Here is a 144,179-nt window from a genome sequence, read left to right as displayed (position 1 = left end):
TGTTGTTCCTTTTTTTTAAGTGTGTGGACAAAGTATAGGGAAACAACAAGAAATAGTGCTGGACTGTGGGACGAGTGAATCATGGCACTAATATCACCCTTAGGAGAGAAGAGGAAGGGATAAAAAGGATGGTTTTGGCAGGAATTCTTGACAGGTGCTGAGATCTAGTTGAGGGACTCCATCAACCCATGTCACTCTACAGGAAGGAAGCCAGGGAAAAAAACATACTCAGACTTCATTTTCCTTCCTTCGTCTAATCTCCCGCTGAGGCTTACCCAATTGAATAGGATGTCATACGACAAGGGAGCTTGGTGATGTAATCCATACAAGTCCAGTCCTCCAGAATACAGAGTAGGGGGAAAACAAATAGTGTTCTAGTTGAGCAAATAAAAACTATCCAGCACACCAATGACAGGATTTGTTTTTCCCTTAATAATAACTTCAGCTTAAAGTTATTTTTTTCGCAAATGAGATTAATAAATTCACAACACACACAGAAAACATACACGTGGCAAGCATTATTCCAAGTGACAATGAATAATGTTTCCAAAAAATGGACATAGTTTGTTTTTTTTATCTGTTGAATTCTCAAGTCTTTGAACAAAATGTGATACATAGTAGATAATCAATAAATATTTGTTGTGTGACTGAACCTTTAATTGGAATTTATGACAGAAGAGCAAGCTGGAGTGTCTTTGGAGACATACCCTCAAATTCTATCAGATAGGCCAACCCTTGTTTTGTCTGCTCAAGAGGCTGGCCTACTGTTACAGATTGTGTTACTTAACTCTCAAATTCTGCCTCATTGTATAACAAAATTTTGTTGAAATATAGCAATTTTGAAATCTGACCTACTGCCAAGAACTTTTTGAATACTTTCTAAAGTTTAAGAAGTAACGTCTTAACTATTTGTTTTTTCAAAGTAACAAAAATGAATTACTTTATCCTAAAAAACTATGTCTTAATTATTTTAATGGACTTGATTTTGATTAATTTACAAGCTAAATCACTACATATTTTCATTACATCTAAGCTTTTATTACCAAACCACAAAAATTAGCAGGCTGTTGACTACAAAATTCAATTTTATTTCTTATAGTCATAAAATGATATGAAAATTCACCACATGAGAGATGCTTATTTTATTTTTAATTAGGCATAAAACATGTTTAAACTAGGAAGACAAATGCCTTTATAGGTCATTAAAGGGTAATAATTTTCAGGGCTTCATTCAAATTTAATAAGTTAGGTAAGGGATTTTTTTTAAGGGAAAAAATGGCAAAATATAGCCTACATTGTAAAAATCTATTTTACTAAGGATGCTATCAATGGAAGGGTGGTCAAAGCAAATCTGTTTTTTCCCTTTATTCTCTGTATGATACAGTTAACATTTCACCGGTGGCTTGTCAAGTTGATTTTTTTCCAGTAAATGATAGTAAATATGAGATATTTCTCACGACACTCATAAGAAATTAACTTTTGACTGTGTTAGGCTGCTGAGATTTTACTATGGCTTATTCCAATGGCATTACCAAGTCTATTTTGACTAACATAGTATATGTAATATAACCTACTATAACAGTTGTAGTAAAAGGCTTGGACTAAAAAAATCCCATTCGCATTAGCAGTCACTTCCCATTTTCTCCTTCCTGTGACCCGTAGCAAACACTAATCTATTTTCTGACTCTATGGATTTGCTGATGCCGGACACTTTAGATAAACAGAATCATGCAATATGTGTCCTTTTGTGAATGGCTTATTTTATTTACAATGATGTTAAGGTTCATCCACATTGTACCTCATTCCTTCTATGGCTGAAATATTCCTTTGCATGAATATATCACATTGTGTTTACCCATTCATTAATTGATGGCCATTTGGGTTGTTTCTATTTTTGACTATTATGAATAATGCTGCTATGAACATTATGTACAGTTTTTGTGCAAACATATATTTTCAGTTCTCTTGGGTGTATACTGAGAAGTATAATTGCTGGGTATTATGTAACTCTAGGGTTAATTTTTTGAGAATATGACAGACTATCTCCAGAGCAACTGTATCATTTTATATTCCCACCAGTAATGTATGAAGAGTCCAGTATTTCCACATTATTGCTAACACTTGTTTTTGTCCATCCTTTAGAATATAGTCATCTTAGTGGTTGTGAAGTGATATCTCATTGTGGTTTTGATTTGCATATCCCCAATAAATTAGTGATATTGATTTGTTTTTAAGTGCTTATTGGACATTTTTATGTCATGTTCAGAGAAATGTCTCTTCAGATTTTATTTCCAGGATGTAATTGGATCATTTGTCTTTTAATTGTTTAGTTGTAAGTGTTCTTTCATATTTTGGATAGTATCCCCTTATTAGATGTATGTTTTACAAATATTCTTTCCCTGTAATTGGATTTTGATTATAGAAAAACCCTTCAGAAAACAGTGTAAGTGGTGAGTTGGGAGAAATGAAGAAGAAAAAAGGAAGAACAATTACTAACTTATTCGGGTAACTCAAGAAAAGGAATGGTGAGACAGCAGTCATAGAAATAGAGAGGAAATAGAAACAATTTAAAGAGTTATTTCCTATATTTAATAACAGAATAGATGAAGTAGCTGGGCTATGCTGTGAGACTGTGGTAGTCATAATCGTTGTTCCTCTTTTTGCTAGCTGGATAACAAAGTATTGGTATTTTTAGAACATAAGTTGTATGCACAATTTTTATTTAAAAATAGTCCATAAATATTATTTTTTTATACTGATTTTCTCAAATACTGAGGTTTGGGGGATATTTTAGAAGAAATATTTTCTGAGGACACCTGGGTGGCTCAGTCATTTAAGTGCCTGGCTTCAGCTTAGGTCATGATCTCACGGTTCATGGGTTCAAGCCCCGCATGGGCTCTGTGCAGACAGCTCAGAACCTGCAGCCTGCTTCAGATTCTTTGTCTCCCTCTCTCTTTTTGACCCTGCCCTGCTCATGCTCTGTCTCTCTCTGTCTCTCAAAAATAAATAAATGTTAAAAAAAAAAAAAAAAGAAATATTTTCTGGAGAACTTATGAGCAAATACTAATGAGAATTATGTTTCTGGAAATTTTGAAAGAAAAATCATGTGTTGTACCTATGTTCACATCTGACTGGCTATATAATCTTGGACAAGTTTATTAAGCACTTTGAAAATCAGCTCTGTCATCTGTGAAATTGGGATAATAATTCTCCCATATCTATAGATTGGGGTGGGGGGAAGTAGTGGGTAATAGCACGTTTTTTTAACTCAAGCTACCTGCATTCAGATCATGCTAGTTATGATCTGTGTAACACTGAGAAATTATATAACTGTGCTTTAGTATGATCTGGGAAAATGAAGATAATATTTAACTTCAAAGTAATGTTATGAAGATTGAGCGAATACAAATTAAACTCAGCATGATATCTGAAAAATGTAATTTCCTAATAAATATTAGCTATTATTGTAAATGTGACATAAAATTATTTATGTGAAGTACTCATTTTAGAGCTTGGACATATAGGGTAATTAATTCATGCTTGGTGCTATCAATATAATAACCATTATTACTTGATGTCAGAGAAAGAAAGAAAAAATGAAAAGTTGAGGATGAACAACACAGTTCATAGCTTGGTAAGGATGATGCTACCATTTATTATACAAGAAAAATAGCAAACCAGGTGGAAAATCAAGACAATATTTGAGCATATTAAGTTAGAGATACTAGATAACTTGGTAGAAATGTCCAGTAGATAACTGATTGTATTCATTTGGACATTGGTTAAAGGTAGAACTTGAAAACTGCTTAAGATGTTTCCAAAGTGAGAGAGTTATTCTAGGCTTTGGTTGGAGAGGAGGCTGATGTAATGGAAAAATGTAGTATAGATCTTTGGTTCACTAGGAGGAAGCTGAGAATAGGAGGAGAGAAGCACAAGAAAGGAGTTGAAAGTAAACTGATCATAAAACTGATTTGAGAAAATAGGAAGAAAGGTGTTCTGTCTGTAAAGGAAAAACTTAAGGCATCCAGATTGGGTTTACAAGCTCAGGAGTGTGTGTCTAAGGAAATGAAGTATTGCAGGTATAAGTCATGAATTCTAAAGTAATTATTGCCTGTTATAACTTTTCTGGATTTTTATTGTAGTGAAGAAAAATATAGAGTAATTATATCAATCAGAAGTAAGAAACACATGTGCACTCAGGTTTGGTCATGAAGAAGATTTTTCAGTAAAAGGACTTTACAATGGTGAAAGCATAGTTTAGAAAAAGCATCGAGGAGATGCACTGAGCCTATGTAACTAACAACACGGGACCTTTACCAACCTTAGGCCGAAAGAGGCCAGGGGAGGTAGCATTGATCAGATCTCAGAGATGAAATCTCTGTAGAGAAGGTGGCCTGTCAGCAGACCACAGACAGCCAGGTTCAGGATATGAAAGAATGCGTATCTTGACATTACTTTCCTCACTCTTTCCAATCTCCCGACTTTGTCCCATTGGCTGAAGCCAAAGCCTGTGAGCAAGGGTATCACTGATGCCTGCTGAATTCAGCATCCCGAGGCACAAAACAGGGTGGGAAAAGATGGAGAAGGTATCGGGGATGCTGGCAGGTAGTCAGCACAGCAGTGGAAACAAAACAAAAAATGAGAAGCTCAAAAAAATTACTCCCTCACAAGAAGCAAATTGGTTAAACGTGTTAAAATATCAGAGAGTGATTTAAACAAGGTTTCAACTTGGGCTCCATTTACTGTATCATACATCTCTGATGTGTCCCACAACTTTTTAAATAAATCCATGTAAAGGTTTAATCAGAAATATGAAAATTACTTTAGAAAAAAAAATTAATGTTCTTAATGACTACATGATAAGCTTTAAAATGTTGCTGTACAATAGCTGGCTTGCTGTGACTGTGCCAGCCCCGTGGGGTCAATACGAGTGCTATGAAGTGGAATAAGAAGATGGAGGCAAAACAGAGTTTCTCCATTGATTTTAATAATCTTTGAAATTAGAAATAGATGTTCTCTGTCAAACGGCTTAACCTCCTCAGTTCTCAGTTGAAGTCTTATTACACTGTAGCTTTTCAAACAAGCTCTGGTATTAAATTAGATTTTGTATATATCACATCATCTCTTTTTATTGTACATTATCCATACTCATTTTCTAATTAAAAAAATTATTCTATAAGGATAAGGGATACTGAAAAATAATGATAACAATTAAGTTTTTTTCAATTTCAATTGAATTTAGAGATTTTTTTTCCTCAGTATCTTGACATTCTTTATATCAATCTGGCATCAAAATGTTGTGTGATAACTGGTTGTGTACGGATAATTGTCTGTTCATGGTTATCGCTGGGGATGACAAAGCAGCAAGAGACATTCAAGAGAACCATTTCAACTTCAGACTTACTCTTTCCTGCCTTGATTACTAGCTACAACTTTATCCCTTCATTTATAATCAGTTCCCATGACCCCTCCCACTATAGTAACTATTTGCTCACTTGTCTTTTGGTATCAGGAATCCAAAATATCCAGGTGGGACCCACAGCTATAGGTTTAGTAGCAAAACCTTGCCTTGTCTCCTGATAGAAGCATTCCATTCTATACTCCTCCCTAAACCACTACCTCTAATGCCACAGGGCCTACTAAAGTTGTGGCAGAGTTAAGCACACATTCCTTAAATGGGCCAGTAGGAGTAATGATAAGAGAGCCTACCTGTGCTCCCATGCCTGAGACTCAGCCTCTTGTATTCTGAATTTTTTTTTTTACATTTTTTTAAATGTTTATTTACGTTTGAAAGAGAAAGAGAGAGAGAGACAGAAGGAGACACAGAATCTGAAGCAGGCTCCAGGCTTGGAGATGTTAGCACAGAGCGTTACGTGGGGCTCGAACTCATGGACCATGAGATCATGACCTGAGCCAAAGTCGGATGCCCAAATGACTGAGCCACCCAGGTGCCCCTCATGCGTTCTGATTTTTGAGAAACTATCACCATATAATGGCTTTTGGTTTAAAATATATATTGCATCTTGGGTGCCTGGGTGGCTCAGTCAGTTAAGTGTCTGACTCTTGATTTCAGCTTAGGTCATGATCTCACCTTAGTGAGACTGAGCCCCGCCTTGGACTCCATCCTGGGTGTGGAGCCTGCTTACGATTTCCCAGCTCCCCACCCCCTCCTCTCTGCCCCTTCCCTCCTCTTTCTCTCAAATAAACTTAAAATACACGCACGTGCACACACACACACACACACACACACAGCATCTTAAAGAACAGTATCCCAACCCCCCAATCACTCAAGGTGTCATCCTCAGAATGAAGCCTCAGCTGGGCATTTAAGAGGCCATTCCAAAATTTTATCAGCCTGGCATCTTTTGGGTGGTAAGTTATATAGTAAAATCAGTGGGGTCCATGGTCATAGCTGTCTATCGTACCTCCTATGCCATAAAATGAGCCATCAGTATCAGTCACAACTCAACTCTGTATCCAAAAGTCTTGAAGAATTTCAGTATTCTTCTTCCTTGCATATATGTATATGGATATGGACACATATCACGGATCCCTCCGGGGACAGATTAGGAATACCTACTAAGCCTGCTGTGGTGTTATAGGGTACTTCCTTAACAGCACCCAACCTCCCTTTGAACTGGGAATGAGAAATGGCTTACATCTAGAAACGGGGTAACAGATCAATGATTTTTCCATTGTAGTAGCCTCCTCCTCATCTGCTCTTGATATTTTGGGGTTATATAAAGTGAGAAGTGATTTTGTTGGTTGCTCCTCAGTCTTGCTCCTAGAATAACCATGATATGTAACACTTACTTCTAATAGTCAACATGTGTATTTCTTAGCCAGAGGAATTTTTCTAGCTGCTCCACTTTGCCCATGCCAACTGCAATAGTGCATAGTTTATATCTGCCTTCTAGTCTCCCTTAACATCTTTCAAGCAATGGCTGGCGTTAGGATGTCCTGGAAGGGGACGGCCCCCTCGCCAGCGCTCCGGAAGAAGCTGAAGGGCAACCAATCACCGAGCGCCAGCACAACCCAGCGGAAAGCCCCGAGCGGCTCTCCAGAAAGAACTGAAGGTCAACCAATTACTGAGTAACAGCACAACGTGGCCCGAGAAAAAGACCCACCGGAGCCTAAAACCAGAACTGCTACAGCTTAAAAACCCTACCCCACCATACTCGGGCACGACTTCCCTGACTCCCTCCTTGAGTCACGGAACCTCGCCCGGAACCTTAGTTCCCAATAAAGCCTTAAACTGCAAAAATTCTTTTTGACTCTAACTCCTATCTTTGCCCTGCACAACGCCTGACACTAACAGCTGGTATCTACAAATTTGTAGGTAAATACTACTGCCACCTCAGAGTTTCGATGAACGAGTGTGAAACGTGAGGCTATCACTCTGTGTGAAACCAGGTTCAGCTGACCACAATAATAAATCTCTTAGTCAACTTTCTTTCCTTCTTAGTCTCATTTTTCCACGACCTCATTTTTCCATGCTACCTAGAATCTACCTTCCAATAAACTACTTGAACTCAAATCCTTGTTTTAGACTATACTTGGGGTGGGGAGAAGTGAAATTAATACATTACCAAAAGTAAATCCTTGGGACACAATAGTTGGATTGGATCACTCACCATGTAAATGCCAACAGGGTTCCATTGCTGGTGGCAAATAGGATGTGACTGTCCCTGGGATGTTGTAGTATCAGTGAGATCTTCACCTATATGAACTGGGGTGGCATAAGGTGGAAAGTGATGTGTGAGCTTATATAATATCACTCGCACTTGAGAGATATGGGATATGATACAAGGATTGTGTCGTTGGTTGGCTGGTGATAATTGCCATTAAGGGATGGAAAGAAGAAAATCATGTTCGTACAACATCCAATTCTTAAATCAGTCCATACTGAAGAAGCCCAAAAGTATTTAAAGAAGCCTTCAACCCCTGTAAATCCAGAATGTTGCCATCTCTTTCCCTCTTGGCAGTGGAAAAGCTTTAAAAACTGCCAATGGAAAACCACAATAAAACGTAAAAGTTATGGTGGTTACATGCACAAACCAGAGTAATTTGAAGGAAAAAAATCATGTGTCAATAAATACGGCTGGAATAACACTCTTAATTCTTTATCCTCTATTGTGAAGATAGAAAATAATCAGTTTCTCTTCAAATATAGACTAAACTTTGCACACACAAAAATCTTTGTAGTTTCTCATTGCACTTGTCCACTCCTGGGTCACTCAGAGCCTAAAAACAACATTCAGTTTCCTTTAATTGAAAAGTAACACTTTGTAGCTAAAAGATTGTTCAAATTTAAGCTACGTTTCTTCTAAGAAATATTTTCTTTTTTTTTCTTTAAAAAAAATTTTTTTTTTAATGTTTATTTATTTTTGAGACGGAGACAGAGTGTGAACAGGGGAGGGGCAGGGATAGAGGGAGACACAGAATCTGAAACAGGCTCCAGGCTCTGAGCAGTCAGCACAGAGCCCGATGCAGGGCTTGAACCCACAAACCGTGAAATCATGACCTGAGCCGAAGTTGGACGCTTAACCGACTGAGCCACCCAGGTGCCCCTCTAACAAATATTTTCAATCACAGTGAGAATACAGTTCTTGTAAAATGACTTGTAATTTGACTTTAGAGCCTCTTCAGAACAACAATTCTACATTCTTATTAAATTTCAGTATGGTGAAAACTGATGGCCTGACCATTTGCACTGGGTAACTGAGGATTAGGCCTCTTTTTAAATTGTATAACAGCATTTCAATCAAATAAAAGCTAATATTGGAATCACTTATAAAAATCACAGCTCATTTTTATAAGTTTTAAAATGTTTTCTAAAAAAGAACATGATCTCCTTAAGAGAGTTATCAATTTATCATAGTAACCAAGTGTTTATTAACCACATGCTAATTTAATTTTTAAAATCTTGTGTCAATGTATGTTTAAATAGAACTAAAATGCTCTGTTGACTCCTTCATGAATCCACCAGGCATTTCTGATCATCTCCTATATGCAAGGAATGATGATTGGTGTTCAGAGTTTATAATAAAGTATGAAAGCAGAGACAGCTAAAATGTGCGCAAGGTTCTAGGAATGGAGATACACAAGCCAGGAAATAACTATTAAGGAAATAAAACGTGAGCTGGGACTAAAAGGGTTAACAAAAATTGGTCTGTGATTTTAAAGCAGTTCAACTGCCAAGTAGTTCAGCCTCTTGTCATGGGGGAAGGAGGAAAGAACCTGGAGGGTAAGGAGGGCACCGACTACTAGGACAAGATCCTGGAGGATGGCACACTGTGGCAGGGTGGTTGTGCAATGGGAGAGTCTTCATTATTCTCTTGTACTTGCTGATGTACCCTGGACAGTCCTTCCTGCCAGTGCAAGAGTCCAGACATTAGCCTCCCATCAACTTCTAGGGAATACCTGAAGACGTTTTCCTTTCCTCCATATTTGGATATTAAGACATGGGAGGTATGGCTTCTGTAAAGTCCTGACTTTGATCCCAGTGATCCTATAACTGGTCTGAGAAATTCTTTTCTACCATCCTATTTTGTAGGCTACTTGTGGACAAGACCTGGTTTCTTTTCTACCATAGTTTGCCAATATTTTTGTTTTCCTCAAATGAAACAATGGATTTGTGAGTAACTCTGGGTCATGTAATTACAAATGTATGCACATTAGGGAGAACATTGGATCCCAACAGTTGCCAATTGAATCCTTGGTAGGAAGGAACTGCCACCATCAAGGAAAAGACCTTGTTGAGCTATTTAGGGTAGAAAGGGATATTCAGCAGGGGCCAAGTCAACACAAAGAGAAGGCTCACTACTCTGCGTAAGAGAAAGAGAGGACATTTTTTTCCCTATGCTTGCAAGTAAAATAAAAACAAAAACAAAAACAAAAACAAAAACAGAAGGAAAGGCCAAAGACTAGAACAAAAGGTGGCAATGAGAGCGTGGAAGACTGAATTCTGTGTAGTGTATACATTGATGAATAAGCAACCCTTAGTGGTATGGGTGGCTCTAGAAATGTCCAAGAACAAGTATGTCCAATTAAAGGTTCTTATTTACTATATGCACTGTCATTGTTGAGCAAAATTTCTGTTCCTTGCAAATCTTGCATTATTGGTTTAGTTGGAGAGGGAGAGAGAAAATAGTGCAATTATTGGGTAAATGCCATGTGTACAGGAAGGAATGACCTGTACAAGAGCAACAACAATTCCACTCTTCCTCCAGGATTTTGCCCAGATTATATGACATTGGTTTGAATTGATATGTGCATCTCAAGGAACTGAGACATGCTAACTGACCTAGAGCTTATACAGAGTTATGATGACATTTGCTTTGAAACTGAATTTTCTGTGTTCCTTAAGTTAAAGAATATTTCATGCTAATTCTTACAGAATACTAACATTTAATATCTTTTTTAATATAATGTAAATTCATGTTTAATAAATGTTTAAAAATAAAAGGTAAATAAGTGTTAATTTTGTATTGTGTCCCTTAGATTGTTGTGAGTAATAAATTTTGGTTGTTACCTTAATTTAGTGCACATTTTGGTGTTTGAACAATGATTAGTTCTAGTGTTAGATTTAACAACATTTATTATTTAGCTTTGGGCACTAATGAACTTTTTTTCTTACATAATTTCATGTAACTCTGAAGATCTTTCTATGGTTTGTAGAGAAAAATCATATTGTAATAAAAATAATACTATAATTAAAGAGTAATAAATATTTCATAATCTTTGCTGTGCCAGTATTTATTTCACCCCATAAATTTGATATGTAAAATACCTCATTCTTTGTTTGGGATACCTCATTCTTTATCTGTGACTAGAAGTGCTCCTGGGTCTACTATTAAATATCCAAATTGAGACAAGTTTTAAATAATTTTGAATCTGGGTGCATTCATAGAAAATGAGATCCTGTCATATTAGATATGTATCATGTATAAAAAATTATTCTGAATTTGTTATCTTTATTTGCCTTTTTCCTATTTATCTTTTACATTTATTTTATATATAGTGTACATATATATGATAACATTAAATATTTACTATGCACTACATAAGGTACATATAATATTGACTATATTTACCTTTATTAATCTGTGTTTAGTTCAATCAAGAAATCCCTTATTTCTGTTCCTCAGTATAACTGTAATTCCAATGATCAAAGTAGTATATCTCTTTATTTAATTTTTTATTGAGATATAATTGACATATTAGTTTCAGAGGTACAACATAATGACTCCATATTTATATATATGTTGCAAAATAATCACCACAATAAAGCAGTTTATTGATACATCAATTTAAGACTTGTGTTTATTTAAATTCTAAAAGCCCATTTTGAGATAACATAAAAGGATCTTGGAAAAGTTTTTTCTAAATTTAGTTCATTAATGTTTCTTAATCTGTGAACTTAGCTTTATACCAAATTTTTGAGATTTTTGGTATAAGCCTAAGAGTATTTTTTGACAAATTGCTTTGCCTGTTTGAGAAGTTCTTACATATTGCCTTTCAAGGAACAAGGAACATCCAGAAATTAGGAGACTAAATGATATTGGAAAAATTGCTTTTTTCTTACGATCAACATAAAAATAGGTCAAAAATATATCATGCGTGGGAGATAGAATGTTCCTTTTAGTTTTATTTTATTTTGAGGTCCTTATTAAATATATACTTTAACTACACTGATTTTGATTTAGCTTGGAATTATTTAGTGAAATTTTGATGAAAATTGCCTTTTTAAAAAATGTTAATTTATTTATTTTTGAGAGAGAGAGAGCACACACAAGCAAGCAAGGGAGGGGCAGAGAGAAAGGGAGACAGAGAATACCAAGCAGGCTATGCACTGTCAGCACAGAGCCCGAACATCAGGCTTGAACTCAGAACAGTGAAATCATGACCTGAGCCTAAATCAAGAGACGGCCGCTTGCTAACTGAGCCACCCAGGTGCCACTGATTAAAATTGCTTTTAATAATGATGTTGAAAGATTAGGTTTTATTTTTTCCTCCTGACTTACATGCATAATTATACATGTATATTCATCATTTACTCAGCTCACTGTGATATTTAATTCATATTTATATATGGTTTTTTGTATTTATTAATTGAATATAATTAGAAAGAAACTACTAAAACTTCCAACCATAGTAATAACCAATGGAAACAAAAAGTAAAAATAAAACTATTAACACATTTAAATTTTTTTCTTTAAATTGAGAGAGAGAGAGAGTAAGTGTGAGCAGGGGAGATGGGCAGAGGAGAGAGAGAGAATTTAAAAAAAAATTTTTTTTTAATGTTTTTATTTATCTTTGAGACAGAGAGACAGAGCATGAGCAGGGGAGGGGCAGAGAGAAGGGGAGACACAATCTGAAGCAGGCTCCAGGCTCCGAGCTGTCAGCACATAGCCCAACGCGGGGCTCTAACTCACAGTGTGAGATCATGACCTGAAGCTGGACGCTTAACTGACTGAGCCACCCAGGCGCCTGGGAGAGAGAGAGAATCTTAAGCAGGCTCCGTACTCAGCACAGAGCCCAATGTCGGGCTTGATCCTGATCCCATGACCCTAGGATCATGACCTGAACTGAAATCAAGAGTTGGACACTCAACCCTGAACCACCCAGGCGCCCTCCTATTAACACATCTTAAAGCTGAATATTCAGGTTACAGTTTTTAACATAAAGATGCTGTTTTGAAATGTAAAACTATACTGATTGATAAAATGTGATAAAACTTTCAAAGCTCAATACAACAACAAAAAAACCGACAAAATTTCTTTTTAAATTAGAAAACAAAATGTAGAGTCAAAGAAAAAAAAGTTGCTGAAACTTATTAGGGCTTTGAAACCTAACTCATCAGATAGGGCTTATAAATACAGAATTTTGATTGTGAAGTAGAAATTTTTCCTGTAAATGGAAGGAACATCTGGGCAGACTCAGATGAAAACAGAATGCCACAATCAGCTTATAATACAAGCCAATTCAAATGGAAAGAGATGATTCTCAAAAAAGAAAAACCATTTTGAGAATAAAAGAAACATATTCAAAACCTACAATTTATTCTTAATGATGCTTCATTTTTCATTTGCTTTATGGCAGCCTTCTAACCAAAGGGCAAAGATTGGCAGACTATTCCTTAGTCCCTTAATTTTAGCTGTCCCCTTAACTATGACTTTGGGGCTGGAATGCACAAAGAGGACAATAAATCAGAAGGAACAAAGAACCTTTAAAACTATATGGCAGAGGGGAGAAGAAACGTATGCTGAATAATTCCTTTTATATGTATCCTTAATAATTGACAAACAGTACTGAGTTTGCAGAGTTCAGTTATATATTTTTCAAGACAGGTACATTTTTTCATATTTTTCCCCGTCTAACTTGAAGCAACACAGAGTGCTGTTTCACATTTCTTCCTTGATGTCATTCTCTAGTCAATTTGTTTAAAATTAGAATAAATTCTAGGTTTGGCTTTAGAAATATTCATACTTGCCCTGTCCTCAGCTCTTTCAAAACACCCATTGTATGCCTTCCTTGATTTGAAGCAAATCTCCATTTAAGTGTCATATTATCAAAAGTAGTACACTGTTGCATTAGTCAATAATACTCTGCATTTAAGGTTTCTGTTTAGATAAATCTAGCATTTCTGAAACAAGCTTAATTTGCCAACTCTAAAACAAGAATACTAGTACTTTCTAAACTTCTTTGTCATGGAGCAGATCTCAATAGATTTTTTTTTTCTGTCCTGATTTAAATGTTTTATAATTTAATAATTGAACTGTTATTATATGTTGAATGTCATATATGTGCTGAAATATTACAGGTAATTTTCTTTATGTAAGTAATAAGACATCTTTGACCTAACAACTAAAAACATGCGTATCAAGGTCAACAGCTGTCACACTAGATTTCATTACTATGTTACTTCTGTCATTGTATGGTGGTTAAAAGCACAGGTAGGTCAAAAGGAAAGTTCAAGGATGGAGGGCTGGTAGAGGGGCTTTGGCCAAACTGATTGGTTATTTCTGGTCTCGAGGACTTTGGCGACATTATTACAGGTAAGGATTTGTAAGATGATCATTGGGCAGGACGGGGGAGTTGGTTAAGCTTTCCAGCTACTAACTCAAACTAGGAGTATGGAGAGAGTAAAGAAGTTCTGGAGACGATGTACACATGCTTCGGTTTTACTGAGTTTGGTAGGGAAACTAAAAATGAGCCTGGACTATGGCCATGCCTGTTCTCACACTTATTAAATTTAGATGGTCAGGGAAAGTTTGTAAAATAGATATGGGGGGGGGGGGGGATGAAGTTTTGTGCTGATGCAGCAGTTTCCTTTACAGTATATAATTAGTTTCTTCAATTTTTAAAATTCTGTTGTTTCTTAAATCTAAAAGTTAACTTACAGTCTTTCTACCTTACATGTGTCCTTAATATTGCAGTAACTACCTGCAAATAAGTCATAGAACTATATAGAAAAGTAGCAAAGTATTTTTATCATTAGCGTCTGCTTTTTATGTCAGCAAGGAAAAAAACATTTCAGCTTAGAAATTCACTTTTCAGCAGTCTTTATTTGTTCCTTTCCTAAACCTTTTGGATCCATTATGCCAAATATCTAAGCATTTAAATGTTTTGTTTTTCCTGGTTTATTTGGGAGTCGGTCATGATTCTGAAGAATTCAATTCACTCTTGTTTGAGGAAAAACAGCCTTTGCGTTTTTGTGTCTTTCATATAGCAAAGAATAAATCCCAGCTTCAGAAAGAAGTAAAGTATAAACCCCATTAAAATGTGAGTGTTATGATAACACGGGGGGCTGGGGGGGGCGGGTTGCGGAGACTGAGTACCCTGAGGTCTCTTTCCTCCTAATGTCAGACGTACTGCTTCCAACTTCGACTGCCCTGGCCCCATCAGAAGCTACAGGGCAGGGAGCCAAGGTGAGGCAATCTAAAGATCAATAACAGGGCACACAGTCAGGCAGATAATGACTAAGCACCAGAACAGATGGGTTAAAAGTCAGATTAGATAAAATTTAAAAGATAAGTAGTGATTTAGTGATAGGTTGGTAGAATTATCTGCTAGCACAGAGAGACAAGGATTTGGAAAATAAGAAATATTAGGTAACTGACATGAGGAATGTAATAGACAAATGTCTTATATTTCTAACGGGTATTCTAGAGGAAAGAATACAAATAATGGGGGGAGACAATATTAAAGGAGATGATAATAAAAGTAGTCATTTTCCAGTACTAATAGAAAACACATATATAGCATTTTCTCTGTGCTGGGCATATGGCATTCATTTGTTAACTAATTTAATCATTGTAACAATCTTCTGAGTAGGTACAGCATGAATCCATAGACAGGGGAAACAATACTATCAATCAGTATAAATAAAAAATAAGCTGACATTCTGACACCTTGTAGTCAGACTACTGAATACCAACTAAAAAGAGAAAAAAAAGGGAAAAGAGCCACAATAAAATAAAGTAACAACAATTAGATTAATAACAAATTTTAAGAACATTGGAATCCTAGTTCAATGTATAGAAAGAAAATAACTATGAACGTAGAATAAAGTATCCAGAAAAAATATTTTCAAGTATGAGGGAATCACAACAGTACTTTGAGATAAAAACAATGTTTACCATCAAGACTGTCACTAAAAGAGCTTCAAAATGAATGTACTTCAGGAGGAAGAAATTGATTGCAAAAAGAAGGTCACGAGGCAAGACAGAATAGTGAGTAAATTGATAAACATTTAACTAAATTTAAGCAAATAACTGTCTTTATAAAGTAACAGTAATAACTTCTAATTTAGGATATAAAAGAGGATAAAATTAAAATACAACAATAACATGTAACTTGGAATAAGAAAAAGTCTCTTATGTTTTTTGAAATGAGAGTGAAGAGTGATTTTTATTTTGTTCATCAATTGAGAATTTCAAAGGCAATAATCAAAAGGATCAAAATATAACATATATTACTCCCAAGCCAGTTGAAGGGAAAAGATGAACCAAGAATCAAATAAATATAATATCTCAGTCAATTTAAAATAAAAAAAGAAAGGGGGGGAATAGTAAAAATGGGACAACTAGCAAAAAAACCAAAATGATAGAAATGTCAGAGTACTTCTTTCCAGTTGAAAGACTAACTGTATTTTAAAAAAGAAATCCAGCTACACATTGAATTCAATTAGGCATAAAACCTAAGGAGAAAGAAAGGTTGAAAATATAGTAGAAAAAGATTAATCAGGAGGATTCCACCCCCCCCCCCCCCCAGGAACATCCTTCTTTTAAAAAAAGATAGAGTAGCTATCAAAATAACATATAAGTAACCTTTAATAACCATTAAGCAAAAAGCATTATTAGGAATAAAGAAGTCAGAACATTTACTGGTTTATCAATAGCTGTGTGTCAACTTCTGTTATGGGCTTGTAAGTATTCACTTATTTAAACCTCATTTCAGGGGCGCCTGGGTGGCGCAGTCGGTTAAGCGTCCGACTTCAGCCAGGTCACGATCTCGCGGTCCGTGAGTTCCAGCCCCGCGTCAGGCTCTGGGCTGATGGCTCAGAGCCTGGAGCCTGTTTCCGATTCTGTGTCTCCCTCTCTCTCTGCCCCTCCCCCGTTCATGCTCTGTCTCTCTCTGTCCCAAAAATAAATAAACGTTGAAAAAAAAAATAAAAAAAAATAAACCTCATTTCAATCCTGCCATGTAGGCATTATTTCTATTTCCATTTTTCAAGTGAGGAAATTAAGGGATACAGGTTAAGTCATTTGTTCAAGGTCACCCAGCTAATAAGAAGTAAGGTTAGGATTCAAATCCAGAGGGCAGTATGTCTCCAGAGTCCATGCACTTACCACCATAACATGCTGCCTGATCAAAGGCTTACTATACTAGAACCTTCTAAGCATCTAATTTAATGGCTTCGAGAATATAAAGTTGAATTGATAAAGTTACAGGGAGAAAGAGACAACTACAAAAATGATAAAAAGAAATTTCAGTACTTTTCTAAATTAGAAAATTAAGCAGCTAAAAAACTTGTAAGGTGAAGACCTGAACAACACAAATTAAGAGTTTGCTTGAGCAGAAATTAATATACTTTGTGCTCTTTATTAAAACTTTATACAAGGCAAGAATAATATACGGGTTCTTTACTGCTGACTAACAAATCACTCTAAAGCATAGTATCTCAAAATAGCACACATTTATTATATTTTCTTTCCTGTGGGTCAGGAATTTGAGTTTGGTTTACCTGAGTGCCTGTGTCTCCGGTCTCTCTGAGGTTGCAATCAGGGTGATGCCTGGGGCTGTGGTCTCATCTCAAGGCTTGACTTGGGGATGATCCACTTCAAAATCACAGGTCATTGTCTGGGTTGTTGGACTGAAGGACTCGGTGCTGCCTGGCCTTTCTCATTCTTTACTACCTTTTCATAGGTAAACTGACCGCATGGCAATTGGCTTTCCTCAGAGCAAGCCACAGAACAAGGGGGGTGGGGTGGGCAAGAGGAGAGGGGGAAAGGGGAGAGAAAAGGAGGTAGGGAGAGAAGAGAAGCTGTAGTTATTCTATAACCTAAGAAGTGACAGCCATTACTTCTCTCATATTGTGTTTGTAAAAAAGTGAATCATTAAGTGTAGCCCACCCTCAAAAGAAGGGGATTACATGAGGGTATGAATACAAGAAAGTGGTAGCTACTGGCAGGCATCTTACAGGCTGCCTGGTACAGATAACAAATGAAATTCAGGGCAGTAGTTTGGGTCAGGGAGGAAGCAGGGTCACAAGAGGAGCATAGAAGTAGTTGCAATCATATTGACGTTGCATATTTCTGGACTGGATGATTGAGTTGTAGGTGTCCATTTTGGAACGTTTTATAACTTTAGACATATAATACTGTTTTCTTTTGCATGCATGAAATATAACATATTTTTTTCAAAAAGAAAGGTACTGGTCATCTTTTGAAACAAAACAAATCTCTGCCTAGCTTATAGACTGACCTCTGACAACTTTAGTTTCTACTGAAAAGTAACTATTGTGTTTCATTTGATTTATCAGTCTTTGGGAAGGTTGCTCCATCTCTGCCTGCCTCATACTATATATATAAAATAAAAGAGCATTTTAATTCTACCTGTAAAGCAAAATGTTCATTAATTCATTTTAAAGTATCATTAAGTCATTCCTTTGAAGGTTCTAAAATTTTTACATGATAGGCACTCTATAACTTATAGGTATAAAACATTATTTTGTGGTGTATTTGCTCCCATAAACTTAGGCAAATGGGAGCTCTTTGGCTGCATTATTCAGGTAATAAGCTCAACTCTTAGCTGTAAATGTGACCTCTAAATATTAGAACTAATGCAAACAAAAGAACTTGGTTTCATCATTTTGATATGTAGCATATTTCTCTCCTGCCTACCCCTTGCCTGATAGTATTAGAAATACAGTTTGATACATGAATCAAGCTAATAACATTAGCCTGTGACTGATTACCTGTCCAGTTTGGCCTCATATGAAAATTCTGAGCAATTAATTTTAATCTTATGATAAGACTCCTGGGACTGTAAACCATTCTCCCTAATTTAAATACAATGGTTTCCAAGTTAAATACATACACAATAATGAATTAGCAAAATCTTTTCTCTGAAAAGAGTATAAGTACTATGGCTAAAATTTTATACAAAAAACATTATATTTTTAATTAATTTTTATTTACCCTTTTCAGTTGAAGAAAACTATATATTGGTTCTTTGATTTTCAATTCCTATTTCAAGAAAGCTGCATTGTTTGGGGCTAACTGGAGATTCTACAAAAATATAAATTACAAAAATAAGACCACTTATTTAATAAGATCACAAATAAGATAAAAATTTGGAGCAGTATAAATATATATGAAATAGTAAGTAAAATCTCACCCTCCAGCTTCTAATCCCACCTAAGAGGCAGCCTATTTTAAACATTTAATATTTGTCTTTTTAGAAATTTTCTGTTATTAAAAATATACATGTGTGTTTACACAGATGCAAACATATATGCATCTTAAATAAGAACGTACTACAATTACTGCCTGGAAATTTGCCTCCTCACCTTTTTCACTTGATATAACATAGTCACAAAATACAAGATACAGTTCTTCATGAATCAGTTTCATTGGGTGTATAGAAATTGTATAGATGAGTGTGTAATAATTTAACTTTTCATATTGATAGTCACTTAAAATAATATTTATTAATTTTTATTTTTTCATATTGGGAACTGTCCCACAATAAACATTTGGCAGTAGAATTATGCTAATAATTCAAATAAATTATCAGAAGAGTAAAATATCAGAGGGTATTATTTTAAACCTCCATGCAGTTTCTTAAATGGCCATATTTCTCAAAATTTTCACTGACTGTTCCCCATTTCATAGGACTACTCTTAAAATAGATGTGATAATCCTTAAATCTGATCCTCAACGAAAAGTTCACATCTTGATTTTAATTTTCATTTGTTAATTGTTATTATACATTAGCTAAGGTATCCATGATAGCATGCCAATTTCAACTACATGCACAGCTTAACAATAATAAAGCTAGTCTTAAATATTTTATCTGCTTTCGCATAAGAACTATAATATGGTAGTATAAGATTGTTTGCTCTTTTCTGACAGTTTTATGCCTATAATAAAGAACTTACTTTGCTTTTTAAAAAAATAATGAGTAGCAATCATCTTAATTAATTGCAATGCGGCTTTTACAAAAAGCTTGGAGCCTCATTAGTTAAAATCTCTCATGTATTATTTCCGGCATGAGTATTCTATCAGAAGTTACAAGCTGATTATTCATTTTGGTTTCAACCACTCTTGTCTTCTTAATATTCCCTAAGGGGTGGGGAGCCTACCAATTTGCTCTTTCTAGCAAGTTGTATCACTGGCGCTTAGTAATGGGGACTGACCAAACCTGTAATCTGCCTGCCTGCATGTGTTGGTAAAGGATTTGTCAGTTTTAGTGGAAACTCAATATTTATTCACTTGGAAGAATATAATGGTGTTCAAAACAATCAGAAATAGGAATTTTCTCCTAATTGCTTGGCTTAACAGTGATAGGAAGGTTAGGTCATCTAAACAAAGCTCACAGGTAATGTTCTGTTTGGGATCTTTGTTTTCTCAATTCAGGTGGAGAAAAACACCAACGTATTCCTTGGCAGGCTCCCCCTTTTTAATGTGAATCTGACGTTGGAAGCTTTTTAGAATACATTATGCATCAGGACTTTATCGTTAACTGTAAACTGCCTTCTGTCCGCTCTAGCCCGCTGCCCTTCTTGATTCAACCATATGGCTCTAGAAAAATCCCACTCTTGCTCGGCAGAGCCAGGCACACAGCCATATGCCAACCCTCAAAATGAGCAATTCAGGCTTTATGTTCTGGTAATGCAAATTTCCATTTCCTATAGCTATTTCTTCTTTTATGGGGAGACAGATGAAACTAAAATATTCTTTCAAAATACTTGTCTGTGACTCATGTGACACATGATGGATTTTCTCTATAAAGGTGCCCACATTTTCCACCAAGCTCTGCTGCTGTCTTGTGACTTTTTTTCCCCCTGGATCGAACCATTCTATTCTTCTATGTAGGCCACTGTGTAGGAAATGAAGTGGTCAGACTAAATATATCATCATTAATGCTTTATTCATTTCACTTGTAACGCTGCAGCAGGATGCTTTTGTGACATTACACTGGAAATGGCTTCACTCTGATATGGAGAGATAAGTCACCTCCAAAGAAAGAGTTGACAATTACTACAAGAAGGGATTTGAAATAAAATCCTGCCCACTTTTACAGTGCTCAGAAATTGTCAATCAACAGTAAGAATGCATCAGCACTGAACACTGACATGACAAAAAGCAGTCAGTGTAGAGGGATGAGGCATCCTTCAGCTGCCAACTCTATTAACCAACATCAAGGCAGCCTCAAGGCCTTCTCTAGAAATGAGTGACAGGTCTTGATAGCTAAAAATACAACTTGGGGCCATAGAATATGCAAACCCTATGAATCTCCTTTGGTTTGTAATCAGAGCCCTCAACCAAAAAAGGAACATCTCAGTTTAGGTAGCACTGAGCCAAAGCAGTCAAGGAAACACAGATTACAATCGTGGGAACCTAGAATGAGAATTGAAATTAGATAATAACAGTATTTCTTGGCCACATTAACAAGGATTACCACCAATTCCATGCTGAGGAAGACTGAAGTCTGATATCCGAAGCCACTCTATATATTTTGAGTATATATCTGAGGGAACTGAAAAATAAATTGGGATTATTCTCACTACAATATTTGCATCCAGTAAGGTTTATTACTTTTCTCAGATTCATAGTATGTCAGCTCAAAGATTCTTCAGGTGTTGTCATGTACAAGACACATGGCTGTGGGGACCCTACTTAATTCAGGCAAAATGATGATGCCAAGTAGGAGCCTTTTCAGCAAAGCATGCTTTACAAAGATTATTTTTTTTCTCTCAGGGTGTGCTATATATTGACTTATGATTCTTTGTTAATGACAAGGGGAAAAGGGATAATTTTTAAATACTTGAAATCTGAATTGCTAGGATTTTCCAACTTCAATGTATATATGAAAATAAAAGGTTCTCTTCTTACACTAATACTACTCACAACCATTTTAATTCTAGTATAGATTGGGTAAACCACTAAGTCTTTGAATGAATTGTTAACTGCACTCAGGCAAGGGGCTATTATTATTGATTACCCACCAGGTGTAATGAAGACTTCAAGGCTCACATGAAAGGCTGATGTTGTGTTACTAAAGAATTTCCATTTTGAAGAATGTCATGTTTACATTAAATATTTAATATGCTCTCTTACTGAAGTGGTCCTTCTGCATGTCTGGTGTGTTTCCTGGGAACTGAGGATCTGGCACCACCTGCAGGCAAAAATCTACGAAAGTTTTACAAAAGCCTTCCAACTGAGGCTCAAAGTGTTTCTCCAATGAAGAAGGCGGTCCTTACAGTAAAAATGTAAAGTGAAAATTCCATCTAGTTTGTCTTCCTTTTCTTTTATTCGCCCAGAGCATCCGCAGTGGTTATTTAAGAAGTACTCTGGTCTCAGACTTGGTATGCCACAGGCGACCACACGGTGGCAGGCAGGGCCACAAGAGGCACAGCGACTAGCGTTCACAGTACTTTTAAAGGCTCAAGAAAATGTTTTAATTTCTTTTAAAATCAGAAGAAAAAATAAACTTCTAGGTCAAAGAAAATGTTTTAAAAAATAAAATTAATATATTGGCCTTTTTAGCAACCCACCTGTAGAATATCATTTTAAACATATTTAAGTGGAGGAAGGGGCCGGGAAGACATAAGGGCTTAGGGCCCACAGAGGTTTCCCTGGAAGACTGTTGCTCAGGGCTGGAGAATTGTTGAGTGAGGAGTAACTGCTCACAGACGAGCCAGCAGGAGCAATCAACTGAACCCTTGTCCACCACTTAGAACAGAGCCTGGCTCACACATGGCTCACAAATTTTAGTCATTATGTGCCTGATTTTAAAAACTTTTTAGTCTGGTTCTTACTAATTGTATGACAGACATGATTTAAAAATTCACAGGCTCTTATTGTATCTTGTGTGCAACACACATACTGTTTCATCAATGCTTTTTTTTTTTTTAAAGTAAATTCTTTAATGAGGGAACAAGAAACACTAATATACAGTAATCCCTAGAAAACCAAAAACCTAAATAATGGAGTCTACCTATCGTCCTTTTCTCAGCTGGTTCTGCTGATTTATTTTTAGCAACAAAAATAATAAATAAGAAATATGAATAGAAGAAATATAAATAAAAATAATAAAACCCATATATTTGCCATTTATTAGATGAGAGTCATTGTGAAAAATCATTTCTAAAAATTTCACTTTTGATTTAAAATCCCATGAAATAAATATTATTTACCTCTTATAAATGAAAGAATTAAATATAGAAGGAGGTGAGGCTCTCTGTGCAAGTCCATATCACTGGGGAGAGGTGGAGTGAGGATTTGGGGCTGAATTTAAAGTCAGTCTCCCCCAATTCTAAAGTCTCAGCTCAATGTCCTGTGGCTTCTCTGCCTTTAGTCTTATCTCTGCAAAGAGCTCTTTCTTATCAGACACCTTTCTAGATAAGGATGCATATTCCACAGCTAAAATAAAACACGCTGCTAATTTAGAAAGTCTTCTTGAAATATGTTCCTTTCAAAAATATTTTTGCTAGATGGGGCACCTGGGTGGTGCAGTTGGTTGAGTGTCCAACTTTGGCTCAGGTCATGATCTCACAGTTTGTGGGTTTGAGCCCCACATCAGGCTCCCTACTGTCAGTACAAAGCCACAGAGCCCATTTCAGATCCTCTGTCCCCTTCTCTCTCTGCCCCTCCCCCTCTCGTGCACTCTCTCTCTCAAAAATAAATAACCATTAAAAAAATATATACCTATTTTTGGTGGGTAAGTGAATAAATGAAAACGTCTTATTTTAACATGCATAGTTTTCTGTTATCAGACCATACTGTGAATTGAAAAGATACAGGGAAAGAGACGCCCAAATAGACTCCTTTATTGAAATTATCAGGTGGTCTTGAGCCATTAGAAGCCATTGAAAAATCTTGTTGTTGTTGTTGTTGTTTTTTAAATAAGTGGTACTATGAAGTTAAATAATAGGCCTAGGTTTTGGATAGATATGCATTCGAATAAAATCACTGCAATATGTGAGCAGCAAGATCATGGACTATTCTGGTCTTTAGGATCTTCACCTGTAAAATGGGAAGAATCTCCCTATCTCAAAAGCTTTGTGAGGTCTAAATAATTAATATGGGTTAAAATCCCGTTAAAAACACGTTAAAATTGATGTGTTCAATACATTTTAGGTTTTTTTCTCTCAATTTGCCTGATAATTTGATAATCACATAATTGATCTACTTCAAATCAAGAAAACACTTCTAATTCTCATAGTGTGCTACTGAATAATTTACGAAAATAAAGTGGATGTTGACTGGAGATAATATCATACATAGCACTGTCCTTTAGCAGATATATTTGTTCACACGGGCTTTAGTTTACCTGCCTTAAATACATGAATTAAAAAAAAAAAAAAAAAACAGAAACAAATATAAGAAATCTTCCTTGACAACAATTTTTTGCCTAGAATTACCATAACTTCTCGAGAATAGGGGCCTATTCTGTCCTATTTACCTCAATTAATTTCAGCATCACAAAGATCAAATTCTGAAAACTCTGGCATACTGGGGTCTTCCTGTACTCAGAAGTTATATGTCCACCTCAGAACATGAACTTCCTCATAGGCTAAACACAGGCAGCTCCACCCACAATATGACTTTTCTGGCTGTAATCATGCCTGTTTGCCCAGGGATGGACACTGGCTCAAGCCCACCCAATCCTCTGACTGTTCATTACTTTCTGAGGTCTTTCTCACTCAAGATTTTTGAACTAAACAACATGGTTTCTAACCAATGGGTGGCTGCTATGGGAACTGAAAGATTGTCATGTAGATTTGGTGGCCATGTTGGATCCTGAGGTGGATCAATAAAGGACAGACAGCAATGGGTAGAGAGAAGTAGAGGTTGACAAAAAAGCCAAGAGGAGATAATCTATACAGCTTCAGTAAACAGTGGATCTCTTTTCTTAATTGCTTTCTGGTTCCCATTAAATCCAACTTCATGTCTTGCCTCACAGAAAGCTCTGTGAGATTTCTCTATATCGTTTTACTAAGTCACCATTTTCATTGAGTTCAATCAAACTTAAACCTCATCTTGATGATTCGTACCTTAGAGAGGAGAGGCAGTTTTCACCAAACTGAGACAAGATAGAAAATGAAGGAAACTGAAAGCAGTTGTCCAATTTTCAACACCAGGGGTGGGTGGCAGTCCAGCATACTTGTCCACAGAAAACTCCAGAGCATTCCAGGCCATTGTGAACAGATGATTAGAAGACGCAGTGTCAATGATGCTGTCCATTGTTTTCAACATCAAGAAAGAGTTATATGAGGAGGTCCTTGGGAGGCAAATTGAAAGCTAGGGGAAAAAACTGACAAAGTAATCAACAGGGTCAGTTCTTGCAGCCCATTTTCAGGATTAAAGGGCTGAGTTTTATGAAAAATGGAAGGTATTTAGGAAAAGGCTTTATGTTTCTTTTCTTTTTACATGTTTTGGTAATGTTTATTTATTTTTGAGAGAGAGAGAGTGAGAGCAGGGCAGGGCAGGGAGAGAGGAAGATACAGAATCTGAATCAAGCTCCAGGCTCTGAGCTGTCAGGACAGAGCCAATGAGGGGCTTGAACCCATGAACCGTAAGATCATGACCTGAGCCGAAGTCAGATGCTTAACCGATTGAGCCACCCAGGCGTCCCATGTTTCTTATTCAGTATTAAATATTAGTGGCTTCGGCACAACTCTATTTTGCTGCTGTTTACAAATATACCATTTCATCCACTTCATCAGATGAATAAAAGTGTTGAGGATTTACGCAATGTTAAGACTGTCTGGCTTTTCTTTTTCTAAAAACAAGAATTGACTTGATGTTTTCTGTATCATTGGCAAACAGCGACTGAGAAAATATTAGCTACAGGGCTATTCAAAGTCAATTACAGAAGAATTAATTAACACATTCAAGGAGATCATCTACTAAGCTTTATATGAAGAGATGGCTTTTCCTCTTTTTTTTAAAAATACAATCTTATAACTGCCTAGTATTTACTTCTTATTTATAGTTTATAACATTGTAGATACGATACAGTGTTTCTTTTTTAAGTTTTTTGTATTTATTGTTTTTTCCCTATTTAACATGTTTATTAATTTAGGTCACTCGATCTCATTTTAGAAATAACTGGCATACATACCCTAAGGAATGAATTATTAAAGTTGCACAAAGAAAAGCAAAATATTACATTCATTTAACTAAATATACCTGGTTTAAACTCTAACACATAAATACTTTAAAAACAATTACATAGTTACAATGATATTTGTAAAATGTGTATAATATATATATGTTCCATTATAGGCTCCAAATATTTCCAAATAGTTTGTCCTTGAAATCTAAAATTTTATTATGTATGCTGCAATTTGGATAAACTTTATAATTTGTGAATGTGAAAAATAAGATGTATTTAAAATTCTACCAAAAAGATTATGATACTTTAATATTTTAGAATAAAGGGCTGGTAGACATATTTTAAAATTTAGACAGAGAAGTTCATATTTTAAATACTGGACCAAAGAAAGGATAAGAATACTGGACAACTCAAAAATTTCATTTAAATGTTAACATGAATAAACACAAAAAAGGCAAGCATATTAAATAAGGTCTACAATCTGAATTCTTTTTGGAGAATGATTTATAAGGCAAAAATTGAAAGGTACACATTTTAAAGTACTTTTGCTTAAATTGTCTAACAGTCATTATCTTCGAAGTATTATCCAAATGGATTTTGAATGAAACACTTTAAAGTTAATAAATGTGAAAATATCAACAAAAAGTAAGGAAAAATTAAATGTCTTCTCCATAAATTTATCAAATTACTTGCTTTTCTAAACTCAGATTATATTTCTAAAACATTACTTTCATTTGCATGAGTCATTAGCTTTCATAAGAAGTGCTCTTATATAAAATCTGTAAACCATAACATTTCTTCATTATTAGCATGTACAGGCCCATTAAATCTATTATAAATGGATAGACTACTGATTAATATTGTAATTGTAGCATGGGGTTCTTGGTGTGGATCTAGAAAATATTTATGAAAGACTTAAAAGTGTTAGTTTAGACATTTCAGAATAGATCCTTGAGTGATTATAACTTCTAGCCTTAAAAAGTATACACTGAAATTTAATTTAATAAGCCTATTCATATTCATAAAGTTGCTATGCTGTTACAGAGCAAAGGTGACAAAGAGACAAATATTAAAATTATATCTATTTTTATTACATCTATTTTTGTAGGAATTTCAATTCTAATTATTAAATTTTAAAAAGTATTTTTATCTAGAGTGCATTTTTCTTTATATATATGTATATATATATACATTTAATGTTTCTTTTGAGAGAGAGAGAGAGAGAGAGAGACAGCATGGGAGGGGGAGGGGCAGAGAGAAACAGAATCTGAAGCAGGCTCTAGGCTCTGAGCTGTCAGCACAAAGCCCGATGCCGGGCTCAAACTCACAAACTCTGAGATCATGACCTGAGTGGAAGTTAGATGCTTAACCGACTGAGCCACCCAGGACCCCTTCTAGTACTTACATTTTCATAAGAGTGTAAACATATAAGTACACACTAAGTGTCAAAGGTTTATTTTGCATTTATAATAATCTGTATTTTTAGTAATGAAATAAAATATAGTGAAACATTGTTTTCTTCAATAATTCTTAAACTACCTTTCAGCAAATATGAAATAAATTAAAATCTCTTTAATTCTGACATTGGATGCTATTACTTAAAAGGTTCTTCTCAACATTAGCATAACTTTATTCTAATAATGTCTTAGTCTTATAGTTTAAACATGGCTTAGGAACGCTCAGTATTTCCACTTAAAATAACAAAATGAGTTCTGTAAACTTGTATGATTTAAAATAAATATGTTCAAAGTAAAATAAAAGTATATTGGAAAAAGATAGTTTGAGGTCAAATCTGAGATAGGAAAGATTTATAACTGTATATAACCTATAATTATTTTTATCTCAAAGACAAATGTTTCAATTATATGTACATACCTTGTTGACTTTACCCACTTCCCCAACAGTTAATGCCATTAAATTTTACTTTCATCAAGGATTCACTTCTTTTTTTAAAAAAAAATTTTTTTAACATTTATTATTGAGAGACAGAGAGAGAGACAGAGCATGAGCATGGGAGGGGCAGAGAGAGGGGGAGACAGAATCTGAACCAGGCTCCAGGCTCTGAGCTGTCAGCACAGAGCCTGGCGTAGGGCTCGAACCCATCAACCATGAGATCACGATCTGAGCTGAAGTTGGAGGCTTAATTGACTGAGCCACCCAGGGACCCCTCTTTCATTATTTATAGAAAGGCTTGATTTTGTGATCTTTTGTCTCTTGCTTCTACACCCAAATAGATCATGGTACCAAAAGAATGGAAAGTGAAACAGACATCTTCATGTCCTTTTTACATCTAAACACAATGAGCAAGTAAATCTTCTAAAACCAGAATTTCATTATTCCTTTCAACTTGTCCAGAAATGGTACAGGTCAGAGAAGTAGAAAGACTGGAGGCGGAAAATAGGCAAAACTAAATATGGTGTTTTTATCACAGAAAAATGATGGCTTGATCTCTGGAATATGGTCCAAAGCCACAAGATGCAGGGTATATCTTTTGTTAGCTCACTGTTGTCTCCCTGGTACTACTGTCAGTTACTTCTAAGGCTAGGACTACATTTTCCAGAACCCCCTTCTCTGTGTGTTTCTGGGTTAGGGTTTGCCAGTGAGAAAAGCTTTCCAGAGAGAGAGAGAAGATGGAAGTGGGAAGTCATTTTTTTCAGAGGTGTTTGCAGCTAGATATTTGGATAGATAAAAGATTCACAGTGGCTTCCCAGCAAATTTTCTGTAATGACAGCTTGAGACAGTCAGTGGAGTTTCTGAAGATTGTCAAGTATTGCAGCAGCTCCAAGAAAGCTGAAATCTGCTTGGTGCTTTAGGCTAACATCTTCAGAAACAACCTCTCTGACCTTCAGCAGTTGCTTTCCCGACCTCTACCTCCTCCTGTCCCCACCCTTACCCCCAACCCTTCCAACAATCCTGAGATTTCCTAATTCTGCTTTAAATACTTTATATCTGGGTACATCACATGGTTTCTGTTATGCTGACTGATCCCTAATGATAAAGACACCAACCATCACGGTAAGAATTGGGAGATATTCAGTTTATTAGATAATGTGAATGTCTTGAATATCGGATGCATCATCTCAATACGTAAATATCAAATCACATTTCAAAGTCAATTCAAATGACCTGGATTTCTTCTTTGCTTTTCTCTAACAATGACCAGATAACAGCATTCTACATTTGATTAGTTTCTTCAGTCTTCAAAATAATTTTAAAAATGATGTTCAAATAAACTTCAAGTAGTTATCTTCAACTTTTTCTGAATAAAATTTCCATTCTTAAGACAGGCTTGTGATATACTTGATATTAATGGCGTTTTGTCTGTAGTAAGAAGTGGGAAACCAAGTTTCAATGAATACAGGAAAACCACTTGACCCTTATTCATTGTTTGCTACCTCTTCCTCTCTGACGTGATACATAAAGCTTTGGTTCTACATTTACTACTAGAGACCAAATACTGCTTTCATAAAACTGAGGTCTAATCCAGATCTTACTTATTTATTTAATTCTTTTAATGTTTATTTATTTTTGAGAAAGAGAAAGAACACAAGCAGGGGAGGGGCAGAGAGGGAGACACACAATCCAGAGCAGGCTCCAAGCTCTGAGCTGTCAGCAGAGAGCCTGACACAGGGCTCAAACCCACGAACCATGAGATTATGACCTGAGCTGAAGTTGGACACTTAACCGACTGAGCCACCCAGGTGCGCCCAGATTATATTTAAGTATCAAAATAGTTGTGACTAAATGGAGCTTGGATATTACTTGACTCCACCTTGAAGAAAAATTACATTCAAGAAACATCCCTGCTCAATAAAACCAAGCACGTTTTTTCCTGATACCCTTCAGGAAAAGACTGTTTTCAATGCGTTGCAACATTTCTCTCCAGTCTTTTTCCTCATCCTTTTCCTTCTCCATGGCTCTCTATTCCTCTATTCAATGTAATAACCAGTAACAAACTGACATAGTGTTTTCTACACACCAGGCACATATGTGAACATAGTTAGTCCTTTAACAACCCTATGATTAAGTGTTATTAGCACCATATGACAGATGAAGAAGCTGAGACTTAGAGGGGTTCAATATCTTGCTGAAGGTCACAGAGTGAACAAGTGGCAGGTCCAATGCTAAATGTAATTAGCAGCTGGGCAGCAAGTTCTGAGGCCTCTTAAAGCCACCTACCCCTCTTTAGCACCTCTTTTGCCCATTTCTCCTTTCTTTGTATTCTTTGTTTCTGGCTAGTAATTCTCTGCTGTTGTTTTCATTGAAATTCTAGCAACCCAACCTAATCATTATCTTCCATTTCTTTTTTCCCCTCAGTACCTCAGGATGCTTGAAGAAGGGCCAGGAAGGTAGGCCTGAAGGGAGCTGGGAGGAGCCAGGGAGGGTTCTGAATACCCAAAACGGTAGTTGTTTTATTATTTTTTTCCTGCCTAAAAATTTGTTTTTTACCCTATGTTTTGGAGCCCAAGGAAAAATAAGCAAGTAAGTAAGTAAGTAAGTAAATAAATAAATAAATAAATAAAAGCAATGACACCAATGAACAACTGAATAAAGCTCAAGTGAGAATTGAAGTCGAGAATTTGGACGAACAGGTTATAGTATTCAGGACATGTGGTCCCTGAGCTAGTCTCATTTTGTTTTCCTATTCCTTCTCCATGACTCTCTGTTCTTTCCTTCCTTAAAATGGCTCCAGGTGCAGTCTGAGAAGCGTCCCCATTAGAGGAGATGAAGATTATCTGAGGAAGGATTCAGGTAGTAAAGAAATAGATAAAAATAGATTACAGAGAAATCACCTAATTTAGTATGTCAAAGTGGAGTTGAAAGCTTTTGAGCTCATGGAACTTTCTGTGCCATAAAAATCTCAAATAAAATGAAATAATACAAGTGTAAAAGCTGCCTTTGAACCAGGGAATTCACATTTTTATTGTTTTTATTGTTCTCAACAACAGCTGATCAAACAGGCACTCAATAGCTTTTGTTTTCTGGTTTTCAAACCACAGTACTGTTATGAACTTGTTTTTGTTTGTGTTTTCAAAATGGAGGCCATATCCAACCAGGATGCATACCAGTGCAAGGAGAAACACATGTGCACGTCCACTTTGCCTCTAAGCTAGACTGATCCAGTATCACGCTTCAAAAAGAAAATTCCTTATCATTTTTCAAATTACAGGACTCCAGGATACTTTGATACTCACAACCCTTGGGCTTTCTGAAGTGCTAAATAGCATATAATTGCTTTTAAAATTAAAACCAATACAGATTAGGGGCGCCTGGGTGGCTCAGTCGGTTAAGCATCTGGCTCTGGATTTTGGCCCCATGTCGGGACTGTGCTGACAGCGTGGAGTCTGCTTAGGATTCTCTCTTTCCCTTTCTCTCTCTGCCTCTCTTTTTCTCAAAATAAATAAATAAACATTAAACAAAAACCTAATACAGATTAACATTAAGAGATTTTTGAGAGCTCTGCTGCATTTGTGTGTGTGTGTGTGTGTGTGTGTGTGTGTGTGAGAGAGAGAGAGAGAGAGAGAGAGAGAGAGAGAGAGAGAGAGAGAAAGAGAGAGATTAGCACCACCCTTGTACATGTAGGAATTAGGACTGAAAAATTCCTAGGCTGTTGATATTTAGAAATTTAAGACTGGAGACAAAATAAAATACAGTTTAATCTTAGTACAGATTTGATCACAGAAACTTTTAAAAAAGATGTTTATGTAGCACTAGCCTTCTAAGGAAGTGTGGGGCAATTTCAGGAACTCTAAGAAAGTGTCTATTTTTCCTTTGCTTTCTTGATTTCTTAAGTAAAAATAAATCCTAATCCTAATGATATGAAGAGTTTTTTATTGCTTTCCCTGAAACAGATTTTAACAGGAAGCAAATAAAGAGCAAGAACTACTATCTAGGAAAAGAGTGAGGACAGATAAGGCTTTTTTGGCACACACATCCTCAAATCAGTGAAGCAGTGGATTTAAAAGTGGTGGATTTAAATAAACTGGAGGGAGGGGTGAGGGTAGTCTTTTTATCTAGTATTTGACCAAATTTGTGGTGTCAAATACTGTGGTGTCAAATATTTGTGGTGTCTTCTTTCCTAAAGAAGACATCCAGATGGCCAACAGACACATGAAAAATGCTCAATATCACTCCTCATCAGGGAAATACAAATCAAAACCACACTCAGATATCACCTCACGCCAGTCAGAGTGGCCAAAATGAACAAATCAGGAGACAAATCAGGAGATGCTGGAGAGGATGTGGAGAAACGGGAACCCTCTTGCACTGTTGGTGGGAATGCAAATCGGTGCAGCCACTCTGGAAAACAGTGTGGAGGTTCCTCAAAAAATTAAAAATAGATCTACCCTATGACCCAGCAATAGCACTGCTAGGAATTTACCCAAGGGATACAGGAGTGCTGATGCATAGGGGCACTTGTACCCCAATGTTTATAGCAGCACTTTCAACAATAGCCAAGTTATGGAAAGAGCCTAAATGTCCATCAACTGACGAATGGATAAAGAAGATATGGTTTATATATACAATGGAATACTACTTGGCAATGAGAAAGAATGAAATATGGCCCTTTGTAGCAATGTGGATGGAGCCGGAGAGTGTTATGCTAAGTGAAATAAGTCACACAGAGAAAGACAGATATCATATGTTTTCACTCATATGTAGATCCTGAGAAACTTAACAGAAGATCAGAGGGGAAGGGAAGGGAGAAAAAAAAAAAGTTACAGAGAGGGAAGGAGGCAAACCATAAGAGACTCTTAAATACTGAGAACAAACTGAGGGTTGATGGGGGTGGCGGGGAGGGGAAAGTGGGTGATGGGCATTGAGGAGGGCACCTGTTCGGATGAGCACTGGGTGTTGTATGGAACCAATGTGACAATAAATTATATATAAAAAAATATTTGTGGTGTCTTAAGTCCCTTTTGAGGAATATTATTCTCTTTCAGTTCCAGTGCCATAAAATAGAATAGTATTACACTTGGAAGTCATATCTACACATTGAAATCCTTTAAGTGAACATCAGAATTCTGAATAATAAGGTAACTACAATGACATAAAAACGATACTGTTTTTAGTTTCAGAGGCAAATAGTAAATCTGTGCATGTTTTTTATTTGGAAATCAATGAAAATCAAACAATAACACATAGATGTCAATTGCTAAGCAAAATATCTGAGTAGATAGCAGATAGCAATATCTAATATTTATTTTCCATTTAAAATTTAAAATACCTGTACTTTCTTTTCACATTTGGGTCCAGAATATCCATTGCGACAAGAACACACATTAGGAAATACACATCTGCCTCCATAAAGACACTTTAGTTTGCAAATTGCTGGAATATAAAAAAAAAATTACAATGACCATTCTTTGACACAAATGCTTGTGACATATTCTCTTCTGGTGGTCTGAAGCATGGTCATTAAGATTTTATGAATGACCAATGGTACTCCCATTCTTGTGCAGCCAAAACACACAGACACACATACTCACACACATCAAAAAACAAAACACCCAAAACTCAACACAACAGTTTCACAATTCTATAAAGATATTATTAAAGCAAACAAAATTTTCATTGGCTACCTTTTAAACAGTGGCTATATGTTTTTGTTTTGTTTAGAGAGGAGATTCAAATCAGTAATATAAGCATTCATAATTTGCTTAATAATTTAGCAAAGATTTAAAAGACACAATGCAGTACTGGCCAGTGTATAGAAAACTGACAATTTAATATGCTATCATTGGAAGTTTAATGTGAAACAACTGTATTAGAAACTTCCTAAAGATTTTTACACCAGCAATTTCTTCCTCAGGATCTCTCCTCATGAAATTTAAAAATACCTATATCTATCTCAATATAATTCAGAATCAGTCTAGTTATCTATCATCTACCTAATGTATCCACCTATGTTATCATCTATCTACCTACCTACTTATAGAAAGAAAATGCTTATTATAGTAATAACTTGTAAATGACTACAATGTTCAACATAAGGGAAAAAGTCAAGTGAATTATATATCTATCTATATATTATATATATAGAATAGATATACATACAGTGGCATAGATTATATAAGATTTTGTTCAAAGTTATGTGTTGAAGGACACAGAAAATGCTTTTAAGTCATATTAAGTGAAAATACGTATAATATAAAATTACATACAATACAGTTATTTTTCATGAGAGAGGTATCTGCTTCCAGAGTTCATATTGAAAGCTTGCAAAATTCAAGAACAATATTCTCTTTGGTGGAAGTGCAGCATTAAAAGATTACGTTTTTATCAGTGATGCCATGTGTAGCTGGGCAGGCTGTGCAATACACAAAGCCCCACAGCTGAGGGAGTACTTTTCACACCACAGACATCATAGATTTGCATATTTGTTACAATAGCTCTCCAGCAGACGGCAGCAGACATCTTGGTCAAATAATGTCAATATATAGAGTTTCTGGAAGTTGGAAATTAAGTATTTTGAGGAAAGGGACTTTGAAAAATTCACACAGAAGTGCTTCAAGGTGCAAAAATAAAGTGCACATCTTCAGGCTGTACTCAGAGTACCTCAATCCACACTTACTGGAGCACGTTTCCACATTAACGTGCTTCTAATATCTCATCATTCTCTTTCATGGTCCACAAAGACCTCTCTCCAGAATAAGCAGCCCAAATTAAGGGTGATGGCTCTTTTTTCTACCATTTTATCGCATATAACTCCCAATGAGAATTAGTGATTTTTGAGCACATATTTCTTAAGTATTAGAAGTGAATTCTTTGATGATATTTTCCTAAGATGAAAAATGTATAAATTGTAATAGCACTTACTAATAAAATACACTCTAAAAGTCATGAAAATTATATGTGAAATCTGTGATATATGGAAACAAGTGTGGTTCATAAGACATCAAAAAGCAGGGCAGGTATTTTTTGTAAAAACACATGGTCATTTTGCAACTGTATAATTTCAGTTTACAATACACTTGGATCACCAGTTTTAAGATGATATAATTATTGATCAATTGAAAATATTTGGAGGGTGAGACTTCTAGTTTTTCTCATGAAGCCAATCTTTGTTAATATTTTAACATGTTATTTCAAGTTTTCATAAATTTCAATATTAGATCATTGATCTTCCTCAATACCCTGAGGCCGCATGAATGTAAAATTTTTAACTAAAACAAAAGGGAAATATATTAAAATACTAAAATCACAACAGGAATTTCTTTTGGATGGTAGAATGTGGGACAATTTAGTTTTTGGAACTTTTTCATATTTTCCATGATTTTCATGAGTGGTATGTATCTTTCTCATAATCTGAAAAAATATTTAAAGTTTATGCTAAAAACCTTCTTCACACCTGAGAGAACTTCCAAGGCAGCCCAGAGACCATAATTTGGAGTTATCTGTGTCAGACAAAATATTAACATATTTTACCAAATTTTCTTCTTTTAAATGGATATAACAATGAATGAAGATTTCCTTTTATTTCCAAAACCCTTTTTTTTAATGTATAAGCATTATGGGATTTTTTTTTCTCTATGATTTCTCCTCACATTATACTTTGTTTAATAACTGTAACAGATTCAGGTTCAGAACATAGAGTAAAAAACAAATTTTGTAGGCTTACGTATTTGACACTGCACTCCTTCCCATGCGGTAGGACAGTGGCATATACTGGGAGCTATACATTCACCACCATTTTTACATTTCTGAAAGCAGAGAGCTGCAAATAGAAATACAAAGAAGTTAACAATTTAATTTGCCAGTCAAGTACTCACATAAACCACAAAAAATTTCACTGAAGAAAAAAAAGAGAAACAGTTAAAAGTTAATGACTTAAAGGAGCTTTTCCGTTAACATTTTATCAAGAACATTTTCCAATGTCACTGCTGATTCTTGAATAAGGTGATTTTAATGGTTGTATAGTGTTCCACTGATCGAATGCATCGTGATTTAACTTTTCCTCAATTTGTGGGACATTGGTGTTACGTCTTATTTTTCACCTTGACCAGCACATTATAATAGCTGCTAATTTTATAGAGTAATTTATAAAAAGGGGAAAAAATGAAACGTTTGAATGAGGAGAGCTGTTATCAACTCTAAAACTAGCCAGAGTTGAAAGTAGTGTGACCCACCTTGGAAGGTTCTGAATTGGTTGGTCTGAGATGCAGTCATGGAATCTGTAATTTTTTTTTTAACGATTTATTTTTATTTTTAAGAGAGAGCGCACGTGAGTGGGGGAGGGGCAGAGAGAGAGAGGGGAACAGAAGATCTGAAGTGGGCTCTGTGCTGACAGTGGAGAGCCCGAGGTAGGGCTCGAACTCACAAACTGTGAGATCATGACCTCAATCAAAGCTGGACGCTCAACCCAGCCACCCAGGTGCCCCGTAATCAGGAATTTTTTACACCTTCCCCTGACCCTTCCTTAGAGAGGGAGACAGGACTTAAAGAACTTGTCATTTATCGTGGCAATCACAGTGGACAGACTGGAAAATACAGCATATCCTCTTTCTCTGCTAGCCTGAAGAAATGAATTCAGAGCAGTTGGCATTTCACTCCAGTTCACAAAAAAAATCCCCTAAAGTAGGAACAAAGAATCAAAAATAAAAACAAAACAAAACAAAACAAAGAAAATGCCCTGTGTAGTAAATTCTGCTTGATGTTCTCATGTGGATGTAGCATTTAAGAGTATTCCTCTTGGGGCTCCTGGGTGGCTCAGATGGTTAAGTGTCCGACTTCGCTCAGGTCATGATCTCACGGGTTCGTGAAGTTTGGGTTCCGCTTTGGGGTCTGTGCTGACAGCTCAGAGCCTGGAGCCTACTTCAGATTCTATGTCTCCCTCTCTCTCTGCACCTCTCCCCACTTATACTCTGTCTCTCTCTTTAACGTTTAAAGCAAATAAACATAAAAAAATTTTTTTTAAGAGTATTCTTCTTACGTGTGTTGCATTGTTTCCCTCTCCAACCAGAAGGACAAGAGCAAATGTTTGGTCCTACACATTTTCCTCCATTCATGCACATGGGATCACAGATACCTTAAGGTAAAAGCATGAAATATCAGCCCTCAAATGGCAATAGTTTAGCTATTTAATGTGTTTGCTTTACCTGTAGTTAAAAAACACATTTAGTGGTATCTTACTTTTTTGGCATCTCCTACCAGTGTATCCTTCACGACAGGTGCACACATTATTTCTCATGCAGCGGCCACCATTCTTACAGGGAGGGTGACAGATAGCTAAAAGAACACATGGCAGCAATCTGAGAATACTCCATATTCAATTATTATATATTACATATTACATCATGTGCTTGTTATCTATGGGGCCATAAGGCAGAGAAATGTGCTATTAAAATAAAAGATCACATCTGCAAATCATTAGCACTATCCTTTCTAAATCATAAAATCCAATGCTTATAGCTTTAAGCAGCTAGTGGATTAGCACAATTTGAAAGGTATTGATGAAGTATTCATAACAAATGGCATCTTTGATATTATAGTGCTTAAATCACAAACCTTATCTTATGATTCACCTTTCTTAGAAGTAAAGAGTAAAATGATCCAGGCAGAACCAAGAAAGTGAGTCATAACCTAGCTCAAAATAAGAAATGCACCTATTCCTGTGGAAAATAGAAAAATCCCAACAATATATCATATGATTTTTAGAAAATAATTTTTAGTTGACTTTTGAATACCTAACTGAGGTCATAAAGGCAGAGCTTAGTATGTGACTTACTCCTAAAAAACTTAGTGAAAAATCCTTTTAACAATAAATCCCTGGCTTTGTTAGGAATATTTATCAGATAACCTTGACTACATTGTACTAGTATCTTCTATGTATATGCTTCTGCTTCATGGAATTCAGAAGTTAATATTTATCATCTTTTATGAGAAGATTTATATTGCTTCATGTTTCTTGCAGATATGACAATAAATGCCTTTATTTAAAAAAATAATACATAGGCAAACCCGCCTAACTAGAAATTTATTTTTTTCTCTAAATGATAATTAAATGGATTTTAATTTGTATTTTAAAAACAAATGTCAAATTAACTGATTTTGGTACCAAGGCTATCGTAGACTAATTCCCAGTTTTGAATTAGATCTATCTTTAAGAGCTACTTTATTTCCAGTCTAAGAAAAGAAATCAACTAATTTCAAATGGATTCAAAACTGAAAATAATTTAGTACTTTATGTATAAAAACAAAATAACTGAATGATTTTAGCAAATGGATAATTTCCACTCTTTTAATTTGAACCTTTTCTGATTAATGCTTCAGTCTACTTTCTCTGGTGTTTATTTGGTACTTTTTATAAAAAGTACATTTTCTGCTTCCTAGTCTTAATACAACTTACGATCATTTCTAGTATTAGAAAAAAATGTATTTGTTCTATTGCAAAAACACAGTAGGAAATACTTATGGTTAGAAATTTAAAACTAAAACAAAAATAAAAAACCAATATATAATGGGTAACGTTGCTATAATCAATACTCATCCATACCACAAAACTTGAGTGTAGAGATAAATACTACATTTACACAACAAAACATATGTAAATAAAGTAATATAAAGAGATTATATATTAATATAAAGGTTTGATCTTCTCCACATCTAGTCCCATTTTAGGAAAAGGAAGTTTAGGAGAAAATCCACCTACATATATACCTATATATTCTCTAGGCCTCACACAGATATTCCATGAGACGGCAAAGGGAGCTAAGTAATCCAGCCTCACCTACCATGTGGAATGGACTCATGACATTCAAGGAATTGAAGGATATAAAATGTATTTAGACAACTCTCCAGTGACACATTATAAGCCTTGATTATGAATGGAGTAGTTTAACTCTTCCGTTATGTCTCTAGTTCAATTTTTATCTTCCTCATTTGAAATCCTATAGAACACACAATATCTTGTGTGGATAAATATTTTATCCATTTTCTGCCTATTTTTATTCAGTGACTTTGAATGTGTATACCATTTTCCCTTCCCACCATTTGGGCTCACAGAGGCTCATGAGAGGATGTGATCTGATAAGAATAAAGCTAATGTTTTTTTATTTCTTCTGCATCTCCTGTAGCATTTCTTAAAAACAATTGTACTATTATTCATGGTAGCCAGCCATGCACTTACAGTATGTACGTCTCGCTCCTTATGGCAACTGTGTGGTTCAAATCTAAAAAGTCAGGAAGTCTGATGCTGGAGACTTTGATTTCAAAATCCATGCCAGCTAGGAGGTTTTAGAGGCTAGCTAATTCCAAAACCTTTTAACATATGTTCAACAGATACTTTTTAGTTCAATACTTAATAATTTAGAGATTTCCTCCTTTCTCAGTAATACTGCTGGCACATAAGTTTTAGAGACATTTTCTCACTATATCTTACATCTACTGCAAGGAGCATGAGAGATATCAGCTTTTATATCCGTCTTAAATTCTGAGTCAAAACTATACCTATAACTCAGAAATATGGGGTTAGACATAGTCACTTGGTTTTCAAGGTTTGCTTTAACGTGGTTTTTACATCTTCCCATTTCACAAAGTGGTTCCTTGAAGGAAATCTTAACTAGAGGAACTCATTTGCTACGCCTGTACTTCAGTGGTAGTTTGTTCTCTACCTCATCTGCAACCTAAGAATCCCAGTCAACCTCCAAATAAAAGAAATTAAATCACTTCAAAGTATAACATGCCCCAAAAAGAATATGTTTTAGGAATTAAATTAGGACAGCCTCTGACACATTTTACTAAAAAATCTATTCTGCATTTTGCAAAAGTTCAAAGATACGAAGATGTGGAAAATACATTTTAAATTTCATTTATTGACATTAACTCATACCTACACTGTCATCCTCAGGACATGCTCATTATTCTGAAAAAATCCATCACATTTCTATATCAGCAAAAGTATTGAAATAGCAGGCCACGAAGGGGGGGGGAACGATGCATCTGTATGACCTGATATTACCTTGCCCAATGCTGTGCATAGCTAACTTTTCACAAGTGTTTAATAAAACTAATGTTGAGAGATCATGAGGTAATAGTGGGCATTAATGGACCATAAATCAAACATTTTTGCTGTGAGGGCAGAAAAAATGACACCACTGCATGCAACAGACTCCAAGAGAATTTTGCTTATTTGGTTCACACCTTGATCCTACAAAACTGCATGGACAAGTGCCAAAATTGGGAGCCTAATGTATAGTGAATAAATGTAAGTATTTTATTTAAATTTTTTTAATGTTTATTTATTTTTGAAAGAGACAGAGACAGAATGCGAGTGGGTTGGGGCAGAGGGAGAGGGAGGCACAGATTCTGAAGCAGGCACCAGGCTCTGAGCTGTCAGCACAGAGCCTGACACGGGGCTCGAACTCACAAGCTGTGAGGTCATGACCTGAGCTGAAGTCGGATGCTCAACCAACTGAGACACCCAGGCACCCCAAATATAAATATTTTATATAATAACTCATACATTTTCAGGATCTGGTCATTAAGCAGCCACAACTGTAACATCACAAGAAAGAGAGAAAAAAATAGCACTGTCCCCTTTGAGACTTGTCTTGTGTTTACTCAGAGTTCTGTTTATGCCTTTCTCTTTGTATTCATAAAGAAAGAATAATTACCATTCTGACACTGCGCACCAAAGAATCCATTTGGACAGAAGCAAGTGTTTGGCTTATCACAGGAACCACCATTGAGGCAAACAGGGTCACACAAAGCTAATGAACAGCAGGGAGAAGAGAGACCATAAAAGTTTTATTATTTAAAAAATGAAAGCTGCACTGAAGTACAAAATGGTGCCTAATGAAATATTTTATTTTTACTGCAAGGAAAAGCCATAACCTATAATTAATTTGACTTTGCCAAACATAAGAGGAATAAAATAAGTGGATAATAGCTTTGAAAGTCTGTTCATTAAGTTTACAAACAACACCAAGCTAAGAATATGGAGGTTATGATTAGAATTCAGAATGCCCTCTGCAAGCTGAAAACAATGATGGGAAATTAGAAGACATTTCAGCAGCACTAACTGGACAGTCTGTAATCCACTCAAATACACTTCTTTAGGCCTCCATCTCAATTCAAATAGGAACACTGTGCTCAAGTCCTAGCACACTCAAAAGCATTCTGCTTAGCTTCTTTACCTTTGTTCCCCTTTGAGAGGCACCCCTAATTCCATTTTCCAACTCAGACTTTACCCATTCTCCAAAGTCTACCTCAATACTATCTTCTTCCAAACTGCACTTGCCAGAATGAATTTCTGTCTTCTCTGCTTCCAAGGAACTGTGCATTAATTACATTACTTATTATAATCCAACTTGTACCACAGACATTTAAAATTATTGTATCCTGTGTCTTCTTCACTAATGACATGCTACTTGAAGTCAAAGCAAAAATCAAATTGATCTTTGTTTCCCCTTGGATCATGCTTCACACATAGTTCGCAAACTATAAACATTAAGTTAAACTTATGTTGAGAAAAGTCATTAGATCACAATGGAATAAATTAAACACAGATAACTGCAAACATTGCTGGCAAAAAATTAAGCCTGATACTCTGATAAAGAAATGGAATAGAGTGATGGTGTCATTTAACTCAACTGCTTGAATGTTTCTTGAAACAGAATGTCTGTGCTGTGATAAAAAAAAACTTGAAAGAGATTGAAGATTGAGATGTAACACATATTTATTTCTCTCCATTATAAGGCAAGTGGATGATGAGAATATAAAGGCATAAAAAACAAAAAAAAGAAGTACTGGTTGGGCTAGATAACACTAAAGCTGAAATATACTCTATGGCCTGATACAGGAAGAAAAAGAATAAAAATAAAAGATACTTTTATTAAAACTTCATACTAATCTTGTCAGATTAGTTTAATGCTTTTGGGTGCTGGTTTAGGACATTGGTGCATTTAACATTTTTTTTTACCTGACTTATTCATTGAAAAAAATCCTGATTTTACCTGTACCACAAGTAGGTCCCGACCAGCCAGGCTTGCACTGGCAAATATCTGGTGTAAGACATTCACCTCCATTTTCACAGTGCCTGTTACAAATCACTAAGATCACAGAATAAAAATAAAAGCAAGCTAAATTAGGCTTAGAATTGGTCATGTTATTGGGTATTATCTAGGTAGCTCATAACTGCCAATCATATCCTCTAATGAATAAATTCAGAGAGAAAAATAAAAATAACCTATTCTTTGGCTTTAAATGGTCTCCAATTGTCACATTCAGTTACTTTTTGGTAACAGAGTTGGGGAAAGAAGAAAATCATTGAGCTGAATGGTAAATAAGAGTTGGCTATTTAAGAAAATTATTAGTTACTAATGAAAATAATTTTAGATATAAATAAACAAGATAAACTTATAGGCAAATCTACAAACTGGAATTCTTATTATCTCAAAGAAATGGTCATGGATAGGGTAAGGAGAGAGTTGTTTACAAGAACAAACTTCTTTATCTTAGTACTGGAATCCAGTGTTCCCAGTGGCATACAGAATAACAACTGTCATAATAAATCATGAATGTATGTTTGTTCGTTTTTTTAATGTTTATTTATTTTTGAGAGAGAGACAGAACGTGAGTGGTGGAGGGGTAGAGAAAGAGGGAGACACAGTCTGAAGCAGGCTCCAGGCTCTGAGCTGTCAGCACAGAGCCTGACACGAGGCTCGAACTTATGAACTACAAGATCATGACCTGAGCTGAAGTCGAATGCTTAATTGACTGAGCCACCCAGGTGCCCCAGGAATGTATATTTTTTAGTGCTTGGGTTTACCTTAGTATTAAAGGCATCAACTATTAAAAGGAGCAGTTTCATTACATTAGGCTGCAAGAGAGTTTTGCTTACTTGTTTCACACCTTGGTCCTACAAAACCATAAGGACAAGTGCAGAGATTTCCAGCCAAGCAGGTGCCACCATGTCGACAAGGTGGACTACAATGTTCTACAGACAAAAATTATGTTATTAAGTCAGATCCTAATTAAGAATATGTCTGTTTATATTTATGAATCATAGCCACAATAAACTGTGTTGTAAAAGCAACTTATAATAAACTTGGCTTGCTTTTACTATGAAATTTAGTTCTGTGGGATTGACTATACAAGTTGATACTCTCAAAACACCAACAAGTCATCATCATGTTTTGGTTTATAAAACTGTTGGTTAACTGAATGGAAATATACCATGTTAGGTTTCTTCTGCAAAGTGAGACACACACTCCTCCCCTAAAAATAGAATACTTCTATATTTCCATAATTATTTTCCTATGTCATCGATATTACGTGTTTCTATTAGTTCACTCTGGATTTACTTTAATTTGTTATTTTGTACCTTGCCTTGCCATGGAAGTATTTAGTGTGGTTCTTAGATTATTAATAATTATCTGTACTGTCTATCAAAGTATATTCTTTAAAATATTAAAAATAACAAATGTGTTTCTTTAAAATATTTAAAAAATGTCATTTAAGAAACTCCCCTCTTAAGATTTCAACCAAAGTAATAAAATTATGTGCCTATAGACATGTTTTTAAAAATCACTTTTTAGGATTCTTTTTATTACCTAATATCTTCTAATTATTTGGTATTTAGCACTTTCTTGGAGTCATGTTTGACAAGTCATTCAATAATCAGGTGTCCTTTACTTGAAGCTAAAATATATGTAGGGATATGGCACCTTAAAACCAAATATCCAAGATATTTCCGAAGACAATTTTACCAAGGACAAATAAGCTATTACTCTTTGGATTTCTAATGAAATTGAAGTTTTTAAAATCTTCAAATAAATTATTTTTAGAAAACATTAAAAAGCTTAGACATCCTCCCCAACATTAATGAATATATATGAGTAAAGACACAGTAAAACGGAATTATCTTTTTAAAAAAGCTTTAAAAAAGTGTTTTATCTTGGCTCTATTATTTGATTTTTAATTTGAATTATCACCTTCATCACAGGTTGCTCCAGCACGCCCTGGGGGACATTCACAAATGTTAGGCTTAATACATTTTCCATGGTTTTTGCAATCAGGATGACATAGAGCTGTATAAAATAAAGCTTAGGTTTTAGAAATATCAAGTATCAATTAAATTCATTATGCAAACTAACAAGTTCTATACCTACCAGTTTGGCAGTTAGAGCCAGCATAACCAGGTTTACATTTGCATATGTTTGGGGCAACACACTCCCTGCTTTTCCCACATGGGTGTCTACAAATGGCTGCAAAAATCAAAGGAAAAAGGATGAATTGTTGATACATGTTGCCCATAGACTTACTTGTAAGAAAAGTAAAAATCTCTGAAATTTGAAAATTTTGACGCTGCTTATTAAAGCAATAACCATTGCATTTATCCATAAAGTTATTTTCCCCCTTATATTTGTTTTACTATTAGAATGACTGAAGAACATGATTAATATGGTCAGAAATAAGTGTCATAGGTGGTAATTACTCCCTTTGCGAGGCCTGATGTTGAAGATGGCTGCTAACCAGAAATGGGATTCCAGTCTTTTCACAGAGGTCAATAAAGTTCCAGATACTGATCAGATAAATGCTGGTAAATGTCAGAAATAATCAGAATTTCAAAGAGCAAGATACTAGGACCACATCTTAAGTTTACAGGTTTGTATTCCTTAAGCTTCTTGAAGTGCTTGATATATTCTAAATATTAGGCATTTAATGTTTTTCTGAGGTGACCAAAAAGTATGTGGTTGTTAATATGGAGTTTTATATTATGAACATATAAGTCCTGAAAGTCATTATTATCACTATTCCTACAAACAAACAAACAAACAACGTACCTCTCAGTAATACCGACAACAAGGGAATATCCCAACAGCTCTATTGCTTAAGTTGGTCTCAAACAAATCAAAACACAAGCAACACAAAACAGTAATAACAAAATAACAACACAAAATAGCTTCAACAGTGTTAAAGCTAAAAATTTGAGTTGCATCTAGGAAAACAATACTGATAATTATGAAAAGAAGTAAACGCTCCTTTCAAAATTAAAGTGATGCCCAACTTGTTTTTTCCTCAAGAGCTGGAAGAAATACAGAGAAACATAGTTTATGCAAATAAGCAAATATGCCAGAATTAGTAATTTAAAGTGCTAAATGCCCACTGTGAGATGAAAAGAACCCAGACAACAATGTTATTCACATCCTTATTTTATCTCTTTAGCTGCTTAATGCTAGGAAAGTCAGTTAGCCCTCTAAGGCTCTGTGTTCTCATCTGAATGATGGGAAAAATAACACTCAATACAGGGAGTCTTTATGGATTATATGACATAATTGATAAAGAATGTTTCTATAGACCTTGGAACACAGTAGATACCCAAAAACATATTTATACTATATTATATAGTTTATAGTACTATATAATAGAAACGTTCTTTCTAAAAATAATGCAGGAACACCCATGTTAATTTTTTTGAAATGTGAAGAGGGGATACACAAACAATAAATAAATAAATAGAAATTGGTGAAATAAATGAAGTAAATAGAAATTAATACATAAAAAAGAATCTCTTCTTAATTACTTAAATGTGAACTAATTAGTTTTCTTTCTATCTTCTAAAGAATTTTCATACTACCTCTGCAATTGATACCATCTCCGTAATATCCAAAGGGGCATCGTCCACATCGGAAATGACCATCTGCAGTTGGCACACAGGAAACACCAAGAAAACAAGGCGATTCAGCACAAGTTGATATTTTGGTCCATCCAGGCTTTTCCGGCAAAACAGTGATGGCTCTAGTAACTGATGATGTAAACTCATCCTTAAATTGCATGTAACCTTGGGCAGACCTGTTGATTTGAGAATGATGCCCTCCTGCCTCTGTTTGGATGGTACTCGGTATAACATCCTTTGCTTTACCATGGGAACTGTTTGGGTTAATGCTTAAGGAACTTGGGTGTTTCACAGAAACTACCAGTTCCTCCAGACTGAGATTTGTAGTGATAGTATGATCCGCATGTTCAAAACCTGATATCTGATGGGAAATAACTTTCTCTGAATTATTCATCTGAGAGGTAACTGCTTTTAATGAGAAGCGTGAGATGTCACTGGTTGTGTCCAAGAACTTTTTGACAGTAGCAGGACCGTGGGTAAAGTTCACACCAATCAGTGAATGATCTGTTGATGGTGGCGGAAATTTTATACCTAACAACCAAAAAAGAAACGGAAATGTTAGTAACATTTATTAATGTTCTGCCCTTCCCACTATATTTAACATTAAGTAATTCATTCCTTCACATAATGTCTGGTGCATGTATACCATTACACTAGGATCAATGTGGTAATAATAAGTCATCATACAGTCCCTGCCTTCAAGGGATTTATAATCTTTTTGGATACACAGGAACATAGAATATTAAACATTATAAAAGTTAAAAAACAATAAATAATAATTTTATTTAAGAGTTAGAAATAGCCAACAAACAATACTGACCACTTCATACACTGAAGCTCACAGCAAAGAAAGCATAGTGTTGTCAATAATGGACATGTGAGCAACTCATAATGATAATCTGAAGAAAATTTTTATTATATTTTACTTATTTATTTTATGTTAGTAGGCTTCATGCCCAGCATGGAGTCCAATGCGGGGCTTGAACTCACGACCCCGAGATTAAGGCCTGAGCTGAGATCAAGAGTTAGATGCTTAATTAACTGAGTCACTCAGGTGCCCCAGAAAAATTTAACTTACACAAACATACTATGTATAATTTTAAACTAAGAAGTCTGAGATCTTGATGAGATAAACACATTTTTTTTTGTAAAATATAAATGATTAAACTGGTGGAAGAAAAAATAGAGGAGTTGATAGAACAATTACCATGAAAGGAAAAAAAATAATCCAAAGTCGCCCCCAAAAATGATGCCAGGAAGGATGATCTAATGGAAAAAAATTACCAAATAATAAGGAAAGACTGTTTTACAAAACTCTTGCAATGCAGAGAAAGAGATGAAAGTTTTAAAAACATTTGATGAAGTGGCATAATCGTTGAGTCAATATTATTTATTAAAATACATAAGCATTTAATGAAATGCTAGCAAATCAAATGCAGCAGTGTGGTTACAGATTACTACATCAGGATAAATAAACTTGTATCTCTACTAATTGAATTATATTACATAATTATATAATTACATTACATAATAAAGAATGCAGTGTAAAATAATGTTAAAAAATGATCTGATACCATTTTCTGTTGAAAACATTCTAAAAAAGTTAGCCTAAGGAAACATTAACAGAAACTGCAGGAAGCAATAAATGCTGAAAAACTGATAAAATTTAAAAACTACTTCTAATTTAAAACTAAAGAGAATTCTGAGAAATCAACAAATAAAAGGAAAATTCTTCAACTGGATGAAGGATTTCTAGCAGAAATCTACTGTAGTATCATACTTAATGGTGAAACATGAAAAGAATTTCCATTAAAACCATTAAGAAATAATTCCCTGCCTAAACACTTTGCACTGGAGGTCCCAGCCATTACAATGAGGACCCAAGTTTGAGAACTGAGACTCTATAGTCAGACTGCTCAGGTTCAAATCTCTCTTCTTTTACAACGTCTATCAGCCTGAACAGATAACCCATCTATGGCTCTGTACAGATTAGTAACTTCCGCAAAATGGAAATAAGAACAGTTACTGTCTACAGCTATTGAAAGGACTGAATAATATATAAATAATATTTGTCTAGAGCTGATATGTTGTAAATACAGGCTAACTATTATAATGAGAAAGTAAGAGGAAGAGACAAATTGGCAAGACGTATTGTTTATTTATAAAACCAATAAAGAGACCCAACTATAAAAATAGCGTAATATGAGTGTTTAGTAAGGCAGTTGGATGTATGAATAAATTAAAATCAAGACAGCTTTCCTATGTTGCAGTAATCTACAATGATATTCTGCAAAATAAACAAGTGCAATGATATCTCACAAGATGAATAGCTAATGTTACATAAGGCAAAGGCATAAAGAAAGCTAATGTAAAATCTGTAAGGCCTTTATAAAGACAATCAGAATATTAATCAAATAGAACAAGACTTATAAAGACAGCAGAATGGAAAAGGAAAGGCTGTATGAAATAATGAGCTTCTTATTATTTTTAGAGTTTGAGCAGATGTTGGACGACCAGGGAGTTATAAAATGTAACTTTAAAATGGTCACTTCCAACCATAAGCTTCTCTGAGATCACCTTAAATATCATTTGTTCATTATACAACATGAATCATTTTTCTAGAATATAAACCAAAGAAATCAATGGATTAGCAAGAAAAAGAATAATTTGTAAACCACATTATATAATTTTAGGGGATCTTTATAAAAAAAATTCCTGAAATAAATAATGTTAGTGTTCTGGAAAATGAATGGGAGGTATTACTTGTCATTAGCTTTTAACTAAGACCATTACTTACTAGAGGCATTTCTGCTTGTTGACTTAACACGCCTCTCTCTCTGCATGGCATTTTTATCATTCTCTTCCTTAGTTTCACTTTCATCAGAACTTGTAAGAACCACAATATGTGTCGTAGATTTGTGTAAAAGCTGTGTTTCAACTGTAAATGTATGCGTGAAAAACAGATCAAACTATTGTAAAACCGAAACACTGTGAATGAGAACATATGATAAAAATGTCACTTGGGGGGAGCACCTGGGTAGTTCAGTTGGTTGAACATCCAACTCTTGATTTCCGCTCAGGTCATTATCCGAAGTCCCACATAAGGCTCTGTGTTGAGTGTGGAGCCTGCTTAAGATTCTCTCTCTCTCTCTCTCTCTCTCTCTCTCTCTCTCTCTCTCTCTCTCTCCCCGTCTGCCCCCTCCCCTCTTTGAGCTCTCCCTCTTTCTCTGTCTCTCTCTCAAAAAAAAAAAAAGTCACCTGGATTAAACTCTTAGCAAATTAGATTACAGAACTAGCTTAAATTTCACCTCTTCAGCAAATCCTTGGATTATGGATTGAATTGTGTACCCCCAAATTTATTTATGTTAAAGCCCTAACTCTAAATGTGACTATATTACCTTAAAGGAGGTAATTAAGCTTAAATGAAGTCATGAATGGGGCCCTAATCCACTAGGACTGGTGTCCTTTTAAGAAGAGCAGGAGCCACAAGGGGCATTGCAAGGTGAGGACACAGTGAGAAGGTGGCCATATCTCAGCCAAGGAGAGAAGTCAGAAACCAACCTGATCTTGAATTTCCAGCCTCCAGAACACTGAGGAAACAAATTTCTGTTGTTGATGTCACCCTGTCTGTGCTATTCTGTTATGGCAGCCCGATCTGACTAACAGATGTTCCTATAGTACCGCACTCACCCACCCACCCACCCAATTTCATCTATCTGTGTTCTCCCACAGAGCTTTGTCCTTCACGCTATTGGTTTTTATGTGTCTCCTTCCTCTTCTCGTTAGCAACCTCAAGAATAAGAACTGTGCTGCATTTACTTTAATGGTCAGTGACTCTATTGCCTGCTATAAAACTAAGTAAACAATACCAACAATAAAAGAAATATTTTGTATTAACAAGCATCTTCCTAAAATACACAAATGCTTCTGACAGAGTTAAGAAACTTAGTAGTCACTCATGTGTAATGGGATTTGGTTCAACTTGCTTTCCTCTTAAATTCCATTTGATACAGGTTTTATTCAGGGAATGAGTCTTTGTTTGCAAAAGGCAGATGTTAGATAACTTTAGTGTATGGAGTGAAGGGTGTGATATGGTTGAGTATTTGGAACTGGATATTGAGGGGGAAATGTGAGTGGCTGAGCTACTAATGAATTCCCCTTACCATCCAGCACTATGCTCCTCACGTCTGTTAGCTCCAGGGCTAGATAGTCCCACCTCCATCTGAAGCACAAAGTAACATTACATCACTAATATATGTTTTTCATCAAAATGGGGTCTTATTCACTGGTGCAGCCACTCTAGAAAACAGAGTGGAGGTTAGTAAAAAAGTTAAAAGTAGAACTACTCTATGATCCAGCAATTGCATTACTAGGTATTTACCCAAAGGATACAAACATACAGATTCAAAGGGGGTACATGCACCCCAAGGTTCACAGAAGCATTGTCAACAATAGCCAAACTATGGAAAGAGCCCAAATGTCCATCAACTGATGAATGGATAAAGAAGATGTGGTGTATAAACACACACACACACACACACACACACACACACACACACACACACACAGGAATATTACGCAGCCATCAAAACGAATAAAATATTGCCATTTGCAACAACATGGATGGAGCTAGAGTATGTTATGCTAAACGAAATAACTTAGAGAAAGATAAATACCGTATGATTTCACTCATAAATGGAATTTAAGAAAAAAACAGATGAAAATATGCGAGTGGGGAAGAAAAGAATAAAGAGAGAGGGAAACAAACCATAAGAGACTCTTAAAGATAGAGAACAAACTGAGGGTGGATGGAGGGATATGGGTGGAGTATGGGCTAGATGGGTGATGGGTATAAGGAAGGCATTTGTTATGATGAGTACTGGGTGTTGTATGTTAAGTGATGAATCACTGAATTCTACTCCTGAAATGAATATTGCACTGTATGTTAACTAATTAGAATTTAAATAAAATTTTGGAAAAAAAAGAAAATAAAGAAAAAATTATATGGAAAAAAATGGCATCTTCTTCACTTAATGATACCAAAATATAGTTCTTTCATACTGTCTTCTATAATTTGCTTTTCTCTTTTAAGCTTTTAAAATGTTGATATCCACCAATTTTTTGTCCTTTCTCTTAGTGTTATCTTTGGGCAATTTCATCCATGACTGATGACCCTAAGACCTGTATCTTTAACTTAATCCTCCCTCCTAAACTCCACTTGGATACTCCATAGTCTTCTCAATCTCTATGTATCCAAACTGAACTCATTATCTTTCCCCTTGCAAATCACTTCTTCTTCATGTGTGTGTCTTAACTCAGCTGAGGCTGCCATTACAAAATACCATAGACTGGATGTCCTAAACAACAGGAATTTATTTTCTTACTATTCTGCAGGTAGCAAGTTCAAGATCAAGGTGAAGGGCCATTCAATTCTTGGTGAGAGCTCTCTTCCTGGCTCCCAGACAGTCACTTTTTCCCTGTGTCCTCACAGGGCAGAGAGAGAGAGAGAGAGAGAGAGAGAGAGAGAGAGAGAGAATAAGCTCTCTGGTGTCTCCTCTTATGAGGATACTAATGCTATCGGATCCTAATCCTCCCTTATGACCTCATTATGACCTCAATTAATTCCTTACTCCAAATATAGCCACAGTGGGGGTGTGGAACCCAACCTATGAATTCTGAGGCCACACAATTCAGCGCATAGCAAAGTGAATGCCAATTCTACACTCATTCATGTAAACTGAGCTTTTGGAATTTAGTAACTCTTTACCTCGCCATGCTAATCCCAATCATTGACCGTGGACAATCAGCTTGCTTCTTTGGTGTTTCTTTCAACCATGACCTCCTCACCCAAAGTCAGAGTATCTTCCCATCTTTCCTATTTTTTTTCTTTTTTCTTTTGGTGGGGGGAAGAGGAGCAGAGAAAGAGAGAGAGAGAGAGAGAGAGAGAGACGGATAGATAGACAGAGATTAAGAATCCCAAGCAGTCTCCACACTCAGTGCAGAGCCCAATGTGGGGCATGATCCCAGGACTCTGGGATTGTGATCCAAGGCAAAATCAAGAGTCAACTGACTGAGCCACCCAGGTGCCCTACATGTTTCCTATTTATTCGTAATATTCTCTCAGCTTTTCTTCCCACCTTCAGGCTTGCACAGTTTCTTACCCATAAGTGGTCCATCCACCATTATGCTCGAGTAGACTTCTCCGATATAAATCTTATTAAATTTCTCATAGTTTCTCAGTGATCTGGCCACTGGCTATTTCTCTAGCTTCATTTCTTATAGCAGTTCCTCTTACCCTCTATATTTTAAGCACATTGAATTATTTATAGTGGCCAAGTGTGCTGTGATGTTACATATCTCTCCACCTTTGTTCATGATGTTTCTTCTGCCTAGAAAGCCTTTCTTTCTCTTGATTGGATACATCAGATTTAGCTGTAATGACACTCACTTTTTAAAACTTTTCATTATCCCTCTAGGTAGACAAGATTCTCTGTGTAGTATTCCTATTATTCTCTACAGACACTTCTCATGAAAGACACAGAACACCATAGGAAACTATGTGGTTACATGTCATACTGGTATTACACTCAAACCTATTAGGTCAGAGGACATGTTTTACCTATTTTTGCATCCTCTGCATCCAGCTTAATGCATGACACTTAGTGAATACATACTGAATGAACACATGAGTAAAAGAGGTAATAGAACTGAGTGATTTTGATTAAGTAAATGTAGCAACAAATATTTCATGGCAGAAAATAGGAACTTTTACCATGACATATCTTTCCATCACCATAAAATCCTTTTGGACATGAACCGCAATGATAGGAGCCAAAGGTATTGAAGCACTCCGCTCCTGGAAAGCAAGGTCTGGATTGACACTCATCAACATCTTCCTGGCAATTTTTACCTAAACAAAATACAGATTGAGAGTTCAATTTATTTATTTTGAAAAACACTGTATATCCCATCAAGTGTTCCTTATTTTATTTCTTTTACTTAAAGTACTTCACTTCTACTTTACTTAAAGTATATTTACTTCTTTTACATAGACTCCAGAAAAACTGTCATACATTAAGAGGAATGCATGTATAAAGTCACCAATTAGAGGGGCACCTGGGTGGCTCAGTCAGTTGAGCATCCAACTTTGGCTCAGGTCATGATCTCGCGGTTTGTGAGTTCAAGCCCTACATCGGGTTCAGTGCTGACAGCTCAGAGCACAGAGCCTGCTCTCAATTCTTTGTCTCCCTCTCTCTCTGTTCCTCCCCACTCTCACATGCTGTCTGTCTCTCTCAAACATAAAATAAAACGTTAAAAATTTTTTTTAAGTCATTAATTAGATTCGATTTAACATTAAATAAGACCCTTCAAGTGCATAAGATTTTCCTTATAAAAAAGACGACAGAAGGCCCTTGGTACTCTAAGGCAAAAAATTACCATATCATAACAGCAATTCTCACTTTGTTAAAAAAAAAAACTCAATGATTTTTTTAAAAAAAAGTTAGTAGAATGATTGCTTAATTAGCTTAAGGACAGCTTATTCAGTGCGGTGACTGTATTAGCTGTGAAAACCCATGAAAATTTTACAGCATGTGAGGAAAGTCAGTATGTCCTCAATAAAGTTTTTTGAGATGAAGTGTTCTTTGAAATGTTTAAAAACTTAGTTGAATGAATATATTCAGTCATTTATGATGGTTGCTCCCATTACAGTAAGATCCATGAAGCACTCAACACGAATTGTTTCAAATGAAGTCGGTAGCACAACAGTCCCAACTGATAAAATTCTTATTTTAAAATGCTGAAGAAAATAATAAATGTCTTGCTTAGTTCAATTATAATGTTAAAGTAGATGCCTTCAAGTAAAATATAAGCTCAGTAACTGCATATTTACTTAACGTTTATATCTGTTTAAATTAGAGGAAATATTGGTATGACTCTTAAAAAGCCTTGGGAAATTATAAGTCATTCATATACTTATTTGAGGTTTCTAGAATAAAATTTTTCAGGATAATTAACAAGTTAGCAAACATGCTAATATTTCCTTTGATTTCACTTTAAAATTGTATCATGATCTTTTTAAGTTAATGAATTATCAAGTTTTCTTAAATGATAATGTTTCTATTTCTCATGGCAAATTTCTTGATTTTTCCATATTATATTTCAATAGTAATACATTTAAATATATTTCTACCTAGCAAATATAGACAGAAATGTTTAAGAACTGCAAAGTGCAATACATAGAATACTGCCATTAAAATTATAAAAAATTGGCAAAATTGTAAGAGTATATGTAAGCAATGTACAATAATAGAAGGATATGAGTAGCAAATGTATTTGTGATGACTTTTACTAGATTTTAAAACATATATTAAAATCTTTAGGACGATACACATGCTTGAATAACCTGTATATTACTTGGAAAGCCAAGGAACTTTCCTTTCTAATTTGTTCACATACTAATTTCGTTCATGAAGAACCAAAACTTACCTTTGAGTTCAGGCGGACACACGCAAGAATAACTGTGAAAACCACTAATACATCTGCCAAGGCCACAGGGGTTTGATTGGCACTCGGTGAGGTCCACTTCACAAAGACTGCCCTGAAAGCCAGGCAAGCAGACACACAGGTGCACTCCACTTCCTGGAGGAAATTTAATATCTGACACACACGATCCACCATTCAAGCAATCACAAGACTTCACAGTCACCTCCAAAAGAAACAAAAAGTAAATGCTTTATTCTTCAGTAAAATAATCTTCAGTTTATGCCTTAGAAATTGTGTTAGGCATGTACATTTAGGTGGAAGTAGGACCAGATCACAAGTTTTGAAAAGAAAAAAAAATATATATATATATATTTAATGTAAAAGAGTATTTTAAAATATAGTTTAATAAGGTAACCTTGCCAACTTTCAAGAGCATAGTCAAAATATAAATGCTATGGATAATTTTTTAAAATGTTACAAGATACAGGTGCCTGGGTGGCTCGGTCCGGTAAGTGTCCAACTTCAGCTCAGGTCATGATCTCGTGGTTCATGGGTTTGGGCCCTGTGTCGGGCTCTGTGCTGACAGCTCAGAGCCCGGAGCCTGCTTCGTGGATTCTGTCTCCCTCTCTCTCTGCCCTTCCCCTACTCATACTCTGTCTCCCTCTCTCTCAAAAATAAATAAAACATTAAAAAAAAAACGTAAAATGTTACAAGATAATCAATTTCTATGATGCAAGTGGAACAACTGGAAAAAAATCCTTAAGGTGCAAAGCAGTTAGTCACATGACTTATCCCAGACTATAGAGAGTAAACAGTCATTTGAATTATCTGGTTAGCATGACATAATACACAATTGCCCTTCATACCATTACTTCTCTGGGAATGTGTCCCAAATTTCAAGTGAATACAGGGCACAAAAACAGTATTAATAGCTCGTGACTGATAATATCAAAAGAATAGCCAATAAAAAAATGACTTCACTTGAAGGAAAAGGTATAATTCTCAATCTTAGGTTTATCATAGATATTTCAGACAGGTAGACATGAATGCATTCTTTACTTAAGTAAACTTAAGTACAGGAGCAAATGGTCTAGGAATTCGTCACATAGATCCATGCTCTGGACTTGAGACTCTACTGAAGATTTTAAATTCTGACAAAAATAGCATTTTGGCAGTTTAATTTTCCACAAAATGTTGAATAATTTAGTTCCTCTTCATGAAGAATTCTATTTTAAGTTTCAAATAGTTACTGATACTGTTAATTAATTCAGTGGCATTTACGTAATTATAAATATTACCATAATCGTGAGCCTAGTTTCAGCACTGCAGTCATCGGTAAAAAGTAGAGTGAATTGCTGTGGAGTTTGGGACTCTGCTTTCCACATAAGAAGTCCCGTAGAAGAAACATTTGCTCCCTCGGGACCCGAGTCCAGGGCAAAATGGATGTCAGAGCCTTCAGGATCGACAGCTGTGAACTGGAACACAAAGTTCTCCCCGAAAAATGTCTCTAATTTGTCTTGTGGCATTTGAATCAGTGGGGGTTGGTTGTCTGTCAAAGAGAAAACAATTACTTTGTACTTGTGTATAAAGAAAAAGGAGAAGGGAAAGTAAAGTATGATGCAAAGACCTCAGACTGAAACATTTTGATGAATTTCAAACTCCCCTAAAACTTCCATTACCTATGCTGGCTCTTTTTCTTTTTCTTTTTCTTTTTCTTTCCCTTCCCTTCCCTTTTTTCTTTTCTTTTCTTTTCTTTTCTTTTCTTTTCTTTTCTTTTCTTTTCTTTTTATATTCTGAATAAATTCAATTGTATTCTTAGAAAATGTAAAAGCAACTGACAGGTGCAAAACTTCAAACTTTGCTACAAGGGTGTAACAGCACTTTGAACACAGCATAAAATACATAAACATATCTGCATTTCCCAGACTGGATGCATCTCCTTTTCTGTCTGAAATTATTTCTTGGTGTTGACCAACTCATTGCTTGCTCTCTCACTCTCTTTTCTTCATCCTCTACCCTTTTCAGCTTTACTTTCCCCTCAACACCTCCTTTTATTTCCCCTTCACTCTCCATGACTGGATTGTTCATTTAACCCCCCCTCCCCACCCGACCTTATTTTCCTCACTGTACCTGCCTCTCCAGTAGGAACTGGAAGCCATATAAGTCACAGCCATCCTCTGCTCCTCAGAGGCATTTCCCACTGCCAAGCTCACATAATGGAACGGTGGTTATTTCAGAGGACAGAGAAAGCTCCCTTTGCACTCAAGTAATGCTTTAAAACACTTTTTTTATATTGTCATATTAAAAAATGTCCCCCTTCCTTGGCTTAACACATGGAAGGTAGAGGCTTTTTCATCACACTGGGCACAAACACTTTCTGCTTGCATCGACAAAGCACTGATGCCAAGAGAATGTGGTTCTGGCTCCCATTCTGCCATCATATATCTTTATACAATTTACTGGTTTTAATTTCCTCACCCCTCAATATGAGAAATTGGGATAGATGATTTTTCCAGCCTCCTTAAATCCTTGAACATTGCAAATCTATTATGAGTCGGTCATACTCAAGCCATTAAAAACATAGACACCAATTCAGAAGTTATATTGTGTTTTCCTTATCTTTTGCATTTAATTCTTCTCCAAATTTGTACTGTCTTCCCATAACACCCCATGAGTCTTGCACCTGAACAATAAATTATCTGAAAAATGGTCTAATACAGTAATGAAATTTGTATACACAATAATATAAATAGTGATGTTACAAAGCACTGTATAAATACAAGGTTTTATGATTCCTTAGCTAAAATTACATGGGGATAGGAGGAGGGAGTAATTATATCTTGTATTTTATAAGGCCTGCTTGGTCTTTGGGATGAGGAAAGAGAATGAAGAAACAATTATACGGAATTATGTATAGCTGTAGTTAAGAAAGTGAAGACATTACAGGCCAGAAAGGAACGGCAGGAGATCTTCAAAGTGATGGACAGAAAAAATATGCAGCCGAGAATCCTTTATCCAGCAAGTCTGTCATTTAGAATAGAAGGAGAGATAAAGGTTTTCCCAAACAAACAAAAACTGAAGGAATCCGTCACCACTAAACCAGCCCTACAAGAGATCCTGAGGGGGATCCTGTGAGACAAAGTATCAGAGACATCGCTACAAGCATGAAACCTACGGACATCACAATGACTCTAAACCCATATCTTTCTACAATAACACTGAATGTAAATGGATTAAATGCGTCAACCAAAAGACATAGGGTATCAGAATGGATAAAAAAACAAGACCCATCTATTTGCTGTCTACAAGAGACTCATTTTAGACCTGAGGACACCTTCAGATTGAGAGTGAGGGGATGGAGAACTATTTATCATGCCACTGGAAGTCAAAAGAAAGCTGGAGTAGCCACACTTATATCAGACAAACTAGACTTTAAATTAAAGGCTGTAACAAGAGATGAAGAAGGGCATTCTATAATAATCACAGGGTCTATCCATCAGGAAGAGCTAACAATTATAAATGTCTATGAGCCGAATACGGGAGCCCCCAAATATATAAAACAATTACTCACAAACATAAGCAACCTTATTGATAAGAATGTGGTCATTGCAGGGGACTTTAACACTCCACTTACAGAAGTGGATAGATCATCTAAACACACGGTCAATAAAGAAACAAGGGCCCTGAATGATACATTGGATCAGATGGACTTGACAGACCTATTTAGAACTCTGCATCCCAAAGCCACGGAATATACTTTCTTCTCGAGTGCACATGGAACATTCTCCAAGGTAGATCACATACTGGGTCACAAAACAGCCCTTCATAAGTATACAAGAATTGAAATCACACCATGCATACTTTCAGACCACAATGCTATGAAGCTTGAAATCAACCACAGGAAAACGTCTGGAAAACCTCCAAAAGCATGGAGGTTAAAGAACACCCTACTAAAGAAGGAATGGGTCAACCAGGCAATTAGAGAAGAAATTAAAAAATATATGGAAACAAATGAAAATGAAAATACAACAATCCAAACGCTTTGGGACGCAGCGAAGTCAGTCCTGAGAGGAAAATACATTGCAATCCAGGCCTATCTCAAGAAACAAGAAAAATCCTAAATACAAAATCTAACAGCACACCTAAAGGAAATAGAAGCAAAACAGCAAAGATAGCCTAAATCCAGCAGAAGAAGAGAAATAATAAAGACCAGAGCAGAAATAAACAATATAGAATCTAAAAAAACTGTAGAGCAGATCAAAGAAACCAAGAGTTGGTTTTTTGAAAAAATAAACAAAATTGATAAACCTCTAGACAGGCTTCTCAAAAAGAAAAGGGAGATGACCCAAATAGATAAAATCATGAATGAAAATGGGATGATTACAACCAATCCCTCAGAGATACAAGCAATTATCAGGGAATACTATGAAAAATTATATGCCAACAAACTGGACAATCTGGAAGAAATGGACAAATTCCTAAACACCCACATGCTTCCAAAACTCAATCAGGAGGAAATAGAAAGCTTGAACAGAGCCATAACCAGCGAAGAAATTGAATCGGTCATCAAAAATCTCCCAACAAATAAGAGTCCAGGACCAGATGGCTTCCCAGAGGAGTTCTACCAGATGTTTAAAGCAGAGATAATACCTACTTCTCAAGCTGCTCCAAAAAACAGAAAGGGAAGGAAAACTTCCAGACTCATTCTATGAAGCCAGTATTACTTTGATTCCTAAACCAGACAGAGACCCAGTAAAAAAAGAGAACTACAGGCCAATATCCCTGATGAATATGGATGCAAAAATTCTCAATAAGATACTAGCAAATCGAATTCAACAGCATATAAAAAGAATTATTCACCATGATCAAGTGGGATACATTCCTGGGATGCAGGGCTGGTTCAACATTTGCAAATCAATCAATGCGATACAGCACATTAATAAAAGAAAAGATAAGAACCATATGATCCTGTCAATCGATGCAGAAAAGGCCTTTGACAAAATTCAGCACCCTTTCTTAATAAAAACCCTCGAGAAAGTGGGGATAGAAGGAACATACTTAAAGATCATAAAAGCCATTTATGAAAAGCCCACAGCTAACATCATCCTCAATGGGGAGAAACTGAGAGCTTTTTCCCTGAGATCAGGAACACGACAGGGATGTCCACTCTCACTGCTGTTGTTTAACATAGTGTTGGAAGTTCTAGTGTCAGCAATCAGACATCAGAAGGAAATCAAAGGCATCAAAATTGGCAAAAATGAAGTTAAGCTTTCACTTTTTGCAGATGACATGATATTATACATGGAAAATCCAACAGAATCCACCAGAAGTCTGCTAGAACTGATACATGAATTTAGCAAAGTTGCAGGATACAAAATCAGTGTACAGAAATCAGTTGCATTCTGATACACTAATAATGAAGCAACAGAAAGACAAATAAAGAAACTGATCCCATTCACAATTGCACCAAGAAGCATAAAATACCTAGGAATAAACCTAACCAAAGATGTAAAAGATGTGTATGCTGAAAACTATAGAAAGCTTATGAAGGAAATTGAAGAAGATATAAAGAAATGGAAAAACATTCCATGCTCATGGATTGGAAGAATAAATATTGTCAAAATGTCAATACTACCCAAAGCTATCTACACATTCAATGCAATCCCAATCAAAATTGCACCAGCATTCTTCTCGAAACTAGAACAAGCAATCCTAAAATTCATATGGAACCACAAGAGGCCCCGAATAGCCAAAGTAATTTTGAAGAAGAAGACCAAAGCAGGAGGCATCACAATCCCAGACTTTAGCCTCTACTACAGAGCTGTAATCCTCAAGACAGCATGGTATTGGCACAAAAACAGACACATAGACCAATGGAATAGAATAGAAACCCAACAACTAGACCCACAAAAGTATGGCCAACTCATCTTTGACAAACCAGGAAGAACATCCAATGGAAAAAAGACAGTCTCTTTAACAAATGGTGCTGGGAGAACTGGACAGCAACATGCAGAAGGTTGAAACCAGACCACTTTCTCACACCATTCACAAAAATATACTCAAAATGGATAAAGGACCTGAATGTGAGACAGGAAACCATCAAAACCCTAGAGGAGAAAGCAGGAAAAGACCTCTCTGACCTCAGCAGTAGCAATCTCTTACTCGACACATCCCCAAAGGCAAGGGAATTAAAAGCAAAAATGAACTACTGGGACCTTATGAAGATAAAAAGCTTCTGCACAGCAAAGGAAACAACCAAGAAAACTAAAAGGCAATCAACGGAATGGGAAAAGATATTTGCAAATGACATATTGGACAAAGGGCTAGTATCCAAAATCTATAAAGAGCTCACCAAACTCCACACCCGAAAAACAAATAACCCAGTGAAGAAATGGGCAGAAAACATGAATAGACACTTCTCTAAAGAAGACATCTGGATGGCCAACAGGCACATGAAAAGATGCTCAACGTCGCTCCTCATCAGGGAAATACAAATCAAAACCACACTCAGATATCACCTCACGCCAGTCAGAGTGGCCAAAATGAACAAATCAGGAGACTATAGATGCTGGAGAGGATGTGGAGAAACGGGAACCCTCTTGCACTGTTGGTGGGAATGCAAACTGGTGCAGCCAGTCTGGAAAACAGTGTGGAGGTTCCTCAGAAAATTAAAAATAGACCTACCCTATGACCCAGCAATAGCACTGCTAGGAATTTACCCAAGGGATACAGGAGTACTGAGGCATAGGGGCACTTGTACCCCAATGTTTATAGCAGCACTCTCAACAATAGCCAAATTATGGAAAGAGCCTAAATGTCCATCAACTGATGAATGGATAAAGAAATTGTGGTTTATATACACAATGGAGTACTACGTGGCAATGAGAAAGAATGAAATATGACCCTTTGTAGCAACGTGGATGGAACTGGAGTGTGATGCTAAGTGAAATAAGCCATACAGAGAAAGACAGATACCATATGTTTTCACTCTTATGTGGATCCTGAGAAACTTAACAGAAACCCATGGGGGAGGGGAAGGGAAAAAAAAAAGGAGGTTAGAGTGGGAGAGAGCCAAAGTATAAGAGACTCTTAAAAACTGAGAACTGAGGGTTGATGGGGGGTGGGTGATGGGTATTGAGGAGGGCACCTTTTGGGATGAGCACTGGGTGTTGTATGGAAACGAATTTGACAATAAACTTCATATATTGAAAAAAAAAGAAAGTGAAGACGTTATACGACACATAACTATGATTTGGGGTGTTTTTTGGGGGTGGAACAAAGTATCCAGACATTATCTGTACCCACTATTATACTAATGAGGTCCCAGAACGGTAGGGCTGGAAGGCACTGAATAGATTATTGAATCCAGATAATCTCATTTAACAGGTGATGAATGCATAGCCTTTGGAATTTAAATAGCTAAATGCCTTGTCACAAAACAGAAAAGAAGGCTAAGAGCAGGATACAGAGCTTTGCTTTTGGTCTCAAAGTAATGTCTTCTTTCCACTAAACCCGCCAACCTTCACTGATGGACGTTTTATGTGTTTACATAGTGGCCATTCTGTTGGTAGCTGTATGACTTGTACAAACTGTGTGTAGCTGAATTCATCATTCTGATTTCTTCCATTAATAATTCACATTTGCTTTCAGGATCAAATACTGAAAGGAAAATCCCATACCGTATTATAGTATAATCACGGAAATTACATAAAACAACATGTCATCTTATATTACGTTCAAGCAAAGTAAATCATGCAGTTAGGAAAGATGCTAAATAAAGCACAGTGTTCATCTTAAACACATTTATGTAACTCGTGTCTTAAAAATCACTTAAAAATTATCTTGTAGAGGAAATATTTGTATTAATAAAGAATAACTTACTTTCTAAAAATGACCAAGTAAATTTTGAAATTTTTGGTCTACAAATCAAACAAGGGCTGGTAGGATTTTTATCTCCTTCAATGTAGCAGAGCCCATCGATAATGCAAACATTTTCCTAATGGAAGTTTTAAAAAGAGGAAAGCAATTAGGATATCGTTATAGTTAGTGTTTAGGAAAAAATGTACATAGAAAGATAGCATCATATATGTTGATCATTCCAGGGTAAGCATGTTATAAGTCTGTTTTGATTAGGAAACGTTTTTTCATGTGTCCTAATCATAAATGTGTGTTAGAAAACAAATCATTTCCTTTTTGTGTAATTGCCCATGGAACTGATCAAGAGGGAAGGAATAAGAAAATACATATAGCTGTATCTCTGTGTAGAATTTTAGCTTATAAATAACATGGGAGACAATCTGTCTTTTCTTCTGGTCTTTCTTACTGCTAAGTCAGGCTGGAAGTGCTCTATTTATAAAGAAATGAAACAATTTTTCCCCTTGCTCATCTTACAGAAACACATTCGTTTATAGCTATTTTCCCTTCCTCTAGGATCCCACTATGTCCTCTGAACAGAGCAAAACTGAACCAGAACCTTGGCATAATGATCCACACTTGACAATGGATATCCTTATACAAAATAGTGGAAAGAGAGGCTGATCTGCAAAAAAATAATTTTAAATGTAGCAATAATTTTCAACCTGGGAAGAAGACCAAATTTTGTTCAGCATATATAAGCTTTGCCCATTTAATGTAATCTCCTTTGATGTCACTTGGAACACTGCACAAAAATAAGAACAGAACAGTCGCAACAATGTAAAACAATTTTGAATTACAAAGTTTTAAAAGTACTTACTGTAAGACATGTGGAAACAGAATATTTAGGGGAAAATAAAAATCAAACAACTTTGTAAAAACAGAAACTTCTGGGGCACTTGGGTGGCTCAGTCTGTTGAGCATCTGAATTCAGCTCAGGTCATCTTGTGGTTTGAGTTCGAATCCCACATTGGGCTTTGTGCTAGCAGCTCAGATCCTGGAGCCTGCTTCAGATTCTGTGTCTCCATCTCTTTCTGTCCCTCCCCTGCTTGTGCTCTGTCTCTCTCTCTCTCTCTCTCCCTCAAAAACTAAATAAAACATTAAAAAAATTAAAAAAGTAATTTAAAAACCCCAGAAACTTTTTACTGACATGATCTAATTGCTAATCTCAAGGGAAAAAAAAAGATTTAAAATCCAAAATAATGATACTTTTCATTTTTATCTACATAAATATTATTTGATATGCTTCTCGATTTTGAATAGCCAAGTAATATTACTTCCATGGTATGTATTAAATCAGCAACTGGCATATGAGAAAGATATGGTGATAAACCCAACAGACTGCACATAGATTAAGAGGGTGTGGCTGTGAGGATGCAGCTCAGGCTGGGGTGTTCTGTAATCTCTTAAGTAGATAATTGCATGGTTCAATGAATTTATTTGCCACACACACACACACACACACACACACACACACACACACACAAACTCCCTATAAAAGTGGTAGCCTTACACATTTTACAAGCTCCATCAAAATGCATGTCATTTGCCACAAAGAAGATTAGGCGCGAGCAGAGAGACATCTAACTGGAAAATCTTTATTACTTTTTAAAAGTTATGTAGTAGGAGTTAAAATTCAATCTGAACCTCCCCTTTTAATTTTTTTTTTTAAGAAATAAATAACCAGCCACTTGAAAACATTAGAGGTAGAAATCTCCTTGCCATTTCACCAAGAGTTACTGGCAGAGTAACAATTTCAGTTAACCTCATATAAACTTGAGGAAGGCTTTTCTCTATTAGTATTTCTGATATGAAGGTGAAAAAAACTAATATGCCTTTAATATGCCAATAGCATGGGAAATGAAAATACTTACCATGTAAATGTGAAAATAAGTGAAAAACTGCTTACCTTTATAGTACATGAGTCTTTTCCATAGAGACCGCAAAGTTGACAAGCCCCATCATAGATGATCATTATTTTGGGATTACTGAACCTGTAACCATCATTAGATACCTGTAAGATGTAGTTTTATAATAAGATAATTTGTTCTAAATGTGGCTTCATAAATTCATTATGAAATTTTAATACATAAATATTTACTTTATTAATAAATATGAGACTATCTTTTTCTTTTTTACCTTTAACTGCCACTTCGCAATTGGCTTCTCACCCATCAGATCTAAGGTATCAGACTGCTGAACATCAGGGGGCAGTTGACAATCAATAGTTCTGCTATTTTGAAAAACAATATGCGTGTAGACAGCTTTTCCAAGGACCCATTTACTGCTATTATACTAAAGGCATAATAAGAAAGCAATTAACTTCTGTTTAATTATGGAAATTCCTTGCTAATAAACTACATATAATCAAAATATAAATCTTAAAAAATGCATGGCTGGTATAATGGAATATATAATGAATGAAGTAATAAAACTGACATCAATAGTGAATTTTATCCAGAATAATGAAAACCATATACACCTTAATTAGACGTAAACTGGTTCTAATGCCTCATGCATTTCTTATAGGTGTAAATCAAAGAAGTTATCAATATTGGTCATGTATAATGAATCGCCAAGTAATGAGTTTTGTAGCAAGAGGAAACACATTTGACTATGTAGCTGACACACAGTGGTTTGATTTTCTTCCCAGAAACTCTCTCATTTCTTCTGCAAAAGTTCTTAAACTTCTACTTTTACTTGAAATTGCTCTTTCGGTCCTCCATCCATATGGTTCCTAGGCCTTCTCATGTTTTTACATGACCCATCTTCCTGGCTATGCTTGATTGCTCTGGGGGCGTATCTAAGCTGAGTCAATGCTTTGATTATTTGAATGTTTCAACTTTATACCAGAGGGGATACTGGGCCAGTATGCTTCTGGTAGCTTCACGTGCAAGATAAAAAGTAATGGAGATGTGGGTGGCTGTATTTTTCACTATGTGTAGGAGGCTAGTATATAGTAAAAGGGAAAAATGAAGCGCACAGAGAAAAGCAGAACTGAGACAGACAGATACACACACACACACACACACACACACACACACACACACACACACACACACATATTCAGATATACTGAGTCTTCGTGGTGTTCAAGTCCCAAATTCAAGTTGTTCCTGAGAATTCAGCAATTACATTCTTACCCTGATTTTGTGAAAAACACACTACCTTAATAATAAATCCTATTTTTGATTAAGGTAATTCAAATGAATCTATATAACTTGAAACTAAATTCTAACTGGTTTACTCTATTTAATAACTCAGTGGCATATTATATTTAATCTACACTTAAAGTATAATTTTTTAGTATTAAAATGTATTGGTATTAAATGTATTAAATTACTAAATGTACTAAATACATTTAGTATTAAAATGTATTTAGTATTAAAATGATCTAAAGAGGAAAAGCCAGAAGAATTTTCTAGGTACTGGTAACTACATAGAAAGCTAAAAGGATATATTTTATTGCCAGTATTTTGACTTAGATTTTTCTTTTAAGTTTATAACTGTATAATGTTTTCAATTGTTCAGAAATGGTCAAGGACCATGTTGATGCTTCAATATTGTGAGTCTGCAGGAGAAGGAAAGGAAGGTAAGAACATGCTCATCTGTGGCTAGAGGGAAGTATCCTAAGATCTGAGGATTGAAGGAGTAGGCCACAGTACAAATCTCCATGTTTGAGGGGGGTATGTATAGTCTGGCCAAACAGATCAGTGGTTTCCCTCTAGTAGAGGGTGACTGACAACAGTGTCTCAGAGCAGTCATGATAAGGACACTTAGATGGATACAGGGTTTTGTGTATTGAAACAAGATTCCAGCCAAGTCCAGAAATCATTTCCCCTCCTGTTTGGAGAAGCCAACCCCAAATAAGGAATAAACGGAGTTATATACAGTTTCCATTCATCAATATTTTGAGAGTACCTACATGTGCTGAGAATTTCCTGATGAAGAAAGATCACAGAGGAAAGGACAGACAAAACAATTTTAATACTGCTATAACCAAGATTCAAGTTAAGTTCAGTGAAAGAGAAAGAATCCATTGTGTCTATCACCGTCAAGGGAGGCTTTTCTCCCTGAAAGTAGAAGAGGAGACTGCCGTTTGGACACCTGGAGCAGAATTGGAGAGACTACACTTCAGTGAGGCTGGAGGGAGTAGCAAGTGAAAAGGGAGGGATGCATGAGACAGCATGAGATTTTAGTATAGTGTATGCAGGCGGTTCAAGGTTACAAACATAGACAGGAGCTGGATCACAAAGGACCATTCATTTCTAGGAAAGCTACTTGAATTTAATCTTACAAGTATTTAAAAACTGGATTCTGTAAAGTTCTGGCTGCTTTTCGGAGAGGCAGAGAGTGAAAGAAAGGATTGGGTGCTTGGATCTCCAGATAAAAACGTGTAAAATTACTATTGCAAAAGTAGAAAAGAGCAGCCATAATATGCTACCTTTCATGTAATAAAAGAAGGGATTCATCTGTTCCTTTGTGCAAAAGAAATGCAGTAAGGACAAACCAGAAAATAATGAGAGTGGATACCTCCAGGGATAGATGGGAATGGAATGGAAAGAAAGGGTAATGGACAGAGCAGTATAGATGAAAAGACAGTGATATTTTTCTGTGTGTATCTTCCGTACGGCACCAACTCTCAGAACCATGATTTTTTTGCTTACTTTCCAAATAAATAAATAACTAAAATCAACTAAACTGTGGAGGAAATTTAAAGCGGAATACAAATATTCAAAAATAAACTGAATGGTATTACAAATGAAATAAACATCCTGAACAGGGTGCAAAAATATAAGTAAGTTTTGCGCTGGCTAGTGAACATATATATTTTCTTTCTCTAGTTCTGTATAGTGTGTTAGAGAATTTCATAGTGTGCTCTTTTATTTGTCAGATATTTAGAAAAAGTCGTATGAGAATAAATATCACAGCAAATAATACATCTGAAAGTAAGTACAAAATGTACTTTCCAAGAGAATACAAACCTATAAAACTTTTTGGCAAATAACTTAATTGTACTGTGATGTCATTTGATTTATTCTGCCACAAACAGTATAATGTCTAGTCTCTTGAGGAATACTGAAGTGAATAAAATTATGCGTACATTCCATTTTCCATTGTGTGTCTTATTTTTTCATTGGGATTAAAATATTTCATGGCTCATTTAGAAAAGCCCTATTCAAAAAATCCTGAAATAAGAATATTTTTCTTGTATAATTCTTTGAAAAAGACAGACACAAAAGTTATTTCCTCCTTAAATTCTCAATCCCAGGATCACATTTAGCTTTAGCAATTTAGAGAAAAAGTATAAAGAATGCTAAAATGTGATTTTCTGTTTTAAGTTTTCAGCTTACCCCAGTATTTTCAAAGGGCTTTCCTTAAAATTAAAACCCACTTGAATAAAGAAAAGGAAGACCAATGATTGATGATAAATAATCATCAAAATAAGATATAGCTTGATATACCAATGTTCAAACTGAGTGATTACGTCTGTCGTTTGTAGCCCCAAGAAAGAAAAACACTATTTTTATTTTGAAATCCATAGTAAGGGAAATATAAAGGATGAGCGCAATTAATCTTCACTTTTTGTTTGGTAAAAGGGAATTGTTCATATTTCTACATCCCCTAAGTCATACAGATTTCTCTTGGGCAAAAATGATCTCTATTTGTTGTGGTTTTACATTTTAATAAATGCAGAAGCTTACATATCAAGCTTAATATTACTTTATTTCTTATTATGATTGGAATATGAGCCAATACTGCAATAAAAATTATAGAAAATATTTTAATATGGTTAATGAATAGGAAAGAAACTTTAAGGTTAAGCAATGTAACCATATTCTTATTGAGCTCTCTGTGGATTTGACATCCTTTGGGATTATGTTGTTAACTGATAGACCAAATTAATCCAAGAAAAAATTAATCTGAATAACTCAAAAACTTAATTGTTCTTCAACACTATAATTAACATACCTGCAGTTTAGTAACTTCACATTTAGTTGAAGGTAATTCTTTGAAGCCTTGACCAAACACTCTCACTGTCATACAATTATATTTTCGAATATTACAGAATCCAGCATTCCCAAGTCCTATAATTTCAGGAGCCTTGTCTTTGGACAAAAATGATAAAACAAAATGGACAAAAATCCATAAAAATAAACTAATTATTTGCAAGGTCCAAATTAAAAGCATATGGAAAATAATATTTTGAATTCTAGCCAAGTATAAGTACCTTAATTAAACTATTAAATATTAAGAGTAACCTGGTATTTAAAAAAGTGTCACTTACCATCAAGCCAATAACAACAGCATTAAAGATACTACCAGTGCCCAAATACACAGATTTAATTGATGTTTTAATAATGATTAATACCAATTATTTACAAGTATTAGAAAATTACTACTACAATGGCCTGTGTTTTGTTTTTGCCATTTTGGTTTGTGCCATAGAGGTGGGTTATAGAAAAATACTTCTGCAATAAAATAGTATAATTAGCAATGTAACGTATTAATATTTTTTAAAAAATCTTAATTTAAACAGAAGAATTATAAAAATTTTATGAAAATGAAAATGTTATTAATGTTTTTATGTATTATTGCTATCTTACATGTCCCAATTATCTTAAGTGTACTTTCAATCACAGGAGAAAAAAATTCTCCTAGTAGTCAGAGTTAACTGATTTTCACAGTTATATCTTTGGTTCTGGTCTTGGTAACATCACACATCATCTGTACCAGCAAGATCTGGTTGTCAAAATAGATAAATGCAGCATATGAAAGTAACTGAGTCCTCTAAGTACTGGCAAAATGTAAGTGAATATAACTTTACTAGCAGGAGAATATAAAATCATAAATTGTATACTCAGAACACTAAAAATGCTTACGGAAATTAAAAAAAATTTGTTTATTCTTTCATATTCAACAAATGTTTACTGAAGAATTTCTACTTTTCCAGATGTTATTCTAGGTACTGAATACTAGGTTTCTCTCTGTAAAGAGAACAAGTTCCTGCCTTCATATAATTTACATTCAAATATGGGAGGACAAAAAAAAATGAAAAATAAATATAAAGTGTATCACACAAATGTTTTCAAGACTATGGAGAAAACATATGTACTAACTATATTAAGTGAGATAAAGACTATGTGATTGTGTGAAGAAAACTACTTTATTTTGAAAGACTTTGAGAGAAGTCTGAAATAATACGATATTTGAACAGAGAAGGGAAGGAAGTTGATCAGGAATCTATGAATTGGAAGAATGCTCCCGTGAAAGGGAAAGTAAATTCAAAGGTCCTGAGGTGGGAGCAGGCTTGGCCTCTTTGACAAACAGCAAAGCAACCACTCAAGAACACTGGGGAGCAGTGAACTACGGAGAGAATGGTAGATGAGTTCAGTGAGAGAGGAGGCTCAGACTGCATAGGGTCTTCTAGACCATGGTAGGGAATGTGGATTTTACTCGGAAGGAGAGAGAGAGAGCCATTAGAGGCATTTAAGCAAGAGTTCTGTGATCTCACTATCATTTCAAAGGGATCTCTTTAGCTGTTATATGCAAAATAAACTTTGAGAGAATCTATAATAATCCAGGTGAGATATAATAGTAGCTTGGACTAAGTTATTGCAGGGAAAGAGATGAAATTCTTCACATCCAGAGCTGGATTTGCTACTAAAACACGAGGCATGAAAAAAAAATGAGAAGCCAAAATGACTACAAGTTTTTAACATGAACAATCAGAGGAGTGAAGTTTACATTTACTGAGATGGAAAAGGGCAGGATGGTGGGGGTAGAAGGAAAATCGGGAGTTACTGGTTTAATAGCTAATGAAATCCAATTGACTTTTAGAAATTTCTTTCTCTTATATACTGAGATACAAAATAGTTTGTGCCACGTAGATGGGTTAGAGAAAATATTAAGCAAATTGGTATAATTAGTAAAATATTATAAACACAGTACTCAAAATACAATGAATGTGAGTTCTAGAGAAATAATGATTCTCTACCAGTAGAGGGATGAACTGTATGCAAAGGCCCTGAGGTCAAGAGAACCTAGTGTTACAGAAACCAAAGTGGGTGGAGTAAAATAAGTGAGGGTTTTAGTTGTAGGGGATGAGTTTGAAGATATATGGTGTGCCTGAACATATTGTGCTTTATAGGCTATTAGCAGTACCCCAGCTTTCACTATAAGTAAGATGAGACACTTTGGAAAAATTATTACTAGTAGTATTGCTTAATATAATTTACATTCTTTTCCCAACATAATCTGAAGGAACCCTGTCAAAATACAGAAGGTAAAAGAGAACAAATAAGTTTTCATAATCAAATAACATACACAGTATCAAAGTTGGAGGGTACTTACTCACCATGGGAATCACTGCAATCATAGGAACTAAAGCCTGGGGAACATACACATCCCCATTCCATACACTGCCCATTGCCACTGCATAAATTGGGGCATTTTAGCACTGAGAGAACATCTTCAATTGACTTGCCATATTCTTCTGTGTTGTATTTCCCCTCTTCCAAAATTCTCCTTTCACATTCATTTTCTAAAAGAGCCACAGCTGCTTCTGTCCAGCTAAGATCATCTTTTAGGAGAACATCCTTAATGCACATATCTATAGCACTGTCTAGGCTCTTGCCCAGAAAGGCAAGACAGTGTCTTCCTATGCTGGAGTTACCAAGAGTCTGCTGGCACAGTGCCAAGGTGCTGTATTCAGTGAGTCCAGAGGGTGTGGGCCACGTAGGGACAAACTCTTGGTGGACATCCTCAGAATGGTCCTCAGGGAAGAAATAAGTGAATTCTTCTATGTCACTTTGGCTGAGACTTCGTAAAGCAAACATAGGAAGAAACTCATAATTTATGTTTTGCCGTTTCCATCTGTTTTGTGGATCCCACCTCATCTCTTGGCTGCGGCTACCCTGGTCCTGGGTCTGTTTCCCATTGTCCGAAGTGTTTGGTGTCTCTTGTTTTTCATTTCCAGGATGTGTTTGTAAATCTAAGTCCAGTTTGGTTAGGTTCACGTGCTTTTTTTCTTGAGGAAAGAAATTCAAATTACTTTCTTCAAATGCATACTCATTTATCCCTCTGGTAAGAGCTTCTGAATTAATATATTCAGAGGTGACATCTAGTTCTGGTATCAGGAAAGAGAATTTGACATGTTTGAGATCTCTGCAACCTGAAACAATCTCTGGTTGAGAAACACTGTCCAGGTGATCAGAAGGATATAATGAATTAGTCAGTGAGCAGCTACAATAGGATTGTTTTCCAGGTGATGGCGGAGAAATTGGCATTGTGTCAAACATGCTTTTCCCTGGGAAAATCCTTCCAAGTGCAAAAGAGAAAAGAATAGTAATTTGGACAAGAACATTTTTTTCTCAGTAATGTGCTGAAAAACAAACAAAAAAAACAAAAACAAAAACCCGCAGAATACTGTGTCACCATTCATTTATTTATTTTTATTTTTTTTAATGTTTATTTCTTATTGAGAGACAGAGAGAAACAGAGCATGAGCATGGGAGGGGCACAGAGAGGGGGAGAAACAGAATCCAAAGCAGGCTCCAGGCTCCGAGCTGTCAGCACAGAGCCCAATGAGGGGCTAGAACTCACAAAATGCGAGATCATGACCTGAGATGAAATCAGATGCTTTAGTGACTGAGCCACCCAGGCGCCCCCATGTCACCCTCACTTAAACTCTAACATGAATACAATAACAAATGAAAATAATTTACTTTCTTACCTCCATTCGTTAATAAAAGCAACACAATCATTAAAAGTTGAACTAATTTTGGTTCCATTTTTATTATGGAAATCATTTTCTGGGTTTTCATCAAAGGTGCCACAAAGTCCCAAAGTGTTTCTATAGTCTAAGCTAGGGGCTCGGATTGTTAAACTCATGCCCCACTCACTAAGATCAGCACGGATAAATGCTCCAGAAGAAAACCAGATCTGCAATACAGAAATAAATCAACTGCATTAAGAGTTTGTATAAAATAACACATTAAATACATTAAATAGAAAACTGTGTTGAATTTATTTATATATGTTCAATATATCTTGATGCAAGAATGAAAACTCTATATTTCTAACTATTCCTGAATATTTATTCTTAACTATATATTTAATCCCTAATATATGATTTATTAGGCACTGTGAAAAATATTTTTTAGGAATAACTTACCAAGTTAGCATATTGAAATCTTAAAATAAGGCTGCTTAGATTTGACAAAGACTTAACTATGTTGTGTCTAAATGTGTACGGAAAATTGAAAAAAGGTATTATTCCTTCTTAGATCCTTCCCCTAAAGCTTTATTTAGGGGGAAAAAAAACCCTAATGCAAAAAAAAAAAGATAACTCTTAATTTAATAGAGATGAAAACAAGTTCAGAAATCAATCCAAAATCTGTAGGAAAAAAAAGGAAAAATACTTTCAACCGTGAAGAATCATACATACTGTGACTTTTCTTCCTAAGTAAGATTCACTTATCTTGATATTGCTGGTTGCATCTTGGCTCTTTACAGATAAATATGGCTGTGATTCATGTAGCTGGCCACTGCACATATCAAAAGTAACTATATCACCTTCTTCTTTGGCAACAAACCCGCAGTTACAGGACACAGGATAGTGAAGGCTTCCACAGTCCCACTGGCGTACATGGACTTCAAAATCACGTGACATACTCTTATAAAGCACAAATGTTCCAGTCTTGAAATTATCATATACCCTGGTATTAATAAAAATCAACTGCGTTAAGAATTGGTATAAAATACCACAATAATACGTTAAGCACAAACAATGTGTGTTAAACTTATTTATAAGTTTACTTACTTATTATAAGTTTACTCAGATACACTATGCATTTTACTTATTAATCATGCATATCTCTCTTTTGCTTTATAGAAGTAAGCTGCATGAGAGAGGGCACGTTTGTTTTATGCCCTGCCACACCCCCAGCATTTAGAACAGGGATTGTCACTCCTTGCACAATTAATCTTGTTGAATTACAGCTGATTAAATCAATCCCACTATTCTTGGAGGTTTTTCCACTAAAAGTTTTAAGTTTTCATCATAACCATAAAGGATTCTTGAAGGTGAGATCAATTTCTACAACTTTTTAATACTTGTTCAAACTTTCGGAGTATCACTTGCGATGGAGGATTTCTATCTCTATTTGTTCATATTGAATAATTTTACGGACAACGATGACATTAAAAATATCTTAAAAAGAAGGGTGCCTTGGTGGCTCAGTCAGTTAAGCGTCTGACTGCAGCTCAGGTCTGAATGCACCGTTTATGAGTTCGAGGCCCACCTGTGCTGACAGGTCAGAGCCTGGAGCCCGCTTCAGATTCTGTGTCTTCCACTCTCTCTGCCCCTCCACATTCGCACTCTGTGTGTCTCTCTCTCTCAAAAATAAATACCCTCCCCCCAAAAAATTAAAAAAAAAGATCTTAAAAAGAATAAATTACCTTATATCAGGAAGAAAATTTTGACTCACCAAAGAGGTGTTCTTAAAATTTTCTTAGGGACCTCTTAAAATCACATATTCCCCAGAAGAGTATAAACTGAGTTTAAATCCTTATAGGCAGATATTAATAGCAAGATAGATTACTTTTTGGCCATTTAGCCCATTTTATTTGCATTCTAGAAGCAGATATTTAGGTATTTATGATAGCCACAATAGTTTCCCCCCTGAGTATCATTGTCATGAATTAGAAGTGTTTAGTTTTTTAGAAGTGTTTAGCTTTTTAAATAATTATGTGTTAGTTTAATCATCTTGCCTAAACCAAAAAGATTATTTCAGTATCTTGCAGAAATGCAATATAGTAAATATCTCTAGAGCAAATATTTTAATCATTATTAAAAATAACTGAATGATCAAATTAAAATGACTTCATATTTGTAAGAATCTTCATTTTTACAAATACAGACTCACTACAAATCTGTATATTTACCAAAGGCTAAAGTTTAAGGCAAAAACATTTCACACAAATAAATCAGTATTTTGAAACAAGCCAGTGTTATCTATACATGCCTTCCTTTCTAATCTTTCAGTGAATAGGACTAGAAACAAAACAACAGCAAATTCCAAAAGAAGCAAAAACTATTAAAAGAAAAAAACTTTCAGGAAATTACCTGCCATCAAATGTAATTATATGTGGGTCAGTAAATGAATAGCAGTAAGCAGTTGGGACATCCTTTACTTTGATCTTAAAAGCAAAGATATTTTTGGTAAATATTATCATTAATTGTATTTAGTGACATACAATAAATAGCTTAGCAATCTCAATGAATTTTCAAATAATTGCTTTTATCATAGTTATAGAAAACTGAATCATTTAAAATGGAAAAAACTTATTAAGTACTTTTGAAATGAAACATTTATGAGATGTATTGCTCAAATAAATATATCTTTTTTAAAGCTTCAATTGTGAAGCTTCAATCATTTAAAGCTTCAATAAAGCTTTTTTAAAGCTTCAAATTACAAAAATTTGTCAACCTGGATGCTGTCTGGAATGTAGCTGTTCCACAGGAAATCCTCATTAACTATAGGTTCCACTACAATGTTTGTGATTCTATCTCCGTCTCGAGAAAAATCTGTTACAGCAGTGTAGGACACAAAAGCATGGTTACAGGATCCATTAGGACAGGATGATGTCTGGTGAAGGTCCACGTGACAGGAAGACAGTGCCAAGTTTAAGCCTAGCTGTTCTGTACCTATTTTGTGAAAAAATACATTGAGAATTTTTGTAAGGAAATATACCAACAAAAGCATGTAATAACTTGATTAACATGGAAAATTGAATCGAGATATTATTCTCATTTTCTCTTATTTAAAAAATATGGTTGTAATTTTGTCTGAATGTGTAAATTTTGTCTAAAGGTATTGAACTCTATTTGATTTTTATAAGTAATTAATCAACTTCAATATATATGTATACATAGTACTATTTTCAATAAGGTTATAAATCCATATGCACCTTCATAAAATTCAAAGCAATATATAAAATTTATTGTTTGTGCAAAAAAATCATAATTTCACCACCAAAAAGCAAAGTTTGATGTCTTTCTGCCTAACAATTGTGCCTTGGGTCCAGATATATCTGTAATATTTCATAGGGTTTGTACTCATGTTCTATCCATCGTTGAGTGATAGCAATGGTTATTAGTACAGATGATTACTGGATCATCAACTTAAAAATAGAAAAATTAAAATAAATTAAGTAATTCCACACAAGTAATAAACTCTCTATCGCTTTTTATCTCCCAAATGTCTCAATATATTCAGAACCTTGAGAAGCTTCCTTTCCTATGGAAAAAAGGACAGAAAACAATAATTTAGAAAAAAAAATAGTAACAGAAGAGAGAAAGGAACTTCAGGAATTTGTGTAAGTAAACAAAAAGGATAGATTATTTCAAAAACCGGTAACAAGGGAAGTCTGCTATCATATCTTATTAGTAATTACAAAATCCTTCTGAGATCTAGAAAAAAGTAGCTGTTGTTGAAAACTTTCTATCGTCTTTTCTTCCACACATGATTTTCAGGTGTAAAATTATATTGGTCTGATGTAGGACACTGCACTAGATTCAAAATTACTGAAAAAAAAGTTCCTCTTTATGCATTTTTTCCATGGAAATGCATACTGTTACTATGCACATAAAAAATAACAGAAACATCCAAATTTTTAGCTGGCTCCCTAAAGTCACTGTGGAATATATCTGGCTTGGATATAACCCCTGACATCATTTCCCCTGGTCCATGGTATGAGGGCCAAGCATTGCTCTCTGTAAGCCTGTGAAAAAGCAGCATAGTAGTTGTGGAAATACACTAAGACATACCCACTTGAGCTCTGTGGAAGTAGATATGTAATGAAAATACACTTAAAAAAGATAAGATGAAGCAAATCCAGAATGAAATCCAGAAATTCTTCTCTAGAAAAAAAGGGAAATTATTTTTAACTGACAAATAGCAGGGACATGCAAACTCCTAAAATGTAGATACATATTGCTTTTGTATTATTATAATAATGCCTTTCTTGCTGCAAGAATTGAGAGCACACAAATATAGTTTAAAGTATACTTGCAGCTGAAGAAAATCTCTGCCTGACACAAGTTTGAAAAGGGTCATATTAACATCATCCTCTTCCTATTCTCCCCCATAAGCTGTAGTAAAATTTACCAAATATACTTTTCACACGTAGTTTGAAGTAAAATTATGTCAAACAGTCTGAGAGAGAGGGTTTAATTGCATATTTCTGTGCTGAATTTCAAAACACAGTGTTGCTCACAATGCTCCTGAAATCTGAATGAGTGGCTGGGCATTTATTACCTAAGCCTGTTTACTGTCACCTGTCTCGAGACAGCATCTCCCAATGCTTCTCTCTATTTGTACGTCCATCTCTTTTCTGGGTGTATCATTCCCATGGGACTCTCTCTTCAAACATTTTTATCCTTTGCTTCTCTGATTTAATTAGGTATAATAGAGACCCGAAGACCTAGACGCATCGTATTTGGTGTATTTATTACATAAAATTTTATGTCCTATGGTGAAAAGGTATGTAAACAGAATCCCTCTTAAAAGTCATATTCTAATTTATATATCTCTTATGTGCTTTGGTTTCTACCTCAGAGTCTTAGGGGGAGAAACAGAATTCAACTAAACCCAATCACCGCCATCCACGCTTTGTCTTCTCATAATCTATTGTGTCCTTTGGGAGAATTTCATCTCTCCCTATATGGCTGTGACAGTGACATATGTGCAGCCATGCATCACATAATCTATGTAATTTGTAATTTAAATAGAATTTTATAACAAAAGGTCTCAAACACAAGCTTACATTAAGGAGAAAAGTATAAAGACTGTATTAGGAGACCCATGTTGCATAAGCTTGAATTTAAGTTAATATAACGTATCATACCTCCCTAGTTAGGGATATTTGGAAAATCTTAAAGAGCAGTTTGTCTCTCCATCTCTGAAAACAAAGCAAAGAAAAAAGTAGGTGGGAGGACGAGAATGAAAAGTAGGAAGAAAAAGATGATGATGAGGAGTTGTTCATCACTGTTTTTTTTTTTAATACATGCTATGAGCCCAGGAGGGATAAATGTGAATTGCAACATAGACTGTTTTGACAGTCAATAATATGGACCCATATCATTAATATGGCTGAGCTATAATTTGATGTAAACACACAACATAATTCATTATATGCATACTCTCCAGTGACTTTTTCTAGAAGAAAAAAAACCATTAATTATTATTTGAAATCCAGTAATAAAATTAAGTGAATTTAGTGTATTACCTTGATCAACAGTTTTCAGTTTTAATGAGATTTTGCATTCCTGGTCAAGCTCACTGAATTCAGAACAAATGACAGGTACTGTGCTCTCTATCTTCAGGCGATATTCTTTCCCATCTTCTGATATAGTGCTTAATTCAGGGTGTAACTGGTATAAGAAAATATATAGTCATATCAAAATAGAATTTATTCCTAAGATAAAATTTTACAAGAGCATTTTTCTTAACAGCTCCTATTTTGCTAAATAAGCTGGGAGTAATAACTTAAGCCCTGAAATTTTCAATTTAATAAGATCAATTAAAACCAAATCTTTAAAAACATTAGCACATAGCAGAGTACACGGAGTCACTGTACTGCCCTGAGCTGAGGGATAATTTGGTTCCCCAACATGGTAGGCAGTCTGGTAGGAGTCTGCCTTGATGATTCTGGTTCTGGGATGGGCACTGGGGAATGGGCACAGACACAGAGAAGCCTATATTCTTTCATTTGTTTGTTAACATTTACTGACTCACAAATGAGTGTGTTTATTCTGAGAGATTAATATCACCCTTAACATAAGTTAGAAATCTAAGTATTTTTGCATATATAAATCAAAATATCATTGTCACCTCAAATATCTCAAGCTTATGTTGCAGCCTGTGTCTTCCTTAGTTGGATTACTAACTACTGAAGTCTAGGACTGGTCCCATCCCAGTTCATGGGCCAATCCTTTTTTGAGGCAGGAAGTTTTTACTCCGTCTGAATTCTTGGCTAGCTCCCTACTAGCCTAATTAGAAACATCTCCTGGGGGCTGACCAATGACCCGGATGTTTTTTGCTGAGTGTTCACCAATGGAGATCCAAAGGTTCTGCCTCCCCGAGGTATGAGCTCTTCTCTCCTCCTACTGTGATTATACTCTTCTGACAACATGGTTACTCTTCTCACTCCTTCCTTGGTCCCTACTGTGTATAAATGGACTTTCTCCAGACCAGTTTTTGTCTTGGCTCTCACAATCTATTATGAGTCCTATTCACACAATCTATTGATTGTCTCATCTTGTCCTTGAACTAGAGATGAGTCCAGGTCAAACTCCAGTCCTGTGGCTGAGACCACAGGGGGTGTACAGTGCCTGTCTGCCTAGACCTCATGATATTGCCCCATTCATTCCACCACTTCTGGATTCCCTGGATGACTGCTCATCTGCTGTAATAGCAGCAGATCCTGTGCTTGGACCTCCCATGATACCAGCAGTGACCACAGACATTGCCTTGTGTAGTTACCTCCATCTTCACAGTTCATAGAGCCCAGATTTCTGGGTCAATTTTACTCTAGTTAGAGGCTCCAGTACCTGACCTGGTACTTGTGTTCCGACCTGCATGCTAACTAAATATCAATAATATAACTTTTAGACATGTGATAGAATGAATTATGGGAATAAAGCTTTCATTTTTAATTTTTTTAAGTTAATTATTTTGACAGAGAGAGAGAAAGAGAGAGAGAGCACAAATTCGGGAGGGACAGAGAGAAAGAGAGGGAGAGAGAATTCTAAGCAGGCTCCACAATGTCAGTGGAGAGCCTGATGCGGGGCTCCAGTTCATGAAGTGTAAGATCATGACCTGAGCCAAAGTCAGACATTTAACTGACGAGCTACCCAAGTGCCCAACTTTTATTCTAATTTGAGCTATTTCTCAAAAAATATGCAAGTATATTCCAATTTTAGTTCATTAACAGGGGCCCTCGAACAGTGTTGTGCATTAGAATTATTTGGGTAATTTTTCAAAAATAGAGACTCTCGGATCTCAGTGTTCAGTCTGTGATGAGGTCTTGGAACCAGCATCCACAGATCACAGTATAGAAAACACAGTGATAGAGAAGTAATCTTTCTGATCCATCCCCGTGGCTACATACCTTAATGCCTGCAAAAAATTCTTGGCTTTCGATGGCTAAGCTTTGTACATGTGGATTCTCCAACAAAAAGACGGAAGCACTACAGAATATCTGTGAACACAGTTATGAATAATCATTTAGCAATGCAATTATGGAGAAAATACGTGTAAACTATTGTAATTAAGTACTTAACTTATAGTAGATTGTGCATAAAAGATAATAAGAAGCTAAACAATTTGAAAACTTGTTTGAAAATCGAGAAGAATTCCACAATTTAAAAATATTACCTATTCAAACCTCAACATAAATCAAAGTGTTGTAGACTTTGTATTTAAGATATATTTAAAAGTGGATAAGTGACATCATCATTAAAAAAATAAAAATATTTTTCAAGAATAAAAACGTATCATTTTAAAACCAGAAAGAGGCATCAAGTTATAAGGGTTCACTGATAATTCAGCAAATGGTAACAGCAGATATTCATATGTAGTCAATAAGATACTGACTCATCCAATATCATTTGAGTTGGCACAACTGCCAAGGAAAAAAGAAAAAGAAAAACATTAGTGCTTGGTATTCTGGGGATGAAGGTATTTTTAGGATATGTTAAAAAACTCATTTTTTAAAATCAATACATTCACAAAAAGAAAAAAAAAATGTGAACATACCCTATCTCCAAGTCTGAGATTTATTCCATCCAGCTCTAAAAGAGAGAATGCCTGAACTGTGGTCTCTTGCTTCAGCTCCTCTTTGATTTCTTGAGAAGAAAGCCTAGACCAAGTTATGAGAAATCCCACCGAAGTGCTTGTAGGGGAAACATCAAAAGCACACCTACAGAAAAGCCTGGATTCAATCAGCTCCACCACAACTTCTGGCCTTCCTGGGGGCGGTGGTGGCACTGAGACAAACCGCTGACCTGAGGGGAAAAAATGCATAATCTGTCATCAATCAGGCATCTTAAAGAATGGATAATGACAAGCAGAAAGCTCATGGAGACTGCAGCTCAGGGATTTATATTAAGAAAAGTAAAATACATTCAGAAAGATAACTATTATCTAGCAATCAGCAAAGCAGCACATTTTTATTTTTGACCCAATAATCACAGAAATATTGATAGCAGAGAAACTTATCAGCTCATCAAGCTTATATTAATGTACTTTGGATGTGTCTACCCTTGAAAAAAGTCTAGCTCTTGAGCATAAAAGTAATTCACCTCCTTCGAAGTGATTTATGAAAGATTTCCCTTTCTAAAAGATTGAACAAAGAAATAAAATTAAGGTTTTTTTACGTTATAATTTCTTGCTTAAAAAGTAGTCATTTATAGGGATGCCTGGGTGGCTCAGTCGGTTGAATGTCCAGCTTTGTTCTGCTCAGGCCATGATCTTGCAGTTTGTGAGTTCCAGCTCCGCATCGGGCTCTGTGCTGACAGCTCAGAGCCTGGAGCCTGCTTCGGATTCTGTCTTCGTCTCTCTCTGCCCCTTCCCTGCTTCCTCTCTCTCTCTCTCAAAAATAAACATTTAAAAATAAAAAAAAAAGTCATTATAATGTAAACTCAAAAGGCTTACTATTTTCCTCTTATAACTCAACCCATCATTACTCTGGGTTGAAAGAGCAGCTCATTACGGGACTGATTAAACTGTTGAGTGAAATACATCAGGTGTTAAACAACAGTCTTACTCTTTTCATTTTTCTGATGTTAAAAATGTTTGAAATTTTCTCTAGGAACTTGGGAAGATTTTGCAATTTTCATCTCTGGTCTTTCGTAAGATTAAATTTAGGGATCTAAAATGTTTCTAAATGAGTTTTTTAAATTTCCTTTGTTTTAGAAAAGAGAAAAATATCTAAGTGATAAATTTTACAAGATTTAAAACGTGCTAAAATGTACAATTTTTTTTTAGGATATACATGGTCATTTTACAATAGTTGCAAAAGTAATTTTTTTAGTCCTCTCATAGATTTTTGAAAACTCTGAGGGATTCTAACCTAAATATAAGGGAAAAAATAACCTTGTGTATTTTAAGATATTTTAACTTGCTATTTTGTTAGATATTCAATTACAAAATCCGAGTAGCAAATGAATTTTTTTCGAATTAATCTGAGTAATAAATATTGTTTTTTGTTTTTTTGTTTTTTTTTTTGAGAGAGAGAGAAAGAGAAAGAGAGAGAGAGAGAACACGCAAGCAGGGAAGGGGCAGAGAGAGTACCAAGCAGGGTCCGTGTTGTCAGCACAGAGCCTAACTCGGGGCTCGATTTCACAAACTATGAGGCCATGACCTGAGCCAAAATCAAGAGCTGGATGATTAACTGAGCCACCCAGGCACTCCTAATCTAAGTAACAAATACCTTGCCAAACATCTTAAACATGAGGTCAAATCATTATGTTCACATTTGAAAGAAATAATACACTACTCTTTAGTACATTGGTTTTTAAAAAAATTATATATGAGGGAAAATTTCCTCTTACATAAATTAGGAAAAAGAAGTTCAACTTATTTCCAAACAGGGAAGGACTATCTATAATGATTATTTAGAGTAAGAGATGACAGATAACTGAAAAGAAAATAATTCATGAAAATTAAAACTTTGAATCACTATTTTAAATGGCATCAACTATCTGGGTGAAAAAACAGATCATTGCTCACAACAATGTAGATGAAAGAAACTTTGTCAACATATATTTAAAAGAAAAGTTTGCAAAAACAAGAGATAAATTATTTCTGCTTGTACCTTTTTGTCAATTCTGATATTAACAGTTGCTGGATATGTTAACATATTCTCTACTTTATCCTGAAGCTGTTGACTTTTGATTCAATATTTCCATTCAAGGGTTATCTCCCCAGATTGTGTATGATTTTGTATAGCATTTTTTCCCAATAATTGCATAAGCCTTCTGTACAACATACATACATAGCTTAAATTTATTGCTTATTCAGAAAAGAAAAGTGATTTCACTATAATATATGTATATGAGAAAGATAATCCAAACCTATTATGCAGGTTATATATAAAGTATAACAAATATACTTTATGTTTAATATTACTCTTATTAGGGATATTGTTTTGTTCTCTTAAGAACTTAAATCACAGTGTTTAATTAAACTGAGACTTTCAGATAAAATAATAACTTGTTTAAAGAACAGTAGAAAAAGGAGCTGGAAAATCCATTAACATATTAATTAACATATTAATTAACATATTAATTTTTAGAACTGGTATCTAAATATTATATAATCTATCTTGATTTATTTTTTGTCATTATGGTTTATCAAACACCTTAGTTAATTATGTGTCAACAATCCCATATTCATTTATTATATTCTCATATCATCATCAATATACTTGACCAATATATCCCGCAAAAACGCTAAGGTTTCAATAATAATTTTAATCTCTTCTCATCCTTTAAGTAGATATCATAAATTTATTAGACAATCTATTTAGAGTTATTTTAAGAAATATTGACATAGGATTTTTTTAGTTTGTAAACAACTTCTAAAAATTTAATTTAGAAAATAAAAAAAATACAGATTTGAAGGAGGAGAAAAATTACGAGTACCATTAACATTTTTGGTGTTTATCTTTCAAGAGTTATTTGGTATAAACGCAGTCGCTTTCAGAAAATAAAAATGAGATTGTGCTACATATTTTGATTTCTTAACTACAGTATGCTATTAATATTTACTAATATCAAAGAATGTATTCCTGAATTTTAATATTGTTTATAGAATATTTTATCATGGGTACACCAAAAATATTGAATCATCAGCAGTTATTGTATATTTGCAATTTAGTTTTTCATATTATTAGAAAAATGCTGTTTTAAAGAGAGTACTTACATGCTTCTTTAAATATTTCTATAAGCTAGACTTTTGAAAATGGAATTGTTGAGGACAAATATATGTACATTTTTAATATTGTTGCGATATACTGCCAAATATTTCCCCATATAAGAATTCTACCAATATCTGTAGGGTATGACATGCCCAACTCCATATATTTGCTAATTCCAGGACTATTGCTTACAGGCAGGATAAAGTGATTTTTATTTTTGGTAGTCACGAGACTGAGGTGAAGTCAAATAGCATAACTAACATCTAAGTAAGTTACAGAACATAAAAACCCATTGAAATGGGGGCACCTGGGTGGCTCAGTCAGTTAAGTGTCCAACTCTTGATTTCAGCTCAGGTCATGATCTCACAGTTTGTGAGACTGAGCCCTGAATCAGGTTCTCGGCTGACAGCACGGAGTTTGCTTGGGATTCTCTCTCTCCCTCTTTCTCTCTGCCCCTCCCCTGCTCATGCGCTCTCTCTCTCTCTCTCTCTCTCTCTCTCTCTCTCTCTCTCAAGAGAAATGAATAAACAAAACAACTTTGAAATTGTAAGTTTATAAATTGTTAAAAAAATAAAATTTGATACTTACGAACACAGTCACCACTAATTTCAATTTCATCAGGGTCACATGGGTGTAATTTTGCATCAGAAATAGCTGCAAAAGGTTAAGGTTTATATATTTATTCAATTGAGCATAAAGATATAAATACATACATAATGACAATTCCTCGGAGAAGTATGTTTCAACAGACTAAGACTTACTTATTCTCATTTTTATTTATAATAAAATTTTCCCTTTTCAGGATGAGATCAAATAGAGATAATTTGGAATCATATTTTAAAACAACTAAAGCTTTCATGTCTTGTTTCCTAAATTTTAGTCTACACTATTAAGTAATGAAACTAAAATTTACATAAATTTATACAACAATTGGTTTGAACCACTTCTGTGGAACTTGTTTCTCCTATAATCATGTGCAGGGTTACAGAAATGAGTTGACAGCTGTCATGGTAATAACTATAACCCAATGCCAAACTAGGTTCATTGGAACAAAGGTAACTACTCGAACAAACACAGGCTCATCAGATTGCTTCTTGGAAGAATTTAGAATTTAAACTGAGAGACAAGGACTTGAGAGCAGAGTCAAGTCAATGATGAAGTTCTACAGGAATGTGTATAGACTCTTGTTGCTAACCTCATGGGAGGTGCTCTAATGCTCATATCTTCTGAGGCCTTCTTATTTAACTCTTTCTCAGATTCAATGACACATCCTAAACTCCTTAGAGTTCATGATTTTTAAACATTATTTCAACTTGTTTTCTGTTATTTGTAACTCAAACTAATGATTCATTGTGAGTTATACCTTTTTAAAAATTTTTTTTAACGTTTATTTATTATTGAGAGACAGAGACAGAGCATGAGCATGGGAGGGACAGGGAGAGAGGAGGAGACACAGAATCAGAAGCAGGCTCCAGGCTCTGAGCTGTTAGCAAAGAGCCCAACACAGGGCTTGAACTCACAAACCGTGAGATCCTAACCTGAGCTGAAGTCCGACACTTAACCGACTGAGCCACACAGGTACCCCTTTTGTAAGTTATATTTTTATACGCATTTTGATCACAGTTCATTTTTTAAAATTTGTGTATAAACGATTTGTTGAAACTACTGTCCTTTTTCTAAAGAATTGACTATATTTAGTGTTGAAAATCAGTTGATTATACGTGTGTTGATTTATTTCTGGGCTCTGTTCTTATCCACTGATCTATCTTGATGCAAACATAACACTTTACAGATTAACTTTAGGATAAATCTGAAAGTCACTATAAATTGCCCAACTCTTTTCCTGATCAAGGTAGTTTGGGGTATTGCAGATATTTTGAATTTCCATATAAATTTTAGGAAAATTTGTCAATCTCCAAAAAAAAAAAAAAAGCTTGCTGAGATATTGATTAGGACTCTTTTAGAGCTATAAATTACCTTGAGAATTGGTTTCTTAACATTGATCTTTGTTCCATAAACATGGTTTATCTCTCCATTATTTTAAGTTTTCCAATTTTTCTCAGCAAAGTTTTACTGTTTTCACTTTATAGGTCTTGTGCATCTTTTTCCATATTTATTCCTAAGTATTTCATATAGTTGGTACTATAATTAGTATTTTTAGATAAAATTCCTGCTAGTACATATGTAAAGAAATACAAATGATTTTTATATGTTGGTCTTTTTTCTTTCAGTATTACTTCTTACTAGCTCCAATAGCTATTTTGTAGATTCCACTGGATTTTCTAAATAGATGATCATACCATCTGCATATATATGTATGAGGGATATAGTTTTCTTGAATGTCTGTGTCTTGCTTTTACTTTGAGAGTATTGTTGGCTCTACAGAAGTTTTTTGGTTCCTACTATTCATTTTTCTGGAAAAGTTATGTAAAATTGGTATTATTTCCTCCTTTATTATTTGGAAGAATTCCCAAACCATCTGGGCCAGGGTTCTTGTTTGTTTGTTTTATTTTATCTGTGGAATGGATTTTAACTAAAAATACAATTTGTTTAACAATTATAGGGCCATTGAAATTATTTTTTTCTTTTGAATGAGCTCTAGTATTCGTGTATTTCAAGAAATTTGTCTACATCATTTAAGTTGTCAAATGTATTGGCAGTTATTCATAATAATTCTTTATTCTTATAATTCTTTTAATATCTGGAGAGTCTGTATTTTATCACCTCTCTTATTCCTGATATTGGAAACTTCTGCCTTTACTTTCTTCATTTTGTGTATTATTCCACTGATTTTCACTCTGATCGTTATTTCCTTTCTGCTTACTTTGGGTCTCATTTGTGCTGCTTCTAGTTTCTTAACATATAAACTGAGTTTGTTTGTTTTTTTTTACAGATCCCACAGATCTGTAAACTCTCTTGTTTTCACAGTATATTTAGTGGGTTTTTTTTTTTTTTACTAACATCAAACTTTTTTTTATATTCTAATTTCCTTACTCTAGGGCCTAGCATGTAATCTATCTTGGTAAATGTTTCTGGTGCACTTGTAAAGAATGTGGGTTGTTCTGTCATCTGTGGAATCTTCTCTAAATGTCATTTAGATCAAGTTGATTGATGGAATCTTTCCACTCTCCTCCATTTTTTTTTGTTTTTGTTTCTATGTGCTCAATTATTGACTGATGAGTGTTAATCTCCAACATGAACCATAAATTTGTCTATTTCTTCTTAAAGATCTGTAAGTTTTGCTTCCTGTATTTTGAATTCTGTTATTAGGTACATAAGTATTTAGAACCGTTTTATCCTGTTGTTCAATTGATCCTTTTATCTTTAGGAAATGACCCTTTGTCTTCTAGGTGATATTCTTTGTTCAATAATTTACTTTGTCTGATATGTACAATGCCACTCTAGATTTCTTGTCATTTGTGGTACCTAAGTCAATCCTTTCCTCATATTTATAACCTCATTTTTCTTTATGTTTAACATGGGCTTCTCTGGGCAGCCTATAGTTATAGTTGGGTGTTGCTTTTATTATCCAATCTGAAAATTTCTGACTTTCAATTGGGGTGTTTAGATCACATATATTTAATATAATTATTGATATTCTAGGGTTTAAATCTATCATGTTGCTATTTTCTATTTGTCCTTTTGGCACTTTTCACCTGTTTCTGTATCTCTAAAAGGTGTATTTTGTGTATCTTATCTATTTTATTGGCTATTAGATACACACACATATTTTAGTGGGTGCTGTAGGGAATATAGTATATGTCCTCAACTTCTCATGGCCTACTTCCAATTGATATAATGCCTCTTTGTATAGCATAAGGACCTAATAACCACCTTGTTAAGTACAAACATGGAAAATATGAAAAAATATTTTCCAATGAACTTTTCTCAGTAAATAACATATATAAATCTTTTTGCTTGAATGACATTGATTATAAGTATAATCTTGAATTAACGTTTCTTGTTTTCTTTGCCTTATAGAAATTGTAGATAAATTGTATGAAAATTATATGTAAGCTATAAAAAACAAAAATCATAAGAATATATTATTAAAATGGTGACAATTTTCTTTAATTTGTGCTGTTTTGATAATGTTCAAAATTTTTAAAAAATATTTGTTTATTTTTGACAGAGAGAGAGACACACACAGAGCATTAGCAGGGGGAGGGGCAGTGAGAAAGACACACACACACACAGAATCTGATGTAGGATCCAGGCTCCGAGCTGTCAGCACAGAGCCCAACACAGGGCTGTAAGAACTCATGAACTGTGAGATCATGACCTGAGCCAAAGGTGGACGCTTAACCAACTGAGCCACCCAGGCACCCCTGTTTTGATGATTTTTAAGCTAAATATACCTGATGGATTGTTGCCTATCCAATAGCCTATTAGCTGGTGACAGAAATATGTCCAAGTAAAAAAGGAGATTTCACAGATTGCCTCTGAAGACAGAGATAAGCCAAAGAATTCTTCTGAAGTAGTTGTGATAAAACTTCTTCCAAATAAGCTCCTTAAGGGGAGGTAAGTTCCAGTTAGCACAAGCTCTCTTTTTATCCTTTGGGCTTCCCCTTTTATCCTGTCTAAAATGCACATAAAGAGCAAAAACTGGACCTTCATCTCGTCACTGTGAAGAAAAAGCCTAGAGACTCACAGAGACCTCAGCCTGACATTGTAAATGGCCAAGTCATCATCAGCCCGGAACATCTGCTTCAGATTCTTGGTAAGCAAGAGAAAAAGACACTTAAGAGGATTATGTGATTCATTTCTGTTTGCTATCCAGGAATTCTAATTCAAATTTAAATAGTATTTCAAGGTAAGCTTTTATTGGCACATCAGAGAAGATAATTCATGTGTATATCGATTAATAACTTATATACAAAAAGTAAAAAATAACAATCTTCCCCCAGAAATTCTCTTTACTTAAAACCAGTAGGAGGACATGAATATGAAGAATAAAAGAAATACTTTTGAATATTCAAACTTGAGAAAATGAATGGGCGGGAATGACATTAACAGGACATATTTTTTTAAGTATTAACAGCATGTCAAAAAATGCAAATTATATGTATTGAGTTTTTAAATTCAATGTAAACAATATTTTTTTTAATTTTTTTCAACGTTTTTTATTTATTTTTGGGACAGAGAGAGACAGAGCATGAACAGGGGAGGGGCAGAGAGAGAGGGAAACACAGAATCGGAAACAGGCTCCAGGCTCTGAGCCATCAGCCCAGAGCCCGACGCGGGGCTTGAACTCCCGGACCGCGAGATCGTGACCTGGCTGAAGTCGGACGCTCAACCGACTGCGCCACCCAGGCGCCCCTCTAAACAATATTTTTGTCTAAGTGATTGCTTTTATGATATTCCGTGGTATAAAAGTTCTGTTTTCATTTTTAATAGTAATCAATATTTCTTAAAAAATAATGTAGATATGTTGTTGGTTTTTTTCCCATTGAAATACCTATGCAATTTTCCACAAATACTTGGTAATATTATTAGAGATTTTGTAAAAATTAACTATTTTGATGACAAGAATATTGAAAAATATTAAAAAGACATTTTTCAAATCTCTCACCTTGGCCACTCAAGATGCATTTCTCTGGATTCTCTCCTTCCTAATGGATAACATTAGCTCTATTAACTGAGCAGTTGCTGTCCTTCCTGAACATACTGCTATCAACCAGGTTTAGCTGGCTAGCAGCTGTGTAAGAAATGTGAAGACTTACTGGCTAAAGCTCTCAGGATAATTCTCTTAAGACTTCTCAAAGCACAGAATAAAATGAAGAGTTCCCTAACTAGCAGACCCTGCTGCCTTTCCAGCCCATGTCTTGTAATACTCTGCTCACTCTTTGCGATCCAACATCTCTGTGCTACTTTCACTCTTGGGAGCAACACCACACTTATTGCCTTAAGGCCTTTTACGTGCTGTTGTTGTTGTTGTCTGGGATGTTGTTCCCCACACTTTTTATCTGACCCAGGACTGTTTACCCTCAAACTCTCAATGTCAATGCCCTTTTCTCAGAAGAGGCTTTCTTCTGTGGTTCCTCACTATAAATTTCACCCTCCTTCACCTTTGGTATTCTCATCTACAGCAACTTTTTTTTCTAATTTTCATTTTAGAGAGAGAAAACGTGAGTGGGGGAGAGGAGCAGAAGGGGAGAGAGGGAGGGAGGGGGGGAGTGAGGGAGGGAAGGAGGGAGGAAGAGAGAGAGAGAGAGAGAGAGAGAGAGAGAGAGAGAGAGAGAGAGAGAGAATCCCAAGCAGGATCCACACTCAGCACAGAGCCCAATGTGGGGCTTGATCCCATGATCGTGGGACCATGATCAGGGTCAAGACCAAGAATTGGACACTCAACCCACTGAGCCTCCCAGGCACACCTATAGCAACTTTTAATCTTCTCATTCACACCACTCATTGCAATTTGTGGTTCCATGTATATTCCTAGCCATTGTTTTGCCATATCTATTATTTGTAGTTTTTTTTGTTTTTTGTTTTTGGATAATCTAACAACCTCAAGATGAAAATATTCATAGCTATTACTAACACGATTGTCACTGTTTGCTAAATCAAGTGTTTGGCCTAGTTTAAGAGCACTAATCCAGAACAGTATCTCCTAGCATTTTCAGTCTCCTACATATGGAGGAATCCAGATAACATAGTAGAGGGATATTGGTTTCCTCCCATAATTTGGTCACATATCAGCAAACTTTCTCCATCCCCAACCAAGAATAAATCCCTCAATTATCAGCTTCATTCCTGTCTAAGCAGTCCAAGTAAAAAATCACCATTATGTAGCTTCTTTCCATTTTGAGCTCCTTGTATCTGAGGAGTTGGGTCACTAGTTCTATTAAACACTTCTATTAATGTGCATTTGTTGTGTCCTTACTTGGTACTGGGCATGAGGTCATGAGACCTTGATATAAAGGGTACATTGTCTTCAAAGAGTTCACAGTCATAATTGAGCACAGAGAAAAAAAACCCAAAAAACTCATTAAGTTCAATTATCTATTGTGAGCTCCATGATGGTGTATTATGGGAACTACCCTCTTCTCCAACATCCTTAGTCAACAACATGGTCAGTGGCAGGCTCACGAATCCGCTGTGCATTTTATGTCTGTATATCTCATGTCCTCTCTTAGATAACAAGCCAAAACAGAACTGTCCATTCCTTTCTCTCCCCAACTAATGTGTTGCTTTCCTATCTCAGCTGCTCAAGCAAAAAACCTAGGCCTTGTCCTTGGTTCCTTTCTTTCCACCTTCTCTCATATCTAATGCATGAGCTCTGCCTCCAAAAGACATCCCAACTCAATAACCTCTTTTCTTTGCCACTAAACCATTTCCTCCTTCTCCAACCTTTGAGCCACCACTGTCTTTCCACAGCCTCTTCAATGGAGTCTTCTAAATACAATCCATAGATCATATTCACCTATTTTAAATCCCATTAAGGCTTTATACTGCAGTTATGACTATCTAAGTTCTTACCACGGTCAACATACCCTACAGATTCTGTCCCCTTCCTACTTCTCTGATCTCATCTCTGAAGTCTCATCCATTCAGTCTTCCTGCCATGTTGTTCCTCTTTCAGCTCACTGAACAGCCATCTTCATACCTGTCTAAGGACACTGGCATTTGTTGTTCTTTCTACCTAGAATGCTCTTTCCCCATTATGTCTTCATGGATGGTTCATTCTCCTCATTCAGAGCTCAGCTCAAGTTCATCAACTGTCAGAGAGACCTTCTTCAGGTACTCTGGGTGAGACAGCATCCTTGTGCCAGTCAATCACTATTGCACTGACCAGTTTTCTCTAATTTATAACACATTTTGCTTCCAAAAACAATTTTATTTTTTGTTTTATTTTCAGTTTGTGATAAACATTTTATTTAAAAGTAATTTTAGGGGCGCCTGGGTGGCGCAGTCGGTTAAGCGTCCAACTTCAGCCAGGTCACGATCTCGCGGTCTGTGAGTTCGAGCCCTGCATCGGGCTCTGGGCTGATGGCTCAGAGCCTGGAGCCCGTTTCCGATTCTATGTCTCCCTCTCTCTCTGCCCCTCGCCCGTTCATGCTCTGTCTCTCTCTGTCCCAAAAATAAATAAACATTGAAAAAAAAATAAAAAAAAATAAATAAAAGTAATTTTAAATGCACATAAAAGTTGCAAAAATAATATGGAGCTTTCCTGGTAATAATACCCTTTCACTAATGTTAACATGTTACAAAACCATGATACATTTGTTAAAACTAAGAAATTTATCTTAGGACTCTATTCTTTTTTTTTTAAGTTTATTTAATTTATTTATTTTGGCGGGGCAAGGGGAGAGAGAGAGAGAGAGAGAGAGAGAGAGGGGTAGAGAGATAGAGAGAGAGAGAGAGAGAGAGAGAGAACCCTAAGTAGGCACTGTGCTGTCAGCACAGAGCCCAATGTGGGGCTCAAACTCACAACCGTGTGATCATGACCTGAGCTGAGATCAAGAGTCGGATGCTTAACCGACTGAGCCACCTAGGTGTCCCAGTTAGGACTCCATTCTTAAATAAACTGAAAAGTCTATTTGGATTTTACCAGTTTCTGCTAACATTCTTTTCTGTTCCAGTATTCAATCCAGGATATCATCATATTGCATTATTCATCATGTTTCCCTAATCTTTTCCAATCTGTGACAGTTTTTTCACTCTCTCATGACTCTCCATGATTCTGACACTTTTGAAGAGTATTTTTCACAGGTGTTTTGTATAATATTTCTCACTTTGGATTTGTATGAATTTTCTCATGATTATACTGGGGTTATGGCTTTTAGGGAAGAATACCACAAAGGAGAAGTACATCTTATTGCATGTTATCAGCAGGTAACTGATATCAACATACATTATCACTCATGATGTTAACCTTGATCACTTGGTTAATACAGTGCCTACTACGTTTCTCCCTTATAAAATCACCGTATTTTCCTTTCTATACACTATTATTTGGGAACAAGTCACTAAATACTGCTCACAATCAAAATGAAAGGAATTAGGCCCCATATTCTATGTGGGATACTAACTACAAATATTTGCAATTCTTCTTTAAGGAAGGTTTGTCTCCTTTCTTCCATCAATTTATTTCTCTAATCATGTCTTGATGTAGTAGGGACTCGTGGATATTTATTTTATTCTTTGAGTCATATCCAGTTTATTTTTCTATGTCTGAGGCACTCCACTAGAATGTGAGTTCCATGAGGGAAGATATCTCATTTGTCTTGTTCATTACCATAACCCTAAGGCCTAAAATAATTTCTGGCAAAGGATAAACATTCAATCAATATTAATGAATGAAAGACGAAATAACTTAAAACACATTTGCATGATATCTTTTTGTGTGGAATAAGCTTAGGAATTCCCTGAGCTTGCACACATGGGTTAACAAGGCATAAAGTAATAGGAAGCCACAGAATGAAAGCATCAAAGATTAGGTAAACAGGGAAAAGGCCCCCAGTATATGACAAAGGTATAGGAATAGGAAATTTCAGGATGAAAACATCCAAGATGAGGTAAACAAGATTAGGTATTCAGGATGGAAGCAGCCCCCAACATAGTACAATAGCAGAAAGCTGCTTTCACAGGAAGGAAGGACCAAAATAGGTAAACAGGTAAAGAGGGCTATGGATGGCAGCAGGGCAAAGTTGCCCAGAGTGGAGCTAATTAGCAAAAGAAAGGTGCCTTGTTGACCCTGATGGTAGCACGCTCTTTCTGTCTTATTCCCTAGGCTAGCTAAGATAAACAGACTCATGCCTGCCGTAAACAACCATCTGCCTGGCACCAGGACTTTGTTTTGTATTGACCCAAACCCCTAACGCCACATATATTCAAAAGCCCCTTTCCCTCACACCCATGAGTTAATGTTCATGGTTTCATGGTCTCTTTGTGCATGTCCATCAAGCTTGTAAGCCTTCTGATCCTAATAAAAACGAACAAGGACCCTTACTCGTGTCTCGTCTCTTCCTCGACATTAGCCTCTCTCGCATTTCAATCCTGCATCTGCTCTCTTGCTGGACAAGAGAGAACTCCAGACCCAGAGTCTACGACATCTTTCACTCACCATCCTCATCCTTTAATTAAAAAGGGTGAAAGGGCATGAGGAAACCAAAGAAGTTTTAACAAACTCAATCGTTATGTTCAATGGGAGGAATGGCAAGAAATCTACTTTGATACTTTCACATCAGCAAATATTTCTGATATTGGCTCACTTAAGATCTTGGTAAAAAATCCTAAACAGATTTGGCCAATTTAAACCAGAAATTTAGCTTCACTCTAGCAATAGTGGCAGACCAAGACTCAGTGAGATTTGTATTATCTCAACACAACCTATCCAGAGAATGGCCCAAACAGAGCAACACACACAGTTGTGGCTAGTAGTTCATGGATATTACTCATGTTTTCTTACCTTCTGCACAATATCCCATACATCCTTGAGTGGGCTGTAGTAAGTACACAAAAAATTTTCCACAGTTTCTTACAGACACTGGGATTTGAAAAAGACAGCAGTCTTTTGTAGCGTTAAACAAAAAATGCCATGTGGCACAAGCTATCAGTTGCTTGATCTCTCCAGGTGAAGGCAGTGTCTCTGAATCTCTCAGAGATAGCCAGATGGGTGCCTGTGTTCCACAGTGATTCATCTTTTGCAATAGAGAAAACAAAAGTTGAAAATCCAAGTTATTTTCACATGTGATAGATAAATCAACTTTGCATTTTTTTCTGAACCACCTTTAAAATATTAAGTTATCATTAAAAAAAATCTAATAACTTGTACCTGTACTATAAAAGTAACTTTATGGAATATTAAATTTAAGGTAGATTGCTCATAATTAATATAACCTTACTCAATTTAAATTTATTCTGTGTTACTTTTGTATTATGAACAAGAGAAATTCAGTATCAGATAACTTACTATTATAGCAATGTATTTTAAGGTAAGATAGGTGAATCTGAAGTTATCTTAATACAGAGCAAAAAGATAAACTCACCTTGGAGATTTCTTCTGAAATTACTAAATATAGTATATGTAAGAAGTTAATGCATGGTTCAAGAGGTATCAAAAATCAGGGGAGAAGGAAAGGACTGTTCACAATTTGGTGATGAAACAACTGGTTGGTGATTTGGGGAAAGAAAGGAAGTTAAAGCCTCACTTGAAGCCAATTAGCAAAATCACTTCCAGATGGAAAATGGAATTAAACAGAAAACTAATCCAGGAAAAATAAGAAGAAACTATATATGACTTGGGAAGGACCCAGGTACTTGCTAAATGCATGACCTTGGCACAGGAACTCAACATCCATCTTTTCCTTTTGTTCTAGGTGGATTGCAGAATGTACCACACTGTACTATGGTGAGCTATAAACATAATTATGTACACAACATAATTTCTACATAGCAATGACTCAGTAATTATTAGCCAGATTATAGCACTCAGTATTATTATTATCCCCATGCTTAATAGCAAAGGAAATCATAAAGGAAAAGACTAATAGTTGTGTTTAAATAATAATTTTAAAAATATAAGGCAAATAAGAATTTAATAGGAAATATTATTTAATAGGATTATATTGTCACATTATTATACTTATTTTATTTTAATGATATATTATTACCCACTTAAAAACTAAGATCACAAGGGCACCTGGGTGGCTCAGTAGGTCAAGCATTTGATTCTTGGTTTTGGCTCAGTTCATGATCTTGCAGTTCATGAAACTGAGCCCCGTGTCAGGCTTTGCACTGACAGCACTGAGCCTGCTTGGGATTCTCTCCCTCTCTCTCTCCCCCTCCTCTGCGGTCTCCTTCTCTCTCCTCTCTCTCAAAACAAATAAATATTATTAGAAAAGGTACTTTTATCTACTGCTACTGAAATGAAATATTAGCATTATATTTTCTAAAAACAATTATATGTATCAAAAAGATACTAACCTTCACTAATTTTACTTATAAAAATAATCTTACTAAATACACTAGTGATAGAATATTATGTTCAAAATTAATTTTAAAGAATATTCAACAGCATAGGAAAAAGTTAATGCTTTAATGGTACCTGAAAAAAGCATGTTATGCAATTTAACATGTAGCAGGAACCTTAAAGAACAATATGAAAAGAGGGAATGACAGAAAAATGTGAATGGAGGTATGACTGTGTGGGTGGATGATGAATGAATGAATGTTATTCTATTAAATGTCTCTTATTTTCTAAGTTTTCTGTAGTTCACATAAATTACTTTAAACATTATAATAGACATTTATTTACACAGACATGTGTTAACCTGTAGAGTTAAAAAAAAAAAAAAGATCACTTCTCCAGTTCGATGCTGCAAAGCCTTGGTCCAAGTAGGAGATGAAAGAGTGGGGGCAGAGAACACTTCCTCATGGGGGCACAGACCCAGCGGAATCATCTCACCTTTACATTTGTGTCAGGTTCTAGATTCAACTATAGTTAGTTCAGCCAAAGAAAAAGAACACAAATATTTAAGGATGTAGTGAATTTCCTGTAATTTCTTCAAATTTTACTTTTAAATTCTGATTTTTTTTGTTTATCACAAACTAAATGCCACAAAAGTGACAAGCAAATAAACAAAAAGGAAAAAATAAGATAGCCACAATGTCACCACTTAAAATTAAATATTGTTAAAATTTGGATATTTTTACTGAGTTTTTTTACATTGTGTGTTTAAAAGGGAAAATAATTCCTGCTTCTGCATAATTCACAAAAGGTGAGTAACAATAAGGGGAATGAACCTTCTATTTAAGACTGACAAGAAATGAAGTACTTGGAATACACATTATTTTACTGTTAGCAGGTTACTTGTGTGTGGTTCAGGACATGAGCTCCGGGGACTGGTGGTCTGTGATCAAAACTTGGGTGTTTGGGTAGCTGGGTAACTCTAGTAGGAGTGTTTCGCCTAAGAATCTATGTTTCCTGTGCTATATGATGGAAATAATGATGACAGGTTACATTGTAGAGCCACTGTAAAAACTACATAAGATATTGTAGGTAAAAACCCTTGGTGGACTGCATGAGCATAACATTAACCATTGCTATTACTATTACCATGAGAACAGGGAACATGGAAATACCTCTTTGGATTAACTCAATCTTGATACACAAGCAAAATAATACTTTAGAGTGAGAAATAAACTGGTTGTAACAAGATTCGACCCTCATGAAAACATACATAAGGAAAAGCACATGTAGTTCTTAGTGAGTTGAAATACCTCAACACATTTGGTTGGCATCTCAGCAGGTCTGTCAAAGATGAGAAACCGATACCATCCGGGAGACAGGGAACGGTCACACACCAGGTTTTGAAAGGGAGAATGCTGGAGTTGCAATGAGTCAAAATGCACACTTCTGTAAGGGCTCTGAAGAATCTGGTGCCCCCCAGGAGAGCACTCCTGAGCTAGGAGGGAAAGACAGTATCTTAAGTACGCGTTTCCTTCATTAACATGGGTTAGTCCTCAATTAAAATTGATTCTTTTCCCAAATTAAACAAATAATCCACAACTGCACATAAAGACCATCAGAAATGTTAGAGTCTCTTAGTAAGTCAAAGATGACTTCCACTTTTCATAAAGGCAATAATCCAGTCAGCAAACTGTAGGATGTGCTTTTGAGGTACTTGAGCTTCAAGAATTTTATTTCCATTTAATTTGGACAGTCAATATTGTTATCACTGTTGACATAGGTTTTTGGTTTTGTTTTTGTTTTTGTTTCATTCTTTCCGTCTGAAGTTACAGCCCCTATAAGCCTCCTCTTGAGGATGGCCTTCCAGGTTTGAATGCCATTACTGACCCTCCATGACCTGCTTTCCTTCCCAGTAACTATAGGTCCCCCAATATCCATCTCTACCAAGTCCTGAAAGGCAATAAAGTAAATTAAGCTTTTAATGCTAATCTAATTTTTGCAAAAATGCCCTCCTACTGAAGCTTCCTGCATTCTTCAGTACAGGAAAGAATATAAAGTTGTCAAGCTTTTTTCTTTCTTTTCTTTCTTTCTTTTTTTTTTTTTAAGATAAAGTGTTGGAATACCTTTTTACTACCAAACACAGGAAAAGGAATGGGGTTCAGGGGTACAGTTTTGAAGGAGAAAAAGAAGAGTTCCGTAGTTTTTTGGGGAAGTTGTCTTAGCAGCACTTGGCCTGGGAGATACTTGGGTGAAACCCACAGAGGCAGAACATCAGACTCCTCTTCCCATCAAGAAGAGAGAAGCAGGGGCGCCTGGGTGGCTCAGCCGGTTAAGCGGCCACCTTTGGCTCAGGTCATGATCTCGCGGTCCGTGAGTTTGAGCCCCGTGTTGGGCTCTGTGCGGACTGCTCAGAGCCTGGAGCCTGTTTCAGATTCTGTGTCTCCCTCTCTCTCTGACCCTCCCCCGTTCATGCTCTGTCTCTCTGTGTCTCAAAAATAAATAAAAGTTAATTTTTTTTTTAATAAAAAAAAGAGAGAAGCAGATGTCGGAAGAAGAGACGTCCTAGAAATATGACTCTTGTTTGAGCTTCCTGTACTCTCACATGATAGGGAGCAGAGAACTGCCCTTATTTGGGTACCAGAGTTTCTTGTTGACACAGTAGGTAGAAAATCTCCAAATATTAGCTATTACATACACTGAAGGAAAGCACTATACTAAAGATAATATCCATGAAATTGAAACGGGAAAGAAAAATCCAATCATTACTAAGGTACCTCACTGTGGGACAAATTTATCTAACTGAACAAAACTCTCAAACATATATACATAATTTTAGGTTACAGAGGTGTTTTTCAATCAAAATCAATTTCTGAACTTAAGGGCATAAACTAGAAATACTAATTTGCAAGTAGATATCATAAATGTAGCTTATACAATTTTTTTATTATGATTGTTTGCTGTTCATTTTGTTGTTTGTAGATATTACAATTAAATTGCACAAAATGTAGTGTTCTTAAAGAATTTTTAGAGTAAAAAAATTTAGGAATAAGCACAAAAGTTTCCTCTTCCTTTTATCTCTTGCTATACCAGTTTTAAATTTCCCAAGAAAAATGTAATCCAAAAAGCTCTATTGACTTTAATGATCTCAATCTGTCAACACTGGATAAATATTTCATAAAATGTGTATGGATGGAACTCAGGGGATGTGCTATCATTTCATCTAATTTTGAAATAACTCTAAGGTCCTATCAATACCAGAACACTGTACCTGGTTAGAAACTAAGGAAATATTTAAAAAGAGATTCCTAGTGAGGTTTGCATGAATTATTGAGATGTTTTCTCTGTTCTCTTTCCTGCAGTAGAATTTTGTGTTCGGAAAAAAGTCACTAAGTCCTTCTCTATTCTGTGTGGTATTTCTTCTTCCTAAGTGCTTCTGTAGCTCTCACATTTTCTCTAATTTTACACTCTCAATAACTGTTTTCTAGTCCAAAGCTGAAGATGTGATAAATATAGTAGCAATCACAGTGTAACATCAGCAATACCAAAGAACTATATAATATCTACACAGAAATTGTTAGACCTGTATTTATTTTTATTTAATATTTATTTTAGAGGAAAATTCTTAGATCATATAAATAATAACAGCCCATATTTTTTACATTGATCATTTCAATTTTTTCTAAAAAATCTACTTGTCTTTTTAAAAATGTTCAAGGTCTCTGTAGAAAATTTTTAAATCTTGTTAGTAATGAACAAACCACACTCTTAAAAATCTCATGACAGCCTTAACTTTAGAATGCAGTACACAATTAACAAAGTGAGAATTATAAAGATAGTTTTGGTTTCCATTTGGAAATGTGGGGACTCAGCTCCTCAAATACTAATAGTTCTACAAGCCCATCTCACTTACTCATGACGTGAATGATGTGCTAAGCTTTCTAGCAAACTTCCAACATAACTTTTCCCTCATAAAAAAGTACATATAAAATATTCACTTAAATTTACGTATCCATTTAGTTGAATCCCAATAGGATTCAAATAAGTGAGACAGCATATAATAGGATTTAATAGGATATAATACCTGGATTTCAAATACTGTAGGAGAATGTGTCAAGTTATAAAGGATACATAATGATACAGTCTAAAAAATTTTTTTCTAGTTTTATTTGTACATAAAAGGTAACCTGTACTAGATTGTTTTCTAGTTTAACACAATGGCCAGGATTCTTTAAGATTCATAATTGGTAGACAAAAAATTTGTTAAGAAACTAGATAAATCACTGTATTTTTAAGAGATGAATAGGCTTAATGCCTGAAAACAAGGACTTCATAATATTTGAGTTTATAATTAAAAAACCTTTGGTATATTGCCCTATGGGAATTTCAAATATTTGTAAATTTTTGAAAATCTGCTAGCTTCCCTAAAGCTTCTGATATTCAAAATAGAACTGTGAGTTCTGCAACAACACAAAAGGCTGAAAAACAAGGTCAGAGAGTGTCTAGTTTGCTAAATCTCTTTACCTTGCCCTGCTTTGTATGTCAACAGGCAAACTGAATGCTTCTTGTAAAGAATACAAATAGATTGAAAGTAAAAGTATGGGCAATATCATGCAAACAGCAACCACAAGAAAACTAGATTGTCTGTATTAATATCAGACAAAAAAATCTTTAAAAATATTACCAGAAATAAGGAGGGGCATTTTGTAATGATGAAAGGTTCAATCCATGTGGAAGATATTCAATTACGAATACACTAACACACACACACACACACACACACACACACACACACCCCTAATAAGAGAGCATGAAAATATATCAAGTTAAACCTGATAGAAATGGGAAAAAATACATACTTCAACAGTAGTAGTTGGGGACTTCAATATTCCACTTTCAATATGAATACAAAACTGGGCAGAAGATAACAAAGAAATAGAGCTAGAGCAGTACTATAAACCAACTTGACCTAAAAGACATCTATAGGACATACCTGTCAAAACCAGCAAATACAAGTTCTTCTGAAGTGCATATGGAACATTGTCCTGGATGGACAATAAACTACACCACAAGATAAACCTCAATAAATTAAAAAAAAAAAAAAAAACATACAAGTCATGCAAAATATGTTCTCTGACCATAATGGAATGAAATTGTGAAACAGCAAAAATAAATTTAATTAGCTTACAAATACATGTAAACTAAACAACCCAGATAATTGATGACTCAAAAAAGAAATTAAGAAGGAAATGACAAAATACACTGAAAAGATTAAAACAGATACAGTATATTTATGAGATGCTGTCAAAGTAGTACTTAGAGGGAAATTTATAGACATATATCCTTACATTAGATAAGAATAACATCTCAATGTAATAAACTAACCATGTACCTTAAGACACTGGAAAAAGAAGAGCATACTACATCTAAAGGAAGCAGAATGAAGGAAATTTTAAAGATTAGAGAGGAAATTAATGAAATTGAGAATAGAAAAACAATGGAGAAAGTCAATGATATCAAAAGCTGGTTCTCTGAAAAAAATCAACACAACTGGCATATCTCTAACTAGACTGAGAACAAAAAGACTCAGTTACCAGAATCTGAAATGAAATAAGAGACAGCACTACAGATCTTATTAAGGAATATTATTACAGACAGGTATATGTCAATAAATTAGGTAACTTAGATGAGATTGGAAAGTTCCTAAAAAGACACAAACACCAAAACTTACTCAAGAGAAATAAGCAATCCAAATAGATTTGTATCATGTAAAATACTGAGTAAAAAAAAAAAAAATACAACACAACACACACGATAAAGACCAGATTCAGATGGCATCGATGCTGCATTCTACCAAACATTTAAGGAATAAACCATTTCTTCAGAAACACTTCTAAATAATATATAAGGATGGAATACTAGGGGCACCTGGGTGGGTCAGTCAGTTGAGCATCCAAGTCTTGATTTCGGCTCAAGTCATGATCACAGGGTCGTGGGACCAAGCCCCGAATCCTGTTCCATGCTGAGTGTGGAGCCTGCTTAGGATTCTCTCTCTCTCTCTCTCTCTCTCTCTCTCTCTCTCTCCCCCTCTCTCTCTCTCTCTCTCTTTCCCTCTCACCCTCTGCCTCTCTCCCCTGCTTGCACTCTCTCTATCTCTTATATATAATAAATAAAGTTTAAAAAATTAAAAAAAAATTAAAGGGATGGAACACTTCCAGACTCATTCTAGAGCCCAGTATTACTGACACCAAAACCAGAAAAAAGGTATCACAAGAAAAGAAGACTACAGACCTATGTATCTTTTGAATATGGATGCAAATGTCCCCAGCAAAATATTGGCAACATGAATCTAGAAATTAGACAAAGAATTATAAACCATGACCAAGTGGAATTTCAACCAAGTGTGCAAGGTTGATTTAACATCCAAAAACTAATCAACATAATATTCCATATTGATATAATAAAAAATAAAAATCCATAAGTGATTTTCAATATCCAGAAAAACTCATTTGAGATAAATCTAACACTCTTTATATGTGTGTGTGTGTGTGTGTGTGTGTACACACATACATAAAAAGACAAGGAGTAGAATGTAACTTCTTCACCTGATAAAGAGAATCTACAAAAAACCCTACAGGTTACATCATACTTGAAGAAATACTGGATGCTTTCTCATAAGATCAGGAATGCCTGCTCTCACTGCTTCTATTCAACATGGTATTTCAGGTTCTAACTCTGACAACTAGGAAAGATAAATAAACAAAAGGTATCCAGATTGAAAAAGAAGAAGTAAAACTATCTCTATTCACATATGACATGATTTTTTATGTAAAAATTCCTAACAAACCCACACATAAAAAAATTATAATGAACACATTCAGAAAGATTTCAGGATATAAAATCAAAATACAAAATTTAATTATACTCCTACACATGTGCAAAGAATAGACTGAAAATGCAATTTAAAGAATGATTTGAGGGTGCCTGGGTGGCTCAGTCAGTTAAGCATCTGACTCCTGATTTTGGCTCAGGTCATGATCTCACAGTTTGCGAGATTGAGCCCTACATTGAGCCCCACTTTGGGCTCTGTGCTGACAGTGTGGAGTCTGCTTGGGATTCTCTCTCTCCCTCTCTATCTGTCCCTTCCCCTCTCACGTGCATGCATGTTCTCATTCTCTCAAAATAAATAAACTTTAAAATAATGATTTCACTTACATAGCTTCAAAAGAACAAATTACTTAGGGATAAATTTAATAAAAAAGTGTAAATTTAAATATCACGAAACATTGTTGAAATAAATTAGAAATCTATGTAAATGGAAATACATCCACATTCCTAGATCATAAGATTTAATGTTGTTAAGATTGCAATCTGCCCCAAATTAACAAGAAGGTTCATCCTATCAGAATCCCTATCAGAATACCATGTGACTCCTTTGTAGAAATTGGCAAACTAATTAGAAATTCATTTGGAATTCCAAGGGACCCAGAATAGCTAAACCATTTCTTAAAAAAGAAAGACAAAATAGGAGGAATTATATTTTCCTATTTTATAATTTACTACAAAACATCAGCAATCAAAATAGCATCATGGTGAATAAGGATAAGTATAGATCAGGCGCCTGGGTGGCCCAGTCCATTGAGCATCTGACCTCAGCTCAGGTCATGACCTCACATTCTGTGGGTTCAAGCCCCGTGTCAGGCTCTGTTGTGACAGCTCAGAACCTGGAGCCTGCACTGGATTCTGTGTCTCCCTCTCTCTCTGCTCCTCCCCTGCTCATGCTCTGACTCTCTCTCTCTCTCAAAAATAAATAAACATTAAAAAAAAAAAAAGGATAAGCACAGATCAGTGAATAATATGGAGAGTCCAGAAATAAACCCATGTATGTATCTATGGTTTTCAACTGATTTTCAGCCTAGGTGCTAAGGTCATTTCATGGGAAAGAACAGTCTTTTTCAACAAATGGTGCTGGGAAAATTGGATATTCACATGTAAAATAATAAACTTGGACCCTTACGTTGTGCCATATATAAAAATTAACTCAAAATGTATAATCAAAGACCAAAATACAAGATATAAACCTACAAAACTCTTAGAAAAAACATTGGGGTAAATCTCCATGACTTTAGATTTGGCAATAGATTCCAAGAAATAACAACAAAAAACAAGCAACAGAAGAAACGATAGATAAATTGGATTTCATTAAAATTAAAAACTCCCATGCTTCAAAGACATTATCAAGAAAGTGAAAAGACAAGTCAGAGAATGGGGAAAAATTGCAAATCACATATCTAGTAAGATAATTGTATTTATAATACATAAATAACTCATACAACTCACAGGCAAAGTATCTGAGTAGTATTTCTTCAAAGAAGACATACTGGTACCAATAAACACATGAAAAAATGCTTGCCATCATTAGCCACCAGGAAAACACAAATCAAACCACAAAGAAATGTCACTTCATACGAAATAAGATGGCTAAAATCAAAATCTCAATGTCAACCGGGATGTGGATGCATTAGAACCCTCACACTTCTATGAGACTATAAAACATGCAGCCACTTTGGAACTAGCTGTTCCTCAAAAGGTTAAACAGAATTACTCCATGATCCAGTAATTCCAGTAATAAATATGCTTCTAGGTATATCCATGCCTAAGAGAAATGAAAACAGGTGTTCACCCAAAAGCTTGTACCAGGATGTTCACAGTAGCATTACATATAATGGCCCAAAGGTGGGGGTGCCCAGGTGGCTCAGTCAGTTAAGCCACCGACTCTCGATTTTGGCTCAGGTCATGATCTCACAGTTCGAGAGTTTGAGTCCCCCTAGTCAGGCTCTATGCTGATGATGCAGAGCCTGCTTGGGATTCTCTCTCTCCCTCTCTCTCTCTCTGCTGCCCCCCACAAAATAAATAAATAAAAACTTAAAAACGTGGCCCAAAGTTGTAAACACCCCAAATGTTCATCAACTGATGAATGTACAATGTAAATACTTAGAGTGGAAAATTACTCCACCATAAAAAGAGATGAAGTACTAAATACAGTACAATATGAATGAACCTTGAAAACATAAAGCTAGGTGAAAACAGTCACAAAAGGCAGGCTGCTGTATGATTCCACTTATTAAAATGTCCAGAATAGGCAAATCCATAGAACAGAAAGTAGATCAGAGATTGCCTATGGTTGCAAAGGTGAGACGGTAATGGAGGGAAGAGGGGACAGAAAGCTGGAGTACAGTATTTCTTTTTCAGATGATAAAAATGTCCTATAACTGACGGCAGTGGTTGCACATATCTGTGAATATACTAAAAAACAGACCACTGCATACTGCAGTAACTACTGCACACTGTAAATGAGTGACTTATATGGTACAATAAACTGTATTTCAATAAAGCTGTTTGAAAAAAAATAATATTTTCTATTCCTCTCTCCTTCCATCTTTATTAGATATAAAAAACTTATCGACTGTACCAACATATGAACTTAGAACTTGGTAAGGGTTAATATTTGCCCTCAGTAGGGAAATTATAAAGCTATTATATAAAGGCAACAAGGGGTTTTGTGCTGTATGGCAAACATTGAAGCAGATACTCTCTATAAATATTAGTCATTTTTCTGGAAATATTTTATCTAACTATAATAAATGCATATTTAATGCTTTTTATGTTTAATAGTTCTTCATGAAAATCTAGTGAATCTGAAAGCAAACGAAAGAAGGTACAGACTAATGATACCTTGTTAAAGTATCATTTCAGGAAATAATATATTGGGTTTTAATATTCTTTTTAAAATTTTACATGGGAAAGTGCTTTCTCTCCCCCCTCCTCTTTTTACAAAGCAAATTCACCTTAGTAACATACATTGAGATCAACAAGATGATAAGACTAAATTATACCCTAAGCAATTATAAATGTATTTTTTTTCAAGGGGCAGATATACACAGATCAGATTTATTTCTGAAAACATATAAGGAAATTTGCAATATAAGAAGTCACTTTCATTTAATATTCCCAACTATCCGCCCACAAAAATCAATCAGGAAGAGCTAACTAATGTTTTAACTTCCCTGTATTCTAAACTGTCCTCTTTTTAATGGATTAAAGATGCAGGAGTGGTGCTATTTTCTTCGTAGAGATCTCTTCTACAGCAGCAAGAGGGATTGTAACAGATATACTAAAATGTCATACACAGAACTTAACGTATTGATTTATTGTAGAGATAAAATGTTCATCAATTACTTATTTCCAGCGGTGGGGTGGGAGTGCAGTAGATGTCCAGCAGTTTGGAACTTAACTCTTTGCGGGTAATTCGGCTCCACTTGCCGCTAGGATGCTGGCAAATCCAGCAAAAGTTTCTTACAGTAGACACCTTAAAGAGCAGGATATCAGCAGGAAACAGAACCGAGGAACACTAACAGGACTGAGGGTCCTAGAGCGGGAGAAGAGGAGGCCACAAACTCCTGAGCACGAAGAAATCACGCAGAGCCGAAGGGCTGCAAACTGACCAAAGAGGGCAGAAGGGCAGGGCAGAGGTCGGTGAGGGTCAAGTATCAGATGCGGCCATAGGATGCACAAGGACGCTCCAGTGTCATCCAGGAAGTCAGCCCCCTTCTCCCTAAGGTCCGAGTGGCGCCCCAGCGCTCCCTTCCGCCTGAACCCTACCTCGCCAACCTTGTCCCGGGGCCAGGAGCATAAGCGCCAGCGCCAGAGCCCAGACTCGGCCAAGCATCGCTGCCGCCGCACTTGGGGTCCCAGGCGTCGCAGGGCCCGGGCCGTGGGTGTAAGCAGGCTGCGGACACCTCAGCCCTCCTATCACAGGACTTTCTCAATCCGTTCCTGCTCAGTCTTCAGGGACGCTGCATGTCCCCGCTCGGGGGAATCAGCTGTCCTTTCCTGGGACACGAGCGAGAGTCTTCCGCGCAGCCCCTCGGCGGCGACTCTCCTCCCACAGAAGCCCCGCCCGTCCATCGGAAAGCCACGCCCACCTTTTCCCGGGGAGACCAGGTCCTGCAGGGTCCAGGCTGTAGCACACCCACCACCTTGGATCTCAAAGGCAGTCGTACATCCAGGGCAAGCTCACGGGATATAGCTTGGCACTTCGAGTCTCACTGTCTTCACAACGCTTTAAGAAAAACTGATAATCCTAGAAATTGTTCAGATGGATCTCCAATAAAAGCAGCTTTGTGAGGTTCTGTTGGAAGGGGCAGTGCCCGTGGTTATCCCTGTAGATGGATTCTTAACCTCGCAATTGCCAGTGCTGGTTTGCCCCCAGAGGAGCATATGCTTCTCAGAAATTGCTCCTGTCACCTCAGGCCTCATTGATGAAGGATGGGAGGAGGGAGTGGAGATTAATGGCACAACACTGGTAGCTCTCTTCCTCTGCTTTTAAGACAGTTTTGAGAAGTGGGAGGGAGGACATGGAGACTTTCAAACACGTGGAGTTAGCCATTGTAATTGCTGGTGATCCCCAAATTTTTTTCAGGTGCTCAGTGGTGACCCAGTGACTCAGGATATGGTCAACATATGGTCCCATGATTCCCAAGGTTGCCTTGTGGATGGTGTCCAATGTGAAGTTATCTTCACATGCCTGGTTGGTTCTGCAGAGGGAGCAGGCCCCCACCTTTAAAAAAAGGAACAACTGATATTTTTAGGAGGGCTCCACACGCAGTACTCACAATGCTGAGCTCAAGACCCCAGCTGAGATCAACTGGACACTTAAATGACTGAGACACTCAGGCACCCTGATTCTGCATCCTTCTATGTCATTAAATGAAACCTCACTTTCCTAGGTTTTCTTTGGAAGTCTCCATTCTCTCAAGAACCTTATCTATCACCTGGTAGATTTGTCTTCAGAGCTGGTATTTGAGAGGAAAGAAGACACTGGACAACAGAAGGTAGTTCCAAGGTCCTGATGGGCTCCAGGATTCAGGCCACAGTTCCACCTATAGATCTGGAGGACTGAGGCTTGGATGAGGCATGGTGGTAAAGGCAGAAGATGTCCAAATGCATAAAGAAGTTATTTTAAAAATAGTTTATTTTTTTTTATTTGAAAGAGAAATTACAATTAAAAATTTTTAACTTTGTTTCCAAAAGTGTAGGTATTAACTCATTTTGGGAGAAAAAACATCTTTGTTGTGCAACGTGTAGCCCCCTTTTACATGCAATGAAGGCATCCAATGTAAAACAAAAATGAAATACAACTTTTTGGTGGGGTTGGACAGATGATTTTCATCTTTGGGCCTAATTATGGAAGAATAAGGTGAGCAGAATGAAAACCCTGAGATATTTTTAATGTATGTCTTTTTGCTTCAGCTTATAAAGCCCTAATAAAACTGAAACAGAAAAGTAAACATCAACTGTCTCAGACTATTTGTGAAATAACCAGGAATAAAGTAAAGGCTATAATCAAGATTTAATTACAATAGGCTTTTTATAATTTATTTTTGTCAAGCAATATGTGTAGAAATACAATCAACTTTTATACTTTATTGGAGGACATTACTTACCTAATTTCCAACAAACCCTGATCATACAATTTAAAGTACAGTGGGTCCTATTTTTCCCCTCAGGTTTTGACTTATGAATACTATTTGATGAGTTTACAATAGACTTGTTAACAAAGAACCAATTTTCCTTGATGTCTGTGAGTTAAAATGGGAAGAAAAGTGCTCTTAAATTGTTTTTCAAATCTCAATGGGACATTTACTTGAACTGGTGTGGTTCTGGAAAAATATACCAAATAAAAATTAGTTGTAAGATTGTGGAAAAAACTAAAAAGTAATAAAAATAATGTTTTCATATGTATCTGGCGAAGTACATCAAAATTGGTATAAGATTCAAATATTTTTAACTTTTCTTTATTTTTGAAAAGGAGAAAAAAAACAATGGATATATGGTACCCTTACTGTAAATATCGATGGCGCTAGTAAAATGCAATAGATATCACCAAGAGACAGAAATAATACAGAATGTCTGAGGAAAGATGAAATGAAGCCAAGGGTTAATAAGTATAATATAACCTGAATGAAGAAAAAAGCCCACCAACAGAAACTTTCAAATGATGATTTTTTTTTAAAGAAAATAACTCTGCTCTTGTCAGGTTCTTTTGCAAAATGATGATGGGCTTGTCTGGGTAAAACCCCCCAAATTGAGGGGGCAGAAAGACACAGCTATTAAGTGCACAAACCTTAGGGTCAGGACACCTGGATTGTAATCCTAGATCTGCTACCTATTTATTGGCTGTGTAACTTGGACATCACACTTAACCTCTTTTAACCTCATTTTTCTGTACAATGGGAATGATGATAATAATACCTACTCCACAGAGTTTAAGAAACTAAAGTGTCTATATGTGTGAGGAATGGTCTGGAGGATGAGTCTGAAGAGAAAGCACTTAGATTCTGGCACAGAGTAACTAAAATGAATGTACATTATAATTTATGGTTAATAAAACAAAGGTGCAATACCACATAATTATACTTTTTCTTATATCTTGTTATTATATAAAGGTGCATAGTTTCTCAGTGTTACCTTATACCAGTGTACAGGATAATTTGGAGTAAACTTACTGAAAATACACATTTATAGCTCGTATGAATTCCTTGGCCAGTATGTATTTTACTAAATAAAAGAGTCTGGCTCTTTCCCAGATACATCTATCTATCTATCTATCTATCTATCTATCTATCTATCTATCTATCTATCTATCTATTTAGCCAGGGAGAGGGTTAACAGGAAATAGCATCAGGGGGAGATAATGGCATCCCCAAATCAATACTTGAGCTTCATAAATTAGTATCTTGGCTTTGGCTCTCAGTTTATATTCAGGAAGTTATTGCTCCCAAACAGACACACCAAATGGAACAGACATTTTGCTCCCAGCAACAGCAAATCCTTTCTTAATGAGGAATGAACTAGAGACTTGAAACAGTAAAGAAAATTTATTGAGAACATCCATTAACTGTGAATTTTATAATGTTTATTATGGCACGCCTCTAGGGAATAAGGTGGAAAGGCTGGGAGAGGGGAGCTGACTGCCTGGCATGAATGCTGGTTATAAGAATCAATCTTTTCACGTCTATGTTTGAAGCAGCATTACTCATAGTAGCTAAAACACGGATGAAATCCAAGTATCCACTGATGGATGAATGGTAAGCAATGTATGGAATATGAATACAATGGAATATTATTCACTTTTAAAAAGGAAAGAAATTCTGATACAATATAAACATGGATGAACTCTGAAGACATTATGCTAAGAGAAATAAACCAGTTAAAAGGATAAATACTGTATGATTCCACATATGTGAAGTACCCAGAGCAGTGAACTTCATAGAGACAGAAAATAGAATGGTGGTTCCCAAGGGCTGGGGGCGCGGGCGGGGGCAATGGGGAGTTATTATTTAATGATTACAGAGTTTCAATTTGGAAAGATAAACTTCTAGAGATGGACGGTTACACCTGTTGCACAATACTGTGAATGTACTTATGCTACTGAACTGTATATTTAAAAATAGTTAAAATGACAACTTTATGTTATATATATTTTGCCACAATAGGGAAAATTAAATAAAATGAATGAATCTTTCACCCATCAGCCAGAAAGCAAGCCCTTTATTTAAACAGATCTCAACATTACCAGCTCCAAGGACATTTCTTGAAATGTTCCGTAGAGTAGAAATGGCTTAACCTGTGATTAAGTTCACAGAACATAAACTCACAGAGGTTAACAAATTGATTACACGTCAATCAGTCATGCAAAACCACATAAATTGAGACATGGTAGCATAAGATTTACCAGCTAAGCAGTTTTCCTATCTTGTTGATCAGAATACAGAATTCAGAGAAATTACTTTTCAAAGATTTCTTTCATTTTTATGAAATGAAAGCAACTTTTATGAATAGCTATTTTAATAAAGAAATTAACTTGTTTGAACATAATAGGTCCCATAATGTGATTTACAAAATGAAATTGGAATACTAAAGTTCCTTTGAAGGGAGTTGGAAAAGGTGTATATTATCCCTTTCAATAGCCATTCATATACATAAGTAATAGTTTGGATCAGAAGTATATATTATAAAATGCCTTTATAATCGAAATGTCTGCCTAGTAAACGTCATGATTATACTTGAATGTTATTTAGATTCTTCTATAAGACTTAAATAAAACGTTGTAGCAGGTGGGCAAGCTATGTAACATTTCTATTTTTGTTTATATGATTTATGATTACCATCCCTTTCTAAATCATGAAGCATTTTGAGCCTCACAATTATAACTTGTAACATGTAATTAAATTCTGTAACTACAGAGGAAACATTTGATAATATTGGAGAAGGAATTTCATTATTTAGGAAATGGATAGTTTGATTTATGAACAAAATCTAATGTCAGTAAATTTAGTTTTTGCCCAACTGTCCCACTGACCCTAATCCAATCTGAAATAAGCCAGGATTTTATAAAATTCAAAATGTTTTTTTTACCATAGCTCTATTGAGATGTACTTTATATAATATTCACCTGTTTTTACTGTATAAAACATAACCGCACAACATCACCACAGTCTAATTTCTGAACATTTCCATAACTCTAAAGATAAACCTCATCTCAACTTGTGGTTGTTCTCCATTCAAACCTCAAATTTTAAGCAACAACAAATCTCCTTTCTGTTTCTATACATTTGCCTTTTTTGGGGACATTCTATAAAAATGGAGCATATGTGTACTTTTGCAACTGGGTTCTTTCACTTTTTGAGATTATCTATGTTGTAGTTTTATCAGCACTTTATTCCTTTTTATTGACAAATGATATTCCATTGTATGGATATAGCCTATTTTGGGTAGCCATCAATTGACATTTTGGGTTGTTTCCACTTTTTGGTCATTGCAAATAATGCTGCCATGAACATTTGAGTGTAAGTCTGTGTGGGTACCTATATGCTCACTATTTTAGGCGGAGATGTAGGAATGGAATTGCTGGGTCATATGATGAATCTATGTTTCATTTTAAAGAAATTTCCATATTGTTCTCCAGACAAGCTTGTTTTAAGAGCGAAAGAAAATTTGTAATCACATGTGTGTTCAGCTTATATATGTTTTTCTCCAAAATAAAAATCCTTCAGAGATTGATCAAAAAATTAAGTCTCTTGGCTTTTTACATAACTTAATTTTGAAACTTTACTGGTAAAATTGTTATAATACCTTAAGTCGTGATTTAAAAAACAAAACCAATTACTTAAAAAATGTCAAAGAATTTTATTTGATATTAGATGGGGTAAAGTAAAACCTCGTAAAGATTTATTCATATAAAATTGGGATGACAAGTTTTGAAGTCAATCTCCGAAAGGTTCTCAGGTTCTTATATTGCCAATATTTCTAAAATTTTTAGTTTTTTTCATGAGTGGTTTGTTTATCAGCAACCCTTTGAGATTTCAATTAGACTGAAATTTAGATTTCAATTTCAATTAGAATGCTGAAAATGTTAGAAGAAAAAAATTAAGTTTCTGGGTTTCCTGACATTTTAGGTAATGGGAAATTAAATTTTATGCATACATATGAATTCTCATGACACGGGAAAAAAGAACAAATGTTATTATATTAGACCAAATTTGATTCAAAATTGGGATCTGATACTTTCTTTTTTTAATTTTTCTAAAATTTATTTATTGAGAGAGAGAGAGAGAGAGAGAGAGAGAGAGAGAGAGAGAGGGAAAGCATGAGAGAGGGGCAGAAAGAGAGGGAGAGAGAGAAAAATCTGAAGCAGGCTCTGCACTGTGAGCATGGAGCCTGACATGGGGCTCAAACCCACGAACAGTGAGATCATGACCTGAGCTGAAACCAAAAGTCAGATACTTAACCGACTGAGCCACCCAGGTGCCCCAAGATCTGATACTTTAAAAGCTGTAGGGCTTTGGGCAAGTTTTTTGATAGATCATAAAATGTATTTCTTGATTTGTGAAGTGAGGCTCATAACCCCAAGACTTCCTAGACAGAGAGGGCTCCAATAATTTCTAATTGACGGCTACATTCACCCCACAACTTCCTAATGTTTTGCATTTGGTGACTTGGTTGCAGCTGATTGAACCAGCGATCCCTGCTTAAGGGACCTGGCATCACAAGTCTGTCCAGTGAAAATCTCCATGTCACAGCCAATTCTCTGAACCCATCATGTCCACACCTTTAGAGAACTGAAATTCTCGACATGGGAAGTCAGCTACCAGGACTCCATTGCTCAGAGAGCTAGTGCATTGTACTGAAAAGGCAGAACAAGGTGAGGCATGGTGAAGACCTCAGATTCTGGGATGAGAATGCCTCATTTGGAAAACTGTCTTGCCAATTCCCATCTAGGCAAGTCTGGATAAGATACTTATCTTTTCCTCTGTTTCTTTATCTATAAAATGGACTTAATAATAAGAGTATTTGCCTAATAAAGTTATTCTGTGGATTAAACCAAACAACATACGAGGAATGTTAGCACATAAGGGGTATTGAACATGCTCTACAAATGGCTAAGGCTCTTGTTATTGTTAATATTGTCATTTCTCATGTAGTCTATCAATGCAACCCCATTACCTTAGCACATCTAGTCACTGCAGCCTGAAGAAGATAAAATTACAGGAAATTGTCAGGGAACTTAGAGACTGCCTATGGCCTTCATAAATCCTCACTCTCTCCATCCTATTTTGCTCCTATGCTACATTTTTATAATTTAGTCGATACAAAACCTCTAGTAAATTTTTCTGAGCTTGAAGGCTGGGCAAGAGTCCCTTTCCTACCATATGCTCCTGTGACTACTTTGTTACAGTGATGCCTGGATTTAAATGTGATGTTAAGTGTGTTACTTAAACTATCTGGAAAATGGAAATAATATTGTTGTGTTTATCACTGTGATGGTATAAACATTAAATAAATTGTAAGTATATATTTACATACAATATTTAGCATAATTCCTGTCAAATACTAAATAATTGACAGAGCTACTCTGTGTATATTTCTATGTTATTTATAAGCATGATTACTGAAATATCCTATTCAGTATTTTGTGATGGAGTAAATGTACCAATCGGAATATGAAATCTAAGTGGACAGGGACACTGTCTTGGCCATCACTTAATGTTAGCAAACTTTTGTAATGACTTAGTCCCAACTGACCTGGAACCACTCTGCTCTACGGGTGCTGCCCAGATTTTGCCTAGATTTGGCACACTTTTTCTGTAAAGGGACAGATAGTAAATATTTTCAGACAATATGGTCTCTGTTGACACTACTTCCCCATCACTGTAGAGTGAAAACAGTCATAGATGATATGTAAATTGTCGGGTATGGCTGTGTTACAGTAAAACTTTATCCCCCAAAACACACTGCAATCAGATTTGAGCTGATTGCAGATAGTTCGCAGATCGCTCACAGTTAGAAGATTATATGTATTGTTATCTACTCGCCTTGCACATAGTGAATTTCTTTCTTCCTTAATTTTTAAATATATGATCTTGCTTTTTGTTTTCTTGGAGCATTTTAAGCCTACCTTAGAATTTCTATATTTTCTTACTTTATACTAATAAAAATAGTAAAAAAAAAAGATATTCTAGTTATATCTGAATAAAAGTTACCTATTTTAGAACTGGAAAAGTCATCAAGATCAATGATTTTTAAGCTTATTTTAAGACAATTTGTCAAAAAAAAAAGTATGTATCAAAGGCTTTGATTAAAGATGGAATGGAAGTCTTGAAGCCCTACCCAGAAGCTCTCTAAGGATAGTTTGGGAACCATGGCTTGAAGTCAGGGTACACACCCAGAATTCCACAGAGGCAGAGCAGGAGAGATAAATACGTGACAGTGGTTCAGTGCAAGACAAGTGGGGGAGGCAGGAGTAGGGCATGAAGTATGCATTGATTACAGAAGCAACAGCTGCTAACACCAGCTGATTGTTGTACTAACAGAATTTGGATCTGTTTTGCTGGATAAACTCTTTTTTCTAAAAAGTCAAATATTTTTTGCTCAGGATCAAGGTTCTCATTTTATGGGTAAGAATATGGAAGATCAGAAATCATGACTCGGGTAAAGCTGGCATACATTCTTTGACTTCAGTGTCCAAATGCATTTTTCACTAACACTTTGTGATTTGGGAAGAGAACTGGGCTGATCATGTAGTAGGTAAGAGCAGACTTTGCAGCTGGGCAGATTTGTTCTAGAAAGCCCAGCTCTGGATCCTATGATATCTCATTCTTCATTTGTAACATAAAGGGATAAGTGCATATTTCCCAGGGTCATAGTGAGGGTTAAATGGGATAGTGAGTGCAAAGCACTGAGTCCCATTTCTGGCATACAGGAAGCACTTGATTAACAGCGCTAGGATTAAAATTTAGAAGGTAGTGAATTTTTTGATGAGTTAGTGTGAAAATATAGGTCTAATTCATTGGTTAAGTGTAACTATGCCCATATACGCATTTTTATCTTTCTGAGTCAATAGAATAAATGTCTCTAAAAATTATTACACAATCAGAATTGCTTAGTTATGTTAATTTTCTTTTTTTTTAAAGCTTCTCGCATTAAAAGTTTTTAATGTTATTTTTATTTTTGAGAAAGAGACAGAGCATGAGCAGAGGAGGGGCAGAGAGAGAGGGAGACACAGATTCTGAAGCAGATTCCAGTCTCTGAGCTGTCAGCACAGAGCTGGATGCAGGGCTTGACCCTACTAACCACGCAATCATGACCTGAACCGAATTTGGACACTTAACTGACTGAGCCACCCAGGCTCCCCTAGCTACATTAGTTTTTAATAAAGAAAGCAACTGCAACAAGGTGAGTGCTTTTGGAAGTTCCCAAAGGGGGATGGAAAGAGACTCCAGGCCTCCACATATGTAACATTGACAATTCACGTGCAACCAAAGTAGTTCAGGGGAACCTATCTGTCAAGTGTCAGTGAAAAATGAAGTATCTCAGTTTCATGTTTAATGTTGTAATGCTTAATCTAGATGAGAAAGGGACTACACCTCAAAATAAGCAGACACATGACTATATTTCACCACAAAAGGAGACTGAAAAAAACTCATATTGAGGGAACATATGGCTTCTTGTAAATTATGTCATGTTGAACAATGGTTTTAATGAGAGACTTCCAATAAAATAAATGCCTTTGAAAAGACCTCTTTCTTCCCCTTTAACTACCAAAGAAAATCCCCAGTCTTGCTTCAGGGAACTGAATTTCCTGTTTGTTATTTCTTAGAGCTACAAGCTGTTTTTATTGAATGGCAATTCCAACTTCAGACAGTAATGAAAAAGGCATATACCACCAAAGCACTGTAATAAAAGGATTTTGTAGATGATAGAGGACATTATCTGAATTAAATAAAGGTTTCAAAAACCAAATCACCATGTTCATGTTTCATTTCCTAAAATCAAGTATATAGCTCACCATTAGAAGCAGGATATAAAACAAGAAGACCCCCAGGAGTCCTTGGCAGAACATTCTCTTTTTATGGTACTCTTTAAACCTAATTATTTAAACAGTGATCAGCTCGCTTAAATAAATTATCATGACCTATTCGTAATGATAATCACTCGAAACAATAGAACAGAGTAAGTATCAAACCAACAGCACAGTTGTGTTTTATAATCTAGTTGTATGAAAAATTCCTAAGAAATCAAAATAGTAATATTTATTACATTTTTCATTTAAATAAATTCTTACATTGGCTGTGATTTCTTGGGTACTGTAGCAGAAACGGATATGAATAATACCTGGGCCACTTAAAAAGAGTGATAAAGCTGTGCCCATCAAGTAGCAGGTCTGGAAACAAATGACACTGTGATGTTGTTAAGTAAGGAAGGATTTAATGGAGGAACTGGATGCTCCTGAAATCATTTCAAAGGCTGAGAAAAAGACTCCAGTCTGGGTCCCAGGAATCTGGCAGCACAAAGATCTGCCCTGATAAGGTGGCTTGTACCTCTGCCATTGTCAGAAATGTGAGTAATCAAAAGGATACCTTGGAAATACCAACTTTAAGGACCCATTGCCTTCTAAACGAAGGAGCACAAACACTCCTCCAAATAGCCAAAATGTTGACAAATGGAAAATGGAACTCTGACCACTAGGCTCACTATAATGCCCCTAAACACTCAAGAAACTGAAGATGGGGCACCAGAATTAAGCACTGCTACAGAAAAGCTGTTTGGGAGGTCCTTTGAAGGTAAAACTGTTTTTGAGACATGATGTTTTCCCCAGGGTTGGCTCAGTGCCTGAGACATCACAGGCAATACAAACACGCCTAATTAAATTAGTTCTAGCAAAACTATTAATTGTATTGATGTGGAATGGAAGGTCAAGATTCTTAGTGGACAAAATTATACAGCAGGCTCATGAGGAAAATTCAGAATAAGGCTCAAACCTGGGCTCCAGTGCTCAGAGCAGCCTGTTGAGAGGTTGAGAGGTCTGGCTTCAGATGCGTGACTACCTACCTACATACACACTAAACTTGCTTTGTCTTCTCAGTTAAGTTGTCCCCTTCAAATACTTAATAGAAAATCTTCATTTATGTATGTGATCTTTGCAAACTGGCATTGTCTCTAGGCCCTGTTAGGCCTAGAAAATATTCAATAATTGAATATATTTTCAAGAATCTGTTATTTTTTTTAAGTTACAGTATAGTCACTTCCAAACCACACTTTCTGAGCATGAGACCATTCAGAATACAGATTTTTTTTTTACTGACTACCTAGTCATGTAAAATTTCAATTATAGTTTAAGTAAGTGGCAAATCAATAAATTAAATTAAAATATAATACTTGGAATGTCTAATTCTAGAGAGTTTAATTAGAGCTAGACTGCACATGAATATATGAAAAATGATTTAAGTGTATATAAAACTATGATCTTCTTTGTGGATATGAAGCAACATTTTTTAAAGTCAGCCCTCTAAAATAACCTAAAAATGTGTTCTGGATACTTAAATATACTAAAATTATAAGGGAAATTCTTCAAAAGAATGGAGAGTGACTCTACTCATGAACTTGTGTTATGTAATTATACAGAATTACTTATAAATATATTATGAAGTAATAATCTTAAAAACAAAGGAGAAATAATATTAAATACATAAGAGAATTTGAGAAGCAAGAAGTAGGACATTTCAAATATTTGGGGAAATAGTTTTTAAGCTTATTTAAGATGAAGAGTAATTTATTCAAGGTTAATTGCTTGTGACAATGACTATGGTTGAAGGAGGTGTGGGAGTTCTGGAGTCCTACCCACTACCTATGCAGAGAGCAGTTTGGAAAACATGACATAAGGGCAGGATAGATACTCAGATGTCGACACAGGCAGTGAACGAAATGTAAATGGGTGACTTCTGTTCAGTGCAAGGTAATGAAAAGTGGTAGGAATTAGGAAGTCAAAAGTGCATTACCAATTTAAAGGGAGCAGCGCATCCCAACCGGCTGTTGCACTGAGGGAATGTGGTCCTATTTTGCAAGATGGCTTGTTTTTTTAAGAAAAAATAAATATTTTCTTTTTACTCTTTTCTTTTTGTTATTTGTAGTATTTTAATTTTTGACCTGCAATTAATTTTAAAAATTAGACACAACAAAGAACAGCTTTTGAGTCAGCTGCCAGTTAGCAATTTGTACTCAAGAGGGTATAGATAACAGAATGGAGAGTCAGAAATATTCATGACTTGGGGCCCCTGGGCGGCTCAGTTGGTTGAGTGTCTGACTCTTGATCTCAGCTCAGGTCATGATCTCGCGGTTCATGACACTGAGCTCTGCATCAGGCTCTGTGCTGACAGCATGGAGCCTGCCTGGGATTTTTTTTCTGTCTCCCTCTCTCTCTCTCTCCTCCCTCCTCTCTGCCTTTTCCCAATTCACTCACTCTCAGTCTCTAAATAAATAAACAAACAAACAAACATTAAAAAAAGATAAATCTTCTTGACTTAAGTCTGGCATATAGTCCTATGACCTCAGGATCCAAATGATAGTTCAAGAACACATTATTTTTTATGAGAAGAGGTTTGAACTAATCCTGCAGCAGTTAAGAGCATGGATTTTGTAACTGGACAGAACTTTCCACAATTCCAGCTCTGGATTCTATTGTGCCTCAGTTTGCCTATTTCTAACATAATATTTATAAATGCGTACTTCACAGGGCTGTGGTGACGATGAAATGGGATAGTAAGTGGAGAGCATTATCCCCACCCCTGTATATAGTAGTCACTTGATAAACTGAGCTATTACTAAATTCTAGATAGAAATAAAAAATTGAGTGTGAGTCAGTGAGAAAAGAGAAACTACAGATCTAATCAGCTTCACTGGGTAAGCATGAACAGAAATATACCTGTTTTTCCCTTGGGTCTAAAGGATAAATTTCTCCAGAACTTACTGCATAGATCAGAAATATATGATCATGTATTCTTTTGCAATAAAACAAACACCTACCCATAGGTTTATGTGGATCTTTCTAAAAAGAGATGGGATGAGACTACAGCTCACCACACAGATAACATTGAACATTCAAGTACACCAAAGTCATACGTGAGAACCCATCTAGCAGGTAACAAATGACATATTGAATGTCTCAGCTTCACTCTTCCTATTCAACACCTGTTTAATGCAGAGCAAGAGGAAACTGCAGTTCAAAATGAGCAAGCAAATGAATGTAATACTCTACAAGAGTATTAAAAAAATATTGAGGAAACATGGTACTTATTATAAACAATATCATTGAACAGGGCTTTAATTATAGATTTTCAATGAAATGAAGCATTTGAATAGACCTCTTTCTTCCCCTTTAACTACCAAAGAAAACTCCCAGAACTCCATAAAGGCACTAATACATAGGCTGACTATATGTCTTATATTAACTAGTGTTAGTTTTTATTTATTATATTAAGTACTATTAGTTCATATTAATTGAATGTTCCATGTTCCATTATAGTATATTATCTCATATTAATTTTTGAAAATTATCATCAAATACATAAAAAATACAATGTATGATCTATTCTGTATGCTGAATTTTACATGAAGACTTTCTGGAAAGGAACCTTGTGTTTTGGGGGGTTTTATTTTAGATTTTATTTTTAAGTAATCTCTACACCCAATGTGGGCTTGAACTCACAACCCTGAGATCAAGAGTCACAAACTCTTCCAACTGAGCCAGCCAGGCGCCCCAGGAACCTTATATTTTATCAAAATTTTTTTACAAGAGTCTAAAATAGAGTACAACAAGAAAGTCTCAAAGTGCCCTCCTGTTCTTTATCTAACTCTTTCCTGAAAGGTATCTTGCTATGCTGATTCTTATTTGATAATGTTGTTAACTTCCTTCCTTGGCCCATTGTTCTTACTTTCTGTGTGTTGGTAGTATTTTTGCATTATCCATCAATTCTCATGGTTTATCTATTTTTCTTGTGCACTGAATTACAAATGTGTTTCTCTAGTCCTGACTTTTTGCCTGAGCTTCGGTTTCATATAATCAGAATCTGCCTCCAACATGACCAAGACTTAGCTCATTTATAATGTATGCATTCATCATGGTCTGGGCTGTGTGTAACTAACTCCTCAGCCTCAGCTCCTCATACTTCTTGCTTCTCACTTCGACACCTGGTTCAGTAAAACTGAACTCTGTTCTAATCTGAAGTACATTTGTTTTTATCTAGTGGCATTGAGACTTTACCCGTTTCGAGTTTTAACTCACCACCCACTAAGCTCTACGCTCCTTGAGGAGCAAAGCCTTATTATTCACCTTTGAAATCCCAATGCCTAACTTAGTATTTAATACTTATGATAAAAACATTGTCGAATTGAATAGGACCAACTAAAATTTATCTATTTCAAACCTACATCTGACATTCACAGCTCCACTGCCTACTGGAAGTTTACTGGGGTATCCTAAAGGAAAAGTGTAATACTCTATTCTTCCATAGGTGGTATAATACTCTACTCTACTCATAAAACTAAGGAAACAAAAGGTATAAATGGGCTTTAGGTACAATTGAGCACAAAGATTAAATTTATAATTTTTAAACTAAAAATGAAGTCTACCCTAAGACTTAATTATATAAAGACTTTTAAATTATATTTACATCTATTACATACATATAACTATAATTATATTTAAGACTTTATAGATATAATTTAAGTCTATTTTATATATAAAATAGTAACTGTATAAACTTTCATTTGCCGCAAATTGTAAGCAAGGAGAAAAGAAGACAGTCAAAGTGGGAGCTCTTTGAAGTGAAGTTTTTCTGTCTTAAATAGTCAAGATACCTAGGGTTACCTACAACATTTCATTGTCTTACATTTTCCAGCCTTTTCATTTTCATATAAACTTTGTGCTAGTTTTACCCAGACCATGTGATGGTCTTTCCCCACAACGGTTAAGGAAAAATAAAAGTTCAGTACAGACAGCTCAAATCCCTCTTTTTAAAAAAAATCACATTCTGTGGGTAATGTATAACAAGGATACACAGCATTAGATGTGAAAAGTTGACTTTTTTTCATGCTGATATAATTATTTTAATGCAAACACAATTTCTCCCTAGATCTAATTTATAGGAATAAACATTATTTATTTAGCTATGACCTTAAAGTAGCAAGTGGCTTATTAAATGAAATGTTATAGTACGAAATCATTAAAAACCAAAATTGCTTATTACTAAAGTTATCAAATAATATGGCATTCACATTTTATCTGGGTTTTCCAGTTTATCAAGGCTTACTGAAAATACCTGTTTTTGTAAAAATCTTCCTACATGGTTAAAAGAAATTTTTTCTAGTCCTCAGAATTATTATTTCCCAAATAAGAAAATTTTTTGTCACAGCCTGGAGCCTGCTTCGGATTCTCTGTCTCCCTTTCTCTCTGGTCCTTTCCCCTTGCACTGTCTTTCCCTCTGTCTCAAAAATAAATAAACATTAAAAATTAAAAAAAAAATCACAACCAAAAGTTCCACAAGATTTTACCTTTGCTTTCTTTCTTAGGTAAACCAATTTTACCATGTTTTATATGTCATTCTATATACTCACATACACTTAAGATCACACATACACAGACACACACACATTTATAGGCACAAGGGAGGCTTGGGGGTTACTAGTTTTGTTTTTACAAACTGAGGTTATGCTGTTTCAGCTATGCAACTTGTGTTCTTCCTGAAAACATATGCTGTGCATTCCTCCATGTCCATATGTATAGATCTAACTCTAATTTTAATAGCCACATGGTGAACACATCACAGTATATTCAACATTCCTCTTTCCATGAATAATCAAGTTGATTTCAGCATTTTGATGCTCCCTACCCAAAATGCTGCCATAAAAATCTCTTCCAGATACACTTAATGTGGACTTTTTATATCTCTGGAATTTATATTTAAATGAGGAAGTGCTCACTCAAGGGTATATTTATAATTTTTGTCTCATTTTGTCAGTGAATTCCTCAGAAAGCAATAATAATTTGTACTTCAAACAATGCACGAGAGTTGCCCTTCTTCACATTCATGGCAGCATCAGATAGTATACTTTTTAACTTTGTCAACTTTTTAACTTTTACATTATCAATTAATGATAATATCCCATTGTTGCTTAAATTTGTACATTCTCAATCAATGGAGAAGATGAGCATCTTTTCATATTTATGCATCATTTAGATTTATTAATCTATTATTTCTTTAATGTTAACTCTTTTTTATAATGCGTTGTCTTTTCTTATCAATTTTAGTACCTATAGGAATATTACTGATATTCAATTTTTTTGTATTGTACTTCAATTTTCCACATATGAGGCAATTTTTTTCCTTCCTTCTCTCATTTGTTCTTTGAATACTAAAACTTTAAATACCAGGGGACACAAAGACTGACACAATTCAGGCTATTATGGTGGAAAATATTACTACCTTTCTGAGTGTACTTCATTTACACCTTGTAGGTAGTTCATTTAGTCCAGGATATGCAGTCAACTCCATTTATACTCTATGAGGGAAAAAGGAGGTTTAGGAGAGAAAATAGACAAAGTGGGTATAACAACTCACAAAGAATACCCTAGACTACTAATTTATATTTCCATATTTTTGTTGATTTATACATATATTAAAGTGTATAAATCTTAAATGCACAGTTTGATAAACTTTTACAAATAAAACATGCCTGTGTAACTGCCACTAAGTTTCAAATGTAGAACATTATCACATCCCAGGAGCCTCCCTCATGCCTCCTCTCAATCACTACCCTGCCAAAATAAAGTACTATTCTGATTTCTCTAAATATAGATTAGTTTGGGCCTGTTTTGAATTTTATTCAAATGGAATCATTCAGTATGTACTCTCTTCAGTCTTGCTACTCTCATTTAACATCATATTGGTGAGATTTACCAATGTATTGACAGAAGTTCATTAGATTAGAAATCCATGTGTGAATAAACCACAACTTAATTAGAATTCTTCCGATGACTGCAATTTGGGTTGTTTCTCACAATCTTTGCTTAATTAAAGTATTATGTCATTTACACTGAATGAAATTTCTTATCTTTTTGTTTAAATCTCCCAAATTACTATTTGTTTTATGGTTTTCCTCATCTCTTTGTTGTCCCTTTTTTCCCTCCTTTTCTTTCTTTTGGAATAATGAAGTTATTTTTCAATATGACATCTCCTTTGTTTATAGTTATGTATTCTTTTACTATTACTTTATAGGTTATCCTAGAGATAAAACGTTCTCTTTTTTTTTTTCTTTCCTTCCCTTCCTTCCTTGCTTCCTGTCTCTCTCTCTCTCTCTCTCTCCCTCTCTTTTTCGGACAAAGTAAAGAATACATTGTTATTTTTTAATGTGGCTTAAATACAGATTTTCCTCTCTCCTGGGTAAAAGATTAGCTGTGTGTTAAAATAACAGAACTACTACATATGTGACTATGACAAATAAAACCAGCTACAAAAATTAGAAATGAAAGACAGACGTCTGCTTTCCTTAAAATGTCTAAAATGATAAAAGATAGTTTAAATAACAAACAACTTTGAAAAAGATAAAATGTTTTCAAGTCCACTGATACAGATGAAATACACTTTACTTGGAATCCACCATTTTCAATGATGGCAGAATAGGACATTATTTGTTCCATTCTATTATTACAATAGGGCATCTTTTTAAATAATAGCTTGTATTTATAACTTATCAGCAATAATACAGTCAATATTTTTGGCTATATGCCAATGGAAGGAAGAAGAAGTAAAAAAAAATCCTCTAAGACATAACTCCTCTGAAATGCACTGTATTATTCTGACTTTATAATTTAGCAGAAAATGTACCTACCTAAAAAGAAAAATCTGCAACTGATGAAATCATAGAAATATGTGTCTTCTAATACAACATGGCAGAAAGCTCCCTAACTTTATGTGGGATGTACTATCCCTTAATCAGAACTGGAAAAGTTAAGTGTCCTTTACCTGGTCAACTTAAAGGAGAGGGGTCCTCACTTTAACCTATGCTGACACAATGCTCTCCCCAGCAGCCATGTCTACTCTGTTCAAAAATATTATCAAGTTTGTGATTTCTGGTCTCCAGGAAAGACGAGGGTGATTGTGAAAATCAATTACCATTATAGGAGACGCCTGACATAGCAATAAAAACCAGGTCACAAACTGTTTCTGCCAAAAACCACTTGCAGAAACCTGGCTAAAATCACTAAGTGGATAACCTTTATTCAAAAGCAAAACTATTATACCTTTAAAAAACATACAGTTGGATTAAACCTGAACTTCCAGCCTGTGAAAAGAGGCTATCAAGCTAGTGTGAAATGCAGAGAATGCCACTGACCTCAACAGAGGACCCTGAGGAAAAGAAACAAGTGGGAAGCCTCTCAGGCTCTCAAGGCTTCTGAAGCCCAGCACAAGAGGGGTACACGTGCAATTCTAATACAACAATGGTGCTGGTGGACATGGGGTTCTCTTAAAGAATAATATGAAACTAGATGAAAGTAGATACCAGAATTGCATCTATTCTTATGCTTTCATGTAGCAGATAAGACAAGGAAAAGGTCACAGTCTAAGTGGAGCCTAGTTCTAGCAATTTTAACATGGCGTACAGTATTAACATACCCCTCACACTTACTTTAAAAGAATATCTGCACTGAAATAAGAAAGCAGATGTAAAAGAAGTAACAAAGCACCAGGAATTCTGGTGCTACAGAGAAGAGGATGGGAGAACAGGAAGCTTCATGACTTGAGTAAGGCACAGTTGGGTAGCATAAGTTCTGTGACTTCTTGTCCTGGAGTCACAGTTTTGGGTTCTGTTTGGGTCTCAGCTTCCTTATTCATAAGAGAAGGAAGTAAACTGTGTTTCATAGTCTTGTGATGAGAATTAGGTGAGGTGACTAATGGGATGCACTGAGCCCCATTTCTTACATACGTTAATCACAATAAATAAAGGTATTAATAAATTTTAGATCCAATGAAAATTGGATGTAAGTTAGTGAATACAGAGAAAGTACAGGCCACACTACCTCACTGGGTAAGTATGACTGTGGACATGTATTTTTTTTTTTTACCAGCACTTAAAAGTCAATATTACTTAATTATATAAACCATATTAACTAATATTAATTATATTTGCTATATTAACTACTATTAGTCAATATTAAATGCACATCCTATTAAAATACATTATTATATATTAATTTTGCATTCTGAAGTTATCTTCAAATAAATAAAAGTATAATCCACGATTTGTTTTTTATGCAGCTTTTTGCATAAAGATTTTCTGGAAAGAAACCTTACATTTTTTTTCTATCTTCTTAAAAGGATTCTGTAACACAAGATCCTCTGGAAATACCCTTGGTGTACTCTATTTTTTCGTTACCAAAACTATTTCCCAAAAGATTTCTTGCTTCTCTCCTGACTCTTAATCAGTGGTGTGGTTAACTTCCTCCCTTGGCCCATTTTTCTTCTCACTTCGCCTGTTTGCCATTCTTTTTTTAAATGTTTATTTATTTTTGAGAGAGAGTGGGGCGGGGGAGGGGCAGAGAGAGAGGGAGAGGATCCCAAGCAGGCTCCACACTGTCGGCATGTTGGTCTCTATCCCATCAACCATGAGATCATGACCTGAGCTAAAATCAAGAGTCGGATGCTCAACCAACTGATCCCCCAAGGTGCCCTGACTGTTTACTGTTCTTACATGACCCATATACAGTCCTAGCTTATCTTCTGTTCTCATCCACTGACTCACAAATGTGTTTCTCTAATCCTGACATTTTGCCTGAGCTTCAGATTGATATAATCGACATCTCCTCCCAAAATGACCAAGACAAAACTCAGCTATAACACACATTTCTCAGCGTCCATCACTCACACTTCCTGCTTCACACACATTATGAAAACTGATCTCTGCTCTTGTCACAAGCACATTTGCTTTTGTCTCATGGAGTTGAAATTTTCTCTCTCGAGATTTATCTTGCACACTAGGCTACAAGCTCCTGGTGATCAGAGCCTTTTTTAATTAATCTTTGAAAGTCCAGTACCTAACTCAGTATTTAATATCAATAACAGAATCATTGTTGACCTGAATTACAATATCCTGGTAAAAACTGTAATTCTTTATTCTTATCAATCTAAGGAAGCAAGCTGCTAAAATGAGGGAGGAATGGTTTAAATGTGCCTTAGATATAACTTACCACACAGGTTAAAATAATTTTTTATATAAAACTTAGTCTTTATGTGAACAGAAGCTGAATAAGCTTTTATTTACCACAAGTATTAAGCAAAAAGAAGAGCTCAAACTCGGAGCTCTCTAAAGTGTGTTTCTCTTATTACTCAGGATCCCAAAATCACCTACAAAACCTCATTATCTCGCTCTTTCCAAGGCTGCCTTTTAGTATAAACTCAGAGCCAGTATCAGTGCCCATACGTGATCAGAAGAGGTTTCCCAAACTTTTAATTCATTGGAGAGTTAAAATCCCTGCTTTTACCACACTATCTAGATAATCTATAATAAGAATACACAGCATTTGGATAGGTAAAAAGCTGACTTTTTTCCCTGACGTTGAGCAAATATAATTAATATAACTATTAATTATATTTATAATTATATTATATTTAATATAAATATTAATTATAATTCTACTATAATTAAATATAAATATAATATAAATATATAATCAAATATAATACTCATTATATTTAATATAAATACTGCATTTACATTAAATTTATTTGAATATTTTATTATTAATAAATAGTTAATTAATTTAATAATTTATATTAAATATAATTAATATAAATGTAATATTTTTGGCCTAAGAATCCATTTTAACACAATGAATCAGTGTCTACATAGATATGATCATAAAGTAGTAAAGTGATTCACGAAATGAAATATATCACCAACTTCTTAAAGACTACAGTTGTTCTTCACTAAAGTTATCAAAGACAATATTGCATCCACATTACATCTGGGTTTCCTAACTTACCGACTTCCTGAAAACACGATTTGTTTTGTGAAACAAAACAAAACCAATTCTTACATCATCTAAAATGATCTGGTCTTTAAAATGATTGCTTACCAAATAAGAAATTTCTGTTACCCTGCAAACAGTTAAGCTCGGGGGATTAGTGTGTCATGGGCAGTGGATATTTCCTTATAAAACAAATCTATGTGTAGGCTTTCTTCTTTGATGGTACCTGAGCAAAATTGTGAATCTGGTTAAATTTATTTTGGTAACTGATCTCTATCCCCTGGCAGACGAAACAAAATGGAAAACCTTCTCTTTGGCCAGCCCTGAAGGCTTTATCTTCATTGCAAATAGCTTTTTCTTGAGTATTCATCAATTAATTTCTAACAAAATATACAAATACAGATTATGTACTCTGAAGTATTTGTATCACAAGATGTCTCTATAAAAACAAAAATACCACAAGATTTTATCTTTCTTTTATTTCTTAGTAATCCATTAGTACCATGTCTTCTACATATTCATACACTCTCATAGAAACCACACACACACACACACACACACACACAGGCACATGAGAAAAACTTTTGGGAGTTTCTATTTTTGTTTCTACAAAATTGACATCACACTATAGTTATCTATGCAAACTGTTTTCTCCACTAAAACATATAATATCCATTCCTCCATGTGCTTACACAATATTCCACATTGTGGACCTATCACAGCCTATTCAATATTCCTTTCTCAATGGATAATGAAATTGATTTCAGTTTTTAGATGCTCCCTCATGCAAAATGCTGCCATATAGATCTCTTACAAATACCATTTTATGGGCATTTTAGTCTGTGCTACTATATATATACACACACATGCAGAAAGATTAGAAAGAGATTCATACAAAGGATTGGCTCACTCAATTATGAGTCTGGGAAGTTGCACAATCTGTAGGCTACAAGATGAAGGCCTAGAAAAGCTGGTGGTATAGTTTCAGTCCATAGTCAAGGATGGGAGAACCAGGAGGACCCATGTCCCAGGGCAGAAGATACAGTGGTATCATTAGGTATATATTACCCATTTTACAGATGCAGATACTGAAACTCTGGGAGGGTATGACATACCCAAGGAATAACATTTTGTAAGTGCCAGACCTGACAACAGAACACAGAACTTCTGGCTCCTAACTCAGCACTTTCCACAATACCACATTGTGCTACCATTTAAAATAAAACCAAACCAACTTTCTTGTTGGCCTACACTAATAATTTATATTTTTATAAACATTTCTATTAAGTATACATAAAGAATATACATTTTAAATGTACAGCTGGATGATTTTTTTCAAGGTAAACATACCTGTATTACCACCACCTGGTTCAAATTTATAACATGTTCACCTCCCAGAAGCCTCCCTTACGATCCTGCCAAAGCTAAATCGCTCTTCTGATTTCTTTCCCTGTTTGTTATTTATTTTGTGATTTTGAACACTATACACATGAAATAGTTCATTATGTACGTACTTCTGCATTGTTTCTCTCAACATTATATTGGTAAACTTTATCTATTATAATGCATTACAGCATAGAATTTCATCATGTGAACTGACCATAATTTAAGTGTCTATTATTTTATTGACGGGTAAGTAGGCTGCTGTCTGACAATCTTTTCCTCATAATTGGAATATTTATACCACTTACATATAATGAAACTACTGACACTTTTTTATTTAAATCTATCAAATTGGTATTTGTTTGCTAATTTTTCATCTTGTATTTTTTCCTAATTTTTCTTTCCACCATCAGAACCCAGGAAGCTATCCTTCAAGACACTTTCCCCTGAGTTACTATTCTAAAGTAAGTTCTCACTTCTCAATGATTTATTAACACCTCAGTTATATGTAATATGAGCCTAATTGTTAGTGTCAAATCTACTTTATATTCAAAGTAATGTTTGGAAGTAGATTCTTGTATTAACCAAGTCACAAATAACCATATTCTTACTTTTGATTTATTTTCATTACAATTGTAGTCCATAAAGAATCTTGATGCTTATTCTTTTCGTTAAGCCCACAAACCAACAATGTTTAAAGAAATCTCACTATAAGAAATCCACACAACCTAGAGAGTAAGACAGCTAAGTAGAAAAACAACACTTACTAAAGGTGAAGATCAAGGATAATGGTGGAGTTTTAGAATAACAGTAATAAGATGGTGATAAGCATTCTTTTTGTCTAAAGGTAGACTAGCTAACCTAATTTAGCCTGCAAAAACTCCATATATATCATTTGTTTTGCTCAAATTGGATTGGGCACATCCTGGATAGTTACAAGATTTGGTAAATTAACCATTTTAATCATTTAATCAGTCAACAACCATTTACTGAAACTACTGGGTTCCTATGATTCTAGCCCCTCCCCATCATCAACACACTATATGAATTTGAGATGTTTCTTATATCTAAAATTGTCCCAGTTTCTTTCCAGTTCCTATTCCATTTAAATCTGTAAATAGGCTCTATCATGATATAAAGCAACAACAGCAACACAAATTAAAACTCCAAAACCATCAATATCAAAATTTTCAATAGTCACATGTATCATTTTGCTTTCTTCACTTAGATATACACTGGCCTGAAAACAGAGTACTTGGAGAATTTGCATTGCTTTGCTTTTTCCCAATTCATGTATAATTTCCTCCGGAACTAACATACAACAGGTGCTTATACACAAGTTGAATTAATAAATGCATTTTGTTGATTTAGTTATTCATGAAGACATGAATGCAAACTCTGAATGTACAAAACAGAATACCATGAAGAATCATAAAGAAAAAAGTTTATCAAACATAGTGCTACCTACAAAAACAAGTAAGTTCAAAACCAAAACCACTGTCACTTTGTTCTGATAAGACCAGATAAGATTCTTCAGTTAAGTTTGAGAAAAACTTACATATCAAAAACTTCATGATATATAATGTAAATTTAAAAAGTTCAAAGTCTGCTTTAAGTTTTAGACTTTTTAAAATGATATAAATAAATGAATGCCAAAGTAAAACTCCTTTGCAGCATTAAATATACTCCACTTTTCATCATATAATACAGTACAAAGTACAACTCTTTTTGATAACTGTAGTTATCAAAAAAAATCCCAATATGGAATACAACAAAAATAGCTCTTTAAATGTATATTCTATTACCAATGGCACCCAAGTTTAAACATATGAGATTGGAAATGAAAGAAAACGCTTTTGTTGTTGATAGTACAAAATCATCTAGAATATTTTTTTAAAGATGAACAAAAAGACTCATTTGCCACATAATATTTTGTGCTAATTCCACTCATTTTCTGATGTAAAGCATCAGATCTTGGATATTTTCACTTCACCTTTGCTGTGGTGGGTGTGTACAAGAGAGGAGAAAAACAGATAAAGATTACTTTCAAATCTCTGTTAGTTCTGCCTATGTTTGAATAAATTCCAAAGTAGTATTGGTTCGTAAACTAAGAGACTGTGATGATTGCAAATACTTAATAATGTCATATATTCTTCTTGGGCTATCTGTTCAAAAACCCCATGAGAAACACACAATAAGGAAAGGACACTATTACCCCCTTACATGTGGACAAACAAAATCTTAAGTGAACATACATAAGAGAATGTTCCCCAGTGCTTCCTGTATGTCTACAGAATATGTCTCACAATTAGAAATATGTAAACTATTTTAACGAAATCCTCATCTTTTGACTTATAGTTAATTCCTCTCTACAGCTTCTCCTGCAGAACAGATGTAACATAGCTTAGTCCCCATACAAATGTTTCCGTATGGCCTGAGTTGGGATTTCAATGAAAACTGACTCTATTTTCTTATTTTATTTTGATATTAAAATGCAATATCAGCTGTAATTCTATGATAATATTCTAGTAAAGAAACTATGACAATATGAAAAGGCATTGGCTCCATTATTGCTTGCATATACCATGCAACTAAGGTGTTCTCTAATGTCACGTCTCAAAGATAAATCTATATTTCTGATGCTAGTGACTTGGGTTTTTTTAAGTTTATTTATTTACTTTTGAAAGAGAGAGAGAGCGCTCTCATGTATGTCGGGGAAGGGCAGAGACAGAGGGCGAGAGAGAGGATCCCAAGCAGGCTCCACATTATCAGTATGCAGTCCAACGCAGAGCTTGAACTCACGATCTGTGAGATCATGACTTGAGCTGAAATCAAGAGATGGAAGCTTAATTGACTGAACCACCCAGGCGCCCCTGGTGCTAGCGACTTGTAAATGACTCAACCATGCTTCAACTGAAACTATATTCCAGTTTAATAAAGAATACTTATTTCAATGCCCTTATAGTGCTTACTAAATAGGAAAGATATTCCATAAACATTCCTTTCCTCTCACTTCCCCTTATGTCTCTACTCGATTAAACAAAAGGGTATTATCCACTTCACTTTTATAGGAGCTTAGAACCTGGTAAGTGATAACATTTGTCCTAGAGAGATGTCGTTACTATTTATGTGAAGGCTGAAAACGAGATGTAGTTAGAGTAAAAATCGAAATACTTTCCTTATTAAATTTCGGTCAAGTTTTTTAAAAAAATATTTCATCTAAACAAAATTAATGCACAATTTACTATATTATATGCGTGTATTTTTAAAAGATGTGCATGAAGACATGGTAAATCCCTGGTACACTTGCAAAAAGGAGGCGCCAACCAATGATACCTGGAACACTGAACCCTGTGACAATGCTTGCCTGAAGTAGAGAGACGACAAGGCTACTGAAGGCTCAAAAAAGGATATGTGGTCTACAGTAAAAATATTATAAATTTTGAAGTCTCTTGCCTTTTTAAAGGTTGGTCAAGCATTTCCTTACAAAATATTTTGTGTATTTACAGTAAATACATATTTTACGTATTACATAAATCCACTTGTAAACATTCTTTTTGAAGACATGGTACTTCTGCTGGAGAAAAATGGAAAGCACTTACACTCAGGTGTATTATTTTTGGACATACCTAATAAATTGAGTCTAATGCTCATGTTTAAATCGTGTGGTGGGTGAGATAATAGCTCCCCATTTTTACAAATCGAACCAGCCAAAATAAAACGGACGAGATTCAGTACGACATAAAAAGACAAAATCCTAAACGGCTATTAAGTCTTCCACGTGACCTTTTTAAAGTTGTAGAGAGTTGTACGTCCCATATATGACAGATGTAGTTTTTGTGAAACATAAGGGTATTTGGAAGGTAAGAAAAAAAGTACGTTTCCTTTAATATTCCTGTCTGTATAAGTATTGAACAGTACCCGGGATGGCTAATGAATACTGTTGCTGTTTTAACAGCACTGTGTATTAAGCTACGCTTTCTTTGCCTAAATTAAAGCAGTTGGGGGCCTAGACTCCTCCCTCAATGGAGATCTAATTTACAGCAGTAGCAAAAGGGATCCTAACAGACTCAGCGTCTGATTCTCCTGTTTGCTAAGCACAATTTCCTGCCGCTAGGATGCCTTCAGAACCGAGTTGAAGTTTCTCAAAGATGCTTAAAGAGATTTTAAGGAGCGAGGATATCAGCGGGTAGAATGCAGGCCCGCGAGCAGGACACAACTGCGGCCAGTACGCACAGGGAAACTAAAACCACCGGGAGCAAAGTGACCACGGCAAAGGCAGGGGAGGGGCCGGGTGACGGCCGGTCACGACCAACCACAACATCCCGCCGTACATTAAGATGCCCCGTGACACTCGTCCCTGTCACCTGACAGGCCCCCACGTCCACACCACCCGACGGCGTGCGCCCCACTCAGCCCCCTACCTCTCCGACCTTGCTCGTGACCTGGCCCAGGTTCAGCCACTCGCTGCTGCGGCGGCGGGCGGACTTCCCAGCTGTTCCTGCTACGTTTTGGGTGGGACGCGGGTTCCGGCTCGCGCCTCTGCCACCCCTGGGCGCGGAGAGCTACGTCCGCCTGCGCGGGGTCCTGCGTGGTTCCTGCCCAGGAGGTCACGCAGGTGGGGGAGCGGCGCAGTCCGCAGCGCGCGCGCCAATCCCTCCTGCTGTTCCCCGCCCTCGCATCCCCCTGGGCGCGCGTAACCGGAGGGAAGGCTCGCCCGTGGGGCTTGGCACGCGCACCTCGCCAAGCGCAGTTGTTTGAGGAGGACGTAGTAGTTCTAGAAACTGCAAAGAGGAACTTCCAATTGATGTGGCCCCGGATGGTTCCGTTGGAAGGGGCAGTGCCCCTGACTGTCCCAGCAGACAGATCCTCCAATCAATCCTCTGTGCCGGATTGCTTACGAAAACCAAGCTTCGCAGAAGAAGCTTCTGCCACCTTCCTTCTCAGTGAGGCAGTGAAGGCTCAGGTTGCAACAGCAGCATTCCCTCCTTTCCCTGCAGCTTTCACAGGATTAATGAAAGGAACAGCCTAACTCATGCTTCAAACACGAGGCACTAGTAACCACTGTATGACGCTGAGTCCAGAGTTCTTTCAGCATAACTTCTCTGCTGGCTCCGTACCAGGAAAACCAAATGCCGATTGAACAGCTGCCCCATGGTCCCCAGATCCAGTAGGCCCATCCCTCCCTTGATTCACAGACCTGCTTCAAAATTCTCTTTTCCATGATTTCCTGTCTTAGGAATGATTCCCTAGCTTCCTCTCAACTGGAAGCCTGGTCCTATTCATTTTGTTCTATAGCCACCAATCCCCGAAACCTATCTATCTGCTCCTTTAACAAAACTCAGTTCCATCCATCTTCTTCCTTTATTCCTGACACTTCTTGTGCAGACAGCCATCACCTCTCTTCTGTGTTATCGACAATATGTCCTCTTGCTTTCTTGTTTGCCTGTATTTCTACTTAAATCTGTCAATTAACCCAATGTCCTTTGCATAAGTTCCCGTTCAAAAGATAAGCTGCAAGAGTCTTCACCATGGACTCCCCTCCATCCTTATTTGTTCTTTTTCTCTTATCAGCATGTACCCACCCCCGACACACACACCTCATTCAACAGCTTACAATTTCCTGATATGACCAGCCTCATTTCTTTCATATAATAGAGATTGAGTCCCTGACCTGAAGGTTTTTCTGTTTCTTCTCCTTCTTCTCCTTCTTCTTCTTCTTCTTCTTCTTCTTCTTCTTCTTCTTCTTCTTCTTCTTCTTCTTCTTCTTCTTCTTCTCCTCCTCCTCCTCCTCTTCCTCCTCCTCCTCCTCCTCCTCCTCCTCCTCCTCCTCCTCCTCCTCCTCCTCCTCCTCCTCCTCCTTCTTCTTCTTCTTCTTCTTCCTGGCTATCACCTACTCAGCTTTAACTTTCACCTGAGGCATCACTTTTTCCAGTGTTTCCTTAAACCACCAAGAAAGACTCCCATAGTTCCATGTACTAAATATTCTATGTTCTTCTCTGCTTGAAAATTTCCCATTTCCTCATCTGCCTATCCTACCAAATTGGAAGATCCCTGAAGTTAAGGATTGTCTGGGTCAACATGTTATCTCCAGAGGATTGCTGAGTAAATGAGACATTGATGACGCTCGAAAAGTACTTGCCTGATTAAATTGAACCTGGTAACACTGTGAATTGTGCTGATGAGGGAAGGTAGGTCAAGGGTCTGAGAGAACACAGTTATTAAGTAGGTTCATGGGAGAGTTAGGAATAGGCCCATTGTTGGTGTCAGAAGATGGTTTCTTCTGCAACATCAGCTGTGAGACTCAGCTTTGATATATGAAGTTGTTAAATAACCTGTTTAAAAACTCAGCTGCTTTGTCCTCTCACTTTTTTCACCTACATATATTTAAAACCCAAGCTGATACATAATCACTGCCAATTGGCTCTACCTGCCCCACCAAGTTGTTGGAGGAGAGCCTCAAGAGGACCGGACCTCTGCTTGACTTGAGAGCTGCACTTGTCTCCTCATCTCTTCCTCTGTCCGTGGAATGTGTGATCTACCCACCATTCCCATAGCTGGGGCTGTTTCAAGGACACAGCCTGGAGAGCGTAGTGTGTTATTGATACCATATGGATGTTATATGTGACTGAATCCAATGAAGGCCTCTGCATAAACTTTTAAGATTCTAGCAGGTACATGCAGAGATCTACTTGTCTTGCAGCCGCCCAAGACAAGTCTTGTTCCCTTGCTTATTAAACCTCCCAATCTGGAGTGGTTTGCCTCTGTCTTTATTCCCTCTTTGCCCTCATTGCACAAGGGCCAATTTATGATCCAACGCTCAGTAATTAATCATATACAAAATCCACCATTGTTTTTCAAGTCGCTGTATAATTCCAGTTATATACTTGCTTAGCATGATATAACTCAGTGGTATTATATTTAGACTACAGAATATCAGATGATGGCGAGGTCTTGTGTTTGGATTAGGAAACTGAGATTGATGTACACCATTTTCTATAATTACACTGTATTAGATTGTGACACCAAAATGTGCTACATGTCCTCACACGGCCATACCCTTGTTCACACTGTTTTCTTTGCCTAAACTGACTTGCCCACTATTTATTACTGACAAGATCCTCTTCATGATTCAGCTGAAATAAATCCAGCGATAAAGGCATTGTAAATTCCATGCCAGGAAAAGTAAGTCATCTCCAGAGTGTCACATTCATTGCTCTCTATGCCCCTTCATTGTTGCACCCATTAATCTTCATCCATACTTGCATAGTAATTGTCAGGCTGTATTTTAATAAACTTTATATGTCTCTCTCCAACATTAAAAATGATTTATTTCTTGCAAATAAGCGACACTGGCAGGCTGTGTTTGGAAAGAATGTTGCCGAACAGGTAGCACTAGAGCCATAAAGCAAATATAGCATTTTTATAAGGATTAATCTCAGTTCCACTGTGCTGTGTGAAAGTAGACAGATTCAAATGGCTACACACTGTTAGATTTCATTTACGTGTCAGTACTGCAATGACAGTACTATCTGGTCAGAGAGCAGATTAGCAGTTGCCAGGGGCAGGGACGGGGAGATCTGTTGAATTTCAATGAACAAGAGGTACATTTTGGGGTGAGATACCTGCTTTATATCTTGCGAGAGAGGTAGGTACACACAGAACATGTTATGAAAATACTCAGAGCTCTACACAAAGAGGGTACATTAAGTATATGGAGGTTGTTATTTTAGAAGGAAAAATATAAAAGCGTTGGGCAGCAGTCACATTGGTGATTCATGCCCATAAACCAAAATCTTATTTGTAGTCCAGCTTCCCAGCACTGCAAGGGGTGAGGAGGTTAAGGAAGATTTGATCCCAATTGGCTTTCTCTTGGTTAAGGTGCTGTAACAGCGAGAGGACTTTGTGCTCACACAGTCACTGTGTACTTTGGATTTACTTACAATTATGTGTGTCGTATGTGGCATTTACAAACTTCATACAATTTTAAAAATCTAAGCCCCAAATAATTTCTTTCTTAAATATCAACCCATGAAAAACTACATCCCAAGTTCAGTGTAATGTGGAACAAATCAAGAGCAAATTCTGAGATAACATGCGTAACTGTAAATTTTGAGTAGCTCACAGAATTCAGTAAACATAGCAGCAACTGATGTATCAATGTATTGTTTCTCGCCTGAAATGGCTAAGTGAGAGATGGGATAGCATGCCCTAATTCCTAACAAGTCCAGAAAATGATGGGAGGCTGGTGTGGGAGGGCTAAATAAGAAAATGTACCATCAATACAACAAAGTCATTTGTGTGTGTGTGTGACACAGGAGTTTTTTGGAAAACAGGGGAGGTCTTGTTTGTTTGTTTGTTTGTTTGTTTGTTTTTGTGGGTACAATGCCATGGTGTCATCAGGGAGCCCTACAGTGTTGGAAAGTTTCACCAGGGAGGGATTTTCAGCTCTGCTGCGCACATCCTGCAACAGACATTCGCTTAGCCATGATGGATCCATAGGTCCTCCCAGCTTGCTACTGCTTCACAGCCACTTTGGGGGCACTGGAAACTTTCTTCAAGGTGATCTTAGTCTTTATGCCTAGACCTGCCCTACAATCATTCCCTAAAAGTCTCTGCCCTTACCTATCGTTCTTCTCCCTTTTCTAAATCAAGAGGAGCCTGGTTAGGGTATGCACACGTCTTTGTGTTTGTACAGAGTGATAACTGAAGGAGAATATACTGTTCTCACCTTCTTTTTCCCCAAGATACTTTATTCACTCTCCAAATTCCCTCATCCAAGATTTAAGCTTTTCAAAGTAAAAAGCTAGAACATACTGGACAAATTTCTGTTATCTTCCTGTTGTATCTAGTCGCTCAGAGATTATACAAAGAGCCTAGTTCAAGGAAAGAAAATTTCCCCCAAATGAAGGAAACAAAGATTAACATCTTAAAATATTATATTTTCATAATTATTGACAAGTTAAAATATCTAAAAACAAGTCTAAAAATAAACAGGCAGCACATGGATAAAAAAATTCTAAAGAATATATAAAAGGAGTCTTTTTTCTTTTAATGTTTATTTATCTTTGAGGGAGAGAGAGAGAGAGACAGGGTGTGAGTGGGCGAGGGGCAGAGGAGGAGGGAGGCAGAGAATCTGAAGCAGGCTCCAGGCTCTGAGCTACCAGCACAGAGCTTGATGCGGGGCTCAAACTCACAGACTGGGAGGTCAAGACCTGAGCCAAGGTTGGATGCTTAACCTACTGAGCCACCCAGGTGCCCCTGTAAGGGAGGTCTTACTTTAATATATATGTTTGCTCTCCTGTGGATATGAGCCAACTTCTCTAAACTGGTCTATAAAATTATTACTAAACCAATAAACAACTTAATATATTTTGCTGGGACTCAGGGGGGAAAACTCAATCAAATGACAATGGATGCATCTGCAAAAGATAAGCATATCTTAAAAATGAAGAAAATTCTTAAAGAGAATGAAAAAACAAAACCCTAACAAGTTTTTCTAGGATTTTGTTGTTGTTTTGTGGGTGTTTTTTTTTTTGAGGGGGAAGGGAGAGGAGGTTCTGTTACCTTTAAACCAATCATTAAAGTAAATATTAAGTAACTTTTACAGATCTTGATCTTATATAGAAACAGACTTTAATGTTTCAAGTATCTCCAGCTGGTCATGTCAAACCTCAATTATCGTTAAAGTAATTGTCAACCAATTTATTCCTTTAAAAATACAGTACTTATACAATAGAATTCTAGAAGGTCCAATGGAATGCAAATAATATATTAATAAGAATTATATTTCAACCATTTATATTTGGAAATCACTCTCTTAGGAATTATATAAAATTTTGAAAGATAACATGCATCATCAGCTACACTAAAAGGAACTCAACCCTGGGGCACCTGGATGGCTTAATTGGTTAAGCATCCGACTTCAACTCAGAGCATAATCTCAGAGTTCCTGAGTTCAAGCCCTGCAATTGGACTCTGTGCTAACAGCTCAGAGCCCAGAGCCTGCTTCAGATTCTGTGTCTCCCTCTCTCTCTGCCTATTCCCTACTCATACTGTGTCTCTCTGTCTCTCTCAAAAATAAATAAACTTAAAAAAAAAAAAGAGCCGGACCAACTGAGTCACCCAGGTGCCCCCACCTAATCATATTATTAAGAGCTGAGGCTCTTGACATTGATTGCGTTTGTTTAAATGTGATCTTAAGTATGTTACAAAAAAAAAATCTAAGCCTCATTTTATCCTCTTAAAAATGGAAATAATATATAATCACTTATCATTAAGTTAGTATAAAATTTAAATAAAAAGATACATATACAATGTCGAGCATAATACCTAGTTAATACTAATTAACAGTGATTCCTACCGTACTGTTGTTGTTGGGTCATTATTACATACATGGTGAATGGAATATCTTTTTCTATTGTTGGTGACAGAGTAAACATGCTAATTAGAATATAAGATCTAAAAGGACGCAGAATCTGTGTTAGTCAACACTTAGCCGAGGATTTCTAAGTACTCCCTAACTGAGATAGAATCTTTCCACTTGGTAGGTAATGTCCAGCTTTTGCTCTAGGTTTGGCAAACTTTTTCTGTAAAGGATAAGGTAGTAAACATTTTTGGTTTTCCTTACCAGTCTTTTGCCGAAACTACTTATCTCTGCTGTTGTGAGGCAAAAGCAGTCATACACAATCTGTAAACAAATGGGTATAGCTGTGTTACAGTAAAATTTTACTTACAAGTACAGAACACAGCTTTATTGGGCATACTAGCCACAGTTTGCTAACACATTCCTTGCAGATTACTCTGATAATTGTCCACATGTCTTCTGTAGACTGCCTGGCTGTCTCCTTAATTTTACCTATATGGTCTTATTTTTTATTATATTGAAATTCATATCAAATCTATTGGAGAAATCATCTAGGTCAGTGTGTGTCTACAGCTTTTGTTGAAGATGAAGTGGGAGTCCTGGGTTACCTTCCCTAGTTCTGGGACAGCTGCCAACTGGCAAGGACATGTCCTTAGTAGAGTAGACTTTGAAATGAATCCTCCGTCACGTCTTAGAAAAATCTGGTGTCGTATTACACTTGTTTACACTTTTCTGGCAAATTAGGCTACATAGTCTGTTTCCTATATGTGGCTACGTCGTTTTATGAGACAGCATTTTTAGTTCTTAAAAGTAAATATTAATGTAAAATATTAATTTAATATAAAATATAATATTTATTTTGCACGCAGAAGTCTACTTTGCAAACTGAGACTCAAAATATAACATCCTTTGCTAAACTATGCTTTTCTTTGTTTCCAAGTTTCATTTCTGTACTTGAAAATATAAAACTACAGTAACAAGGATGGAACTATTTGTTGATATTGCTTTATGTTCCATAACTGATTGTATGAATGATATTAAATTCCACAAGTTGATAGCGATTATATTAGTTATACTGTACTATTTGTTAACATTATATATTCTATTTAAAATTATTTTATATTGATTTTACATTTTAAATTTATTTAAAAGAAGTAAAATAAGCACAATACCTATTTTATTCTTTATTCTTTATGCAAGTTTTTTGTATTCTTCTGGGAAAGCATCCATACATTTTTATCAAACATTTTTAAAGAATCCTGTGACACAGAAAAAAAAAAATAAAAATCCCTTTTCAGTGCCCTAGGAGTCTTCTGGTTATACCCTTATAAATTATCTCCTGGTAGGTTTTTTTTGCCCTTCTCTCTATTTTTTTTTTTTAACATTAATTTATTATTTATTTATTTATTATTTTAAAGAGAGTGAGCGCACTCATGCGTAGGGGAGACAGGCAGAGGGAGAGAGAGAGACAGGGGTGGAGAGACAGAGAAAGAGAATCTTAGGCAGTCTCCCTGCTCAGCAAGGATTTGGATGTAGGGTTTGATGCCATGACTCCAGGATCATGACCTGAGCCGAAATCAAGAATTGGACACTCAACTGACTGAGCCACCCAGGTGCCCAACTCTTCTGACTCTTAGTAAATGTGCTCCTGACTCTTCTCTTTGCCTCATTGTTTGTCTCACTTTGTCCATAGTATTATTTCATGATTCATTCTCTGTCATGGTTTATCTATTATTCATGTCCACTGGCTCATAAATGTGAATATCCATTCCTGAACTTTTGTCTGAGCTTCAGATTCATATGATCAGCATCTCCATCCAACATCTCTAGGATGTAACTATTTTATATCACTCAGAACACACACACACACACACACACACACACACACACACACACACACGTTGTATTAATTTACATGAAATATTTTCTACCTTAAAACACAGTTTTCCATGATCTGGACTTTGTCATTAGGCAAAGACGTAAGTCTCACCCTCTACTCCTCACAATTTCTGCTTCATCTTACACATTATCAAAATTGAACTCTGCTATTTTCCCATAGTACATTTTCTTCTATCTCATGGTATTGAAATTATGTCTTTTTCTAGGTTTATCTGTCAAGTAGCTACTATAAGCTCCTTGACAATCAAAGCCTTATTTATATATGAATGTCCAGTGCATAATTTGATGTTTAATATTGATATTAAATATTATTTGAACTGAATTGAACTTAGCTAAAATGTACGAAACTCAAATGTGCATTTGATATTCACTATTGGACCTTGGGAAGTCTTCATGCAGACTGTCATACTCTACTCTTATCCATAGGTGGCAGCAAGCCTCTAAAATTAGGGGGACATGGTCTGTGCATAGATTCAGTTGATCACAAGATAAAATGGCATACTCTATATTTTGGCCTTTACGTGAAAAACAACTATGTAAACTTTAATTTTACAGAAACACTAAGAAGAGAACACAATCTATTAAGCTCCTTGAAGTGAGTGTTTTCCTGTCTTAATTACTCATTACCTCCAGAGTCATTTACAAAACCTCATTGTCTCACTCCTTCCAGCTTATTCTATGTAGAGTCTGTCATGCTGGCCTCTACATTTTTGTTCGTTAGGCATTGAGCAAAACTATGAAGTGGATTAATTTCTTTTTGTAACAGTATTTTCCCTTGACTTAAGAACCTCTTTTTCTGACTATTCCTCAAGTATTTATTATTCATTCCCTAATGAATCTTCCTGAAGTACTTATCAATTAATCTGTAATTAAATATTACTTACATATTCTGAAAAATTTATACCATTGTACAAGACAATCTTTAAAAGATTAATAACAAAAATTAGCAAAGTTTTTCCATCCTTCTATTTTCTATGTAACCAATTATAACTACATGGTATGTATCCTTCTCCATACTTAATACTTATAGAAATACACACATGCATGCACACATAATATTTAGGGTAGTTCTGGTTTTGTTTTTATAAAAGTGAGCTTATGTTGTTAATATATGTATATATGTAATATTTTTTTTACCTGGAAACAGATCATATACATTTGATCAGGTCCATATGTATATATTGAATTATTTTTAATAAATTCAAAGTATTCCACAATGCATACATATCAAAATATAGAAAATATTTATGGATAACTAAGTTGATACCAGCTTTTAATAATGCCTCCCCTCAAAATACTCCTCTATAGATATTTTATAATTTACTCTTAGAAATGGTCCTTTTGTCTCTGTGAAAACCATATATGAACAGGAACGCAAAAGTACTCATATATTTAATGTTATTGATATTACCAAAAAATGCCTGAAAAGCAAAAGTAATTAATATTCCCAACAGCATTATAAAAGCCATTTATGAAAAACTCATAGCTAATATCATACTCATTGGTGAAAGACTGAAAGGTTTCTCCCTAAGAGCAGGAGCAAGACAAGACGCCTGCTTTCACTGCTGTGGTGTACTGGTAGCTTTATCAGGAGCAATTAGACAACGAAAGGAAATAAAAGACATCCAAATTGGAAAGGAAAAAGTAAAACTATCTCAATTTGCAGGTGATATGATCCTGTATATAGAAATTCTCAAAGGGGCACCTGGGTGGCTCAGTCGTTAAGCTCCGGCTTCGGCTTAGGTCATGATCTCACAGTTTATGAGTTGGAGCCCTGAGCCTGGAGCCTGCTTTGGATTCTGTCTCCCTCTCTCTCTCTGCCCCTCCCCCGCTCATGCTCTGTCTGTCTGTCTCTCTCTCTCAAAAAGCATTAAAAAAAATTTAAAAAAATTCTCAAAGAATTCACGAGAAAGCTACTAAAGCTAATAAATGAATTCAGCATCATTGCAGGGTGCAAGACTAACACACACACACACACACGCACGTACACACACACACACACACACACAAACAACAATTGTTTCTAAATACTTGTAGTGAACAATCCAAAAAGGAAACTAATGAAGTGAATCTATGTACAACAGCATCTAAAAGAATTAAATACCTAGGAATAAATTTATCAAGAGAGTGTAAGACTAGTACACTGAAAACTAAAAAATATTACTGACAGAAATTAAAGAGACTTTAAATAAATGGAATACATCTCATGAATAGGAAGACTTAATATCATTAAGATGTCAGTATTAGCCAAAGTAATCTATAGATTCAATGCAACCCCTATCAAAATTTCAGCAAGCTTTTTGCATAAACGGAGAAGTTGATTCTTAGATTGATATGAGTAATCAAAATATTTTAAAATAAAGAGCAAACTTGGAGGACTCACAACTCAATTTCAAAACTTACTGCAAAGCTACAGTAATCAAAATAGTATGTAGTGGCATGAGAATAGACAGAGAACAATGGAATTGAATTGAGAGTTCAGCAATACACCAACACACAGTCAATTAATTTTTGACAAAGTTGCAAAGTCCATTCAATAGGGAAAGAACAGTCTTGTCAACCAATGATGCTGAGACAACTGGACATGCAAAGGAATTAGATTGGGCCTCTACTTCACACTGTCTACCAAAATTAATTCAAAGTGGATCAACAACCTAACTATAAGAGCTAAAACTACAAAACTCTTAGAGGAACACAGAGAGGTAGATCTTCAAGATCTTGAATTGAGCAATAAATTCTTAGGTACGACACCAAAAGCATGAGCAACAAAAGTGAAGAAGAGATCAATTGGACTTCGTGAAAATTAAAAACCTTCATGTCTCAAAAAACATTATCAAGGAAGTGAAAATACAACCTACAGAATGGGAGGAAATATTTGGATATCATATATCTGATAAAGGTTTGATATGCAAATTATAAAAATGACCCTTACAACTTAACAACACAAAGATGGCCCAGTTAAAAGGCAAAGAATTTGAATAAACATTGCTCCAAAGAAGATATGCAAATATGCAGTAAGTCAATAATTGAAAAGATGTTCAACAATATCAGTTGTGAGGAAAATACAATAAAGAGCACAATGAGATATCACTTCATACGTACTAAGGTACCTATAGTAATCATTTGTAAAAACCTGAAAAGCAACAGAAAACAACTGTTTCTGAGAACACGGAGAAATTTGAAATCCTTGTTCATTGCTAATGGGTGTGTAAATGGTGGAGCCATTGTGAAAAGCAGTTTGGTGATTCATCAAAAAGCTAAAAAGAGAATTGCCACGTGACCTAGCAATTCTTCTCCTAAGCATACACTCCAAAGAACTGAAAACAGGGACTGAGCACATACGTGTATGTCAATGTTCGTTGCAGCATATTTACAAGAGTGAAAAGGTGGAAATGATCCAAGTGTCCATTGACAAATGAACGTGGTATGTGCATACAATGGAATGTTTTTCAGCCATAAAAAATGAAGTTTTGATCAACGCTACAACACTAATGAACTTTGATGGCGTTATGTTAAGTGTAATAAGCCAGACCCCAAAAAACAATTACATAGTTCCACTTATGTGTAATATCTAATATAGGCATGTTCATAGATTTAGAAAGTAGGGGCTAGATGGAAGGGGTTATAACAGTGCTTAATGATTGTAGAGTTTCCGTTTATGGTGATAAAAGTTTTAGAAATCAAGAGTGGTGATGGTTGCACAACATTATGAATGTAATTAATGTCATGCATTGTGCACTGAAAAATGGCAAAAGAAATGCATGAGCCTTTCCCTTTCTTCACATTAATGACAACACTGAATAGAAAAACTTATTAACTATCAACAATCTGATGGGTGAATAATGATATTGCTTCAATTTGCATTTCTCCAACCAGTGGTGAGAGAAAATATTTTTTTCATATTTACTGACCACATGTGTTTCCTCATCTATGATTTTTCCTTCATATGTTTTCTTTATATTTTTTGCCCATCTTATTTATTTATTTATTTTTGTGGGGGGAAGGACAGAGAGAGAGAGGAAGAGTCGGAGAATCCCCAAGCTTTGCCCTGTCATAGCAGAGCCCAACATGGGGCTGAAAACCACAGACTGTGAAATCATGAGCCAAAATCAAGAAATCAAGTGTCGGATGCTCAACTGACTGAGCCACCTAGGTGCCCCTGTTTTGCCCTCTTTTTATATTTGTTTTCTTCTCAGTTTGTAAGAACTCTTGTAATATTATGAGTGTCAAGATAATCTCCCCTATGTATCACAATATTTTTTTCTCTTCATTTATTTTTCCTTTGAAACACAAACCTTTAAAAGTCAATGAACATACTCCATACAGCTACGGATAG

The 144,179-nt window shown here is 35.6% G+C and overlaps 1 protein-coding gene across 4 annotated transcripts; it reads right to left on the bottom strand.

Annotated features, from left to right (window-relative positions):
• Positions 1 to 28,876: 28,876 nt before the first annotated feature.
• On the bottom strand, positions 28,877 to 106,397 carry VWDE (von Willebrand factor D and EGF domains). Of its 4 annotated transcripts, XM_027071977.2 has the most exons (31): positions 105,435 to 106,387; positions 96,086 to 96,270; positions 93,273 to 93,504; positions 83,450 to 83,515; positions 79,699 to 79,946; positions 79,052 to 79,141; positions 77,168 to 77,312; positions 74,368 to 74,585; positions 74,004 to 74,077; positions 72,324 to 72,594; positions 71,610 to 71,818; positions 70,233 to 71,194; positions 67,847 to 67,983; positions 64,013 to 64,168; positions 63,783 to 63,887; positions 61,841 to 61,955; positions 55,258 to 55,508; positions 53,963 to 54,182; positions 52,248 to 52,385; positions 48,273 to 48,413; positions 45,437 to 46,006; positions 43,968 to 44,063; positions 43,791 to 43,886; positions 42,698 to 42,793; positions 41,811 to 41,906; positions 40,470 to 40,565; positions 36,988 to 37,083; positions 36,788 to 36,883; positions 35,477 to 35,572; positions 33,083 to 33,186; positions 28,877 to 29,175 (listed from the first exon to the last, which is right to left on the bottom strand). In XM_027071977.2, exons 1-31 carry the CDS (start codon positions 105,499 to 105,501, stop codon positions 29,161 to 29,163), a joined length of 5,487 nt encoding a protein of 1,828 aa, XP_026927778.1. In that variant the 5' UTR covers positions 105,502 to 106,387; the 3' UTR covers positions 28,877 to 29,160. The 4 variants fall into 4 exon arrangements, with proteins under 4 accessions (XP_026927778.1, XP_053074379.1, XP_026927780.1 ...); XM_053218404.1 differs by lacking the exon at positions 48,273 to 48,413 and having other exon boundaries at positions 105,435 to 106,397; XM_027071979.2 differs by lacking the exon at positions 36,988 to 37,083 and having other exon boundaries at positions 105,435 to 106,388.
• Between the last annotated feature and the right edge of the window lie 37,782 nt (positions 106,398 to 144,179).

This window comes from Acinonyx jubatus, chromosome A2 (genome assembly GCF_027475565.1).
Source record: "Acinonyx jubatus isolate Ajub_Pintada_27869175 chromosome A2, VMU_Ajub_asm_v1.0, whole genome shotgun sequence".
NCBI classification, from domain to species: Eukaryota; Metazoa; Chordata; class Mammalia; order Carnivora; family Felidae; genus Acinonyx; species Acinonyx jubatus.
The sequence above is the reverse complement of the archived record's forward strand: the minus strand, read 5'-3'. Positions and strand labels throughout refer to the sequence as shown.

Bases quoted from the DNA above. Each gene is read 5' to 3' on its own strand.
- VWDE (XM_027071977.2), bottom strand. From the start codon at position 105,501: ATGCTTGGCCGAGTCTGGGCTCTGGCGCTGGCGCTTATGCTCCTGGCC. The intron at 93,505-96,085 runs GTATTTCAACTC...CTATTGCAAAAG, and splicing joins TGCCAACCAAATGTGTTGAG to ATGAATCACTGTGGAACACA. The intron at 40,566-41,810 runs GTAAAATCAGGA...GCTGTTCATTAG, and splicing joins GGGACCTACTTGTGGTACAG to CTTTGTGTGACCCTGTTTGC.